At 28.2% G+C, this 144,179-nt stretch overlaps 3 protein-coding genes across 5 annotated transcripts; 1 reads left to right on the forward strand and 2 right to left on the reverse strand.

Annotated features, from left to right (window-relative positions):
- Positions 1 to 6,777: 6,777 nt before the first annotated feature.
- Positions 6,778 to 98,257, reverse strand: LOC129956785 (uncharacterized). Of its 3 annotated transcripts, none has more exons than XM_056068733.1 (13): positions 97,850 to 98,257; positions 53,689 to 53,985; positions 53,071 to 53,176; positions 48,647 to 48,738; positions 34,982 to 35,103; positions 30,925 to 31,097; positions 27,773 to 27,871; positions 25,560 to 25,662; positions 18,720 to 18,813; positions 17,833 to 17,881; positions 16,579 to 16,607; positions 9,408 to 9,480; positions 6,778 to 7,120 (listed from the first exon to the last, which is right to left on the reverse strand). In XM_056068733.1, the coding sequence occupies exons 2-13, from the start codon at positions 53,982 to 53,984 to the stop codon at positions 6,965 to 6,967; spliced, it is 1,392 nt and encodes a 463-aa protein (XP_055924708.1). In that variant the 5' UTR covers position 53,985; positions 97,850 to 98,257; the 3' UTR covers positions 6,778 to 6,964. The 3 variants fall into 3 exon arrangements, with proteins under 3 accessions (XP_055924708.1, XP_055924712.1, XP_055924705.1); XM_056068737.1 differs by lacking the exon at positions 97,850 to 98,257 and adding an exon at positions 79,209 to 79,336; XM_056068730.1 differs by lacking the exon at positions 97,850 to 98,257 and adding an exon at positions 57,800 to 58,012.
- Positions 65,235 to 93,484, forward strand: LOC129956794 (acid-sensing ion channel 1A-like). Its single transcript, XM_056068741.1, has 13 exons — positions 65,235 to 65,393; positions 67,956 to 68,251; positions 70,322 to 70,427; positions 71,820 to 71,917; positions 75,011 to 75,129; positions 79,282 to 79,457; positions 80,713 to 80,796; positions 83,752 to 83,860; positions 85,474 to 85,552; positions 87,227 to 87,275; positions 89,063 to 89,088; positions 90,079 to 90,151; positions 93,073 to 93,484. Exons 2-13 carry the CDS (start codon positions 67,956 to 67,958, stop codon positions 93,223 to 93,225), a joined length of 1,368 nt encoding a protein of 455 aa, XP_055924716.1. The 5' UTR covers positions 65,235 to 65,393; the 3' UTR covers positions 93,226 to 93,484.
- Positions 98,258 to 105,085: 6,828 nt separating the features above from the next.
- Positions 105,086 to 139,088, reverse strand: LOC129960033 (amiloride-sensitive sodium channel subunit gamma-like). Its single transcript, XM_056073053.1, has 13 exons — positions 138,828 to 139,088; positions 135,515 to 135,810; positions 128,595 to 128,703; positions 126,034 to 126,128; positions 123,687 to 123,811; positions 120,684 to 120,856; positions 120,089 to 120,187; positions 119,697 to 119,796; positions 113,683 to 113,779; positions 111,264 to 111,312; positions 109,318 to 109,343; positions 106,919 to 106,991; positions 105,086 to 105,610 (listed from the first exon to the last, which is right to left on the reverse strand). Exons 2-13 carry the CDS (start codon positions 135,802 to 135,804, stop codon positions 105,434 to 105,436), a joined length of 1,413 nt encoding a protein of 470 aa, XP_055929028.1. The 5' UTR covers positions 135,805 to 135,810; positions 138,828 to 139,088; the 3' UTR covers positions 105,086 to 105,433.
- Positions 139,089 to 144,179: the final 5,091 nt, after the last annotated feature.

Here is a 144,179-nt window from a genome sequence, read left to right on the forward strand (position 1 = left end):
CGATACTGAAAAATAAGTAATTCTGTTGATTATATCATACAATAATATATTGATTTTCATCCTTTTGCATATCATTATTTTAAATAACTAGTTATTTCTCTCCAAAATACTTTTTCCTTTCCTTATTATTCCATTATTTTTAAAAAATTATCAACAAAATACAGCATGTAAAACAATTTTTTCAGGCGTTTAAAAATATACAGAAATGTAGATATTTTTTTTTTTGTCTTGAGTATTGAGATAAGAAATATAATGCAAGATACATTAATAAACTACTTCTAGGTTAACAGGAATTTTATGACATTTTCACTTTTGATTATTTGAATTTTCTTTCCTTTTTACATTTACTATAATTTAATTTCTTTATAGTATTTCCTATAGAATTTATGCATTAATTAACACAAATATTAAGCTCTGCATTGCTTCATCTTTATAAGTGAGTGCTGATCAACGCAATTTTCTTTACATTAGAAGATAAATAATCTACTTAAAAATAACTTAGAATATTTTTTTTCTACATATTTCTTTTGAACATGATGCAACTAGATTTTTCTGAAAATAACTCTTTTGAATTTAAAGTTCATGTCTAATTGCTATGCAGTGCTGCAAAATCCTTTAAATATCGGAAACTTTGTCACTGTTTTTTGAAGATTTTACTGCTGGAACTTAATACATTTATATTATTTATTTGCTTTTAGATCATTTATTATTTATATTTATAATTTTTAAAGTTATATATAATTTATAAAGAGATTAAATCTTTCTACGAAACATGATCTTATTCATGAACATCAAAAACGCTTCTCCTGATATAATGCTAAGCCCGCACCTTTTGCAAATGAAATGAATTATTAGCCTACAAATATTAGATAAATTATACAATTTATTTTTTAAAAATAATTTAATGAAAATCCATTAAGACTATTATCAATATAAATTAAATAATAAGTTTAAAATCAACAAATATTTTTCCAACATATATGTGCTATGATAATAAAATTTTCTTTAGGTACAGATATAAAAATAATCCTCGAAGAACTCCTTGACTTTCTGACTTCATTCCCGTATGTAAATAGTGATGTAAATAGATTTAATGAAAATTCTAATAATGCCTTATTTGGGCCAAGAGATGTCGCCTTCAATATTTTAAGAAAGACGATGATGATCTACATCGCTCTAAAATGTGAGACAGAAAAACATGATTGCCTTTTTAAAACATTCGCCTCCATGTGAATAACCTGTGAATCACGCCACACACTATCTACATAGATATACCCTTCCTTATTACAATTAAGAGATGAAAAAGAAGGGTCAACTTATTAGATGATTCGATTCACAATGGTGAGTCATGGCAATGAATGTATTAACACCACTTTAGAAGGTTGTTTAAAGTTGCATGTAAGTCTATTATTATTAATTTTTGCTGTTTTAACTGAGTTCAGGAATATAAGATTGTCTCTTTTGACATAAGAGTCACTATTTATTGGCGTATATAAGTGAACCAAAGTCCTTGAAAAAGGTAATTGGAGAGAAATAATGTTAGTTATTTCCCAAGTTCAATTAAGCGAGCTTGTGTGATTACCAAACGGCTTTTAACTTGCATGCATGCTTTTAAGTAATGTTGCTGTACAGCAAACTAGTCATATAAAATTCAAATCCGTTTTTAATCGATTTTTTTCTGTCAAAAATATCATATATCTTTAAGGAATAATTCTTTATTATTAGCATTAATTTTATATGATCATTTTGCTTATGTGTTTTTAGCTTATAATTATTTCTATTTTTTTTTCTCTCTACGTGTTTTGTTATTTAATATTTTTTCCAATCAATAATATGTATAGTTATGTGTACATAATATAATATGCATATAATATGAATCTTCAGCAATTTTTTCACTGCCACTTTTGATCAAGATTTTTTTCCCTTTCTATAATCTGGATCAAAGAGAGAGATAAAATTGTACTGCTTTTGATATATATATCATTGCATGTATTATTTCCATTGTCTGACAGTTTTTTTTTATTTTGAATATCAGTTTTGTTTTTAATTTCATACACTTTACCTTTTGAATTTAAATATATAATTAAACTTGTTTGTGTGAAGAATATTTATCTTCACAATAATAATTTGGAACAGTATATTTTGCATTTTCGTCAGAGCTACACTACTTGCAAGCCTGCTTTGGATTTTTAAGAAATCAAAATGCTCGAGTGATTGAAAAAATAAGGAATTAAATGAGGAAGTATAAAATATTATCTATTTACTTTAAATATTTTTAAATATATATTTTATTTAAAAAATATTATATATTTTTATTTTTTATTTAATTTACTTATTTTTTTAAATAAAATTAATAATTACAGTTTTTAAATTCTTTTTTCATGGAAGGATATTACTATAAACGAAAGAATTTTGAAGAAAGGTGTCAGTTTCTAATCCTTTCTTTGGTTAATTCCCTAGAAGATAAAAATCTGCAAACTAAAATCGGAGTTAATACTGTTCAGGTAAGGAACAGAAGCAATATAGATTTTTCTGCTATACAGTAAGGCAGCAACTATTAGTGAAAATTTTATCTACACATTGGTTATGTTAAATGACACCAATATTTGTTTAAATAACAGAAATATAAAGTGAGATAATTCATACATTAAAGAAGAAGTTATAATGTTTGTGCCAGAATTTCTGGATAACGCCACACCACTTTTTCATTAAAAGCTTAAATAAGAGATACAATTCAATTTTGCATTTCAGTTGTGATTTCCAGACATTTTAAAAATTGTTTTAATCAAATCTTTAATCTTCTGCTTTTCACTTATCTCTTTGCATTATGCACGAAACAAAGTTGAGGAAAGTATTACAATTAAATGCTAAGCGAAGAGTCCTTTTATCTTTTGGCATCATTCCTGGAACTTGACAATGATACAGGTGTGAGTTTCTGAGAAGATGATGGCACCAAAAACTCTAGAGGAACGTGATCGCAGGCATTCTGTCAGAATAGATTAATGATTGCATCTGTTCACTAAACACTATGCTGACAGTTCCAAACGCTCATTGCGGTTTCTGGCGCCTCTGGAGTTAGTTAATTGAGGCGAAGTACAATTTTTGAATAAAAAAGTACTCGTATTATACAAAAAAAAATATATATCATTTCTTTTTCCCGTAGCTTGATTTAAAGTTGAGTAAAAGAACACGGAAAGAAAAATAAAAGCACTAATTCTGGGAAAGTGCAATGTTTTTTTATATTAGTAGATATAAATAACCCATATTTCTTTCTAAAATAATTTATGCTTTGAAAGATTTATTTAAAAAAAGGCAAAATAAGAAAACAGACTTCAGTAAACAGTATAAAAATATTATGATAATATATTCAATATTTAAAAATGAATATAGAATAGAAAAGCATAAACAAATAAAACAAAATTAATCTGCTCATATTTTCAAGCTAAACAGTGTAAAAATTTGTGTTATAAAGAAATGTATTATATAATATTACTCTTTTAAGTGAAATATCTTCAGGTTATTTCCTTCAATACCATTTCTTAGGTTTTCTTTCCTTTTCTCTTTGAGATAATATCTTTAACTTTATATTCCTAATATAATTCGGTCCAAGTATTACAGAATAAAGGAAGTACTTTTTTTTCAAGGATAATTAAAATTCCCTGCCACCCCTCCGAAACCACAATGCCAGCTGTATTCTTAAGGGATTCATATACAAAGGATGACCCTCTCTTACGTGTTGGCTACTAAGCAAATGCTTACTCGGATATTTTTAAAGACCTCTCAGAAAACCATTTTCTTTCTCCAAACCCAGCTGGGAAGCATGTTTAACGAAAAAAGTCACATTCAATTTAGTCAGTCACACTCAATTAGAGGCGGCGGAATTTAGTTGTGATTTTCAGATGTTTCAGGCGTTCTCTTTAGCCTCATTGAATGAGCGTCCGAGACTTTAAGGTATTGGTAGTTAAAACGCATTTTGTCTATAAACAACATGTTTGGCAAAATCACCTGTCATTTTAGATTGTTTCCTTTAAATAATCTGGTCTATAACGTTCTTGAGATCGCCATAGGGACATCTAGAATATGAGATAAGGTTAAACTAGAATATGAGATAAGGTTAAACTAGAATATGAGATAAGTTGTATTAACAATTTAACTTAATATTAAACTGCTCAAATACATATGCTTTCACACTGCACTCTGCCAAAGTATTTAGATGTACTTGAAGGATCTGATTGGTTTGCCTCTTTTTATTAAGAACATTGTTGTTCTTCAGCGTTGTCATCGTCGCCAAAAGTAACCATTTCTGTAACATTAGTATTTTTTTTTGTATATTCTTGATTAAACTATTTTTTTATAGTTATTTACTTTTTGTTTCTTTCTTCTTCAAAGCGCTTGTGGTAGCTGACTAGATAATATTACTTATAACCATTTAGGTAAATTGATATTATATGTAACTGGCAATATTATATTTATATGCAAGGCATCTGAAGCTGAACCAAATAGTATAATAGACTCGGTTTTCGACTTTCCCTGATTTAATTGTCACACGTGAGCAGTAGAAAGAGCTGTAAAACGGAAGACCGAATCGCTCAAAATGTCTATGGTTCAATCGCAAGAGCAGGATACACAAGAGGAAAAAATTGATTCACGTGTGAGTATGCCAAAAGTTAATACAAAACATTTAAATGCGACAATGAATTAGAAACAAACATTTTGCAGTTGAAACATTTGTAATCATTGAGGATACAGAAGTAAGAAACACAAAATTTCACATTGTAAAACATTTTATTTCTATTATTGTATATTTTGTAATCAATGCATTTTTTTAGCTGTAATACTTATATATGAATTTAAAACCATCCTTTGTAACATTATACTTACGAAAAATTCATAAAACATATTTGCTCAAATTTTATTATTTTTCATTTTTTTTTTTTTTTACAAATTCTGTGCTTTTTGCGACAACCTCGTTGTAGTATTGCAATCATTTTTTTCAAAATTCTTTATGAACCTAAAATGCAACCTTTCCTCACTATTATCAAACTAAAATTTAAATAAATTTTTTAAAGATCCATTTTAAATTTTTTCAATTTATAACAAAGTTTAAGCTTTTTGCGACACCTCAATATGTTAGATTGCAACCAAATTTTTATTAATTCTTTTTTAACCTAAAAGGCAACTTTTATCCATTATTATCAAATTGAAACCAAAAAAAAATTTAATGCTATTTTCATTCCATCTTATTGTGCTATATCTTTCATGAAGTTTCTATGTATCATATCATTAGTATCAGAAATGTTTTTATTTATTAGCATTCAATCCCTTTTTTTCTGCTACTTGATTATATTTATGTAAAAGAGTTAAATAACAAAAATCTTTTCAAGGAAATATAACTTTATTTATAAGAATAAAAAACGAATTTTTGTAAGACGAAATTTTATAATTTTTGTAGAAGAGACGAAAGGTATTGAATAGAAAATCAACAAAATTGAATAGAACTTATGCAAATTTATTGAATTACAAATCAATACAAAATTATTGAATCTGCAAATCTCAAAAGTTCGTTTAGAACTAACATTGATATTTCTCGACTGATCACAAAAAATCGGTAGATATCTTTCTATCAAATTTTAATTTATACGCTTTTTCGTGATTTTCTGGAAAGCATGTGCCAAAATGATTCAAATATATGTCTGGCTTTTTCACAAAAAATGGTTTGCTTCCAAAGCTTCAAAAAGTTTTCTCCCGAAATTCAACAAAAATTAGATTAACTAATTAATAAATTTACACTTCTTACATGGCCGATTAGAGGAAATATTTATATCACATATCTGATAAGCATGGATTATCTTTTCTAGCCCATTTGAAGTTTTAAAATCTTTTTTCTTGCTGTTATAGGCGCGCAGTTTTCTGAAGAGAATGGCTCTAAAATAAACTTTAAAGAACTCTTTCGTTTTCTGGCTCCATTCCCATGCGTAATAGTGAAATGGAATAAGTACTTTCAATCCTTCAAGCAACGCCGGGCTCCGTCTCAATGGTACCGTCTGTGAATGAAGATTGATGGTTATCTTCAAAACCTCCCAAAGCGTGAGACTGAGAGATCATGATTGCTTTGTATTTCTTAAAGCTAGTCTTTATAGCTCTTAATATTATATGCATGTATAATATCAGTTATTCTGAGTGCCTTTTTTTTTACCGAATTAACTTTAGCTAAGTTTAGATATTCGAGAGAATGTCCTTTTTCATAAAATGAACAAGATAAAATAAACATAAAACTTTCTTGACATTTCTTTAAAATTCAAAGAGTGATTTATGAACAAATAGAGTGTTTTAGACCTTATGATACACTTCTCGTTAAAAATTAAATGTTGTATGCTAAAAGTGTTATAACTATAAGTTAATATTTCTATATATTTTTAAATATTACAACTTCGAAATTAATATTTTACCATCATTTATTTTTTTGAAAAATTATCTCACTTAAAAAAGAAAAAATGCTGAAAGAATTCAAGAAAATACGGCCTATAATTGTGCTCTCCTATACAAGATTCAAAGATTACAAATGGCTAAGGTAAAAAATATTTGAGAGTGAATGCACATCTACGGTTACATCATTTCATTAAATTGAAATAAAATGAATAACATATTTCCATTGTATCAATCAAATTATTAATAATTATTGTGACTTTTGAGAATTGAAATAATGCATAAATACGCATTGCTTAGTTGTTTTATAAAGTGATCTCAAATTAATAAAATACCTTTCAGACAAGAAGATACATTCTTTTTAATTTATTACTCAGGATGATGTTACAATTTTATTCATCGAAAGAATTAACATAATTCTAACAAACAGAATCAAAAAATTCATCTTATATCAATGAATGTCGACAATAATGCAGAAGTACATTTTAAACGTTCAGTTGAATATTATGTTATGTGAAATAGATTGCACTATTACACTTCATGTTTTTGAATCAGATTTCTTTGAACAAGGTCCTTTCTTAAAAATGTATCTGCCAATGAGAAAGAAAGACTCAATCACATCTGCGACTTGGACTAGAGAAACTCCTAACCATATTCCAATGAATCCGCCTATGTAGCTAAAAGTTTCTACTTGCTGAAAAGAAAAAAAAAATAAGGCAAACGATATATAAAACTACAATGCGAAAGAAAGAAACTGGAACAACAATATAAATAAAATTTTTATTAATCAACATAAATTTTAGATTATCTTATATCACTCATAAGGTTATGTGGATTTTGTTGGACACGTACTATGGTTATGAAATAGTTTTCAATCGTGTATACTTAATACTTGACACCACACTACTCCTCCATTTCTAGAGCTCATGTGTCCCTTTTCAGTTTGGTATAGATGTAAGTGGACTTTATTATAAAAAAAAACCATCGTGTGTACCTTTTTGACTATTTTAAATTTACATCAGAACTTTCAGAATTATCCAATTAAATAATGTCCATCAAATTCAATAAAATGAAAATTTACCATCTTGCGATATAAATCTGTATCTCAAAAATAAACTATGCTAAATCCAAGTTTTGATTTTGATATTTTTATTGTATCTGGATTATCTAAATCCTATTTTTCACTTAAATAAATTCGTAAGTTGTATATCAGGAAAAAAATGTCTTTTAAAAGTTCATATAATATTTTGCACCCTGAAACCTCCTTTGAGAATTTTTAAAATTATTTCTTCCCATAATTCATCACTTACGAACAAAATATAAACATCATCATGAAGCCTCCTTCTCCTAGATTTTGATGTTGAACTTTTTCATTAACTGTAATATCTGAACGTATCTGTTTATAATTTGCTTTAGTCTGTAAAGCAAAAGCTTTTCTCATATATTTTTAATATTTTACTATTAATACTATTGACAATTAAAGCATTAAGATATACATAAGGTGATGGAAAAAGGAGAAGAAAAAGTTAATTTTGAAAGAAATTTCTGGAAGTTTCCATTTACGATTGGATCATTATGAATGTAACTAAAGTGCCAAACTTAATTAGTTATGCATAAATATAATTTAGAAATTTTTTTTATCATGCCACAAAAACGTTTTTGAAAACTGTGGGAGATTGCAACTTTACAAAAATTATAGGTAGTTTATAAGTAAATTTAATTTCACAGACTGTTGCTTCTGATTACAAATGGATGCATTAACACTGAATTGTAACTCTTATTAATGGAAGCTAGTCAAAATTCATAAGTGTGTTGTTTCTTCATTCTCATCATCCGAATCTTATAGGAACTGGAAGAAGGGGATCCTACATCGTTTACAATCCACTAAATTCAATGGATTCACAGGTGTGTATTATTTACCAAATGAATTATTGCTTAACAAGGTGAGAAGAATATTATATTAATCATAATTCCAATTTTTGATTTTCAAAAAAAAAATTATCAAAAAGTTTATTACCTAATGCATTAAAATAGCTGTTTCGTTAAAGTTTCAGCATATCTTAGCAACTTTTTATGAATGGTAAAAGTTTAAATTAATAATTATTTAATTACCTAAACAAATACTGTTTTTTAAATATAAAATTAGATAGTAAAATTTTTCACAAATACTTCTTTACAAAATGACTCTTTTAAGCATTAAAGTAATATGTATATTACAAATAATTCGAAAAATTTCGAAAATAAAAATTTCAGACAGCTTACTTTATTTAATAAATGCTGGTTAACTTGAATAATGTTGCAGGCATCTCAAACATTTTCTAATGATGAGCCGTGAATTTCAATTCACAATCGCCCTCACTTCATCCTTACTATCTTACATTAATCACTCTTTTCTAGGTATTTACTCGATTTTAGATTATCCCATTCTAAAATATCCGGAACTATGATAAAATTAATTGTGAATGCATATAAAATACTCGGAGTGATTTTTGCAACATTTCTATGAAGCCAAATGACGTGTGCTTGCCATATGACATAATTGGCGAGAATTAATTCTAATTAAAATTAATTGGACAAAGAAAGGGAAAGAAATCAATTCATTATAAAATTTACTATGAGAGATCTATTAAAGGATTTAGTTAGATAAATTTTCATTAAATTATTGAAGAACATCCCATTTTTCCTACCACGGTCTTCTAAGAATAAAATTATTTTTTCTCAATTTCTGTTTCTGCGTTTTCAGTATTTATACATCTTATAGAACAATTAAAACATATTAATTATTCGAATTACTTGGGCCATTTATAAATTATAATTTCTTTATCCTCCCGCTAAAACTTGGATTGCTTAATACTATATTAAATGAGTAATATGATAACCAATTTCACAGCTTTTACTAGTTTTCGGAAAAACTAAGATGAATCAGGAAACTTTTAATGGATTTTAGCATTAGCATATCGTTAGATTGAAATGTAACATACCTGAAACTGTGCTTTGTATTGTATTTTCATAATTTCTGAATCTTCAAACTGAACTGTTACTAAAATTTCACGCCTGTAAAATGATTTAATTACAGATATAAGAATATATATATATATATATATATATATATATATATATATATATATATATATATATATATATATATATATATATATATATATATATATATATATATATATATATAACAATTTTTTGTAACGATGCTCTTTATCTAAATGCCTTCCGGTAATTTAAATATCCATACAAATTTTCTTAGTTTTTTAAAAAAAATATTAAACATATCTGTTTCTTATTGTTGTAGAAACAAAAAGATTGACACAAATATGTAATTACTGATATATGTTTTGCTATATTTTCATTAAATGCAGGCACGTTTTCCTAAATAGCATGAACTTTTCTGCATGAAAATACATAGTCCATTGGAACAAAAAATAAGAAAAGTGATTTTCCTTAAAACGAATTTACAACATGTTCGGATATTTTAAGTTCTTTTTTCTTTTCTGTAATGCCTTACACTGAAACCCAAACTCCTAAATATAAAATTGCAATTTTCTATTTCTTGATATATTGCTATTAATTTATTAACTTTCCAATTTCTGTTCGTAATTTTTGAAATAGGGACAATAAATCACAGTTAGTTCAGATTTCGGTTCGCAATTTCGAATTTATTGTTATTCCGATATTTAGTCTTCATCTTTCTTAAATATCTTCAGTCTTATGTATATGTTTATGCATAAATATTAATTTATGCAATTTTGAAATTCTTTAAAGGTTAATTCATTGAAATTGAATGTGAAATTTTGAAATTCTTTTAGTTTAGCAACTGTTGTCATAATATATATATAACATAATCTATATATACAATGATATATATATATATATATATATATATATATATATATATATATATATATATATATATATATATATATATATGTGGGAAGCGCTGACAGATCCCGTATCCTGTATGGCGCCATGCTGGCCATGTTGCGTCACGTCATTAATCACGTGATGCTTTCCCGCCATTATTGGCAGACGAGAGTTAGGCAGTGAGACTGCAAGACGTGCAGCTCACGCTCATGTATCTTTTATGTTCTATTTAGTAATGTTTTGTCCTTTGTACTTTAATCTTAATAAATATATTTCAAATATTAATGCTGGTCGTTGCCTTTTCCCACATTTTTGGGGGCTCGGCCTTTCTCGTGAATACCCCTAGCAAATCCCGCCAAATTGTTGAAAAAGCTGTGGACGTTAGTACAATTTAAGACGTTAAATTGATGATAAAAATTTTGATAAGAGTGAATTTTTGGCGTGGATATTTTACTGGACTGGTGAATGGACGTTAGTGCATGTTTTGGATGGATATGATTCAAGTGAAAACGTTAAGGTTCAATTACTTCGTGTTCTTGTGCAACTGTGCTGACATATACTGGCTGCTTTAAAAAAAAAAAAAGGAACTTTTAAGAGTGAATAATTCGACTGCTCCCAACCAGGTAGGCGCAATTTTTTCCCAAGTTTGTAATTTATAGTACATTTTTCATTCTCCCTTTATTTAATTCTCCCTTTAAATTTTAATCCCGAGTGAATGTGCATTAGTTCTGTTTTAATTCATTACAATGTCTTTAAAACTAGGCGATATTCAATTAATCGCTAACTCCCTTAAATATGCAAAAACTAATTCAGTAAAATTGCTTAACTCTGTGTTAGGTTACAGTAATTTTGACCATTCTTCTCGAAAAAGAATGAGAAATTTTGAAAGATTTGAAAATTTAGATGTAGAAAAACATAAACAAGAGTTGTTGAATAATTTTTCTTTATCTGATTTTATCTCCGTTTCTGATTTATTACATTTAGAAGTAAACGAAAGTAACAAAGATGATTTGTGTGAAAATATTTTTAAAGCCCTAACAAATTTAAATGAATTTCAGAACTCGCTAGATACTAGTTTTTTATCGGAAACAGAAGAAAACCCTTTGTCTCCTCAAAAGGTTTCTCAAACCGAAAGTTCATCTATGAGTAATACGGGTAATAATTCTTCCTTCCCGTAACTTCAGACGAAACATTAATAAATAACAGTCAGGCATTAATTACTGGCGCCAAAAGGGAATCACTCGATAATGATCCCTCGAATAAACAAACGATGAATGAAATAAACCTTCTGTTTTGTTTTTTATTACGCGATCTCTGTGGTAGTTGTAGAAACTTCACAGGAAATGATTCCTATTCGATTAAATGTTTTTTTTGTGATGTTGAAGAGAATTTTTCGCTTTTTCCTTCTTTAAGCGAACAACAAAAATTAATCTTTGCAAAGAGGTTAGTTTCCGGTACTGCTAAATCTTTTTTATTTTCCCAAAGAAATCTAAATTCCTATCAAGCTTTTAAAAGTGCATTAATTAATGAATTTTCCGATAAAGTAACTTCTATTGAAATACATAAACAACTAGAAAGACGTAAAATGCGCTCGAATGAAACTTTTATGCAATATTTTATTGCCATGCGTGAAATTGCGAATCAATCTGAAACCCTTATTGATGAATATTCTGTTATTCAATACACAATAAATGGGATACAGGGTTCCCCTTCTGATAAAATTATTCTTTACGGTGCAAAATGTTATTCTGAGTTTAAAGAAAAATTACGAATTTTCGAAACTATCGTAAGTGCAATGAACGCAAATAATTCAAAGATGTCGTATTCTAGATATGCTAATGACGGTCAAAGACGTGATAAAATACATAAAATCCCTGTCCAACAAAGAGAATCAAAATCGAATCTTAGTAATCCGACTAACAGTAAGACGCGTTGTTTTAACTGTAGCGATTTTGGACATATCGCAAAGTCTTGCCCTAATCGTAATCGTGGTCCTAAATGTCTTTCTTGTAATCTTTTCGGACATAAATCTTCCGATTGTCACCGTACTACTCGGAATGACAGTTCTACCCCACGTGATAATGTCAACACTTTACATTTATTGCATTCTCCGTCGAATATGCATAAAGAGGTTGTTATTCTTAATAATACCCTTTCCGGATTAGTCGATACTGGTAGTTTTTCGACACTTCTCAAACATTCTGCATGGATTAAACTGGGATCGCCGCCGTTGACGAATAACAAGATGACACTAACTGGATTCGGTTTTTCCCAAACTAAAACAATAGGTTCCTTTGAATCTGAAATTATTATTGACAAACAAAGTTTTCCTGTTTTTATTTCTGTGGTACCTAATAATTGTACTACTTATGACCTAATAATAGGTTGCGACGTAATAAATCAGGCAAATTTGACAATTAAACCTGACGGTGTTGTATTTTCCAAAATTTCTAAATCTGATGATCCTGTTGAAACTGACAGTTTTATAATGGCTATTTCTGCCGAAACTCCCACGTTTGATATAGGTACGAATATTTCTAAACAAACTCGCAATGAGGTTGAACAGATTTTGTTAGCCTATAAACCTAACAAAACTAAAACCACGAACATCGCACTTGATATAACGCTTACTGACGATGAGCCAATTTTCCACACTCCTCGACGTTTACCCTTTGCCGAACGTGATATAGTAAATGCGCAGATAGACGAGTGGTTAAAAAATGGAATTATAGAACCATGTTCTTCACCCTATGCTAGTCAAGTTGTCGTAGTTCGTAAGAAAGATGGAAAACATAGAGTCTGTATAGATTATAGAAAATTAAATCGTAAATTAGTTAAAGACCATTATCCACTACCATTAATTGATGACATTTTAGATCGTCTTCAAAATGCTAAAATTTTCAGTACTCTCGATTTGCGTAACGGATTTTTTCATGTGCCGGTAAAAGAAAAAAGTCGTTGTTACACCAGTTTCGTCACAAATACAGGTCAATTTCAATTCCGTTATATGCCATTCGGTTTAAGTTCATGTCCTCCTGTCTTTATGCGATACATAAATGCCGTTTTTCGTGATCTTATTGCAAAAGGCATTGTCCTCCCGTATATGGATGACATCGTCATTCCCGCAAATAATGAATCTGAGGCTCTCGAACGCCTTAACACTGTTTTAAAAGTAGCTCGCGATTATGGACTAGATATAAACTTTAAAAAATGTCAATTTTTGTATAGTCAGATTGAATTTTTGGGTCACGTAGTAGAACACGGCAAATTGCTCCCTTCACCTTCCAAAACTAAAGCCGTTCTTAATTATCCTGAGTTAAAAAATGCAAAAGACGTACAACGTTTTCTAGGTCCTACAGGATACTTTAGAAAATGTATTCCCTCATACTCTACTATAGCAAAACCACTTAGTGATCTTCTTCGTAAGGACAGCCCCTTTCTATTTCAAGCTCAGCAAAAAACTGCGTTTTTACGCTTAAAACAGTTACTTTCTGATAAACCCGTTTTAACTATTTTTAATCAAGGCAGTCCCATAGAAATTCATACAGACGCGTCAATTGATGGCCTGGGGGCAGTCCTACTACAAAAATCCAAAGATAACAAATTCCATCCAGTGTATTATATGTCCAAGAAAACGTCTGACAGCGAAAGAAAATACACCAGCTATGAACTGGAGGTACTCGCCATTGTAGAAGCTTTTAAAAAATTCCGAATTTACATCCTCGGATCACACTTTAAAATTATCACTGACTGTAATGCATTCGTCAAAACGTTAAATAAAAAAGAAATGAATTCCCGCATTTCGCGATGGGCATTATACCTTCAGGATTTTGACTACGAAATAGAGCATCGAACCGGTTCAAAGATGACTCATGTCGACGCTCTTAGCCGAAGCCCATGCTGCATGATCATTCAAGACTGTGTCAATCTTCAAATTTTCAAAGCTCAACAGACAGATGAGCATATTACAGCTATAAAAGCATTACTTCAAAATGCACCTTACGAGAACTACATAGTCAAGAACAACATTTTATATAAGAACTTAGACGGAATCGATTTATTTGTCGTACCTGATGATATGCAGGCCAACATTATTAAATCCTGTCATGAACGAGGCCATTTTGCAGTAAAACGCACGCAGGAAATGTTAAACAAAGAATTCTTTATTCCGAACTTGAAAGAGAAAATTGAACGATGCATACGCAACTGTGTAACATGCATTCAAAATAACAGAAAACGTGGCAAATTAGATGGCACTTTGCATCCACTTGACAAAGACGATACTCCCTTTCATACATACCATATTGATCATTTGGGTCCTCTTCCCAGCACTTCTAAGAAATATAAGCATATTCTGGCAATCATCGATTCCTTTACGAAGTTTGTGTGGCTTTATGCGACCAAGTCCACCGACACCGCTGAAGTTCTCAATAAGCTCGAATGCCAAAGATCAGTTTTCGGTAATCCTTCAAGGATTATTACGGACAGAGGTACCGCTTTCACATCTACGTCATTCAAAGAATATTGTGAACATCAGCATATCACCCATATTGCTATTACAGCTGGACTTCCTAGATCAAACGGTCAGGTAGAAAGACTTAATTCTACTATCATATCTGTACTCTTCAAGCTACCCATAGAAAACCCTGAGAAATGGTATAGCCATGTTGCTTCCGTTCAGCAAATTATTAATTCTACATTTCAACGAAGTATCAATTCTACTCCATTCGAAATTCTGTTTGGAACCAAAATGAAATCTGAGCATGATATAAAAATCCTCGAAATCGTCAACGAAGAGATCCAGTCTGCACTTCTCCAACAGCGTGATGAGCTCCGTAAAGATGCAAAACAACAAATCCTCAAAATCCAAGAAGAAAATCGCCGTACCTACAATCTGCGTAGGAAACATGCTCAAAAATTTCAATTGAATGATCTCGTCGCAATCAAGCGCACTCAATTTGGCCCTGGTCTGAAATTGAAACAAAAATTTCTCGGACCATATAAAGTGATCAAAATTAAAGCAAACGACACATACGATGTTGAAAAGTGTGATTTCTTCGATGGACCATCAAAAACTTCAACTTGTGCAGAATATATGAAACCATGGTCCAGCAATATAGAACATATCACTTGAATTGTGTTAAAAGTAAACACTGAACACTACTTAAAGAGAAAGAGAACTACTTTCCTTCTTTTTGTGTGTGTATATTTGGACGATATAGACTTTGATTTTTTTTCTCTGTTTATTTTGTGTTATTATATTTTTATATGTTCAACACTAATATTATTTTTATTTTTAGTTAGTTATTCGATATTTCCAGTGCACGCTATTGTATTGCTATATACTTATGCTGTCACGGATGGTATGACTATTTTATTTGTTTTATCTTGTGAATATTTCAATTTTACATATTATTATTTTCCTGTATTTGCTGTTTGTTTTATATATTTACTTCAATGTACTGTATACCATAAGGCGAGGTCGCCTATCCTGTCATGATGGCCGATGTGGGAAGCGCTGACAGATCCCGTATCCTGTATGGCGCCATGCTGGCCATGTTGCGTCACGTCATTAATCACGTGATGCTTTCCCGCCATTATTGGCAGACGAGAGTTAGGCAGTGAGACTGCAAGACGTGCAGCTCACGCTCATGTATCTTTTATGTTCTATGTAGTAATGTTTTGTCCTTTGTACTTTAATCTTAATAAATATATTTCAAATATTAATGCTGGTCGTTGCCTTTTCCCACATATATATTATATATATATATATATATATATATATATATATATATAACTGATAATAAAGGGAAAGCAGTATTAAAACAATTATTTTCAGCATACAAATGTATGTAAATTGAAAACTTCGGCAAGTAAGGAAGATAATTTAACATGACATTCTTCATGAATAGGTACCATGTCAAGTTACAGAAAAGCATATGCATCACATAAATTATCAATCTATTTATAGTTTCATTTAAAAAAAACATAATTTTAAAGTTAAATATTAAGTTTTACTTAAATAAGTGCAATCAGATTGTGAATTAAAATAATATAAATATATATATTTTTTACATTACTATAAATTGCTGCAATTTATATTCATACGAGAAATTAAAAAAAAAATCGAAGATTAAGCAATCTCATCTACGTAAAATTATTTTTTTCATTGAAAGGATATTGTTGTGTATGGATACTCGCTAGTATTACTGGCATTTCCGATATGACTTTCAGTTTTAAAATCAATAAATTCTTAAAACTGCATGCAGTGATACTCACTCTAACTTGCTTGTATCATTATGACTATCCTGAAATAGAAAAACATATATCAATTTTTTGAGATCAAAAAATATTTTATTTGATATTTGATATCCTAATGATACAAATATGATTCTGATATGTTTGATATAAATAAAAATATTAAGTGTAAAAACTAAAAAAATAAATAATGGTTTTATGGATAAAAATATTTTTACAAAATAGAATCTTGAATCTGTATTACTTTCCATTTTATAGAAATAGATCTTTTCAATGAAATTCACGTATAATTACTTTTCAACCCAATAAAAATGAGTGTAAATTTTTAAATAAATCAATGGGAAGGTTTCAAATATCTCTCCTGAATATCTTTGTAGATAGCCTAAGTAAAAATACATCATTAGAACTTTTTAATACCAACTTATAATATTAGAATTTATATATCAAGGCTAGAATTTTCAATATGTTTTTTCAGTCCTTCTTCAACAATTTATCTTATTCATTTAAGTTTCTTTGATGGATTAGTAGTAAAATAATTTTGCACACTAACTTTGTGAGCATAGATAAAATTCATCTCTTCTTCCTATTTCATGAAAAATTAGGAAATCTTTTTTCTCATTATTCAACTGTATTTTTTTGATGAAATGTCTGAGCTATCTTTCGAACTACTCATCATCTTAAAATTAGTCATTTTAGCATGATTTACTTGTACATTGATATTATATACGAAGTTAGAGAAATTGTTAAGACTTGTGAAAAGAAACGTGCATAAGCGTTAAGAACTGCTTCATCATATCGCACAAATGCGACAATTGTAATAAATCACCTACAGTTGTGATAATAAGAGTACAATATGTGGTAAGATACTGAAACTAAAATTTGTGTTAATATGCAATTGGATATTAGAGTAAAACTATTACCTTCTCTGCGTATAACATTGATTGTAAAAAAATTAGTTATTTAAAAAAATGCGTGTAAAAATTTATGGCCATTTTAATCATTTAAGTAATAATATGGATTCATAGATTTTTGATCAGGAAATTATAAAATTATTTCTTTCCTTTATTCTTCACCCAAATTTCATTGCATAACATCTCGAGCTTTTCTAAGAAAAATATTACAAGTATTTACATCTATAAGTGCTGTAAAATATTAGCATGTAATTAAAAAGTTTAAATTAAAAAATTGCAAATTATAATCTTTTATAAATATTATAATTAAATTTTAATTTTAACGTTCTGGTAAAGCAGAATACATTTATCTTGAAATACATACGTATTTTTTAGAAAAGGATTCTTGAACTTGATAAAAGTACTTCATTCTCCTAAAATTATAAATTCATTCAAATTAATATCTTTTTATTATTAAAGAACCATACATGTACGCAAACAAATATACGGAAAGATAAATGGAACGAAATTATTGAAATGTAAAGAAAATACTCAAAAGAAAATAACAGGAAATAAATTAAAATTCATTTTCCCGCAGAGAAAAAGTATCGTACCCTTATACACTAAATCAAACAGATATCCGATGTATAATTAATCTAGAATACTTGTATTAAATTTTCAACTTTTAATGTGTACGATAAACATAATCATATGTTTAGATTTGTGTCTAAATTTCCTGTAAGATATCCATGAATAAAATAATCATGCAGTAGAATTTTTTCTTTGAATTTAAAAAGTAGGATAAACATAAGTGAAATCAAGATTTATTTGTTATGTTTTTATTAAATCTTAATGTTTATAAACGAATGAATTATTTCAGATATTATGAGTTTTAATTGCAAATTTTTTGCATGCTAATAAGTGGCTGTTTTAGTATTTAGATATCATTCTCAGGAAAGGTAAAAGAAGGAAATATATCAAAATCAGAATCAACGGCGTGGTGCGCTAGAGAGGAGAGGAGGCATATATTCTAGAACCCAATCTTAAGGAGATCTTGGATACTAACGTGTTTTATGTCATATATTAAGAACAAGAAGATAAAAAATAATAATATTCTCTTAGTGTCACATACACATTGATTTCGAATAGGGGCGAAAAACTCTTATCACGCACCAAGCGCTTTACACCATCGCTATGTCATTGATTCAAAATTAAATATTTATATCTAAACCCAGATCTGAATATTTTTCATCACACAGATATTTTACTTACGAACAAGCTTCTTTGCAACTGCTGAAACACGGAGTAATGTACTCAATCCAATCTTTGCATCTTTCTGTTGTTGAATTTCGTGGTAATCCAGGATCTGGAATGTAAGTATTTCGTATAAATGGATTTAAAAGCAATTTTTCTTTAAATTTTAAATAGTATTAGTTGCAATTTATAGAATGGAATATAAGTGTAGTATAGAGCAATATATAATTATAAATCATTTTTATAGGCATAATGAAAGAATTTTTTAAAAAATTTCCTTTAATTAGGAAATGAATTCTCTTACAGAAACCGGTTTTTGCCATTGATTCTTTCTCTACTCTCATGGGTGAGTTAGATTTAGAGGAATTAGATTAGTAGACGGAAGAAAAACAAAGGTAATAGTTTTAAGATTAATATTGACTTCATAAACATAACAACATTATTAATTCATTTAACATTATGTCTATGACAAAAAACTACTATAGTACTATATATACAACTGAGTACTATATATACAAGTTGGTGAGAATTAAAACACCCCTCCTCTGAGCTCTCTATACAGCGAACTATTCAATGTAGAGTCTCAAAAATTGTTAAACATATTATTCAAGACATGAGGGGCGGAATTACTCTGAAAAAAAAAAAACAGTTTCAGAACACCGATAGATGGCGCTGTACAACAGAAAATATGCTTAAAGGAAGTAAAATATACAATTATAAAGCTTTTCTTTTATTTTCATAAAACAACTTCATAAGCAAAGTGTGTTCTGGAAGTATGACAGCCATCGCTGATAAGAATGATATTTTCCCAATTGTATCCCCTTTTATGCGGAGAATAGTGGCTGCAAGTCAAAGGTTTATGCAAATTTGTAATTGCAGCTACAATCATAGTTTAAATTTCTTCAATTCTTTTTATCTTCTTTTTTGGATATCAACCTTAGAAATTAAAAATAAAAAATTCCATACCGCAAATGTTTTTTTTGTTTTTTTTTGTGAATATGTGTGCCTTTTTGTAGAAATAATTCTGGAGATAGTTCCGTTTTATTTCACATGAAATCTTCATACAAAAAAATAAGATAAGAAATTGTTGTAACAAAAAAAAAAAAACTTTGTTATTTTTCTTTGGTCACTGATAATAATTCATCTTTCGTACTAAGAAATCAGTTTCGAGAAACCACCTTGATAAAAATAGATCCCAGTAATATCATGAAGTTCTTCACAATTTGTTACATTTCTTCACTGTTTCCGAAGTATTCATCCGACAGTACAAACATTAACGCAGAAAAAATTGGAAATCTGATAAGGAAATTTTGTAGCTGTATAACTGATAGTCATTCGACACCATTTCAAACTAATGTTCAGAAATGTTCATTTTTGTAAAGGCATTGCATTGGCACTGGAAAAACAAAATATTTCATCTTCAGCGCCGTCCTAGTCTCTTGCATCGGTTTGCTTAATATGCCATAATAACGTACTGCATCGATGGACTACTAGGTGTGGAAATCAAACAAAATGACACCTTTTACATCTCAGAACGATGTCAGCGTAATGAGGTTTTCAGACTGTGAAGCTCAAAATTTTTTCTAGTTAGATGAGATTGCTTAACAAGAACTTGATTTACGTGGTAAAATATTGCAGATATATTTTATTGACTCTTAAACTCCAGAAAAGAAAGACATTGTCCACTTGCCCGTACCGTTGCAAGTGTTCATAGCTTGTGGTCATTCTTGCAGTTGTGTGATGGGGATTTATCTGTTTCGGCAGCATTTTGTGGTGTAACGCTTCCCCGTTTCTCTTACATGGTAATTGGATTCCAGCCAGATGTAACGTCACCCTTTTTATCATACATAGTTAAGAGTCTGTGGATCGCCAGATGAGGATCCTTTTACTAGCAGATTCATTGTGTCTGGTCATTTGTTGTATCCAGATAAAAGGTCACAAATGGTTGTGTCGAAGTCAGGTGAAAATCAGCTGGTGTTAGCTGTAAATTGATTACAATTAATATGTGTTTGGGAGGGGTAGTTACAAAGATAAATCATAAACAAAAATTCTCCCGATTGACTGGAGACCATTGAGGAAGCATTGTTGAGCAACTGTTGAGTGATAAGGAACTCAAGTTCGCCAATGAGAAATTCAGAGGCGGAGAATTGACGGAAATAAAATGTGATATTTTTGTTTAGAAAAATGAGAGAAGAGATGCGTCGAAGGAAAAGTCGGAAAGACGTTGATGTTCGAATAAGCTGTTCCTGATTTTGTGAGAAGATCCGTGTGATTCGGGTTTCTGTGTTAGGATCTACCCGGTAAAGATAGGTGGATTTCTAGAGCGCCCTAGAGCAGCTGTATGAGTTAACAGCTTGTTAGCGTCCTTTTTGGTGTATATTCTCCGATCTGATAAAGGAACTATTTCATGATTAAACTTTCGTATGAGTTTTGTAAATAATATTAACCTACATGAGGTTAAGTTGTTTTTGTGTACATATATAAGGCTGTAAATAAAAGAATTATGTGATACGCTACTCTCTTATTTGATTAGTCAGGATCAAGACATTACAGTGGACATCTTTTCAAAATTCAGTGGATCTTGAATCATTCAGGTGGACAAAACACATCCAACACCTAATGAAAATGCAATATTACAGATAGCTATGCACTTCTCATCTAACAGTACCACCTGCAATCTGTTAATTATTTGGATAATCGTGGATGGAGTAGAAGAGGAGTGGAGGACAGACCTATCTACATTTTCTGCATTCATTCTCCCTCCTTTAACCTTTACCAATAACTAACCATTTTGATGAGATTTGGCGTCTTCGATACAATTAGAAGACTCAATAATATAAGAATTTCGGTTCAAAATGACATCTCGGGTTTATTAATATTCTAAAAAATGGATGCACCCTCAAAAAAAGTTTATATAGTTTGAAAAGAATCACCTCTAAGAAATTTTTATTCGTTAATTTAAAAACTAAAATCATAATGAGGGAAAATAAAATAGATATTATGCTACTGACATTATGTTTGTAACTTAAAAAAACTGGCAGAGGTCTTCGGTTTTCTGATAAAGTGGTCATCATCCTTTTAAAAGTTACAGCTAAATTGCAAAAAAATAATTTTCTGCTATAACATTTTGAATACATTAAATAACTTCTTCGAAATTTGTTTCGTCATTAGATAATGAAGATTAGATCTGATTTTCAAAGTTCCACTTCACATCAACTTGAAAAATTTTAAATGAAGGAATTATAACTAATTTATAATTATCAATTAAAACTAAAACAAAGAATCAAAATTAAAACTAGGGATTATAATCAACTTGAATTATAATTATAAATATCTTCAAAATAAATTTATATAATTATTATAAACATGTTAAATATAAGTTATAAGAACTTGCAATAAATGCGGAAACAAGATACAATAAATATAACTCGTATAAGCTCTAACCCAGGAGATTGAGTGATTAAGAATGTGTGCAAGAATGCATGTTCTTATCTGCTGTTTCAATAGACGTTCTACAATTCCACAGTCAATGTAGATGTCAATATGTCTATAGAATACCTTGTTGGCTCTGAAAGTAAGGTTAGCAAGGCAAGTCTCCACAATATTATCTTACATCATTTTGCACAGGTTATTATTAAACGTTTTATCTAGTAATTATAATGCTTGCCATTAATAAGCTGGAAAATAATTGTATAAAAGAAATCATTTTTAAAGATTCTGAAAATTTATAAAATTATTTATTCAGTGTCACTAATTCTAAAATATTATTTTAAACAGAAATATTGTTTAAATCTCATTTTTATTTATTTCTACGATAAAAAAAATACAAACATGCATACCTAATATTTACTTCAGTTGCAAGTTCAACACGCATGTAAATATTAATTTAATAAAAAAAAAATTCTTATAATATTTACTTAAATGTAGAAGCTAAAATAATAGATGCAAAATTAGAACAATTTTATTATTTTTACTACACAGAGAAGGGAAGTAATTACAAATGTAGTGCGTCAATTAAGTAGTGACTAAATTAATCCAAACTTGTGCCTTGTCTACAGGTAGTAGGATCGCCGCTTAATCCATCGGGTTTGGCGCACGCTAAATCCATCGGGACCAAATGTCCTCATTGTGATGCAGTGTGGAAGCGTGGAGAGGGGTCTGCTAGCTCGGGTATCATCCATATCATCTAACCGCGGTTCAAAATTACGAGATATGTCCCAAAATAGTCCTAATGTTGCTTTAAAAACGGGACATTAATATAACTAAATTAAACCAACCTAAGATCTTCTTGAAAATGATCATTGAAAGCTATTTTAGTATTGCCAACATTTATCGGCTTTTCTGATATAAAACTTGTCCCACAATTTGACCACTGGAATAGTGTCCGATGCAACAAAATGTTTTACTTCACTTCTTAATCATATTTTTCTTTACTAAGGTATTTGAAACTCCAAAAAACGTTGCACATACGGCAAATGTGACGCCTTAGGCTGGACACTTCTTGTCATCTTTCATTGTCTTCCTAAACCTTAAATCTCTATGAAATAACAATAATATGTATTTCACAGACTCAATCAAAAGATATTTCATGAATAGTTTTTGCATTATAAAAATAAACATATTCAGTCATCCCCCTTTCGTAATATGATTTTTTGTAATATATTATCCTTTTCATTGGACAAATATTCAAAATTGCTTGATATCTCAACAAAAGTTTTCATGAATTTTTAAAGTATGCAAATGAAATTCTTCGCATTTAACCCTTTATATTTCGAAAAATAATTCGATGCATAATTATTTACTTAATACAAGGGCTTGTTTATTGCTCCAAAAAATAAATACAGTACACTGAGTACTGAGTATCCGGAAGGACAGGCCGGATAATATAAAAGTCGGATATGCCGGAGTTCTATGTATTCATTCCTTTGTCCATTAATACCAGAAGATAATGTTTTTATATGCAACACACCGCTTTTCAATTTCTGTTAGATTTTTTTCCCACTCCCAACTCCTAAATCCAAGGATATATATATATATATATATAGACGGAGTTCGGTGTCGCGTCAGAGGTTGCAGAGCTTCGCAACCACTTGACGACGAATTTAGCGACTTTAGCGCCAAAATAGATTATACCCGAAACATCGAGAATTTCCCCTATCCGTCCAGTAGGAACCGAGATACGCCTCGAACGTTCCTGATTGGTTGAGAGGCTTCTAGCCCCGCCTCCTGAGACCTATAAAAGGACGCAGCCGCTGCTGCTGGGTCGTCGTGAACCAGATCGAAGAGTGGTAGTCGGAAGCAACAGAGAAGAGTAGTCGTGAACCAGTGGAGTCGAAAAGTAGTCGGAAGCGACAGATGAGAGTAGTCGTGAATTAGTATTCGGAAGCGACAGCGAAGAGTAGTCGGGATCGACGGTGAAGAACTGGTCTTCCAGAGATAAGCGGAGCAGCGACGGAGTCAAACTAGTGCTGAACTAAGCTGTGTGCTATTGTCTGCAGTAGAGTCTTGTTGTATGCTGCACGTCTCGGCTGAAGATAATCGTCTTCTGTGCTGTATATAGCTGTCATCTTTGTGCTGTCCTGTGTGTCTTCGTGTAAATAAACGTTGTTGTTTTATTTTCTACTGCCGCCTGCTTATTGAGAGTTCTCCACACCATATAACTTCCACTATCCAACGAATTCCGTAACAATATATATATATATAATATGTAACATATTTTGATTGAAGTAGAATGCGGGTTCGAAACAGTGAAGAGACTTGGTATTGTTAATTTCGTTTTATTCTATTCCGAGTGGCAGGCATGATTATATACAAGAAAACGCAGCGCGGCACACACAGAAGTAAGAAAAGGGAAAAAAGGGACGAACAGATGATCACTAGCCTTATATAACATTGGATTTCTGGCCAGGCGCCAATTCAATACACGTGTGACCTTTGACACCTTTTGAAGGGTAAAAGTATCATTTTCATTTAATAAGTAGTACTGATGGCGCATTATTTTTACAAAGGGATTAATTAAACCGAAAGTGGAATTGGATCACGAAATAAGAGAATATTTTAGAATGAAGTTACTGTGCACTAAATTAAGATAAAATCTTGGAAATTAATTAAATTGAAATTAGAATTAAAATATCATTACATATATATATATATATACCAGAGTTTAGTCGGTGCATAGAACGTAATTTCTCCTCCTTAGTCAGTACAAATGTTTCGTTTATCACCCATTTTGAAATTTTAATTGCGATAGTCTTAAAAAGCATTAAGGATAACCCTAAGAACAGTTTACAAATACTTTACATACTGTAATCAGGAACAGCGACAACAAATGAGGTCCTTTACACTCTGAGGAAACAATCAAAACTGGGCACAGTGCTACTCTTTTCCTGTCACAACTTGTATTTTGCACGTGACACGCTGGAGGATCATAGCAGATGTCTATTTCCGATGCCTTGACAATGTTTCCAATGCAATGATTGTTTTTATCATTTAATTATGATAACAGAAAAATAGACCGGATATTACTGGAGCCGGATCTTCGGAAGTGCACGGTATGTACATAATTTTTTTAAATTGAATTTTCTAGAAAAATTAATCTACGTTCTTTTATCATTTTGTAGGTATTTTTAACAATTCAATTTGAAAAATAAATAAATAAAGGGAAAAAATATGCACTGACTTGAATGGCGCCCGAATTTGCATTCCAGTGCAAAGGGTTAATAAATATTATTATTCAAAAATAACTGTATTATTACAAGAACGAGTGATATAAAATTAATCTGCACTCTTTGTCGGATATTGGGAAAAAATCCCATAAAAATCCGAATACAAGAATAAAAATAAAGGATTTTTGCTTACTAAAATTACAGAACTCCTTTCCACTGGAAGGATATAAAATGTAGATATGTGTACAATTAAAGCAGTGTTCTGTAAAATCCAGCAAGCATCGATGTCTGCACATCTATAAAGGAATAGAAAAATCAATAATAAATATTTACGACGACATGCTTTAATTATGATACCATTTGAGGAATATATTATTACTACATGCTTATGAGAGAATAGTTTCATTCAATTAATTTAGTAACAAAAAATCAACATATTTAAGACATACTAAAACGTTATTTTGGTTACTAATCATATTATGTATAATTATTTGAAATAAGAGCAAACATTTTTTTTTTTTTTTTTTTTTTTTTGTTGGAGCAAAATATTTTTTCCATAGTTTAACTTATTATTTTAACATTCGCCATTGGTTATTATTACATTTTTAGCATATTACTATTATATTTTATTACAATTATTATTATATCTGCTAAACTTTTCTCAAAATTACAATTCGATACCATTACTTGGTGAATTAAAATTTTAAATTTATTTTCGTATCTAAAATATTCAGTTACTGATGTGTCTGAATGTTGACCTTTGAAAATACATAATAAGTTTTAAAACTAAGAAAATTTAATTTTTATGGTTAGTTTGATTCATATACAGTCTTATAATTTAATAGTTGACTGGGTAGAGAAGAAATATACCACAGCATTTTTATTAAAAAACACGCATTTTCATATTTTACTATTTTTATTACTCGAGTCCAGCTTCTTTTCTTATTTGGCGTTTTTTCCAACTTTAAATATGAAAGATCTAGGAAGAAAAAAAATAAAAGAATTCGCATGAGTATAAAAATTAATCTCCACTAAAATTAATGGAAGTGGGCATGTGTTGGCGTTTTATTTATTTTATTTAAGAATTTTCTTTTAAATTAGAATTTATCTTTGATCTAGGCTTATCAAATTTGACAAAATGATCTAATGTAAATATGAAAATATGCAGTTTAAAATAATTTTGCTATGAGAAAAATTAAGAACAAGTTACACAAAATGTTTAATTGAGAAAATTATCAATAATTTATATAATGAACCCATCTGATCTTCAAAGATAGCTATAATAAATATATTTTAGAACTCTTAGAGAAACTATCACATTATAATTAACATATCTTAGCAAAAATTATTAGCATAGATATAAAATTTAAAAAAAATGAATTAATTGTAATCTATATTTTTACAAATAATAAAAATGAGGAAGTGTGTATGTGCGTGTATCTGTGTCAGTGCTCTATTAATTATACCGTTTGATCTATAGCTATGAATTGTGACTATATATATCTTGGAGACTAGAAATGTGTATCTTCGAGATATTTTCTTGAAATTTTAATTAAATAAAAATTAAACTGGAACTTTTTCATGATAACTTCCAGAATTACCTATGTGCAAAAATTAATTTTACAATATTTCAAAATTTAAAGAAAACCTTTTAATTATACTAATTTAATAAGCGCGCTCAGTTTTCCTAAAATTTGGCAGTTTTTTAAATGTCTAATTTCCATTAATAGATTACATTTTTGTCCTAAAATTCAAATCATTTTCAATGTTTCATGAAATATAAATTCGCATGATTTTTCTTTATTCTTGAAAGCTAAAGAAGAAGGTTTCTGTTCTTTCTGTTTGTGTATATTATAAATCGAATAAAAAATGAAGTTACGATACAGCGGATTTGAGCCGCAGACGTAGACTTTTAATATCACTGTGAAGTCATGAGAAAGATTTCTAATATGAAGATCGGGCTAGTCATTTAATAAAATATATTTCTTGATATTACTCAAAATAACATTATTTTTAAACATTAATCTGACAATTAAAAAATTGAACAGAATTTATCACCAATTTCAAAAAAAAGCATAGAAAAAAATACAGAAAATATAATAGAAAATAATAGAAAGAAGGAAACCAAAACAGAATTTTTAAATGTAATTAAATTAAGAATTAATACTAAATAAATTAATTAATTAAATTAAAGGTAATTATTTCGTAAATAGAAATTCTGAAATTACTGCTGACAAGCGATGCACACACACATGTATGTAAATAAATTAGCATATAAAACCTTTATATGATAATTCGAAATTCCAACGAAATTTCTATTTTAAATTTACAAAACTGGGGATTCAAATAATCACTTCGATCTCTCCTAATACATTTTGAAACAAATTATTTAGAAATGCTACGTACCTCTTGAGATCGTGGCCCAGTTCTATTGGCATTTAACCATAAGTCTGTATAATTTATGCAGTCAGTGTTGTACGGATATGGTAGAAGCTCTTCTTTCATCTATAATATAAATTAAAATATTTATTTAAGAAGTACTAGCCTGATAATTTAAAATTTAAAACGGATAACCATGTGATATAATACAAGTCCTAAAACTCCGATGTAAAAATTGGTAAATCTATGAAATTTGCTGAACTTTTCAAGAAATAAGTCTTGAAGTGGATATGGTATTGCAATGTAGGAGATCACTTTGTTTGTTCAAACCTTGTTTCGGAAAGAGTTTAGATGAATATATATTGATACAGATACAGGAATTTAAACTTTTTAGTGGGAACTAGATTATATGAATATATGAGTATGCATTCTGTTTTAATTGTATCCATAAACTTACAATCTTTCTAAATATTTATTTAATTTTTAAGAAAGAAAAAAAAAAAGATTTCCATAGATAATTTATCAAAATAAACTATAACGTGCTCATGCTAGAACAATCCTAAAATTAGGTAAAGAAATCATATTTTTTAATGTAAAATTTGATGATTCTTGTAATCGAGAAACAACATTACAGCTAGGAATCAAGAACTCATTTCTAGTAAAACAGTTTAACAATTTTAAGGAAATTATTTTTTTTCTGGTTTCTTAAGGCTTTATACGAAATATTATTTTAGATAAACTCGAATCTTCAAACATTCTCTTAACATTATTCTCAGTTCAAGTACTCTAAAATTTTAAAATTAAAAAAAATAATTCAAAACTGCAAGCATTACTTTAAATGAGGACTGTTGTAGAAATTTATCATAAATGAGTTGAAAGAAAATGTGCTTATTTTTACATTAGGCTTTTCTTTAAAATTAAAGTCGCGAAATAGAAAAAAAAAATAATTAAAGATTTCTTTCATAGCTTTGATACAAGGATTACAACATATATTTCAGTCAAGCGACGTTTAAAGTCTACATCCGTGTCAAGCGTCCGTGTTAAAGACTACATCTCAAATTTCATCTCTGCATTCAAGCCATGTTTCAATTATATTATTCACAAATAGATAGACATAATTCTAAAAATATATTTAGAGAATTCAAAGAGATTTCAATTGTGGGGATTCGCGAAAATCTAAAGTTTTTGAGGACTGCAGTATTTTTTCTGTTTGCATACTTCCTATATGAGAAAGTAAAAATACTAAATAAGACACACTATGCTGTTTTAATACGAACTTAATTTAAACTTCCTACATTGATCGTACATCCTACTGGAGAGGGGGGGAGGGGTTCGTAATTGAGAATAGGAAGCTCCTGGCAAGGTAGTTGGTTCTCGACACCCTGGTAGGTACAGAAAAATGTGGGAAGTCGACTCCTCCCACTGATGACTCAATGTACTTCGCAAGGGAAGGGTTATAGCGTGGCCGGTAATGGCTCTTAGAATTCAACCATAGTTAGGAATCAACATCAGGGAAGGTCGGATTAGTCGGCTTAAGGTTAAGGTTATACTGGTCGTGCGTTATATTTGAGAGCGGTGTTCTTAAGTAAAAGTATATATGGGAGCCTAATCGACCTTTACAATTTGTTTGAGGGCATTTTGTCTCTTGAAAGAGAATAAGAGTATAATAAAGAATTAAAACTATAATTATTACTGACACATTTTGTATCTTGAAAAGGATTGAGAATATGATGAACGAGGGAAATCGTAATTATTGATGGCTCATTTTGTAACTTATCAATCTTCATACGCAGAAGGTGATCAAACAACTTAACAGTTTCGATCAGATTCACAACGCATGCAATAAAAAAATGTTGCAGTGTAAATCTTTAATAAATCTTTCCTTTTTGTTGAGATTGAAGTTATAAAGAAGATTTTATATAATGACAAACATTTGAAAAAAAAGAGAAGGCACACGTTCTCAGCAAGAATATGTGTCCTATTAAGAACTTGATGTAAGTCAATTGACAAATTTTTGTCGTAAATGTTTTGTCTTGTAAATAGATTTTTCTTTTCTATTGTGATCAATGAGCATACAATTGCAGCCAGTTGAAACGAGAATATATAGCCTGAGTTAACTTTAAATCAATTGGAGATCAGATAGAAGGAAACGATTATTGTTTTTTTAGATGAATACAGATATTTTCCTTTATCTTCCTCTCTGTAATCCATATTAATTCATCACTTGATTTTGAATAATAGTTAAAATTTACAGTCGTTCAAATAAAGAATATTTCAATCACTGTTTAAAAATATATTTTAGATGTTTTAATTCGTTCTTACCTCGAGCTTTTAATCTTTAAATAAATGAACATTTTATTTAAATAAACATGATTTAAATCTACTTACTGATGCAGTAATTTTATAATAATTAATTTAAAATAATTATTATAAATTTATTTGTATATAATTTTAATACAAAATAATTTTGTTTTAATAATGAATTCTTGCATTTTAATCATTCTCGTAATAATTCAATCGCAATTGTCAGAGTGCCTTTAAAATCTGCAAAGTGATATGAATGCTAGTCACTGTAGAGCTTGGCTGTTCGTGAGTTATACATATCCGTTTGTTTTATTTTGTTTCCTAGACAATGCTTTAAATAAAATATTTTTATTTAAAATAATTTATTACTTGGCTTTAATGTAAAAAAATTCTTTAAATATATTTCCTGAAATTCTGCATTTGAAAATTAGTGATATTTTTAATATTCAACTTAATTTCGCTGTATCTAAGATTTGTAAACATTTCAGAATAATTTACATTGTTGTAAAAGTTAAAGATAGTAAATCACGTTTCAAACACATGGAATTAATTCAACTCAAAGCATTGAGTTATTAATTATAGTAATGACCCGCCTTCTGAATAAATTTGAAGTAGTAAGAAAATTTAAGAAAATCGATGTTTGTTTTATTTGATTTAGATGAAGTAATTACTTCATCATTAATATATAGAAAAAACATATAATAATTCAACTTTACACAAGTTTTAGGTCTAAAATATTCTTTACATAGATATATAGAAGATTTCGACCAACAAAATTGTTGAAAGATTATACATGATTAAATTGCTATTAAGATTAATTTTTTTAATTGTTCTGCGAATACATTAAAAATATTTAAAAAGAACTATAAACGTACCATTTGTACTGATATATGGTAGAGATGTCCAGGTTTCAGAAAAATTCCATTTTCGAAAGGATTTACAGCTTCGAAAGGTGAATGAATGGAAAAAACAATTCCGGGTTCAGAATTAGGGTATAAAACTTCAGTTTCCCGAGGATGTAATGTAAACCAATCAGTAGTGCTTTTCACTAGTAAAATAATGCTTCTTTAAGTTATTTCATTTGAAAGACATAGATTAAATAAGTAAAATGCTTTAAAATATATCTAAAATGCAAAATCAAATTTATTTAAAAATTTAGCAATATTAAAACAAATTTAAAAATTTTAAAAAATATTAAAATGATAAATAAAAGTCACAAAAATAGTAGGTTTAAATTAATGCATAAATTATTCGTTTACCAAATATCCCTTTTTTAAACATTGTTTAATTGTTACAGATCAATTCAAAACTGACGCGTAAAATATTTGAGGATGTAGGACATGGAAAAAAGAAAGCGCAATTTCATACAGAAAGGCGTGATCTCAAACGTCATGCAGAAAGGAAAATGTAATTAAGAAAGTGATTTTTGAAGGAAAACAATATAAAAATATTTTTTATACAGTTACAGTAGGGTGGTTCAATTTGCGAACAATATGCACTTTCAGGAATGATTGTTTCTTAATAGTTATTTATAAGTTACCAAGAAAAATAAAGTAACATTATAGGCTTTATTTTTGATGAAGAAAATGCATGTCTTGACATAGTAAATTGCATAATATTTATAAAAAAAATGTAAATGTATTATTTATTTTGGAAATGGTGACAGAAAATTAAATATGAAAAATGAATATTCAAGAATGGGTGTATTCAATATCTGTTAACTTTATTCGCTTATTTTTCGCATAACATAAGAGTAATGACTTTTGTCTTTCTCTGGGATTTGAAATTAATATTCCGAGAAAAGCCCATGTATCTGTATGGAATACTAAAGATAGTTTTTGTTGAGAATGTGTTGCTTGTACTGTTCTCTTTACTTTCAGTTTTGAATATCATAATGTAACCATTTTAAATCTTCTGTCATTTTCAGCGATGATTGAAAGATAACGGTATACGAAGTAATTCTTAGAAAGTCTACATATAATCACAAGTGAATAAATGCAGCATATATTGAAGCATTCACAATGTGATACTTGACCAATATGAATATTTGTGCGTCAGGTTTATGATGTATTAACACCATCTGCAATAATTCTGGGTTATAAAATACAGTCAGAAATTGTTATTTTAAAGCCTTGACATAATCCCTAATAATTAAACCAGTGTAATACGTACTTCGAGATGCAGGTGCTTGGGTGACTTTAATCAGATGATTCATTTGATCATGCATTTTAAAATATGAAGGGTCACATCCTGGAACGTGTACTGAATTTACAAGAGCAGAAACCATTAATAAAGCATTATTGACTTAATGAATCAATAATCCAAATAGGTTATATTAATGTAATCACTATGCTCAGATTAAATTTAGAAACGAAAAATAAATATTTTACTTAAAAGGATCGAACTCGATTTATAACGATTAGTGCAGTTTTGCATCACAGAATTTGCTAATTTTCCCCATAGGGTTAACAGAGTGTGTCATTGCTACATTATTTTTTTCCAAGGATGTGAATTTGGTAAAGTAGTCATGAAAAAGAAAAATGACATCAGTGAAAAAAAAAAAAAAAGGCAGGTGCTCACAAAATTGGAATTTATAGAATTTTCTGCAAGAATCGCTATTGAAATTCCACACACTTAAGAACTAAATTTTAAAGCCTCAAAAGAATATAATATTAATTTGCTATTTATTTCGTCGTAGCAAACATCAACTGTTATTTCTTATGGCACTTAGACAAGCTGTTACAAAGGCGGCGATTTAAGCCGATAGAGGGTGCGTCTCTTGTTTTTATTAGCGCCAACTAGGGCCAAGAATACGACTTTGCCACTGACGCATCACTCATTCGCTTGCACAACCCGTTTGTACAGGAGGACACATTCGCACAACTCACAGATAGAACAGAGAAAGAATAACCATGCCCGAACCGGGAGTCGAACCCAGGACACCCAGATCACGGGGAAGACGTGCTACCCCTAGCAAAACGCCGGCGAAAACATCAACTTAAAACCTCTACTATTAAATTATTTATCATCCTGTCTTCAGGAATTTTTTGTCAATGAAGTTATTCAAAGGGATAATCTCCTAAAATTAAAGAAATGTTAGCTGTGTATATTAACACGTTAGCTTAACATTTTTTTCTAAATTTTCCCATTGCAGAAGCCGAGATTCAGAATTCCTCATCTACAGCAATGTTTTTATATATAAATATAATGAAATTTAAATTATAATATTTGTAATAGACATTGAGAAAGAATTAATTTTGCTTCTTACTAATTCCGTCTAAATAATGGAAAATTAATAGGGATGATATATAAAATAAATTGTAGCTATTTATTGCTTCATTTTCTTATTTTTTCGCAAAAGTTGACAAAAATTAATTAAACGGGATTCAAATTTAAGTTTAATATATGTATTCTGTTTTTTCAAAATTTGGTGCCTTTTCTTCAAAAATGTCAGCTTTTTAAGTAGCTTAAATCCAGATTTTAATATTTTTATGCTATTGACTTGTTCACATTCTTAAGAAATGAGGGATATTAATCCAAAACGCACAGTGATCCACTCACTCAAAGGCTTAGAACGTTTGTGATCATCTGAAAAGTTGAAGATGCAAAGAGACGTCAGAACACACCTATAACCCTCCAGAGCAGTTTTCATTAAAAAAATATATAGGGAAAATTGACAGAAAAAAACAGGACATAATATTAGAATGAATTAGTATTCACAGGGAAAAGAGTGAGTTCTGTGGGAAACAAAGAAAAATCGAACAACAAACATCCATATCTTCACATAAAGGATATGCCTATTCAGTAGCAAGTCAAATCATCCAGAAAGACAACCAGTGGAAATGGCATCCTTAAAACTTTCTCTCATATCCACTAACAGAAATTGAGAATATATCTCCAACCCACAGCATAAAATTGTAGACCTTCGGTAAAGTATTTCGCTGGCATGCGGTTAATAGCACCGAAAAATCGAATTTATGTTTTAGATACGTTTTTTTCCAGTCGATTAAAACGATAATTTGACACTGAGATACAATTGCAATCAGAAAATCACGCATTTAATTTAGTTAAGTCGTCGCATTTTTAAGTTACCGCGTTTAATCTCCTTGTGAAAGTACAAAGCAATAGACAGTCGATTTCTTGATGGATTTGGTTTCAAATTTGATATTTCCACTTTAGATGTTAAATCTAATATGTAATATCAAATGTGATATATTGTTATGTTAGCAAAAACATGGATCAAATTAGACCTTAAATCAAAATTTTATCTTTCTCCAACTCTCTTCATTTTGCAGTTATTACGTTAACTCATCTTAGAACAGCCGGGGAGACAAACTTTGTCGAATTATTTTCGCTTAAAATTTGATAGAAGTCTATAAATTTATTGTAAAAACCAAATACGAAATTCCTTCTTTCTAGTTCAAAGTGTTTTTAAGTTGTCGAATTAAGAAACAGACATATTGATTGATTGACATAATATCAAGGATGAGATTTTCGAACTCAGATGTATTGATTCGTAAAATTTGTTGAGTTTTGTCAAAATCTCGAGTTATATATTTTTTTTGCAATACTTTGTTACAATATTTTGTCAATACGTTATATGCGAAAAAAAATAGTGGAGTAAAATGTAAATAAACACTTAGCTGGGAAAACAGGAATACGGCAAAGCGAATAAAATATTAATCAAACATGCAAGAAAAATATGAAAAACAGGTTTTTTTAACATCAAATGATAGTTGATGAAAGTGTAGATTTTGCATATGGATAGAAATAGCAGAAAAACTGAGTTACATTCCGTACCTCCTCATTACATTTCAACGCACAGATCTGAATCAGTCTTAATATTTCAATATTTATTTTGAATAAATTTATCACTATTGTTGAATGTAAAAAACAAAAATTGCAGTAAAGTTTTTTTCTCTATTTACATACATATTCTTTTCGTTATATAGTTCGGATCCAGACGGCTATTGACTCTGCTGTACAAAGAATAGCAAGCCGCTGTGCCAAATCCATCAAAATCCATTCTTGGCAAGGGTCCTTCAGGTGTTTCACTAAGTAAAAAAAAAGTTTCCTCTTAAATATTTTATATCAGTTCGCAAATTAGTATTTCACACACACACACTCGCAAAACATACATAGGAAGTTCATAATTTCTTTTAAAAATAAAAAGAACGATACTAAAATTTAATATTTAAAGCCAAAAAACAGTTACATTTTCTTGGTGTCGGACGATGGAATAAGTGCCGGAAAAGAATACATTCCAACGTCAAAACATCGAATGGTTAATTTCAGATAATGTCATTATTAGTGTTAGTGAGTTGAATTCTTCCAATGAAAATAAACAACTTCCCATTTATTATCTTTATATTTTGCACGAATTCATTTCTTTTCTTACTAGTAGATCATTTAAAAATTTTATTAATTTCAAACTTTTAAAGAGCGAAGTGTTTGTTGATACCATTGCCAACTATGCAAAAGCATTAAATGAACGAAGTTTTGAAAGAAACTTTTATTTTTATTTTTAATGAATAGTTTAAATGAGAATCTTGGGAATTAATTTAAGATATTTATTGATCTGAATGTGTTTTTGTAACTTACAACTTACTTCAAATATGTATATGCATCTAGACATTAATTTTAAACTTCCTAGCAACATATTAGTGCTATACTAAGCTTATTGCAAATTTTACAACATACTAATTGTATAATAATAAAATATATAAATGTCTTTGTATTGGCATTATAAGGATAAATCATCAGACACAGAATTGTCAAATTTGTCAGAGATTTATTTGAAAAATATAGTTGCATCAGGCTGAGATTTTTAACAATTAAAGTTCGCACATCCGAAAACATTTTTGCACAAAATTGATTCTTACAACATCTAAATATTAAAAAAAAAAAAAAAAAAAAATCAATAAAATCAGTCAGGAAAATTATTTGTAAAATTTGTAATGTTTTATTTAAGTATATTTTACTACGTTTTTACTTTTGTAATGGAAATTAAATCACTTTCAGTACAGTCATGAATATCCTTCCTTTTCTCCTATTTTTGATGAATGAAATATGAATACTCGGCTTATTTTTACATGTTGGATACATTTCTGCTCAAGTTATGAAAAGAAAGTTAATGTTTTTTGGCTCGGAAATTAATATTTGATTATGATAAAAAAAAAAAAAAATTGAAATGTAACTATTGTTCACCGTTTCTATAATATAATTGAATACATAAATTCTGATAGTATAGCTTTCTGTATTATAGTTTGTAATATGCAGAAAACTTTAGTGCTGAATGATTCTACTTTCTATTTTTCAGAGTTTTTGGAGGATGCTTCAATTCAAAATACAAGTATGATAGATCCAGTTTAATCATTCCCTAGTTAAAATAAAAGCTCAAATTTTAAGTGAAAAGACAACAAAGAAAGATAATGCTTAACACAATTAACGTAACTGTAAAAAGCTTCTAAAATAGAACGAATTGCATGTCAAATACATCAAAATGTAAAGTATTTGTATTTTAAAATACTTGAATCAAGGACCGAATTAGTTAAAGGAAACTAAATAGATTTTTTTAGCCAATAATCTTGGCAAACTATCTGGTCTCCAAATGTGGCTATGTATTTTTGTTTTAATTGTTACTATTTCTCTTATAAATCAATTTACGAATATTCTATTAAAAATTCTTAGTACAAGATTCAAATTAATTGATACAATAAAACAAATAAATATTTTAATTTTAATTTGGCATGATTAGATTTAACCTATTATTCTGATGTATTGTTAAAGTTCATTAGATTAGAAAATAATAAGCTTATTTGCACAGAACACGGATGTATTATAGTCTTCTTAGCACAGTACAATGTTTTATTAAATAATAACTTCTTAAAATCGCATCTAAATTTGAAGAAACGCAACAAGACTATTAAATTATTAATCTGTCAAAAAATGATATTCATAACAAGAATTTTAAAACCAACATTTTATTAATATTTTAAGAAAATGTTATTCATTTCATGAAAGATCATTTTTTCCTTCTAGAAAATCAAGCACAGGTAGCTAAATTTTTTATGTTGGAAATTCAGTTTTGAACCGTGGTAGCAAGATGAGCACCCACACTTTAATATGTACTACAACTGTAAATATGTACAATAGAACCTATATTTAATCCTAGAAACCGTTTCGTAGTGAGTTCTTTCAGAGAATGGGCACATTCGCTCCCACAACTTGGGGATTCGGCCGGGGAATGAAACCGAAACTAATCGGTGAACTGAGAGAAACGTAAAATTTATTTTTGTGGACTTAAAAAAACCGAAGATTTACTTGGAACAAATGGCAATGGGTGCCTCAGCTTGAAGAAAATTATCTTCCAAAATTGGATTACCTGTTTAGAAGGATCGTGTTGCGGTCAAGCGGATAATACAAAGGTAGGAATTTTTCAATTAGCATGGCTAGTTTAAACAAAGCACAGAAAGAATATCTTTTTAATTTGGTCCAGGAATTAAACGGAGAGATGGTTTTAATCTGTCACTATATCAACACTTAAAGCGCTAATAGAAAACTGTGACACTTATAAAAAAGGATTCAGAGTAAGTGGAAGATTTACTAAATGCTGTATATTTATTAATAATGCTGAGGAGATAAAAGAGAAAATTGAGGAAGAAAGACGGCGCGAAAGTAATTTGATTGAGTTAGTAGAATTCAAGTAGAATTGGAACTTCCAAAACACGCGAAATGCTAACACTAGTAATGGAAGGAACTGAGTCAGAGCCAAGTGGCCTCAAAGACCTGAAAAGCTTAATAAAATCAGTTAAAACTTTAGCAATAGCAGTTCCTTCTAGGCCAGAGAATTTCGATTATTTTTCAAATCGCTCGAACAAGCATTTAAAACAAAAATGTGCCGGAAAATTTAAATCCAAAATATTGATTGCAATTCTTGAAGAAAAAGCTAATAAGGCGTGCTGTTGTATATTGGAAAAGAGGAGTTACAGGATTATGAGAAATTAAAATCTGAAAATTGCGTGAATTCCAACCTTTTCTTCAGGAGTGTTACCTTTTCCTCAAAATTTCCGACGTGCAGAACGAAAGTCCGATGAAACATATGTGCAATTTCAAACAAGAATAAGACATGTTTTTGAGTATTATCTAAAACTACGAAATGTCAGCGAGTTTAAATCGCTTTGTGATTTGATTATTTCTGATGAAATATTCGAATCCCTAGATAAAGATACTGCCGCCCATATTGCTATCCATCAATCAGATTCGTGATTTGAGCCATTAAAGCTCGCAAAAGAGTGCTACCAATATTTTGCTTTTAAAGAAATATCGTTACATGAAACGAAAGTGCCATATTCAGACCCTGCAAAATTAATCGACAGTCAGTCGTGAATCTAATCATAATGATAAATTCAGGTATTCCGAAAAAAAAATTCGGTTGCTTCATTTGTGGACAGACTTCCCATTTCGCAAAGTTTTGCGATAAACTCTTTAAATCAAACGAAGTAAAACAACAAGAAAACGTTAAGGAATCGTCAGTCATACATAAAATTGACGCGGAAGAAAAAGTTCTCAGCAGAAGGCGAGGTATTTCAAGATTTGGAATTCGCTAATTTTGTTATTAATGAAACACCGATTAAAACGTTGATCGACAGTGGTGCTAGAATTAAATGTATTAAAATATCGCTGGTAAACAAATACCTAAACAACTTGACCGAATTATCGAACTGAAAGGTTGCTTCGGACAGACTGTTAAATCATAAATTCATTATTTCGGAACCGCGCTGGAGCAAAACAAAATAACAGTTAAACTTCCGTTTGTAGTAACTGATCATATTTCGCCTGATTGCATCATAATGCAAATGAATTATGAGCATCTGCTTGAAGAGATGAAAAAACAAAATTAAACCAACACGATGAATCCTCCTCAGACAGAATTATTCCCAATACGTGGGAAATGAAAAAAAGAAAACATGAATCCAAACGACTTTTTTTATCGTCGGAAGAAGAAATAGAAAAAGATTTTCTTTCTGATTTATTTTCGGAGTAAAATATGAATGAGAGGCGTGGTGTAAAGAGTATATGTAAAGATTCTTTTTTGCTGAGTGAAATGATTTTTTATTGTGTGACCTTGATTGTTCTAGTGAAATATGAGTAATGTTGATTTATCGAATATCAGAAGAATAAAATTAGGAACTTGTAAAAGTTATTCCCCGAATAAAATGAAAACAAGTAATTTTAATATGAGAATAAATTTATTGAAAGATGATTCAATTTATTCAAAGCCGAGGAGACTAGGAATTTATGAAAAAAAACTTTGTTGATAAGCAGATTAAAGCGTGGCTAGAGAAAAAAGTGATACAAACTAGTAACTCTGAATGTTTATCCCCAATAGTTAGTTCTGTGTAAGAAAAAAGACGGATCCATACGGGTGTGCTTGAATTTTCGCTTAATTAATAAGATAACGATAAGATAACTTTCCATTGTCAGATTTTGATGATGTATTATATCAATTGCAAGGAGCTGCCGTTTTTTTTCAACCATAGACCTAAGAAATGAGTTTTTCCATGTAAAAGTCCATCCGGGCAGTAGGAAGTACACAGCCTTTGTCACAAGTACAGGAAAATACGAATTTTAAAAGTCCCGTTTGGCTTAGCTAACAGTCCAAGTATTCCGACAGTACACTGTATTGCGTGATTTAATTAATGAAGGTATGGTAGTGATATACATAGATGGCATAATCATCCCATCAAACAGTACATTTGAAAGCATACAGCATTTAGCAAAGGTACTAAAGACTGCCTCAGAGTACAGGTTACACATTAATTTCAAAAATGTCAGTTTCTTAAAACTACAGTTGAATTTTTAGACCATGTTTTTCACAATGGAACTACAACCCCTTCGTCAGAGAAAACTAAGGCTGTACAAAAATTTCCAGAACCTAAAAATATCAAACAAGTTCAAAGTTTCTTGGGGCTTACAGGTTATTTCAGAAAATCTATTCGGGGCTATGCTAGTATGGCAAAACCCTTAAGTGACATACTGCTCAATAATAGTGACCTTAAATTTAACACTGATGCATCCAAATTTGTATATAGTGCAATTTTATTGCAGGAATCGGATATTGGAAAGCTTCACCCTCTGTATGAGCCACAAAACATCGGTTAGAGAGCAAAAATATTCCAGCTATGAAATGGAGGTTCTAGCAATAATTCAGGCATTAAAAAAGTTTCTCAGTTATTTATTAGGAAACAAACTCAAAATTGTCACAGACTGTTCGGCATTTCAAAAAATCATGGGTAAAAAAGAAGTAACTCCTAAAATTGCTAGATATGCTCTTACTCTTGAAGAAATTGAGTATGAAATCATTCATCGTCAAATGTGTCATATCGATGCAATAAGTCGTTGCCCAGTAACTACGCTCGACTGTGATGAAGTAATACCAAAAATTGTACCTACTCAATTAAAAGATGAATATATTAAGGAACTCCTTGAATCAGGAAAAACTAACAATTACTCATTTAAAAATAACGTATTCTATAAAATCGAAGAGGATAGAGAAACATTAGAGCTATGCAAGTAGAAATTGTCAAACATTGTCACGAATTAGGACATTATGCTATAGGAAAAACTGAAAATTTAGTAAAAGAGACTTACTTCTTCCCTAAATTAGAAAATGTATCGAGGAAGTAGTGTCTAGTTGTGTTAAATGTATTTTAATAAACAGAAAAAAGGGGAAAAGGAGTAGGATTTAAACCCCATTCCTAAAGAGAAAGTTCCGCTTGCAACATATCATAGATTTTATCGGACCATTACCCTCTACTAATAAGAATTACAAACATATTTTCACTGTGGTAGATACATTCATTAAATTTGTGTGGTTTTACCCGGTTAAGTTTACATTAGCTATAGAAGCAATACAAAAATTAAATCAACAGCACACTTGTTTTGAGAACCCGTCTAGGATCATTACAGATAAAGGTTCGGCACTTATGTCTAATGAATTTGAAGAATATTGTGAAAATGAGAGAATCATACATCTAAGCATTACAACGAGTATACCCAGAGGAAATGGACAAATAGAAAGGATGCACGAAACCTTTATCCCTATTCTTTCCAAACTATTAATCGAAGATCCAACCAAATGGTTTAAATGGATAGGTGTTGTGCAAAAAACCATGAACTCTACGACTTGAAGAAGCACAGAATTTTCTCAGTTCAAGCTGCTGACTGGTGTGGAAATGAAGACCAAGGATGAGCAACGAATCCTCGAAATCCTGGAAGAGGAGTAAACCAACAACTTCATGAACTGTCGTGAACTACTTCAAGATGAAGCGAAGAATAACATCCGGCAGATCCAAGAAGAAAACGCAAAGTTGGAAACTATGAGGGTCCAAATCTCGCTTCAACGGCAACTGATCACATGAAGAGATGGGGAAGTAACTCCTAAACATAATCTGGCAATTGCATACTCAAAACTGTAAACTAGAAACTGCATATAATTTATATTGTGCAAAGTAAACTCTCTTTTTCAGAATTCTTGTATTCCATGCATGGTGATGTCTCTGTGGACCACCGAGGCCGGTGTTCACGAATGATGGCCGAGCTGTAGAAGCGGTTCTGACAGTATCCACGAGATGGCGCATGCGGCGCCAAAGAGAAGACTAACTCTAGTGAATATTGAATGAGACAAGAGAGCGGATGACGGACTATTCGGTTTGAATGGCTGTGAACCGTGGTAGCAGGATGAGGTGCCCACACTATAATATATACCAAAACTGTAAATATGAACAATAAAACCTATATTTAATCCTAGACACCGTTCCGAAGTGAGTTCTTTCAGAGGATGGACTCAATCGCTCCCATATATATATATATATATATATGTAGGATCGTGTCCTCAATCGAAAGAAGACTGCACGTTTGTCTTTTCCATATTTTAATAAACGAACACAGGACTACACGAACATTAAGCAAAAGAACAAAAGTATAGGGTTGATTGCAGTTCAGGCGAACATAGCATGGCTATTATCCTTCAACTTAGAAGCTCACACACTCTAGCACCCCGTGTCTTTCTTCTGCCGTTTGCCTCACTTATACTTCTAGTTGGAACACTACTGCCATCTGCCGGCGAGGTACAGAGAGTAGCATAGGGGCTCATACTACAGGCCGTCCTGACACTTCCAGCTGCCCACAGCGGAGAGGGAATTTGAAGAAAAACCTGAAAGGAACAAAAAAACCAAAACAGACAAAGTACGTAGACAATAACATGGAGAAAAAAAACACAAATGCTTCTTGTTTAGTGCAGTAAGTCGGTGTTTCAAGTGTCTCTGCACCAAATTTTCATGTTGTCGGCTGCAGTGGAGGTAGAGTTTGGTCCGTCGTGCTGACCAACTTTTTTAACATCATAGCGGTCATTAGGCTTGACTTGTAGCACTTCATACGGGCCAAAAAACTTTGGTCGCAGTTTTAAGCCAGTACCAAACTGGGTCCTTCGTATTGCCACCAAATCACCTTTTTTATACTGATGAGCAGTTTTTCGGTTCTTATTGTAAGTACGTCGATTCTCCTCTTGAATTTTTAGGATGTTCTTTTTGGCTTCATCTCGGATATTCTCACGATCAGTTATAAAAGCGTTGATGTTCTCCTGTTCGAGAAGCTCAAGGATTTGTAAATCTTGTTTAGTTCTGAGCTTTACTCCTGTTAAAAGCTCAAAAGGTGTTCTTTGTGTACTCCTTGAAACTGTGGAGTTAAGTGTCTTTTGGACTGCGGGGACGAATTTGAACCATTTGGTGGGGTCATCAATAGAAAGTTTGGCTAAAACTGGAATAATTGTACCATGAATTTTTTCCACTTGTCCATTACCGCGGGGAATTCCGGTTGTAATACTTAAATGTTGGATTTTTTCAGTGTCACAATATTCTTGAAACTCTTTAGATGTGAATGCACTGCCTTTATCTGTTATGATCCGATTTGGGTTTCCGAATGTTATTTCTTGTTGTTTGAGTTTCTCTATGGCGTTTTGTGAAGATGTAGATTTAACAGGATAGATCCAAGTAAATTTTGTGAATGCATCGACTACTGTAAGAATGTGGTTGTATCTTTTATTAGTCGAAGGCAGGGGTCCTAAAAAGTCAACGTGGTATGTACTGAAAGGTACATCGTCTTTTGGAATGGGGTTTAATAATCCTTCACTTTTACCTCGCTTTTTGTTCACGAGAATACATTCAATGCAATTCGATATGACATCTTCTACGCATTTACGCATGTTTGGGAAATAAAAACTTTGTTTTAGACTATTTTCTGTTTTATTTATACCGAAATGTCCTTTAGAGTGGAAATTTTTAACGACTTCAGCTTGCATTTGTTGAGGGACCACTAGGAGATCAGAATCGTTTACAATTTTATACAGTATGTTATTCTTCAGAATAAAGTCGTTAATTTGTTTGTTTGCCAGAAGTAGTTTAATGGAATTGATATATTCGTCAGCTTTTTGACAGTGGACGATTTTAGAAGTCAAGTCATCATGTATTATCATCATAATAGGATATCGGCTTAAACAATCTACATGCTTCATTTGCTTCCCTGGGCGATGTACAATTTCATAATGAAAATCTTCCAAAAACAATGCCCATCTAGCAATTTTGGGTGTGAGCTGTGCTTTGCTCATAGTTTTTTGAAAAGCTGAACAGTCTGTTACAATTTTAAATTTAGTGCCTATCAAATAGTTGCGGAATTTTTTTAAAGCTTCAATAATCGCCAAAACTTCAAGTTCGTAACTTGAGTTAGTTTCTTCTTGGGGGGATGTTTTTTTGCTCATATAGTGAATTGGGTGAAACTTATTATCGTCAGATCGCTGCAAGAGAATTGCGCCGTAGCCAAATTTACTTGCGTCAGTATGCAATTCTAATTCTGCACCCTGTCTGTAAATATGCAATACAGGATTTTCAGAAAGCTTTTGCTTTAAAGTTATGAATGCTGATTGTTGTTCGGGACCAAAATAGAATACTGTGTTGGCGCGAAGTAAGTCGCTTAATGGCTTGGCTATTAGTGCGTAATCTTTGATAAATTTTCGGAAGTAGCCAGTGAGTCCGAGAAAACTTTGAATTTGTTTGACGTTTTTGGGCTGTGGAAAATTTTGAACAGCGGCGGTTTTATCCAAAGAGGGAGTGATTTTGCCGTTGTGGAAGATACTACTTTTGTATGATCATCATCCTTGTCTAGGGTATTGAGTGGCCAAAATCCAACCGGCCAGAGCTCCCATGTAGGATCGTGTCCTCAATCGAAAGAAGACTGCACGTTTGTCTTTTCCATATTTTAATAAACGAACACAGGACTACACGAACATTAAGCAAAAGAACAAAAGTATAGGGTTGATTGCAGTTCAGGCGAACATAGCATGGCTATTATCCTTCAACTTAGAAGCTCACACACTCTAGCACCCCGTGTCTTTCTTCTGCCGTTTGCCTCACTTATACTTCTAGTTGGAACACTACTGCCATCTGCCGGCGAGGTACAGAGAGTAGCATAGGGGCTCATACTACATATATATATATATATATATATATATATATATATATATATATATATATATATATATTGTTACGAATCTGTGATGCGGCTTTCCAGCATAGTTGGTTCCATGGGAGGTCCCAGAGCTTGGCGACAAACTTGACCATTTGGCGACTTTGGCGCCAAAATAGATTATACCCGAAACATCGAGAATTTTCCCGATCCATCCAGTAGGAACGGAGATACGCCTCGAACTTTCCTGATTGGTTGAAAGGCTTCTAGTCCCGCTTCCCGAGGCCTATAAAAGGAAGCACCCGCAGCTGCCGGGCGGTCGTGAATTGAGTCGTGGACCAGTGGATTCGAAGAGTAGTCGGAAGCGACGGTGAATAACTCGTCCTCCAGGGACTAGCGGAGCAGCGACGGAGTAGAGCTGCTGTGTATACTGTTGTATGCTGCACGTCTCGGCTGAAGAAAATCGTCTTCTGTGCTGTATATAGTTGTCGTCTTTGTGCTGTCCTGTGTGTCTTCGTGTAAATAAACGTCGTTGGTTTGTTCTCTACTACTGCCTGGTGATTCACCGTTCTCCACACCATATAAGCCCCACTATCGAAAGGAACCCCGGGAAATTTCGTAACAATATATATATATATATATATATATATATATATATATATATATATATATATATATATATATATATATATATATATATATATATATATATATTATGTCATTAATATATTATATTAAAATTTATATTTTTTTATGTTTCGAACTCTGACTGACAAAACAGTACTTTTTTGCATTTTTCTGTCGACTATATTTTTTGTAAAAAGTTTTGTTAAAATTTTTTTGTATGAAAATTTTGTCATTTATTTCTTTTCAGAGTTCATGTACCTAAACGAAGTTGCCGAAATTTCTCTAAAACTGAAAAAAAGATTAAAAAGTGTTTTTTATATAAATTAGCACTTTTAAAAATATTTTCCTCATCTAATTATGCTATAACTATGTTTTATAGCTCTTATTTATATATTAGATGATATTTAAAACCTTTTAATTTAAATGCAAAAATGAGTATTAAAACTTTCTCTCCATCTTCCTTTCCTTATCTGTGAACGTGGCAATGCACAAGCTTAGAAGATTTGATTATACTTTGGATTTTTACTGCGCAATATTAAAAGATCTTGAGATTATGCCTTAAACATAGAGGCTCCGTTTGGTTATTCAGTTCAAAAACTTTAGTCTATAAAATTGCTGGTATTTTTTTTTCCGTCATTTTGCTATTTTTCATGACAATTCGATTGGACTCCCATTGATTCAAATTATATAGATTGTAGATAACATATATTGGCAATGTGCTGTATATATGGAAGAATTACGTTAAAAAGGCTCATCACTGTTGACAGAAATTCTTTAAAAAATTAGTAAAGATGACTGATGTTTGATATTTTAAAGTTTATCTTAGAGATTAACTCTAAAAAATAAAAAACACTTTTAAGATATAAAAGTTTCAAACTTTATCCTTATCAAATATACTCTGTTTTCACAATTTTCTCTGTTTTTGAGGTGCTTTCTTTGTGGAGAAAACTTTATCTCCGTACCTGTTTATTTATAAAATGGTAGTCAATCTAATATGAATTTAATATCTCAAAGTCGCATCATACCTAAATTATCAAAAGTACATGTACTTTATGTAGTATGATTATGAACTAAGGATGTGATGTATGAATAAAAAGATTAACCTTCTGTTCGCAATCCAAGGACTCAGGTTTCTGTCACAATGACCTACAGAAATAAATCCAAAAAATAAGTTTAGCTCGTGATAGGGAACTCATATTTTTTCTAGTATTTTTCTTTGACAAATGACTGATTTTAATATATTGGATTATGCATCTCTCAAACAAAGGTGGTAAATATCTCATCATCCTAATTGACGCTTATGGGTGAGATAGCTTAATCGAACTTTATATCATGATGTAATTATTTCGTTCACCATCCTAGACATAAACAGGATTAGTCTACATAACAATAACCTGAACTCCCTTTGTCAGAAATTCGTCTGATGCCAATGGATTACCTTGTCAAGTGAGGTGTTGCAGGTTTACAATCATTAAAATGCATGGATGTCCGATGACGGACTAGGGAGTAAAATCTATTTTCTATATTATCTGACTTCATTCTGAAAATTGTAACGTTTCCTTTACAATTCAAACTGTAATCCAAACCTATGAAGATTCAACAGATTATTATTTATATTAATTTCGATTTTGTAATATTTTATCTTGGGTATTCTGGAAGTAATTTCCCGTTTGCATGATTCTTTTTTAACATCCATTAATTTCAAAGATTTGCGTGATGTTTTTCTTCATAAATTTGGTATGTATCAGTTAAATTTGAAATACTTCTAATATGCTCAGAATAGTCCATATTATTCAGAAATAATACATGTATGGAATTTATGCATTATTTACACAAAAAATGTCTTTTTGCATCTTAATCAAGATGAGAAACCAAATTTTATGACTTATTCTTCCAGCGGAAGCATTTCAAATTTCATGAAACATATATTTTGGAATATTCACAAAAACTCTCTTACTCCTTCTTCAATTTTTTAAAAAGCCTAGGATTTCGAAATGTAGTATATGAGTCAAAACATAACATGAATAAAAATCCATCCAATATGACTATGTCTGTAAAATATTAATATATTTATTCTAATGATTCTAAATGATGAAAAATTGCAAAAGTTTATTGAAACACAATATTATACCTGTGTTATAAATATATAAAGAAAAACATACAAATGATCAATATTTCACAATTCTTCATCATAACAACTTGAAAAATAAAATGCATATCTCTGCATTATTATGCATATCTCTGAAAAATTAAATGCATATTTCAGCACCAAACATTAAAGCAAACATTACTGCAGCAAAATATATAAAAACAGAAACACCTTTATTTTCATTATTTTAAAAGCCTCAGAATTTTGAAAAATTTTTAACGAAAAAAAACACACCTCTAATTTAAATCTTTCTTTCTTATAAGGAAAGTCGCATGCTGATAAACCTAAGTCATTGAGTCAATAACTATCTAAGTCATTTAACTTCATTTCAATTTAACTATACATTTGCGAAGGGTAGATAAAATAATAATTCATTTTTATCGGCCTTCGTTCTAACGATGATCTGAAAAGTAAATTTTTTTTCAATGACTTATTAAAAAAATAAAATACAGCTTTGAAAACATATAGATAATTTAAAATAATTCCCTTAATCATACGAGATATTTTTAAATCGATTTTTCTAATAATATTTTGGCTACTATGTTGTCTTAAATTGCCAACATTCTAGTTGAAATATTTACATTTGTAATAAAAAACTACAGAAACAATATGGAAATAGTAAATTAAAACTGAGATATAAATAGCAGGAAATCAATTTCATATCATCGTTGTATTCAAATATGCTTATAATGCTTCAGATAAATAATTTTTCAAGTAATTTTCACAGCTGAACTTTGCAATAGTATTGCACTAGTCATTTTGACAGTTTCGCACCTTTTTCTCACTTGAACGTTTACGTTGTTCACTTTCATCGTTCAGATCGTTCACTTTCATCATTCATATCTTTATTATCTTGTTATTTTCTTTTCAACACTTTTAGTTTTAACTTATATCGTAAAGAGGTAGATTCTCATCGCTCAGTGTTTATTTTTAACAGTGCATTTGCCAATAGTCATGGATATTTCCATCTAAATAGTTTGTCTTTATTGTTTGTCCATTTAATTATTGATTGCAACTACATTATTCTATGACACAATAAAGAAAAGAAACTATAGCAATACCTTATTATCTGAACGGATGCGCGTATGTCTGAAATATAAATAATTGCTATGCAGAGCTCTTTTAATGTGTCGAATTCCAAACTTAGACTGTAAGTTTGACCGAAGGAGCTAGAGGAATAGCCAAAATCATGCTTTTATAGCACCTTAGAGATATAAAACGAATTTCTTCTCTAGTGCATGTCTCACATTCATGCACCCGCTGTAAGGTTAAATATTCAGAAACAGTTTTCAATTACTTACTATGCATATTCAAGTATCTCTTCCCAGTCATGAATTAATTCCATAACATCTTTGGGTTCTTTTAAATATTCAGAAATATCCCCTAATGGTACCTAAGAAATCAAAGTGTAATTTTCAATGTCTTTGACAGTTTAAATTAATTCACAGGCTATTTTATTATTGCCCATTCATTCGATATATATTAATTTAAAAAAAGTAATAATGCTTTTTATTATTAGTTACCTTACCTTACTCACTCTCGACAAATTAATATTCTAAAATTTTGCAGAATTATGTTATTAATTGAATTTGAAAATAAATCTTGAAAATATCTTAAAAATCAAAACGTTTAATGCATTTGAGCAACAGAAACTCAACATTAACTTATTATTAATAACTATTATTAACGTTTATTTGATATAGTTGCTCAGAAGCACTATATAATTCCCTTGACTCTTATGGGAGATATGTCCAAATGTTTTACATTTTATTCCAAAATTGTCTTCCTTTATTCACGGGTAATAATTAAAAAAAGTTAATTTTTTAAAAATTTATTAAATTAATTAACATAAATTTCTTTATATTTTAGAATATAAATATTATATATCCAACTAACATAATATGTACACCCAAATCATTTTTAAGACAACTTTTCATGATTTGTCAATTAAAAGGTTATATTAAAAAACGCAACTTTTTAATAAATTAATATAAATTATTTTAGTATGGAATAATTTAAAATACTTTGTTTAAAATTTAATATATTTTTGGGTAAATAAATTTATTATAAAAGGTCACTTTGCTGAGATGAAATTCAAATTTTTGATAGAAATTATTTAGCGTTTAAAAGCTGATAAATACTATAAGAGTTCCGAGATTAAATAAAAACGAATGAGATTTACAAAGTTATTTCTATTAATATTTTGTTAAGCGAAAGAATAGAGGAAAAGCAGGGATTAATTTTTTAATCAAAAATAGTGAGACAAAAAAAGTCCGTAAAACACTTTTAAATATGCTTTAAATAGTTTTAATAGTATTTGCAATAAGAATACCTGGCATTTTTCTTGTGACATTCAAGGTCGATTATTATTTTTATTGTGCTATTTCTTCTTTCTTTTAATAATTCGAAACTTTTACATATTTGGTTTGATCCCTGTATTGATTTTCTACGATTGATTTTCGTAGTAAATCGTTCATAGTTTCGTTCGTTTCTGTATTGATTTTCTACGAAAGTGTAGAACTTTATTTTTTAATTTTATCTTTTAGAAATTTTTATTTTTCAATATAGTTCATAATGTGTGATGTTAAATAAACTAAGCCTTGTATTGAATTTCCCTCAAAATCCCTCACGAATGGTGACTTAATAAGAAAACCAAGTTTAAAGAAAATTAATCTTTTAAATATAAATATATTGATTTGTCGTTGGACATCACGATTGGAAAATCTTTGCAAAGATAAAGGATATTTTTGAAATAAAAAAGGTATAATAAACAATTAAAATTTACGAATGATTTAACAAACCTATAAACTTTTTTATTCATCGAAAGATTATTTATTTAGAAATAATCTTTTACGTATGTTATATGCAACGATAATTTTCATTTTTTTATTACAGTCTCAAGCGCGAATACACATTTTTTTTTTGTAAAAATCATTAATACATTACACAACTGTTGGTTTGGATATCAGTTTTTAAAATTATTTTTGAAAGGAATCGGTTATTTTACAGTGAGTCTTGTTTTTTTCAGCTACATCACAAATGCCATTCTCTATGCATATTGGTATTAGCAAACTTTTATCTTGTCGTTATTATTTGAAAGCAACACATTTACCGATTTCAAAGATAGAACGGCTTCTTTATTGTATGAAAGTCTGTGTCCTTTGTTTTCATCTTGCCAATCTTTCGTCCATTCTTCACCCGAGCTTTCCGATTATGTGTCTATGAAATTCTTTATAGATGGAATCTCAAATGTATATACATTTATAGCGCAAGTTACATAATCATTAAAATCATCTGAAAAAGGAAAGAAGTCTTTCCCTCCATTAGAATTTTCATCTTTAAATTCATCACCTCTGACCTACAAATTAACAAGTTTTATAAAACAATATGAGATGCATTTCATCCCAGCTCGCTCACACATGCTCATCATATGAGGGTATTCTAGTACGTTTACTCTCTTTTTTAATGTTTCCAGATTCTATACTTAGAAGAGCATTGTACAGAAGTTAGTTTCTATATTAATCTCAAAGCTTCGATCTAATTTGTTTTATGCCTTGGTGCATATTCTACATAGTCAAGTATGGCATATTTTAGAACACTCGCTGTAACTTCGTTAATATTCGAAATATCGTCATTCTGATGAATCTTTCTAGAACCTTCCCTTTCTCGCCAAAAGTCGCTAAATTTGGGGACTTTCCTTCCATTTATACCAGATTGTAAGATCTTATATCTCGATAATGGAGAGATGAAAGCAAACCATTTATGTGTTAAAAGATGTTTCACTATGCTCTTTCGATTGCTATTTATTAATTTTTTTTTCGTTTCACTATTTGTGTGTTTTTCTCGTTAGTTTACGAAGGTAATTAAAAAAAATATCATCCAAGATTTTTTGTTTGATATATATTCAATAAGAAAGCACATTATATTCTTGAATTACCTTGGTTTTGAATTTTCGAACAAGTAATGTTGCTAACTTTTCCCTCCCATCTGAATTCGTCCATATCAAAATGATCAATAGCAGTTCCAATGTTTCCACATCTTGACAGATTTTACATTTTAGTGGAAAATCTCTAGAAAGAAGAAGATTGTCGACTAATCCTATTTTGTCAGCACTGAAAATGTCTTTACTAGAATATTGTTGTATAAAAAAAACAGTAATGCTTTTCCTTTCCGCTCTTTAACAATCTCGGAATCGACTGAAATAAATTTGTTACAAATAAAGTTGTAGCATCAATTTGACTTTCATTTAATCACTTGAAGGTTAAAATACTTGAATCCTGAGTTTGAAAGCAATTTTTATATCTTTTTCTTTCAAAATTAAACCATTTATAAGAATATTTGTGGCATGATTTTCATTAACAATTGATAAAAAAATTCTAATTTTTCAAATTGTGATGATTAAAAATAAATGTAGCCAACTGTCCCATATCTTTGAATTTTGTTTGACACATCTACTTGCTTTAAGATATTTCGAAAAGACGAATACGAAGTTTCAATTATTTTAGCAAAATCAACTTCACTGCTATTGTAAACTTTGAATTATTTGATGGCCTACGCTTTTTTTCAACACAAAAACTCACTTATTTTATTCCAAAATTTCAAGATCCAGAATTAATAGAAAGTGCCAAAAGAATGTCGGCTTTCAAGATCGTACGTACACCAACTTAACACTACGGTATGGCGCTTGACGGGATTCTAAAAATTCGTCCTTTGCCTTCATATGACCAAAGGGTATGGGAGAATAGGAGTTGTCTTCCCACTTTTAAAACTATTTCGAATTAAAGAGGAATGACGTTATATGTGAAAAATTTTAAATGCAGGAAATTTAAATCGAGGTTTCAATGTAATTGAAGTTCACTGTAATAATAAATATATATTTTTTAAATATCCAAAAGTCCCATAATTTTTTTCTTTACGGTTATGGCTTCTTCATATTTATTAAAATCACGGTAATAAGTAAAAGAATTCACACGATCACCAAATCTTCATCCAGAATTCAATTCTCTGTTTGATTATAATGCGAACTCTGCAGTCGTTTGAACCGGGCCATTTTTTTAATATGCAATTAGTTGTCTATTTGTATTATTGATGGCTTCAAGTGATATTTTTCCTGTACATCTCGATTACGGTTTTGAGATTTCCGTGCTTTTTGTCGAATAAAACATCGGTATCATTTGGATTTCTATCTGCAGACCTTTCTAGTTGGATTTCTTGCGTCATACATTCATTGGACGATATCCATAGCAATGTTTTGAATAAACAACTGGTAAAATGTTCGCTTGATTTTTTTCAAAACATCTTAATAATCTGATCAGAATTTCACCAAGAGACACTCAGAAGTCGAATTATATTTTTGAGGTAGTACTTGTGCTCTTCTTTTTGAAATGTATCATGAACGTATAAAATGTTATATCCATGTTGTAGGATCAGCTTAACTTAATGAGTTACGGCATGCTTCAATAAATTGAGATTTTTCTTTTTCTTTAATTATTTATATTATGAAATTAATTTTTGTTATTAAATGGTTACATTTCTGTTATTCAAAAAAAGTATCCACATTTTTGTAACATATTCTATGTATGCAGATCTTTAAAAACAAATTAAGATTTTATTTACCTTCAAGTGGAAGATGATTATTTAAAAATAATTTGAGTGCATTAAAAACTTTGGAATTCATTAACAATATACTAATTAAAAAGAATAATTTTTCTTCTCAATTTCGTACCTTTGTATTATTTTCAACACAAAGTTTCGGATATGCTTCACAAAATTCTTCATCAGGTTCAAAGCATCTGTCTGGATGTTTCGAACAAAACTTACTTCTTTTTACTCTGAAAAGAAAATTCAAAAAGCAGTTAATTTTAACGATAGACAGATTTAAATATTTAAAAAAAATTAAAGTTTAGGCCCATTTAATATTTAAGATCTTCTTAAATATTATTTTAAGGTTTTAATTTTTTTTTACTGAGTTGGTTAAATTTTTAGAGTGTCTGATCACAGATGCATGTTTCAATATACTTACAGAATTAACTAATGTTAACTCTTTCAGTATAGTTTCTGAGTATAGTTCGTGCATCGATATATATCTTCTAATTTAAAATCTAAAATCAATCATAGATGAACAAAAATAGCTGATAATCATTTCAGCCTCTAAAGCCCTCTTGATGATAATTCTTTTTTGTATCATGCACCCCACAATTGGAACAGAAACCGATCCCAAAATGGTTGACTAGTGGAAACTTTACTCGGTCAGATCGGGCCGGTTTTATTGATAGAGGATTAAAGTAGACATAGCGTTTTAATTAATTATAGAAATGAGTAATTATGGTAAAACTTAACTTACGGATTGAAGTTACAAAATGTGAAAGCAGGTGCTAAATATCTATCTGATCTCTCCATTTCAATACTAACAATTGTAGGATACTGCAGAACGTAATACAAGAATTTGATGCATTGGTAGAGAAATCCGGCAGTGAAGATAAGAAATACAAAGACTCGAAAAATCTTCTTTTTAATGTTGCCGGTTGAGACTATTGCAGAAACAGCACTGACAGAAGATTCTCTTAACACTTTGGATGCATAGTCTTTAACTGACTGCTTTCTTTTACATTGTTTCTCTTCGTCCATTTCTCCAGACATCCTTGCAAAGAAAATAAGAAAATTACAAATATAATAATTTGATAAGTCATCATTCTTTTAGAAATAAAATGAGTTGATTACAAATATGAATAAAAATAATTATCTATAAGTGTATTTAGCTTTCTAACGTGCAAGGAAATAGATGAAAAATGCTTTAAATCTTATAGTAATAAGCAGTATGTAATAGCATGCTCAGATGAATTCAAAATGTCCTGGTTTTTGCTCTGAGACTGCAAAAGAATGAACTAAGGGTCACAATCGTTGAACTAAATTATTTTTGAATCATTCTGATTTTATTCATACATTTTTCAGTTATGTGATTCCCTTCTCTCATTGTAAAATTTCTTTCAAATAAATTTATTGTTTATTAAGTCATACTGATATTTGGAAATAATATATTTCTGATAAATCTTGTAATTACCAGCTCGCCGCAATTGAAGTTCTGCTTGACTGTCGGGAATATTAATGTGGTTTAATTTAATAAACATTGTAATTGGGCATAATGCAATATGCATATTTAATGCATAATGTAATATTTATTGCTTATTTTAAATTTGCTCTTGCTGAAATTTTTGAATTGCGATAGAATTAAAATACTTTAACTTTTCGCTTATTGTATGTATAAACTTCCCTCATGGAATTGAGTTCCCAGGAGCACAGCTTGTTACACAATATTATGCGAATCATATTAAATTGCGCAATATTCAACAATAATATATGATGCTCAGAATATTGCTTGATATCACTCATTACTGCACAATTTATGTGTACTGTTAGATTTACTTGACATAGCAATCACATAAATGTAATTATAACATACTGATGGTATTACCAATTAGCAAACTATCTTATCTGGGGATATAATTATTATATTATATATTACTTGGGGATAAAAAACAAACATAATAATTCCTTTCAGTCTCACATTCATAAACGTTCTAATTAACAATCGTTCCGAGTTACCCATTTCTTTAAGCTGAAATATTTTCCAGCCGAATTTTTCCACTCTAGGATAGATAGGCTGCCTTACACAGTACTAATATACAATCTCACCCCTATAAAAATTAATTTTGATTATTAGTAGGAAATTGCTCTTAATAAAGTATTTTTATAATTAGTAGAGTATTATTAATGATTACGTTATACTAGTTTCAACTTTTTAAGCACTAAATTTTCAGATCTGATTAATCTTAAAAAAAATATTGTGAATTTTGAAAATCGTTGAGGTATTTGATTCACATTTTGAATATCTTTACTCTCCGCCATTTCCTTATTTCTTCTGATCTCCTTCTTAATGCATTATTCTCCTTCAGGAAATAAATAATGATTAAAAACTAAAAAAGAAAAGAGTTTTCTTGGTAGTTGAATAATTAAGTGAGTGTTTTATTTTATTTTACTTAATATTCCTCTCAGTATTTATATTTATCGTTATATTATTCTTATGTTTTAATGTTAGTAATTCTTATGCATCATTCATTCATTCTTTTATCTTTCATCCTTTCATTTAATTATAAAACAGTAGTTTTGTTTTTGTTATTTCACATATAAAGCAAGGATTTATTTTTTTATTCTTTCTGTTTATATTTTTTGTAATTTATACGAGTTCTAGAGAGGATGATTATCTGTTAAAATGACGAGTATTCAGGAATTTGAATAAGACAAAAGTAAGATTCAGTTTTACACATGGTCATTAAATTGAATTGAATTGAATTAGGCAAAATCAATGTTAAAATATTTTTTTCTTTTAAGTTTAAATCTAGCAAAACTGTTATGAAATGAATTTCTGGAAATTTGATAATAAATACTAAAGGAATACTAAAGGAATTAGTTGATTCCTTTAGTATTCCTATTGATTGATTGATTCCTCCTAGAGAAGTGACAATATTTCTGATGGAAATAAAATAAATAATAATAGTTAGGATTTGAAACTATTTCAAAACAATATTAGGCTTTCTGTATTTTTTTTTTTTGATTTCACTGGAAAAAACACATTTTTTACGAATTGTGGTAACAATAATTATATTCAATATTGTATGGGAATTTAACTGAATCAAAGAAATTTGTAAACGCTGAAATTAATATTCCCAACGAACGAGTAGGCAAACTATTTTAGTTTAATACTTCGAGAATCATTTAATGTAAGAAATACTGCAATAGTAACATATTAAAATTTATAAGGACGGAAATAAGATCTTGATTTCAACTAGATAAAAATAAAAAAAACCGTGTCATATTGTATGTGACAAAAAATGTCATGTAAGATTCACTCACATTTACAAACTTTTTTTTATCAAGGTTTTAAATGAAATTTATCGATTACGCCATGGCGATTTATAAACAAAAATCATCGCACATTTTATGAGTTAGTGAATAAAAATGAATAACATTGTTGATTAAAATGAATATGATTAGAAGAGAAGATATTTAAATATTAAGTACATTAAAAAACAATAATATTTTTGACGCGTATTAAGAATTTGAAACTATGTATAATTATATTTTAATTTTAACTATAAACAATTATAATTTTGAATTTCCGAAACATCGTATTAAAAACAGATCCATGAAACAAAATTATACCAATAATTTTTTTTTTTAAATTTGGAAGAAAATGTTTTTATTTACTAAAAACAGGCACAAACCAAAAATTTTCTAGTTTAGAAGATTACAAATTGGTTTTTATAACATTTTGAAAATATCTTAAGAAATATATTAAATAATTCCTAAAACAGGAGAAAAGACATATTTCTATCCAATCTTTAAATATTGGGGTTCAGTTGAAGAATATTATGATATTTATATTTTTTTACATTATTAAGCCTTAATTCCTTTTCCTAATTTAAATTCCTTTTAAATGGATGGATTATTCTGTTTTCAGGAACTACATAGCATATTGAGAACATATTATACCAGATTTGAAAAAAAGTATGAATCACAGTTTGAATCATGAGATTTTTCATAAAAAAATATTACTAAAAGTTAGAATTTCAGAAATAAAATTTAAAGATACAAATATCATTTAAAAAGTATATTTTGCAAATTAAAAAAATTATTTCAGTATTTTTTAAACAAAAAAAATTTAGAAACAAAATTGAAAATGTAATTATTTTTTTTAAAATTAAGTTTATTGAATAAACAAATATTCTATATTTTGCAAAAATCATCTCCTTTTTTTCCTTATTATAACATTCGATAAAAGTTTTATCGAAATTCAAATAGTTTTTTTTGTTCTATGAAGACAATTCCTAAAAATAAATTTATTACATGCGAACTAAAAATGGTGAAAATTTTATACCCCAGCATTATATTATTTATGATTTTTTTACTCTTTAATAATATTAAAATTAAAATATGACATGTTCGACATAGAACTATTACACATATTTATATTTATCTTTCTTTGAAATTTCAATTATTTAAGCAAAACAATTAGTTTTAATTTCTTAAATATCGATTGTTGGCTTTAAAAACACATAAAAATGATAAAATTAATAAAATAAAAAATAAACAATTTTGCGTCACTATGGATTTTTTTAAAAATTTTCATAAGCAATAAATTTTAAATTGTTTTCAAAATTCTCCGTTATAACCATAGCTAAATCTTTAATTGCTTAGTAATAATGGTTAATTATTACTAAGCATTGTATAATAATGGTTAATTATTAAACTAAACAAACACATAAAATGCATTTACGATTATCTTATTCAGTAAAAACATTATTAAAAATAACCAAACGTACATATCTCCAATTCTTTAATTAAATCATGAAACAAAATCCAAGCATTATTTTGTGTTGCGAAGAAAATTGTTTTACCTAGTTCTCAAACTATTCCTTATGTAACAAACTCGCTGGGAAATGTCATCCAATCCTTCATCTTGATACTCATTATGACATGTTTGTACAAGAAACTGCAGTCTTTACTATCCTAAATTTTGAAAGTTTATTTCCTGATGTCATAACATTTAACTGTGGCAGAGTCTCTTCATTCACTGACACAAGCGAAAGGAGATTCGCCTCTTGTAGAGAAACAAGTGGAATGTCTAAAAATATCAAATTCATTTTTTTCCCTCCGCTTTTTTGACTGCCTGTTTCAGCGCATGCGCAGTGCGTTTTTAGGAGGCTTACTGAAAAATTCCTAAATAAACCTTTCATAACTATTTTTAAGATTTCCTTCTCCCTTATTTTTTTATGTATAGGCAGGCCTTGTTTGTTTCCTCTCATCGTCTCTGTTGGAACTTTACAAAAATAAAATAAAGGATTGTCAGGAAAAAATGAAAAAAAAAAAGAGAGAGAGAGAGAGAGAGAGACTTTCACCTAATGAGTATTAGGGATAAACACTTTGTAGTTTCATTCTTTTAGAGGAGAAAATTGAAATATAAAGGGATTCTACGCTTAATTTGCAAGACTATATGTGATCCATACTTTTTTTTGTTATCAGAAAATAAAAACAGCCTAAAAACTGTTCTTGTAAAAAATAACATTACAATATTTTTAACCGTAAATCTTTGATACAGAAATTTACTGAAGAAATAATGAATTTTAATAAGAACTTTTTTAATTAGTTTGAAATTCAGTTTCAATTATAGAATAACAATTATGCTGTATACATTACAATATATAACTTGATAATATTTAATTTTTTTATTGGTAATAAACTTACACCAAAATAAAATACTACATCCTTTAAGGGCTGTTTTTTAAATCCACTAACGAAAACAGAAAGGAGGTTTTTTTAAATCTGCTGATAAATGAAATTAGTATCGCATGTATAGAATATAAACGTCTCGTTTACAAACAAAAAGTAGTCTGCTGATTTAAATATTTAAATATTTTCTCGATATTAACATAATAATTTATTAAAAAAATAAAACAAGTATTATATTTATTACAAATTAAGGAACGCCATTGAAACTTAAAAATAATTCATGAAATCAATACACATTGTTTTATATTTTTACAATATGACGCTATTTATTTTATATAGCATTTGTTTAATCAAGGAATACTTAAAAATTACCTGAAACATAAAAGTGCTCAGCATTTTTTTTTCTAAATCAAAGTATTTAGTTCCGATTATTCTCATAACTAAATTATTCAAAAATTGCATTTTTAAAAAATATTTTCTATTAAAAAAAGCAGATGAATGCAGATAATCAGAATATAATAAACTATTTTACAGATTATTTTACAACTAATTTGTATAAGACGCTCAGAAAGTAATGTCGAATGCTAGAGTAAAAGAACTAAAGAAGGGTTACTAACTGAAGCTGCATTCAATAAAAACTAAAAGGTCTTTTTGATCTCATTAGAGTAAAACAGTTTTTATGTAATTTTTTTCTTTATCTGGATGAAAACATGCATAATAAATTATTCTAAATGACATTATCTCAAGTAAACAAGGAAGTATTCATAAAGTGAATTACCCGAGCTGAGTAATTTACGTACAGCCTTATTTATTATTCACATCTCTTTGAATATTAACAACAACCATTGCAAACAATTTCCATAATATCCTTAATTATTTAATCCAATTCATCAGATCATTTAATTTTCAAATGTGTGATAAACTATCATTACCTGAAAAAATAAAATATTTACCATTACTATTCATCAATACAGGGAATATTCATAGGCCTGCTAAAATATTCGTTTGAACAAATGATCGAAAATTTATCTTTTAGATAGAAGGTGTGAAAGACTACTTTATATAAATTCTAGATTATGTGAACGCTACTTTATATGATAATTATCTATATACTTATAATAAAGCTCAATGTGTGTGTGTGTGTGTGTGTGTGTGTGTTGGCGCTCTACAGGCCAGGTCATTTGACATACAGCTACCAAATTTGGTACATGTATACCTTAGAGGTCGGGAATGTGCACCTGGGGTCCCTTTTTTTGAAATTTTAATTAGAATTTTAATTATTAATTAAAAACTAACTTTCCCGCCAAAAAAATATTCCATTTTCCCCACCGCCAACTTTTCCGCCAAAATAATCTTCCATTTTACCCAACGCCAAATGATTTAGGCTTTAGTTCTTTTTTTCTCCCAACAGTAATGAGGCTAGGGTTAAGATTTTTCGACGGATTATTTCAAACGATTCTGTTTATTTTCTTAATGTTTTATGCATTTAAAATGAAACATTGTTAATTAATCCATGTTTCAGATTCATTCTGAAGTACTTTTGAATTAAAATAACACAGAATAAAGGAAATTAAAAATTTATAATCTGCATAGCGTTACCCCAACTGGCGTAGAAAAATTCACGCATTTGCGTTACCGTAAAAGACGAAGAAAATTCACGCATGCGCACTGTGTTCTGATTGTTGGCATGGCAACCATGAACAACGGACGATTTAAATTACTTTTAGGTTAGTTGTATGCTTTTGTAAGTAAATTGTATTTATGTTAGTTATATATTTTTTTGTATATGCTTATAGTTTTAAGTACATCGTTTTTTAAATAGTTTTTTTTAAACCTGTTTTCAATGATTTAAATTATTTTTAGGCTAATTGCATGCTTTTGTAATTAAATTGTATTTATGTTAGTTATATATTTTTTGATATATGCTTATAGTTTTAAGTACATCGTTTTTTAAGTAGTTTTTTTAAACCTGTTTTCGACCGATTATTTTAAACGATTCATTTTATTTTCTTAGTGTTTGATGCATTTAAAATGAAACATTGTTAATGAATCGATCCGTTTATGATGAATCTGAGAAAATTTTGTTGACAAATTCTTGAGATATTATATAAATTAAGAAAGATATTCTTTAGTGCCCATGAAGTTTAAACGCTCAGTGACTCTATTATCAGTAATCAGATTATTAAAAAAAATGCTTTGTTTCAGTAAAAAATATTATTATATTAATTGCAGATTAATCCTTTACACTTTAATTTAAAGCATAAATTCTACGAGGGGTAACAGAAAATTAGAGAGATACATATCACGTTATGACTGAAGGCCTTTATAATATTATGAGTGAATTATATGACTATAAAAATTTGAAGTTTTAAAATATTTTGCTGAAGAATCTATTAAAGTTGGAATTGCATAAAACATTTAATTATTAAAATTTTAACGAACATTAAGATTGGCGAACTGGCTGGTCGCCAAAGGCGGCTAGTATTGAATAAACGCAGTTTTCGTTTAAAATAAAATTTATTTCGTAGCTATTGGCTTGATTAATATCGGATAATAAAGATTGTTCCTTAAAAATTATTAAAAAAATATAATTAATTAATCATTTGTAGACTCGATTAAATTATGACCAATTATTTTTAGATGTAAAACAGAGAATATCATGATATATTTCTGGTTTTGAATAATTTTCTACCCCCTTTCAAGGTGTTTGCAGCAAGCTGGCTGAAACATCTTGAAAAAGGGTAGAAAATGCACTATGACATTTTGCATAAAAATAAAAATAAATACATAATTTGATCTTAAATAATTATTAATTATCAAATTTTGTTATATTTTTGCAAACAGGAAGATGCCCTGTTTCAATTTATTATCCAATATATTTCTTTTCTTCCTTTTTTTTTTTTTTTTTTTTGCAACTTAACACATTTAATAGCATAAGTGGAAGTGCTTTACTCGCTATTTTTAAATTCAAAGTGAAAAGCAGCGGGTTTTCAAGAGGTTTTACAAATCTAATCTCTGACTTTAAGGGCTTAAATGAGTCTCAAGTATACCTGAAAGTGGGGCTGGAAAACTTCCACAGTTTACAACTCTTCTTTGTTATAAAAATTTTATCGATGCTTTGAAAAATTAAAAATAGACTACTAACAAATTTCCTAGAACAAGATATTAAACATTTTAAATAAATTATTCATAACATACTTTTTATGCCGAAAAATAAATATTTCTATTGAAAATCTGGAGGTCGAAACAAAAAAAAAATCACCAAAGCGTAAGATGCTGGTTTACACTGAATTAAATGTAAATATTTAAAACCAATCACTTTTATAGCATATTTTAATTTTTATATATGTGTAGTAAGTTTTTGTTTTTAATGGTAATCTTTGAAGAATTATATTTTTGTTCTTAATTTATTTCTCTCATGATTTTAATGTATGTTTTAACCCGCAGAGTTTTCATAAGTAATATTACTTTTCCTTTTTAATACACTGATAGAAGTAATTTGAAATCTCAATTATTTTCTTCCTTTTAATCGTTATTTAAAATAATATTCATGGTGGTTTAAAAAAATGCATAAAATACATAAATTGTATCCAAAAATTGAAAACATTATTCTAATCAATACTTTTAATCAGCCAATTTTCTATAACTTTATATGATATTCTAAATATTCACATGATATTTTATCGTGAGGGAAATTAATTTCCATTAAGGTTCTGGATATCTAAAAATAAATATTCTTATTTGTGCATGATTGTGCATTTAACTAAAACCGTTAAATTTTATACGTGGCATTAGAATTTATGTGTGTTTTAAGAAAAAAAAAGCTAATTTTTTGCTTTACTTAATTATTTATTTATAACATGGTTGTCAATACAATGGATTAAAACTTGTTTCATCTTTCAAAGCATAACTGAAAGTATCTTTATTATGCTTACTATATTTCTTTATTTCTAGAAAACATTGTTTGATTTCCTATAATTATTAATGTTGCCTATCTTCTTCCATACTAATAAAGAACTGTTTAAAACCTTTTATTATTTTTATTGGTTTACACTACATATATTTTTTAATTTTTTTTTAAATATATTTAATAATTTTGCGAATATTTCCGTTTTAATATGTTTCTTTGTGTATAGTTATGAAAAATATTGAGAGTAAGAGTTTATACTTTTCAAATTAATTTAGACATGGTGCTATGTTTATAAAATCTATTTTAGCTAAAACAATATAGTTTTTGATAATTAAGAGCTCTATAATGAATAAAATATTCTATTATTATTACAAACTAATATTTGCACTAGTGCATGAAGAATAGACTAAGAAATCGATTGCAAAATCCTTTCCTCACTAACATAAAGCATATGAGGGTATGCAATAAGCATTTTAAAAAGAGATTTCTTAAAATTTAGTTATATTATTTTGAAAGATTATTTATTTACGATACTGAAGTAATTATTAAATAATTCAAATCTTGCACAAGACAATTCCTTACAAAAAGCTAAACGAAAAGCTAAATTTATTTCGTTTAGCTAAAGCTAAACGAAAAGATTCAGTAAATAAATATAAGAGTGTACATATGCGTATAACAAAAAATTCAGAAATACCAACATAAAAACAAATAAACACAGTATATAAAAATAAAAACAGATACAAGTAAAAGTCAAAATTTCAATTTTCAAAGCAGTAAACATAGTTTCAAAAAAATAAAAAATAAAATAAAACAAAATAAAAAATATAAAAAGCAATAATAATAATAATTAAAACAAAGGAACGTGATGGTTTGGCGTTAGGTGCAACAAATCGAGAGCATAATAACGAAATAACATTACTCATATTTTTATGTGAGTAATTCAAACGTGTCTTAATATTGACAAAGGAGATCAAAACGACTGGTTAATCCTCTGTCGAAATGCCACATATTTGTTGAAGAATATTTCATTATGACCACATTGAATAATTAATGCTCTCGGAAGAATCACCCTTGCGCCTGAATGTCGAATAATCAGCCTTGCGTCTGAGCTTCTGAAATGCCAATGAAATAAAATTTTCTAGCAAAAAATATAGAATAAATTCGTTTTACTTAAGGAACTCTGAGAGGAAATGTGGATTCTTAAAAGAGCGTGGATAGGTGGCAATTAATTATTCAACAGTTTATTTACTGAGTAAATTCACCAGAGGAGAATGAATCCAAAATTGATATATTACATAGTAAACATTTGCATACCCTGGCTCAGATACGACGTAAAACATGGCTACATAAAATATTATTTAGTTGCGTATATTTCATACGGTTCTTTTACTTACATAATAGCTTATAAAGAGCTCAAATAGCAGCTAAAATTGTATTACTGAACCTTGTATTTATTTGATTATATAATAATTTATTCTTAGCATATAAAATTATACTAATTATTTAACTCTACGGAATTACTACTTATATTAATATATCTATCTATCTATCTTATTATGTTTTGACTTATTTTTTGTATTGATGAAATAAAAATTTAAAATGAATATGTAACTGAATATTGCATAATAAATTCAGTCATCGATATGAGTTTTCATTTATTAAGTGAACTCGTTTTATGTATAAATGTTTGGGAAACTCCGAATATTTAATTATGAATTTCGTATGATGAAAATTTATTTTCTTTATAATTACTGTATTACCTATTTTTATTGTTTATTATTTGTATTTTTATTTTCTTCTATATATGCTTTGCGGGGCGCAATTAGTTTTTATACGGGGTTAAATGTTATTTGTTCCCCTGGTGGCATCTCAAAAAATGAGAATGGGAAGCTTCCGATAGGTAATTGGTTTTTTACATCCTGGTGGGCATATTAACGACCTATATAACCTGGCTTGGGATGGCCATCAGGACTCAGCCATAGTTCCAACCAATTGTAAAACTAAATTTAACTGCCCGTGTTTGGACAGGTCGGGCTATCTCAATTTTGTTTACGTTTAATTTCTGTATTAACTTTTCTGCTCCAGTCCGTCTTAATATATCAGATATTCAGAAAATGTAATTGTATCTGATTAATTATATTTTAATTATATTCTGCTTGAATATATTTATCAGCTGATTTTCGTTTCCATTTTAATAAATGTTTTGATACTATTAGAATTTTCATGAAAATGAGGTATTTAAAAATCGTATTATTTATTTAAATAACATTTACTTTAATTCACCGTCTCTTAAATTCACAGATTATTATGCCGAAATACTATAGGAGACCCGTCTGTATTATTGTAGAAAGAATAATTACACAGAATTAATCGATAAATGATCATTTAAAGATGTAAAAATGTCACAAATTTCATTAGTCTTTTTTTAAGAAAGTGAAAATTTATTGCACTTAGACTATCGACAGCACAAAATTTAAAAGCGAATATGAATGAAGAACGAGGGTTCTCTTTTAATAAACAATAAACAAATTATGAACAATTAAAATACCAGAACACATTTTATGAATTGAATCATGAGACAACGCACATGCTCAAAATAAAGAAATTTAAGAGCAGTAAGCGTAGGAAAGTCAAAACATTTTAAATGTTCAATTATTCACTTGTTGAAGCACCTTCAGCTATTTCTATTTTTCAAGACCTTGGTTTCAATAAGGAAGATGTCTTTGTCCACAATTAAGCGTGTTGAATATTACTTAAGGCGACTTTGTGTGTAGAGCAAAAAGATATCACTTTGAGCATTCTAACCAAAAACTGAACTTCTTGTTAGACTAAAAGAAACTGAAAAGATAAAAGTAAGTAGCAGGATTGATTTGTATAAATGTTTTCATAATTATTGAAAGAAAGAGGATTCTTTTTTGATATTTAGCAATTATCACTTATATATAATGTGTTTTTCAAGAAATCAACCTCCAATTCGTAAATATAAAAGAAAAAAATTATTTTTGCTTATAATGTTTATAAAAACTTATTAAAAATGATTAGTGAATAACATTAATTTTTGGCATTTGTCTTGGATTAATTAAATTTTCCAGATTTGCTCAGATGTGAGCTTTCATTAATTTAGTAATTTCCATTATTTAATTGTTTTTTTATTAATAAATAACTCCCACTAAAACATTTGAAACATATTTTATCATAAAAAGGATTAACTGAAGAATAAATCTTTTTGGGATTTATTTTTTTACTTTATCACTTTTTAATGAATAATAAAACTCTAGTTACGGTATTCCTTTATATATCAAATCCCAACACTATGTGTACGGTCATACTATCTTAATGTGTATCTGAAGGCATACAATGTCGAATGAACTGAGATAAATAGATTGAGGGGTTTCGCATTTTTCTAATCTGGTCTCTTATTCCAAATTTAACGGCGTTAAAGTAGTCTAGGGATTTGAGATATAATTCAATAAAATGCCCGCACTTTTTAGATATGGTGCCTTTTAAATTAGTAAAGGTTCAAAAACTTCCCTACGGTTAAAAAACTAGCTCAAGTGCCTTATTCATTATCCAATACAGGTTGAAAATTAGGGATAGTCCATACCAAAATGTCTTCGGAACAGCATTAAAATAGGACTTTAAAAAAGACTTATATGACTAAGACGTTAAAAAAGACGTTGTGACTTATCTTCACATTCGCACATCTTTTTGCATCACTTCGAGTATTCCGGATTGCTGTTTAAAATATTTGGTCATATTATTTCAGTTTAAGTTACTATAACATTTATAAATTCTTCAAAACTAAATCTTTATTAATTCGACAAACATTTCCAATCTGAAACGTTTTTCGAATTTATCTGTAGTTTATTGAAACCCGCGAAACTACATCAGGTATTTCCTTAATGTAAAATGTTTTAAAGTCAAAATATTTAGAAATAAATAAACTGAAAATTTTAGGTTTTTGAAAAATGTATAAAAAAAATCAAACAATTTACTATTATGATAAACACATTTTATCAATTTATTTAGCTTTTGACATGCTACGTTCATTTATAAAGATTGTTAAAATATTTGTAGGATATGTAATGTGTTTACATAAAATATTATTCCATAGATTTATATTAAAATATTATAGAAGTTCGTTAAAATAAAATTTATACTATATAAGAAAATAAAAGATTAAAAATCTTCGATTCGGATATAAAACTAAATTGCATCTTCAAGAACTAGAAGTTGAAAAATCTGAAAATGTTTAAATAAACTTGCGTGGGAACCTCTGATGAAAAATACTAGCCATAAAAAGAGTACAAAAAGTAAGAAAACAGTTCTGACAATCAAAAATTAAAAATTGAAGATTTTCTTATTTTCTTTTTGAATGGAACAGCAAGTCGAAAACCAAAACCTTATAAAATGAATTGAATATCTTTTTTTTTACTACGTGAATTACTTACAGATCTGAAATAACATTTTTAAATGTGATATTCTTTTTACTAGATTTAAATTTGTTATAGTGTATTTGTGTGATAAAAGAATGTTAGGTATTATTCAGTTAATTCCTCGTATAAATCTGCAAGCGAAAATGATGATTTAATATGTTGATTGTCTTTACAATAACATACATATATTTTTTTGTCCTTCAAAGTCTTTTCTATAATTTTTTGTTATGGCGCTGAAAATATAATCACCTTTTAAGTTCTCAACTGTGAATTGCATTCCGTAGCATAATTTAGATAGTTTAATACATTCATGGATTTATATTTGAAGCGTTTTATTCAATAAGTTTTTATGTGATAGCAAATAATTATAAAAATTTCATTAGTTGAAACGGAATTTCACGTCTATATATCCATCTACCGTTTCCCCAGCATATATAAAATTGAATGTATGTTTGAATCTTATACAATTTAATATCGCTTGATGGATTTCATTGAAATTTCCCCCATATATTCCTTAGAAAATATAAGAATTGGATGAATTATCAAAAGGTTGTCATGTCCTCTGAAAGGAAGTGAAAGGGAGATATAGCATTACAAATGTTTTCTCCATAACTTTGTAACATATCACAACTCCAATATTATTTGTACATCTTAGTTCAAATATTAACTTAATAATGATATCATTTTCATTTCCATATAGTTTTTCTCTGATTTTCAATCCATTTTCAAATGAAATTTAAATTTAAATTATAGAGAATCATTTTTTGTAGAAATATTAAAACTATTTCACTTTTTAATCACACTCATTATTACATCTGTTGATTTTAGTCCTCCATACGATTTTCAACTTGAGTTTATGTTTTTCATTTCGAATTATTCCAAATAATGCACTTTGTATGAAGACATTTTGTAATCACAATTGTCTATAAAAGTACAATATGCATTTTCATAATTTAAGGTATAATTTCTTGTTATTAGATGTCTAATGATCTCACCAATAATAAAGTGCATGGACTGCATGCTTCTGTCACGGATTATGCATCCGAAGTATTTGAAGAATCATCTGTATGCGCTGTCTCTGCAATCCTCACAAATGACCGCAAGCCTAGGAAGATCTTCCGGAGTGTCGTATTCGTGATATTTACAGTTCTATTCTTGTATCAATGCATTGCTTTCCTGTATTACGTCCTTCAACGTCCTTCTGTTGCTGAAATTGAAATATTACGTCCAGAAACATTTGTGTCGCCAGCGTATACATTTTGCAACTTTAACCCGTAAGTAATAACTCTTGGCTAAACTTATTTTTTATTAGTTTATATTAAGACAGGGAAACATTACATAAATTAAGAGAGCATTAAATATTTTGAATTTCTAAAAACTGCATATATTTTTATGAAAACTAATTGTACAAATAATATATCAAAGACAATAACATCAATTACAAATAAATATTTATTTTGTTGCTCTGATAGAAAGGAAAATATTCAATTCGACCCAAACGACAGTTTAAAGTTGCGTTTGTATATACAATAACATCCCTGTGTGATGAATGTTGGTCACCAAGGCAATATCCGGGTGGTAATCTGTTTCACGCCATATATTGTAAAACTCATAGTGTTGATGACCACATGTATATATTGTGCACTTCTATTTAACAATTACTTAAAAAAAAATACTTACTTCTTACCTTATTTTTCGAATTACTTACTTGTCATAAAATACATCTAAATGTCTTCTTTCCATGTAGTAGTGAAACAGTTGTTGGTAAACACACACACACGCGCGCGCGCACACACACACAAAATCAATAACAATCTACGTACTTTAGCATGAACTGTCCTCTATATTTAAAGAATGTAGAGAGCAACACCTGTATTATTACCAGCGCGAATAAAAACAATCTAGGCTCGATCACTCTATGTATAATTCTTGCCTATGTATCCTCCTCCTTGCACTTCCAACGTAATTCCTCATGTAGGCGGTATGACCAGTTATGGGGATGTGGCCATTGCAGTCACACAGACATTACAAGGAAGCGAGACCTAGCTCTTACTTCTTATTAACATAATCAGAGAGTCAAATGAAAAAGAATGCTATACATTTTAGTGAAATAGGTTACTGCACAGATCGAAGGAACTCACATAATTTTAATTATTATACACGCAAAAGAATATTAAATTTTTCTCAGCATTTCATTTTTTTATCATTATTTACGAAACAGTTATAGTCATTTGCAACCGGTGAAAGTTCAACTGTTTGAAATAATGCACTATTCTGATGGAATACATTAAATATACATCCTTTATGAAGCAGCAATAAAGAAAAAAAATATGCATTCTTACCACACTTTTCAATTTCGATAGTATTACAGATGAACAGAAAATAAAACCTTTCTAGTAATTTGCATAATTTCTGTATCCGTTCATGGCCATTGCTCATGTGAGTAAAGAATCCATTTATTATTTTCATGGGTTTGACAAACGTAATGGGCATGTAACAAAATGATAAGTATAATCAACATGGATGTTATTTAAAGTAAAGCAAACGTATGACCAATTATGCTCAGACTAATATTAATTTCTATTATTGTATTGCTGTTAACATATTTACTTTTAATATATTAAAGCTACTTTGAGAACTTTCTCATAGAAATAGAACAATGTATTGCTTGTATGTATTCTAAGTGCCAGAGGAGCCTCTAACTATATCTGCGATGTAATTATTTTGTCATCAAAAGTACCAATAAATGAAACATGTAAACATGCACATTAAAGATATATCGAAAATGCTAAAAAAGGAAATTATGAAATGTATGAAAATTATGAAAATATGCATAAATAAATAATCTGTAAAATTTCAATAGTATCAAATAAAAAAAACTTCCATAATAATCGAAAGAATTTTATTTCTTTCAAATAAGATTATCTAAATTTTATAAAATGATTTAAACTTCTATTGTATTCTAATAAATCTTTAAGTATTATTTCTGGGTTGAAAAGTCTCATAAGTGATCGAAATTCTTCATTTATATTAATTTCCAGTCAGAATCAATTTATTTGTGCTTATCGTATCGTTTCTTGCTTATCGTAAGAAACAAAAATTGGTAATGGACTAGACTTTACAATATTTCAATCTCAGAATCTGGGGGAAAAAATGTCATCAGAAAGGCATAATGCAACTAATAGGCCACGCTATACAGTAAATTACTTTCAGAAGTGAATTTATTACTGGTGAAAGTGTCAGGTGTTTCGCCTCCGGAATATTCAGAAATATTGAAATTTTTATTCATATAATCGTCATTTAAATCAGCTCCAATTTCATAAATTTCCTTTTCTTCTTTTCAGCATAAAAAGAAGTAAATTTTGCGCAAAATATCCGAACAATTGTACTAAACCTAATGAAAAATGGTGTGATAAGAATCCGAGATTTTGTGGAATTCCAGACACGCAGGTACGCAAATAAGTAATTATGAAACAACGAAATTATGTTTTGAGTAATTAAATGTTTGCATGATGAATTATGTTTAAAAACACTTAGAAATGTGTAATGCATTTATCTCTCATAAAATAGAAATCCTTAAATGTTGGCAAATATAGATTCAATTTACATGATGAAAGACATACTATTTGTATAGTATAAAAATTTGAGAAATGTGTAATTCTTTTATCGCTCCTTAGAATATAAACAGTTACATACTTGGAAATGAAGGTCTAGCTTTAATTATCACATCAGTTTAAACTATATTTGGGAATTAAACAATAATTAATAAGATAAATTTTTTCAATAAGAAATCATATTAATTTAACTTAATTCAAATAAGTAAAATGGGATAATAATTGCCCTCACTGTTTTCTTTTTGTATAAGCTATAATTCCAAAGTATAAAGATTAGTTATGGAATTGAAAGTACACAATTTTATAAACGAAAAAAATCTTTTTTTTGGGGGGGGGGGAAGTTGTTTTAAAGCACATTTAAATGTTTTATATTCCGCTTCATGAGAAAAATGCAAATCATTTTCGATCATGTTTATTTCCGGTTGTAGTCATTGGGAACATGGGATGGCATTGAATTAAGTCTGTGAACGCTATGATTTGTACAGATTTGTACATTAAAATTGTGCATTGGTAATATCATAGTAAAGAGAACCGGTGCTTTTTACTTATTAGTCATATGCATTGGTGAACAACAGTTAAGAATCAGCACATTAGCTTAACACAATGGTATTTTACGCTAATTTTAGGAGATCTATCGCGAAGATTTGCTTAATACAGAGTGTCAGAAAATCCAATAGGTATTTTAGATATACCAACAGACTATCGATTCCTTAACCTGATTTGGTTTCAAATTTGTTACAGATTTATGCTTTATATGCTAAATTTGTATATTAAATTTTATAATCTAATTCTGTTTGTTTTGTACCTGTTATGCTAACTTGTAATCGGATAGCCGGGATGGCCATCTATTAGGAATAATCGGATTATTCCTAATAGATGTCACAAAAATTTAATAAATTTTATGTTAGGCGATATGCCAAATTCAATGCATCTAGTTGGAAGCAATTTTCATTTATTTGGTTCCTAAGCAGATAGACAGAGTGATAAACAAGCATCATTTCAATTTTTTTTTTTTTTTGACTCGGAGTTAACGTGGAGATTTTAAAAAATTTTAAAAAATCTCGAATATCACCTTGTTGACGATTAAAATAATTTGTCTCAAGAAAGTAAAAGAAAGAATTCAAGAAAGTAAAAAGCTTTCATAGTTTTTTAGAATATAAAAAAGTCATTGCTACTTTTATGATTGTCTCTTTATTTGCAAAGCTCTATGTGTATTCATATTTTACAGATACTGAAAGAAGAAGTTATTAGTATCGATGATCTTGAAGAGTTGTTCCACCTCAACCATGAAGCCGAGGACATGGTCAGATTAGTCGACGACGAAGAGTAAATGAAAACAATTTTATAATAAAATTCAGTAATTAGATAAATAGATATTTTATTAAAAATCAACTGCAGTATTTTTATCACCTATTTCAATATATTTACATCAATGTCAATTAATTCAACATTTAATTTAATGTAAAAAAATTATGTAAATTCACAAAATCATGATACTGAACGCGTTATAAAACTTCTGAATGCATGTTAATTTACATTTAAGGTGGGTTTATAATCAGTCAGTTATAAGATTCCAGTAAGTCACACATGCGCATTCTCTGAGAGAACGGACAATAGCAAGTTCTTGTCTCGACAGGACTAGCGTTTGCTACTGTATCGCTTCTGCGCATGCGAGGTTTTACTAGATGGTTTGCAGCTGACTGAGTGTAAACCCCCATTTAGCTATTATATTTGGACATAATTTGCCAAAATAGTAATAATACTTCTCAAAATAACAGTGAGACATTCGATTCTATCACGTGAACACGATTTAACTCCGTTGTTTCTTCCAGGAAATGTTAATGAATATTATTTTGGATTTTGTTTAAAAATAAGTAATTTAAATAGAAATTTTGCTAAAATGTCTCAAATACGATCTTTCCGAGAAATTATGGGTCCTTTTTAATAAAATACTGAAATAGAAAAAATATGTAATTGATATTTTTAAATCCAATATCTAAAAAAATATTTTTATGGGAATTATTGGATATTTTATAAAAAATATTTCACTATATTGTTATAAAATATATGAATTCACAAGAAAATTATTGGATATTTTATATTTTATAAAAATATTTCACAATATTACATCTTTTTTAATGATATTTACCTACTATAAATTTAAAATTTCAGGTTGTAAAACGAAAATTCTACACCAGTTAAAATGAAATTTAAACTGATATATAAATTTTGGCTCCTTATTATGAAAGTATTTCAATGTCCTGCTTGTATGTAAAGTATTTCAATTATTCAGCTTTTATTGTGTTAAAACGTTTCAATTTATTGATGAATTAATTTATTTATATTTAGTGTCAGAAATAATTGTATCATTCTTAAAATATTAAAATAAATTCATAATTACAACTATAGAAATTCTTATAGTAATAATTATATCATGCTAGAAAAAATACTATTTGTTTTATATGTTATTTTTGTATCAAATTAGATATTGTAATCAAGTCTAGTACTATTTATCATGTAGCAATAACTGCATTTAAAAGTGTTTCGACTAGATCTTTATTTAATAAAATATTTAATGTACAGCGCAGTACTGAACACCTATCACACCATGCTCTAGAAAAGCTCTGAGCCAGCTGCGACAATTTCAGAATTTAAATGAGCATCTGAGAGGAGGAGAATCACAGTATAGTATACATGCGGAACTGTATTCATTACTTGATTGTGAAATCAGGTGTATTGACTCCATTAATGCAATGAAAATCGTTCACTTGTTCATAAAAATCATTATTGAATCAAACTTATTAAAATTCTTAATTTTTAAAAACTTATTTAAGATTTCATTATTCCTAATTTCATCTTTACAAAGTTAATTTAAGCGAAATCAAAATCATGTGACAACCAATATTGTGCTTGATATTTTACAACTAACTACCAAAATACTGAGTTTCTGTTAATCTTCTGTTAAGTTGAAAAGTCTGTAATGAATTCCAAAATTCATTCGCAGTTACTCACTTGATTTCCATAACGTGATTATTTCTATAACTTTCTGTATTTGAGATCGGTCATTGAAGCCATAAATTCAATCAAATCAGAAAAATTTACAATCTACTAATGGCTATGGTGACTAGGAAGTAAGATCTCGACTCTACGGCTAGAAATCTTTATTTTTGAAAAGTAATACTATCAAAGAACCGCAGTGTGCATGGTCATACGCAAGCTAAACCTTTTTAGCCAAAACTTAATGCAGTTGGTGTTATGCGGATGTTTGGAGAAGAATATTATGAAGACTATCTCAAAACAGTTCTCGTGCTGTTTCAAAATGGCATGCAAATACAACTAAATTAAACTAATCACCCACAAGCAACTTAATGCGCAAAAGCGATGCATGATTGAGAAATATGTATGAAAGGAAGAAAGTTCTGCATTTCACTTTTTGCATTTCCCTAAAGCATCCAAATATTGTACAATAATGTAGAATATTATTCAGAGTTTGTAATATTGTGCAATGTAACGCGATATTAGGCATTAGTGTACAGCATGCTATATTACCCGGGCTGCAGTAAAAGTAAAAGAATAGAAAAAGATAAGCTTTTTAAAGCTTTTCATTCAAAATCAACTAACGTTAAGGAAATAAATGTATCCCTTCTAAATATTTCGTTCTCCCAGCAACCAACTAAGTCATATATTCATAAGTACCCCGTCAGTTTTATTTTGAACCCTTTATTGTAAGCAATTTTAGCTACAATACCAGGCCAACAATCTACATTCATTCGAAACCTGACACTCCTGATTCGCATTGAATATATGCTCATTTCAAATGGTGTGAAGAAAATGAACTAATGGAAATATTACATCCATTTCTAAGTCATGCCAATTCAGATAAAAAATTTAGTCTCAAGTTTAATATTAGTTACTCGCAGATACGACTGTCTTCTGAAGGTCCCCCCCCCCTCCCTTATTTCTTTCCAAAGCGGAAAATGAATAAAGGCCAGCTTCTCCTGATAATCTTCCAGGAAGATAATCTGCTTCTGCATTTTAAAGATATGTTAAATTATTAATTGGTTTGCTTGCGATTTCCCAAAGCATTTTGGATCTAATGGCTATCTATAATCTAAATTTTTCCAGGAAAGCATTTTTACATAAAATTGTTTCAAATAATATATGGTTATTTAAGTTTCGCCAAGTAAAAGGCGATTATTAGGTTTTCAGGCAGAAAAACACCATTGTGTCAATTGCTCTATTATGGTTAAAAATGGAGACGCTCCTTAAATATTTACAATAATTTATATTAGCAAGCCTGTTTACCTCGTTTAATTAAATACTTGTTTTCATAGCTACTTATGTCATGAACGTGTGTGTAGCTACTTGTGGTTTTAAAATATATCTGTAGCTTCATTTACCTTTATTATTTTTATATAGCTACAATCCTGTTGGTCCATTGCCTCGGTATCCAAGTGAATATAACATTGCAGCTTGCTTTACATACTATGACAGAGTTGATAGCCCCCAGGATCCTAAAACAGAGAAAAGAACGCCACGTATGGAAATTTTGATTATCTATTTTTTTAAAGATCTTTTATTTATATGTTACGGCCAAAGCCCGAAATCAGCTAGTTCACGTTTTGGCTAACGTTGCTGTAAACTTACTGGCCAATGTCCAGTCTTTTCTTGATTTCGGGCTTCGGCCGGCCAATTCGCGAAGTGACTTGGGACGATCGGCCAAAGTAGGAAGAAAGAAATCAAGAGAAGATTGTTTTACCCACAGTTAAAAAGGAAGTATTTAAAAATGAGTATTTCTGTGTACTGTCTTTTTTAAGTACAATTATTTCAGAAACGAGTTTAAATATAAGTGACACCTCTGAGTTAAAAGTAAGCGTGTAATATATAAAAATATAATCTCGTATTATTCTGTTCTCATATTAAAGCCATAATAGAAATTATTCAATGAACGCATATGCTGTAACAACGTGAATAGCGTGAAGATTAGATTTGCGTCCTTCAAAATAACGAATTATATATTGAGCAAACGCGCTGCGTATCGTGTATGAATACAAAGGCAAATTGAGTACTCAATTTGTCAATTACCTTTAAGGATGATCTATAGTCTTTTTCTGCTCCATAGACCTAATGTTAAAGATCCTAGATCCCATTGTCTCCCGAAATATCGCTTCAAAAAATATGAAATTTTTTGCTAAAGTAAATAGCAAATGTAAGGGCTAATTAAAACAAATAGGAAGGAAAAATAGTTTTGTTGTGAATATTATTTAAAGACATTTCTTTGTTGGCGCCATCTGTCGAATTTCACCTACAACATGTCCTTATTTATATTTTATACATAAATGTCATTATATTTATTTTAATTTACTCTTAATATTGTTTTTTTCCTGGTAAAAAGTTCGTATTTTATGAATCGATATTTCGGAAAAGAATGTAATCTGGAAAATTTAGCATTAAGTCTATGGAGCAGAAAAAGATTTACGATTACCCCTTAAAACATTTTTTGGAATGCACCATTCATGTGCGACTTAGCCTAGATGGCAGCACAATGGGCTGCAGGTCGAACGGTCTGTGTTCTAATCTAATTCGAGGCATGCGTGAAGCCTGGTCCTCCCACTGCGACTCAGGTTCGACAGAAGTTTTCTTAAAAAATTCTATATATAATGCTGTGCACCACAAGTGCTTCAAAAGTTTTACTCCCTCTCCATTAAAATAAACATTTAAATAAATTAGATTTTCATCAAATTTGTGCAATATTATTTTCATATATTTTTTTTATCTTAGAAAGAATATTTTAAAGTTCCCACTGATATTTCGTATCTGGGTTCATTTATGGGAAAAGCGGTTCTGGTTACATTACAATCACGCCTATCTTTCTTCTAATTTTGCATGCTAATACTACAGGATTTAACACTAGAACGTACGGGATTTCGATTAACTTTAAACGTCCGCCGGAGTCGTCGACACCGCGATATAAAATATATAAAATAATTGTAATAACTAAATAATTGCAGGACTTCTGCTCAGTAAGGTTTAGTTTTAAGACTTTTTAGCATTATTTCGTGTAATTATCATATATTATGACCTTTTACATCATAAAAAACTGTAACAAAACAAATTACTTAATCTTGTAAAATGAAATAAAACAATAATATTCGTATATATTAGTATAATAAGCAAAATCGTAATTTTTTTAAGAATACAAGTTTTTTAATCTTTATTTTTCGTTTTTTTTTGCATAATGTTGTGTACATACCTCATTTGCAATGGATGCAGTGATATTCAATTTTTCCTATACATTTTCCGCACACCATTCATGCAAGATACACACATTTTTTTAGTTGCATTTCCGTTACACTCTTTAATTTCGCACTTTTTTAGTTTTAGTAAATTTGCAATTTTTTTAAAATTCAGTATTTATTACAGAAATATTATCAATTTCATCTGCATTTTCTTTAGATTCTTTGCAGTCACTTTCACTCAATCTTATGTCTTCATCGGAATCTGAATCAGAACAACATATGTCACTATCATCCGATTCATTCTCAGAAAGTATTCTCAACAAATTAGCAATTTCAACAGTGCTTAGACCTTTTCTACAAGCCATCGTTTCAGGTTGTCTGCTCTGCACAAGGTTCGAAAATCGAATGAATTTTTTTTATGAGCAGATAAGCAAACCTTACGTAACGAAACACTTAGACACAACAATTTTAGTATAATTGATTCATTTCCGCTGTGAATCCAGTAACACTGCATTCAAGGACAAACAAATGTTCGTTAGTACTTCGGGACTTGTGTTTTACTAATGGAATCCATCTTTCGTTGAACGGCAGCTATTAATAATGATAAATTGCCTTGGTGTCGAAATGATACCAGCGGACGTTCTAGGTATATTTAGTTGCAAAAATCTCTCCTAATTAACCTAGAAGCACAAAACTTCTTATGTGTAATCACTAGGGCAAATGATTAAAAGTCAGGAAAAATTTTCAAATTCCCTGCAAAAATGCGGAAAGGAGAACAAACTAAACAGGCTCCGGTGTCCAATCGACACCAACGGACGTTTTAATGTTAAGAAAGGTTGAATTAATTAAAATTAATTTAAATATTTGAAGGGACCGTTTCACACAGGCATTTGAAAAGTGAAAAGTAAATGTTTTCTGTTCATGTATGATGATATAACGAAATTAATAAGTTAAGAAAAAAATTAGAATTATTTTTGCTAAAATTGTTATCTTCTTATCCATACTTTCCACCATCCAAACTGCTACTTATGCTTTTGTAATTATTTTGAGCACACATGATCTCAAAATAATTGTTAATCAAATTTCTTATTTCTCTATATTCAGCGGAAAGATTTTGTCCTATCGTTTCAAATGAAATTTGCTTGTAATTGTAAATATCTATATATCTTTATATCTATATCTACATCTATACTATATCTATCTATATTACATCTACATCTATACTTATATACGTATATGTATATATACAGGGTGGTTATAATTAAAATTCCCCTATAAGCAGCATCATACAGCGCAAACGGGTGAACGGAATGTAACGAAATTTGTTATATAGACTATACACGAGATGCGCTTACGGAATTTCGAAAAAAAAAAGTTCCAAAATGTCTATCAGAGGTCGCCTTTTCTGCAAAAATGTTAATTTTAACACAGTAATCTCCCAAAATGGAACACAGAAACAATATTAATAATGTAGAACAAGAATTATGAATAGTAAAATGTAAAACAGGGAAAAACTGCCATTTCTAGGAAAAAATGTCGAGATTTGCGTGCTTGCGGAGAAGATGAAGCTTTATGTAAAACAGGTTAGGATAAGAAACTTTTGCTGTCATTGTCATGTTTTATGTCGATGTTTTCGGCTGTAATGATGGTGGTATCTTGTTGCGACGTTGAATGATTTAAAGAACTCCATAACGCTTCATGTGCGAAGCATCGCAACTGATCAGTTGCCATTTCTGTTGAATACACTGTCCATCGACTTGCCATTTTGCAGGTGAAATGTGTGTGTGTGTGTGGGGGGGGGGTTCACATGGAATACCTTTCCCACTATATCATCCTAGATATGATTAACAACTGCTCCTCTTGTGCAATTTTGTCCTAATTTGCAAACTGTACTTTTTTTTTCTGAAGCAGCGTACTGTTATTGTTTCCTTATCATTACTTATTGTGGTTCGATGACAAGATGATCAGAAACTAGTCAATAAATGTTAATATTATTTCTGTATTCCGTTTCGGTCGTTTATTGTGTTAAAATTAATGGTTTTCCGCAAAAAGCGCCCTCTGCTGGACATTTTGGAATTAATTTTTTTTTTTTCAAAATTACTTGAGCGCATCTAGTGTATAATCTATATACCAAATTTCGTTGCAATCCGTTCACCCGTTTGCGTTTTATGATGCCGTTTATAGGGGGAGTTTAATTATAACCACCCTGTATATTCACTACAGATTTCCTACTGTATATTTACAAATAAATTTTATTCTTTTCGTCTGAGAAACCAAAACTAATCGTAAGATTTTCAAATTATTTGGCCTTTATTAAATAGAAATTAAATTATATAATTATTAAAATTACATTATTATTAAAATAAATGAAATCATACCTTAGTCTTGAGAAATCTGTGATCTAAGATTGTGGAATCCAAAAGAATATATAGCTGCAATGCTTTGTTTCAGTTGGGACCGGCATTAGCGAGATATTTACATTTGACCCTCAAGAGAATGAACTGATTTACCCAGAAGCAAGGGCAGGAATAATGTTTGAGGTTCATTCACCCTTTGAAGCCGTCAATCCTTTTGATACAGGATATTTCATGAAACCTGGACACCTCTACAGAATAACAGTAAAAATGGTAAGATATTAGTTGGTTGAAACGCACATTTTTGAGATTATGAAAGCTACGTGTTAAAGCATAACCATAAAAGATGCTAAAAATTTTAAATGCTCTGGTTTTCATAATTACTTTTGAAGTGAAGTATTTTTCTAGAAGAATAAAGAAATTTAGGAGGAGGTTCTTCAAAAAATCACATATATCAATATGGCAAGAAATACGGAAAAAATGTTTTGGTTAACTTCAATCAATTTTTTAAAATAAATATTGGAAGCATGCTTTATATGCTGAATATACTTTAAATTACTGTACACTCAAACATAAAATTTTTATGAGCTAATTGTAATACTGATAAATGATTTTTAAAGATTTTTATTTATACGTTGATTTCAAATATATCCAAACATTTAAATCTGACACAAAATAAATAAATCTTCACAAAAAAAAAATATCACTTAAAAAGTAAATCAACAACGTGAAAGAGCAAAGTATTCGGATTAATTATATAAAACACAGTACGAAGGCAGCCTTTTGGATCATAACCATCCCAGACTTAATTCTATTTAAAAGAGAAATAGATGTATGTCACTGGACAAGCTGGAAGAATAAATGAGGGACTGTTGTCTTTGTGCAATAGAATGGTCTTTTACTTTATTTACAGCCGCTGTGTCATGTAAAATTGATATTTACAGAAGCGCGCACATATTAAGCTCATAAAACGGTTCATTTGAAATTGATTTCCTTGGAATACTGGATTTATTCCTAATTTTGGACGGACAATTTTTAATGAACCAACGAAAGTGAATGTAATTAATACACAGTAATTATGAAGTAAATAATTTAATTTAGACATTTAAAATCTTGACGTAGAATGACGGAGACCAATTTAGCATTTAGCAACCAATGAAGCGTGAGTCTTATTTAAAGTAAAAGTGAACTTACTCATGTAGTTGGAAAAAATCTACGGAAGATTGTAATTTTCTTGATAAATATATGATGCATACAGTTAAATACATATCGTTGTGTATGTTTTATTGTATATGTTTAAATTATGAAATAAGTATATATTTATAGTAATTCACAATTCAGAAATAGGAGGGCTTCTGTTTTGCTAACCAAAATCTATCCAGGTTTTATGTATGCAAATTATTAAATTAATACAATTGATTTTAGGTATGCAAAGTAAATATCTATGTGTCATTCACTTAATTTGTATCTATGTGTTTTCTAACATAGAAACAACTCAGATTCTTAATTGTATTTATTTCCATTTCAGACACAAGAAGAATTACAGACAGAATGTGTCAATTACACAGAAGTATGGCTGAAAAATAACAAAACGGGTTATCGATCTCAAGATGTAATTATGATTTAATATATAAATCAATATCTGCTTTCAGTTATAAAATTATCCAATAATAGACATAAGGGGTTTTTACCAAATTAAAATATTTAATTCGGAAGTTTAGAATTTCTTTGGAGAAGCTATTAAGATACAAGCTTTAATTTTACAAGTGAATAATAAGAAAAATAATTATATATAACTTTACATTGGTGTTTTCACGTCAGTTGCTAGTATAAGGAAACAAAGTAAGCACATAGCTAAGGCTCCTTAGTATTTCAAGTGATATGTATGCATGATATGAAAGTTAAAACCATTTCGGATTTAATTAAAAACACTCTGAATTTTATTTAATGAAATTATCCAGATTTTTAATGAATTGTCTCAAAGACCACTATACAATTTTGCTATCCCTAATTTCAGGAAAAGAATGAAAACTGTGGTGGAAACTTGATGTCACAACGACTTTTACATTAAAAAACATAGGGTTGCCCCTTTCTATTAAAAATATATGTAATTTTTACTATATAATATATTATACATGCATTTTGGCATCCAAAACTTCTTACAAAAAATTTCATAGTAATTAGTGAGACTTTTATACAAATTAGTTTTAATTATTCGTTATAAATAAAAACTTCAGAGCTTAGATTGCTTTAGAGAAAAGGTTAAGAAACTTTCATTCACTAGTGCAACTTATAAAATTAAATTTTTTTGTTCTAAATAATGAAGTAAACACATTTGATTTGAAATTAGCATTTTGTCTAAATTATCAATCCCGAATTCGTTTTGCATTGTCTGTAACACTTAACAATGACCATGTTTTATTTTACAATCAGTCGCCACAATATAATTTTGTTTTCCAAATTGAATTATTTTCATTGATTTTTTTTAAATATATGCCCAAATGATGCCATGTGGAATTATAGAAAAGGAATGTTTGAAATAGTAATTTTCTCGGTTCGGTTTGTCATCTTAACAGAGAAAAGGCAGATTTTTTAATTTTACTTTGTAAAGACTCAATTAAATGACCTGATAGAACATTAAAATTATTTTAAATTCCATCATAGCAAATAAAATATCATTTCAAATTATATTTAAAAAATTATTAAATTAACCTGCTTATATAAAAATATAAAATATGTATAACCAACTTAGTAAAAATAAAAGACAATAAAAATAGAATTAAAAGAACAATAATATTAATATCTACATTCTGGATGGTAATGTTAATAACTTAAACAAAAGATTAGACCTAGAAATTATTTATATTGGTAACTTAAAAACCTTGTTTCCTTATGGACTTAATAGTGGATTAAATGGAGAAGGTTACGGAGATTTAAACAATGTCTGCCTTTATAACAAATTTAATATTTTTAAATATTTTATAGATAAGGAAATCTATAGTAAAAGATTTAAGAGAGGTAGGTAAGGGCGGCAATTATAATATTATATTGGAGGAATTTCAGAATTATGGTAATCTGGATCATAATAGTGAAAACATTCATAAAATTTGGTAATATCTTTTTGGTCTTAGAAAAAATAAAATTAAATGCTTTTGGATAATAGATTTGGAGATTTTAAATGGAGTTTAAAAATTCTTTCACTAAATTTATAATTCCTGATCTAATTAAATTTAAGCTAAATATTGGAGAAAAATATTCATTATTTAATAATAAAAATAATTTAAAAATTCTGTGTGGTAAGAATTTTGGATATTAACTTGGAATGTCTAAAATTACCTAAAACTGTGCGTAACAGTAAATTATTTTTTCCTTTAAAGGATATAGCAACTGTTTCAATAGCGTTTAGTATACATCAGCTTTAAGGAAACAAATTTTTAATTATAATAACATAGCAAAAATTTGATAAAATAAAACAGATTGTAACTGTAACAATGAAATCTATAAAGATTACATAGATGTTGATAAAAGCCATATTATAAAAGGGAATTTAGAAATTATTGATTCCAGCACTTTAAAAGAGATCTAATGGAAAGAGGTACCAAATTTATATTAAGAGAAAAAATAAACAATAAAAAAAAAATCTTAATTTCTAGTGGAAAAGATTTGTATATTTTTATTTCTAAATTATCTAGGTAATACCATTGGCCTGCGGAAGGATTCGGAGAATGGAAAGTGAGGATTTTAGAGAAAATTAAGACAAAAATGAATGCAGATATTGGCAGATCTAAAGAATGAGGGATTTATTTTAACAAAACATTAAAAAAAGAAATAAAAAATTTCAAAGAGAAATTTTTTATTACAGTAATAGATAAATCAGCAAATAATTTCTGTTTAATTTGTAAATATTATTATAGGGAACTATTAATTAACGGATATAACTCTAACGCAACTTATATTTTGAAGAATACTCGAAAAAAGGAATTAGATAAAAGAATGCTAGCTTTTGCGAAAAAAACTAAAACTTCGGGACACGAGGGATCAATATTGTTGGACAAAAAGTCAGATCCCTCACAGAAAAAAATCCCTTGTTTTGAATCCGTGCCTGAGGGTAACCCTTGAGAAAATCTACAGGCCGGATTCTTTTTTTATTTTTGTTATACTTTTGATTCTATTTTGATTCCTTTTTATTTTTACTAAGTTGGTTATGTTCATCCGTGTTTCAGTAATAGCAGAATTAGTGCTCCCTAAATACAATCGTGATTTTTTAGTTTGATTCAGAAATAATCTTTTTTAAGATGGTTTTAGAAATAATTTTTAATTGGAATTTTCATAATTCTTACATTTTTGATTATTTCTTATATATATTTATATATATCCCTGTCTTCGAAACTGCCTTCTGATTAAAAAAATATATGTTTACATTATATATAGTTTTTGATATGAATTATTTGTGATAAAAGCTTTTTATCTTGTACAACATAACTTATTAATCTATATTTTTATTATTTTCATTATTAGAAGTCTATTAGCAGATAACTAAATATCTTATTATTTTTCCCCAACATAGGCTTGCGAACAGAAATGCATTGGGGATATTGTAATGGAATGCTTAAACTGTACTGATCCATTGACTTTATACCCTTATCCTAATGAGAACTTTTGCAACCCCAAAATTGGTAAGTAACTATGCAAATTTTGAATGAAACTTAAATATAATAATTACAGGATAAATATTTCATTTCAAATAATTTAAATGTTTAATTTTACGAACATCTCATTAAAATTTCAGATTTAGGAAAATGTATTTGTATTCATTCTGAAACAACAGAGATATGAAGTTGACTTAATTTTGATACGAAGCTTATCCTTGTGTTTTTTCTTCTAACTTCTATATTTATAAATACCCCTGAATGGGAAATTTGTTAATTTGGGATTTTGAAAAGCGGATTATAACTTTCTCTGAAATCATGTGTTCATGTAGAACCCAGAATAAAAAAATCTATTAATATTTTTTAAGAAAGTTTTTTGTTGTTGCCGTTGGGGAATTGTATATGAAAAATATTATTTTGTCGATACAGGATTAAAAAAAAGAATTTTAAAAATTTATTATCACAAATATCAATCAGTGGGCAAGTTTTCAAATGACTTTGTGTAAATTTAGAGGCATTTATGCGAAATAATATTTCTTTGAAATTGTGGTCCTTTGATAAATATTTCTTGAAGAACTGTTACTCTTTGAACTATTCAGATACTTCTGAATTGCTATTTATATATTTTTCTTCTTATGTATACTTCCATTTATATATTTTTTGACGTGAGGAGGGCATGTGGTGCTACAACAATTCTGTACATGGCACACATTTGCATTACCTCCGATTAAAATAAAATTTTTAAAAAACTGAGCATTTTAGAATAATATTTTTTTTCCTTAGAAGAAGATTTATTTAGATGAAGATTTTTTTCTTTAGAATTTCAAGAAATCAAAATATCTGAAGGAATTTTTTCCCAAATCTGATTTGATTCTCATTTACAATGTTATTGTAAATAACGCACACCAGATTTTATACACCTAGATTGTTTACCTTTAAACTAAACGATATTGCAGACATGCAGGTATATACCTGCTAAAGAATAGGTAAATACTTATGCAAAATTTATATAAAACTAAAGAGAATTATATACTTGTTTATTACCTGCATGTCATTGCCAAGCTAAAACATATTCTATTGGCGAACATAGTTATTAGACAAACATCACATTTTTGGAGAATATTTTAGAGATTAATTGATTGCTGTAATAACTATGACTGTTTGGTGATTAATCGCTGACATACGGTTAATCTCCACAAGAAAGTAAGAAAATTAAAACTTGGAAATTCCTCAGAATCCCATTGTCTGACAATTTTAAGAATAGAATGATTTCAAAGGTAATGAATCATATCTAAGAAGAAACTCAATGCATTTATTAAGCTAATAAAATAATGAACAAATAGTTAGTTTATTCAAAATTGAAAGAAAATAAAATAGAAATTCATTCTATTTATTAATCTGATTTTTATTTGGTGGATAATTTGCTCTCCGTAAATGAACTATTATACGTAGTTTAAATATATCAGAATACCATTAAAAACTTCATTTCGTTTAATATATAGAACTATATGTTTGCAATTTTTGTTATTTAATGATATTATGTAAATTTTATAATTTTCAAAAGTCAATTTTTTGATAGAACTTTCAGTTATATTATGTGAACATTTTTTTTTATCACAAATAACTAAATAATTTTTCAGAAGGCAAAAATACTGAAATGTGCGACTATCCTGAATATATCATTGCAGAATGTATCAAAGGGTGCAAGGACGATTGTGTGTAAGTGTCAAACTCTATTGAAGGAAAAAAAAATATTTTTATTGAACTGTTTCATAATTAATTAATTTGCAACTTTTTATTAAATCATTATGTAATTTACAGATGTGTTTAAAAAATGTTTTCTAAGTATTACTTCATTACTTATTGATATAAGTAATAAATTTTAACTGTTTTTAAAAATATACGTTTTAAAAATACGCTGAAAACTGAACTTTCCCTATCAAAAGTGCAGAAATGGGAGCAAATATATAAGAGCATGGCATGCTGATGAAAATATTTCAGGTAAATATAGAATTTAACCAATTTTTAATTTTTAAAGATTCGGTTTTTTTGTATTGTTTGTATTGAAGCTTAACTTATTCGGTGTATTGTCTAAAAGGCATCTTGCTTTTCCGATTTTTTTTTCAACTTATTAAACCTATTAATACATTTTTGAAAAAAATATTTTCTACTTTAGAATGCATTTATAAATTAATACTTAAAAAAATTTCTTTTCAACAATTCTTTTTAATTTTTAAAAATATATGTAAATAAAATACTTAAAAAATAAATGAAATAGTCTTTTATGTAATAACAAAAATAATATAGATTATATTTAGTTTTTATATGTTCACTTTTTATATCCCGCGGATTTGAAATCAATATTTATTTATAATTATTGATTCAGTACAGAACATATTAAATAATTATTCTCAGCATAATACACAAGTGCATAAAATCTTATAATTTTTAACATCGCAAAGTGCGTGATCACAAAATGGTATTTTGAATAACATGAAGTAAGTCTAATTAAATGAAAGCTTGTAAAAATGATTTAAAATTATACTCTTCAAATAGATTATTCTTCTAAGTGGAGATAAAAACAACAACAATTTTTAAAATAGTAATAAGATTATTTTTAATATAATTACGGATTTATTATTAATTTAATAACATTACAAAATCCAATAAAAAGTGTTTATTAATTAGGGATTATCATGATAGAATGTGATATTTGCATTTTAACATTACAAAAATAGAAATTACATGTATAAATTTAGTTCCATTTAACGAATCATAATACATATTCCAAAAAATTTGTTCTAAAAAATCTTAATTTAATAGAAAAAAAATAAATATGTCCGTTTATTAGTATACTTAAAAGTTGAACTTGCATTATTTTTATTATATTGAAGTTATTAAATATTGAAATCCTAAATAATTGTAACAAATAATATGGAATATTGATTTTTTTAAATTCATAAATTAGTCGAAACTCGACTTGAAATTAAAAACTAATGAAATAACTCGATTGACTGAAAATAAAATCCCGTAAAATGTTAAATTAGAGCCTTATCAGTATGAATTCAAAAATCTAACTCTATGAAATGAGGAAATACATAGAACATTGATTGCAAAATAAATTCGAATTTTTGTAAGCATAAAATTACACAAATTAAATAAAAAAATGTACGAAAATTGTGTTTGCAAATAATATTTCCATTGTTTTATTAATAATGAATTAAGATGAGAAATGCAAATGCGATGTGAAGAAAAAGGAATTTAACGTGCGCTTTCATATGTTATCAAATAATGTTTTATCAAGTACATTTTTATTTGCATATTCTTAACAGAAATGAATGAAATACAATTCTTTTTGCTCTCATATTACTCTAAAACTGTCTTTACTTTCAGAAAGACAAAGTTTTCTTATGAAATCAAGGAGAGCTTCCTAAACCGATATGTAAGTATATGTTAAGTAGTTTTCTATAATTTTCTAAACGTAGACAACTCTTCATGCCGAAATTCCGAAGTCATTATTTTAATTCATGAGTTAATTTATAATAATAATGTAACGCTAAGTATCAAAAGGAAAAAAAATATTGTTAACTATTCAATAAACTATGAGTTTCATCATATAGTGATTAATTTGCTAAATACAAATAAATAAATATATAAATAAAAAATAAATCTTATAATTTCTTAGAAATTAATTGAAAGTCACTGATGTTTTTTGAAATTTTTTTTAATAATATCTTTAAACGAGAAATATATACTCTTGAAAGAAACTTGAAAAATATTATTCAAGGAAAATTGTTATTATTACCATTATTAAATGCTGGGTAGGAACGTACATAACAAGGTTTATGATTCAACCATTTTAGTTATTACGGTGTTTGTATAGATTAATTTGATTCAAAACTGATAGAAACAGCAATGGAAAGGGCAAAATATACATTTTATAAATATGTTGCAGTGCCATTTTTTAGAAACACAGGGAAACTGTTGGAATTGTTGTTGTGTTTCATTGAATATGCAATTAAGTATGTGTAATGAATGTATAAATAATTAAAAACATGCATTTATTACGGATCGTAATTTTCGACTTTACTAGATAAATGAAGCTTTTCTTTTAATAATAATTTATTAAATTGGAATTTTGAAAAGATGTCATTTATTTCTGCATGAATAATATATGAAATAAAATGACGAGTTTAAGTTTAAACACTGCATTACATATAAAGTTTAATTAAAATGGAAAACGCTTGAAAAATACTATGTTTTTCAAGCCGAATTTTTAAACATTTCAAAAAAAATACTAAATACCCCCATTTTAACAAATTTTAAATTGTATCTTTCTGTATAAATAATTCATTTAAAATTTAAAGTAATAAGTAAGTATTATTCATTTGTACTCCTAATATTTGAGATAGAAAGGTTATTGTTTTATTTATTAAATGATTTTTTCACTCAAAATTTCTGTTGGAAATATGATTTAACGATTTTTCAAAAGACTTACGTTGATTGCATTTGAATTTTTTACTCTTAAATACAATAAAAATACATTTTATCTGAAAACCAATATATCAAATCTAACATGACACAAAACTGAAAACCAACCATTATACAAAAAGGTGCAAATGAAGCAGAAAATTTTGTGTAAATCATATTAAAAGGACGTTTCCAAGTGAACGTTTTTTAGAGATTTTAAAATGTCAGTGGGATTAAAACGATTATGCTTCTAAAACATCAATTTTAGTATTTTCTGAAATGTTTGTTGCAATAGTGAATAGTAAAAATTTTAAACTAGGAAATTAATAAATGAAATATGATTTAAAATTATTTAATTAAAAACATAATAAATAATTTTCTTTATCATTTTCAATTTTCCTTTAGACAAATGTTAGTTTCAAATTCAAAATAAAATTATAATAATAAGATATTTTTTAAAAACACTGATTAATATATTTTATAAAATTATTTGTCTTAGAAATTCATTTCCTTTTAAAGACACAGTTGCTGAATCTTAAATTTGAATTTTGGAAATACTCGTATCATTTCATCTTCTTGTTTGTAATTAAACGCAAAATATTATCATTTTTTCTACAATTAATGTATTCTATTTTGTTATTTAATTTATTTCAGTTAGGAATTATATTTTTCTTTAATTACTTCTTTAAAATGATAATTTCTTTTTCGATTCACAAGTGTTAAAATAAATTTATTTATTAAAATTGTTGTTTTTTTTAGTCTCTGTCTACTGAGAAAAATGAATCGTGAGTATATATTTATGCTTTTACACATTTTTGTCGATTATTTCTAATCTTCTACTAATTTTCACAGATAATACTCCTAACTCAAAATATTTTATGTCAAATTATTTAAGAAAAAATATTTGTCCTGTGTTCTTAATTTTTTAAGTAAAATCATTAGAATAGAATGCATTCAAATAGAATAGAATTTATATAGAATAGTAGAATACATTCAAATAGAATCCAATTTAAAAAGAATAGTAGAATTTATTCAAGTAGAATAGTAGAATGTTTTAAAATAGAATAAAATTTAAATATAATAATATAATGCATTAAAAATTGAATTTAGAATAATAGAATGCATTAAAATTATATTCAAAATTATATTAAAGATTTTTTAAATGCTTCACATGATATAAATTCTAAACATTTCTTCTGAATGTGTGTTTAAATACAGTATTCAAAATTGCATAGTAGATGATATCAACTCATATTTCAATTGAATCTTTTAAGCGCTTTTCCGAAAGGAAAACTGTATTATCTCAGAAAAGAAAGGAGAATAAAATGTAGTTAAATTTTCAAAGACATATGTAGTTTTATATATTTCAAGAACACGTATTTGAAATTATTCTATGATTTCATCTCTGGTAATTTGATAAGCCATACCTTTTTGTTTTCGATTTCTTAAAGACAGAAAAATGCAATGGATGCAATAGGACCAAAAATTCTTTATTGAATTTCTCTAAGAATCTCATTTATTCATGCGACAGAATTTCATTTGAGGAAACATAATATTCTTTTATATTTTTTAAATGTGACTAAATATAAAATACATGGATATACAGTTTATGAGATGGAGTTTTTAACGAAAAATAATATCAATCATACATTATAATACTCATGAAAACTTATGACAAATATGAAATTTTACATAGTTATGATTTTATTTTACAGTTTTTTTATTTGTAATAATGTGTTATCGAAATTCTTTTTATATATATGAATATTTTTCAGACGTCAAATTAGAGTGAGAATTGATTTCCCTGATGTGGATATACAGAAAACTACCCATAAACCCCAATTTAAGGTGAATATACAACTTTTACATTGATTTTATCTCCTTTGTTTGATATTTTTTCGAAGTTGACTGTGTTGCCTAAGCTTTCATTTAATATTTGTATTATAAATACTTTGTTTCCGTTGTATTCTATCGAACTTTGAATTTGAATTCAAGTTGCCAATTAGTATTTTTATAACATAAATGAATACTGATTTCATAAATAATTTAATCAATGTATAATAATGAAATCATCTTCTCTTAGCAATCTTTAGAATCAAATAATTTCTACGAATAATCCTGTTATCAAAATAACGTTATTTTATGTAAAAATTTAACGATTTATGTCGCGATTGTACTTAAAAGTACCATAAAATCATGTTGATATCTTTGCAATGTTATTATTCTGATGATGCTAAAAAATAGATATATAGAACATATTAAACACGTAGGATGTAATTCCCACAGCAAGCACTAGATAGCAATCAAAGGAAGAAATTAAAAACCTTTAACTATTAATTATATTAATTAAGTTGATTTAATTAACTTTAAAAGTGTTTCAATCTTTTCTGGGGTTATTCACATCGAATGATACAGAAATGAAATTGAAAAAATGATGGCATAATAATGAGGTAAAAAAAATGCTGTGAGGTGTGTAAATGCCCCCCTATTGTAGAAATGTATTGTGCAAGCAAATTTGACGCATGAAGTAGCTATGTCGTACTCTTGGCCCTAGTTGGCGCTACTGTAAAAAATAAGAGACTTTCACTCGGCTTAAATCGCTGACAGATAACTGTCAGGGGACTTGTAAAGTGCCATAAGTCACAACAACACAGAAGATACCATCAATTTTAAACACAGATTATTACCTACCAATTATCATCTATAATAGAAGTAATTCTACTCACATATATTACCAATATTACGTTATTTTAGCTAATTAGTTAAAATTTTACATTTAAAACTCCAGTGAGGTTTTGACAGCCACTCAGCTTTAACGTATTCTAAGAATTTATTTGTAACCAGTAATTCATTGAATTAGAAATGATTTGCTATACTTATCATAATAATTGGTACACATAATTTATCAAATAATTTTTTCCCTTTTTTTGCCAAATAGTACAAGTGTACATTTCTAATGAAAAATCATTTAAATTTTCCTCTCTTTTTGAGGAGATTATACGACCAGCTTGAGGAGAAATTACAATTACAGTATTAATAATTTCATTCCATATTCCGTTGCCTTACCAAATATGCCATTCTTATACTTCTTTTGAAAGAGAGGAGCCAAAAGTAATCTATTTTATCATCCATTGAAACCTGCAAGTAGTTTGTTTTAATGGAATGAATAAAAAAAGAGATTTCCATTTTACTGTCGCTTGTTTTGCAAAGATAAGTAATTGATGAATTAAAAGATAATGATAATGAATTAAAAGATAGCATTTGATAAAGATAACATTGAATAAGTTAAGATGTGTCTATTTTTGCATATAATAACATTTTAAAAATAATGAAATATATTTCTGCGGATAATTCTTTAAGGAAACGGAAATAGCTCTTTACACACACACGCAGATGTTAAAAAATAAGTAGAATACTGTTAAAGAAAAGATTTCTTTACTTAGTAATATATTATTGGATCTCCTTTAGTAAAAATTATGGCTCGTTTATGGTTTGCCATGGAATCTACTATTTGCTGGACTATATTTAATTACTGAAAATACAAGTATGGGTCAAAGATTAGAGATTTTAAAAACTGTTGGGAGAGAAGAGCTGCTGTTTGAGTTTCAGAATTTCTCAAATGTTCTTTATATAATTCAGATCTGAGTATTGTGGTGCAATTCCAGTTGATAATCAGCATTCTAATTTACAATAATGCCCGCGGAACTAAAGCTGAATTATTTTTGAGTGGATAAAAGTTTCTTATAATCCATAAAAATCGTATAAATGCTAAGAAAAAACTCACATTATGGATGATGAATTTTTGGACATGATGTGCAAGAAATTTTATCCTTAGACGACTATGGAATAATCCTTGGATGACACGTTGTCTTCCAGAATCAATGGGTTATTATGACCTAATTCAGTAAAACATAAACCGTACCAAACTAAACCACCAGAAACTTGAACTGTGCTGATGAGGTTAGATGGGCTGTGGGTTCAAGGGGATCAAGTCATAATCTTTCAATTTTCCTTCATTTGATTCAATATGTCAAGTGATTAATCTGATCATACAAACCGATTTCAATCAGCATCTATCTTATCGGGACTTTTCTTATGTCACTGAAGACGAACTTAAGGTTCTTTGCATAAATTAAAATTTTTCACAGAAGCAGGCCTGTACCAATTTTTTTCAAATCCTTGGCATTTGTCACATGATTATCGTAATTTGGCCTTATTTACATAATATTTGTGTTTATAAAATTAACTGATATTCGTTTTTATGTTTACATGTCTGAAGAGCAAGCCATTACAGCGTCAATGACATTTGCCTAAATTCTCTATCTCATTTTCCATTTTTTTTAAAGCTTTCAATTACATCTTCTTCTGACTGCATAGTTAATTAAGAAAGTAATTGATAAAACGGAAATTCAATTAGTAAATGTTATTATTATTTTCTAATCAAAATATGAAAAATATATCACAGACTTCAGTATATTCATTTTTTACTGAAATTCATGATAAAAAAGGTATTCATTACTGAAAACATAAAATAAAATCTTGTGTGACTATCTAATTTAAAAGACGTACTTTTATAAGCCTACAAATCATATTTTTGTCTTCTTTTGCACAAATTTATTAAAAAATATGTATTTTTTAAATTATTTGATAGATTAATATTTAACAATAGTTACATTTCAATGGAAGTAGGTTTTAATTACATTGTATATCATGAACTGTCTGTTATTCATCATATTTAAAACTTATATTCTTTTATTATTTTTTTAAAGGTTTTGGAAATCTTCAGCTTTATAGGAGGATTTCTGGCGTTCTGGATAGGTCTATCAATGGTTCAAGTTGTCGAAATATTTGATTGCATTTTTCAAATTGTGAAACATTTCTTCATAAAAAGAGCGGCCAGATCAGAGGGCACAGTGGCTTAAAATCTCAGCTTAAAAGAGCTATTATATTGATTCATTTGTAAACTATCGATATCTGTAAATTTCGAGCTATATATTATCCCATTGCAAGAATTTTAATTTCTTGATAACTTTTTTGAGACTTTTGATCGGAAATAATGGAAGAAAAGTTGTGTTGTGCTTGTTCAAAAAAAGAACTAAATATAATTTTTTTAAATTTCGATGCACGGAACTATCTTGTATCCTATTATAAATAAATAACTACGTTTTATTTTCTTATAAACTATGTTCATAAATTAATGGATCATGAGATTATTAGTTTTGCAAAAAATATAAATGAATGAATTATGAAAAAAAAAATGATTTTTTCCATTTTGTTGCATGAATTACGAAAATAATAATTTTGATACATTTGAAAAATATAAAAAAAGCAAGGGTTCACAAACTATAGATCGTTACCCATTGCTGAATCATGGATTCATTTTTGGTAGGTCATGAGACCTTGAATGTATATGCATTTTTCCACAATCTAGCAGAAATTCGATGTGAGCTTGACATTATAAGCCACATGGTAGCATTAAGACATAAATATGCAATATCAGTGTAAAAAAGAGCTAGCATTACCTATTTTAATTGTCATATAATTAAAGTTGTGTAATAATGTACAACGCGGAAGATGCAAAGCTTCCATTACATTTCCAGTGTTGAAAAATGAAATTTCCTGGGAACAAAGCAAATAATCGTAGATTGTGTGATATTGGCAATATGAATTTTGGCCTTATACATTATTTGATAAATTAATTAAAGAGAAATTATTTAATGCTAATTCAAATGATCAAAAAGAAAAAAAATGTGAAAAATCTACTTCCTCATAAAGCTTCTCCATATGTAATGATACAAGGCGCTATGAACTTCATCGAAAAATTTGATATTTATTTTGTCTATCTAGAAAAAAGACATTTGATGAGATTATTAATGTTATATGTAATACTTATAGACAATCTGACGATGATTAAGTACTCTTTCAACTAAACATCTACATGCTTATATAGATTAACATTGTACCCTGTAATCATCATTTATAATAAAGATATGCAATAAATGTAAGTTTCTTGCTTCACAACGATACATTTTAATTTAAAAATTTAATTACTTACATTACATTGCAATAATATGCAAGTAATTTAATAAAAATAGTTATTGCTTTCAAACGAATCGGTATTAGTAGCATTAAATATGTAATGTTCAAAATTCAGATTAAAATTTTTTCTACACTTTAAAGACATTAAATGCTGTTTTAATTTATACGGGTAATGGAAATTAAAATATAGTTTTAATCCACTTATTTTGCATACTTAAAGGTTTCTGTAATATAATATCAATTTTCATTCATTATATGTCATTTGTAAGATTGGCATTCCAAGTAACAATTATTAAAAATCAATTTTGCTTTTATTCTCATTAAATTTATAATTTTACTTCGTTTAATTATAATATGATTTTTGCAGAATGAATTTTGAAGACCAATGGGGAGAAATTTGTACTTCAGCCCTAAATCATTGTAGTTTATTAAAATGCATGCTAACTAAATTAAAAATTTGCTTACTTTCTATATCTTTTAATTTATTGTAAAGAAAGTCAGTTTTACAATTGATTTTTCACTGAAAATCACAGAAAATTTACATATATATATATATCACATGATTGATCCTCATGATGTAAACTTTTAAAATATAAATCGTGATTTTTTTAAAAATTAAAATATCTGCATAAAAAATTAAATTGGAATTACATAAGAAGCAAAATTCAAAGATCTGAGTCTTCTTTTTGATATTAATAATAAAATAAAATCTTACATGGCCTCTCACTCTCAAAAAGAATAAAAATTGAAATTATATATTATTTTTTCATTGAAAATCTAATAGTAGATTGGAAGAAAAGCGCCTTGAACATTTAGATTACATGGCCGATAAAGCACGATAAAAAAAAGGCCATGATAATATTTCAGTAATCGTCACGAAGAAAAATAAAGTCAAGTAATTTTTTTATAATGAGCTGCGAGCTTATTTTCACAAGTACAATTTTGTCTACATTCTTCTTTTCGTTAAACGAGTTTAATTAAGTTTTAAGTGTTCACTTCCGAGAAATAAGGCAACTTATCAAGAATGCAAATCTAGAAAACCGACAATGTCATGCTGTAACCTTCTAAGAGGTCTGCTTGGCGTTTTGCCAATTGTGATGTATCATTTAATGAGTCTCTTTTCCTTCTTTTTCTTTTTTTATTTTAAGTCGTAGCATCGTCAAAAATGGAAAGCTACTGAATATGCAAGTATGCTGTTTTAATTTTTAAAAAATCGCTTAGTCCACATACTTCAGTGTACGTAAAATTCCGATAGAAAGTTGAAGCTATTGCTGCATATGAACAAAAGACTGCTGATTTGCTAAAAAAAATTGATTCTTTTGCGGTTATTACATGTAAAAAAATTACTTCTAGATAATTGTAAAAATACTATCTTTATTGGATGATTTACTCCAGGTATCAATTTCAAAAAATTAATATTATATATATATATTTAAACAAAACACTTTTCTATTATATAAGTAAACAGAATACAATATCCTAATTTCCATCTCACAAATAAGAGATACTCTCTTGTAGTAACATAAAAAATACAGTGAGAGTCAAAGAAAGTAAAAACCCATGATTGATTTAGAAAATGTGTTATTTCAAATGTATTATTGACTTATAAAGTAGATATATACAATTATTAACTTATTTAAGCAAAATAGAACAACTTGTAAACATTCAATAAAAATTAACTACATAATGAAATAACTCAACTTGAATCTAAAATCATCCAATTTTATGCGTCTAAAAAGTAAGCACTAAATACTTTTACACCTTCAAATTATTTATTTTTATAGATATCACCATTTTTGTATTAGAGAATCTTGATCTAACTGAAAGTATTATACTCTACCTCAATTTATGTAAATTTCTAGAAAAATCTGAAAGATTTTGCGATGGGGAAACAAACAACATTGAAACACTAATAATAAACTTGAAGAAAAATGGTGAATCCTTACGTGGAAAAGAAGAAAAAATGATGAAAGAAGCCACTGCACAATGAAGAATTCGTTTGAGATGTATTCCAAATACATGTAGATTAAAGATTTTCAGAGAACAGGAAGGCCAAGACAACTTATTAATCAGAAGTGAGAGCAGTAGTACTAGAGGTCAAAGCCGAACCAGCTGCAAGTGTTTCATAATACCTCGCAAAGATCAGTGAACACAGTAAGTGCAAGCACAATAAGGAGACTCTTCATGAACATTAGTTACAAGGCAGGATTCAACATAAGAAACCATTCAACACGAAATCGAAGAAAAAATAGCATCCGCTATTTGCCAAAAAGTACCTTGAATAAGAGTTTAAATTTTTGATATAATATTTTAATTAGTGATGAGAAAAAAATGGAATTGTTTGGCACACAGGAGCTTGAAAAAATAAGGGGACCAAAGAATGAAGAATCCAGTAATAAATATTCAATTAAGAAAATTAAATATTGGGGGGAGGGTGCGATCTGTTATGATCTGGAGGTATATGGTGGCTGCAGGAGTCAGTAATTTAGTATATAACAAAATAAAAAAAAGTGACCACCTAAATATTTTTAAAAATAATGCTGTCCCTAGTGTTGAGAATTTGGGATTGTCACGAAGTTGAATCTTCCAACATAATAACGATCCCAAACATACATCGAAATTGTGAAAATGAGAATATCTTCAGAAAAATGTACGTCAAAGAACCATTTCTAATAAGGAAGAATTGTCGTAAAAGAATGGCAAAAATTCCCTCCCAAATTAACAAAAAAACTGGTAGCATCTATGCCTAGACGATTAAAGACAGTGATAAAATCTAAAGAACTGGAGACAAAATATTAATATGACATCTTTCGTTGTTTTGGTCGATCTATATTTGTCTGTCAATGATCTGTGTTTACATTTTTTTTGGAAATTAGATGCTTTTCTGTTTTAGTTGAATCATTACTTTTTGCATTTTCATTTACACAAATATTTACAAGTTGTTGCATCCTACATGAATAAGTTAACGATTGTATATATTTACTTCATATTATAAATCAATAATATATTTGAAATAAAACATTTTCTATATCAATCATGGGTGTTTACTTTCTTTTGACTCTCACTGTATATTAAAAAATCTTTAGGTTGTTGTAAGTGAACAGAATACAATATTCTGATTTATAACTCACAAATAAGAGTTACAATTTACAGTTACATGTAATAATATACTCTTTAAACAGGCTCAAATATTATGGACTTTATGAATCTTTGGTTACTTATGGATATTACTTTTAAAATCTCCCCCCCCCCCGTGAGATTGCAACATCCACTATTTTTCAGTGAACAAATTTAATTACCAATTTATTTAAATTTCTTCACAATATTGAGATTTATCCACACTATTCAAACTCAGTTTTCTTTCTAATAATTTTAATCAAACGTACTGATAAAAAAATAATCGATGATTTAAAAAATCTACATAGATTAAAAAATTCTACAGGGCGATACATTTTAAACAGACGAAATTTATAGAATAAAATTTCTTTTTAAAACTATTATACTTACTTTCTGATGTGATATAAGGATCGCTTTCAAAATCCTCTGAACCAAACCCAAAACTGGACAATTCACATCTTTTCATCTTGATTCAGTTAGTTTAAATGAAAGTTGAATGAATTTACTTTCATAAATTTAAAGAATATTTTTAATGAAATAATGTGAACCCATTTACCTCAGATAATCTTATCTGTAAAATCTAAAAACAAAAAGCTGGAAACTTTAAAAGTAAAGTAAAGTAAATTGTTTAAAGTAAAAACTTTAAACAAAAAGCTGGAAAACAAATCAGCGAATTCAAATCCATGATAATTCGATGCAGATATCATATGCTAAGCGACTAAACAAAGCAAAACAAATCAAAACCCTTGATTTCAATGATATCATGCAGCGATCTCCAAAATGTTGGCAACATTTCATGACGGTGCCAATGCATCGGATATTCGAATTTAAAAAGCTGTGAAAGGTGCTGTTGTCTATGCTCTCTGGCTGTGTGACAGCGCAGACACATGACGCTGAAAATCCCACGTGCTTATCAGACTTTGATATGTCTCGTGTTGTTCTCAGCTCTTTGATTCTGCTGTCTCATGCATCAACGTCAAAAAAGTATCCATCTTTCTGAGACAACGACAAAAGATCAACGAAGAAGATATTTTAGAAATTCTGAGAAGTGAATTTGGTTTGGCTAAGGTAATTCTGTTTTGAGAGCAAAGAAAGATCGCTAATTATTGACTCTAGACGAATTTATAAGGCACCTGCATTCGTATTAATTGGATTATATTTTTACTTTCTAGAGTACGAGTTTATGCTAAGAGAAAATAATGCAATCGTTAAAAAATTCGAACTCAGGATCTTGATGAATCTCCAAGTTTGAAATCGCTTTGAGACGGAAAAACACATTTCTGTAATTATGCCTGTAGCTGTTTGTCTGTCTAGATAACTCAAAAACGCATTGTGCAACATGAATGCAATTTGCTATGCAGTTTTTATATCATATTTGTTGATGAATTCTAAATGTTGAGAGAAATCGTTTTAAAGAAACTCTGTCTGTCTAGCTTTCCACGAACTGTTGACTAAAATAACAAAAAGAACTATATATATAAACCTAATACTTAAATTTACTATCGGATGCAGAAATTCGTATCAAATATAAAATTAAATCCATCAGGTGGCTGATCATCTGTCGGTCTGTACGTTTACATGCACCCAAAGTCAAAGACGCAAACGAGTTTGGCAACTGAATCGATAAATGATCTTATCACTAAATTTATAATTCTATACCAAATTTTAATTGATTGATATAATGACGTCAAACGCATACTCCCATTTTTAAATTATATCTTGAACCATGATCAGTTCAGTTTAGGATTCTAAGAAAAAGAATTTTAGCGATTGTTGGGTTCACAGGCTATATGAATGTTCACAATCTCTTTTTCCAAAATGAAGACAACACATTTATTAGGAAGCATTAAATAAATTTTCGAAAAGACTATATCCGCTGGTTAAATATGGAATATTTAAACATAAGGCGCTCTAAGACATATGTTGCCGCGTATCATAATAAACAGAAAACTCTAGACCCTGAAGTAATTTTAGTCCTCTTAATGCAACGTTATTGAGACCCCACACCAGCTGGAGGACAATTGGCTTACAATTTCAGACCATGTCAGCATGGTAATGGGACAAACTCGTACGGGTCATAAAAGGCCAATAAATCATGCGTAGCTCTATGAAAAAAAAGGGGTAGGGAGTGATTAGTCTATTTTTGCTAAAACATGTTATCTCTTGACAAGAGTATTTGGCGAGAAAATGTATTGGTATTTTAACTAAATTTTGATGCTTAAATATAAGGAAAAAACTTTTGTCTCTATGTGTATAGGCTGGCTCTGGACACACCAGTCAGCCTGACTGTCAAATTTGGCATTTGACTTTGGAGGTTAGGAAAGTGATTTTTTTTGAATTTTTAATTAGAATTTTAATTAATCAAAAATTAAGAGAAATATTGATTTTCTTTCCGTAATACCTTTATAAAAATTTACTTAAAAATAGTTTTTACTTGCAAATCATATCAATTATTCGCATTATTCATTCACAGTCAAAGTATGCTACATATAGTTCTCAAATGAAAATCAATAAACTTTAAAAGAAAATCGGAATAGAAATTCCATTCAAAAAAATTACACCTGAACTTGACTACTACCATCACAAATGATTCCAATTGTTTTAAGATAAGTGGATTATTTAAATGTGCATTTCAGCTAATTAATAGCACACAAGTCAATAAGAGAATTTAACAGTTGATAAATTTCCTATTATTTAAAATTAAATATGTTCAAAGTTTTTGAATTTCTAGCAATCAACTAAATAATACATATACACATGAAATAAATAACTTAACAAGCCTGATATAGTTATAAAAATACATCTTATCTTATATTTAAAAATCTAGTATTCGCGCTTATATGAAAACTTTATTTTTCATACGCAAATATAAACGGAAGATCTTGACTATAAAACATACATGCTTTATAAGATCTATATTCTTTTTACGGAATAAAAATACGCAAAGACTGAAAAATCAATAAAATTAATGAATTTTTTTAAATTTTAAGATAATTTACGTTAGAGATAACATTATTTTTTGTATTAATATTTTTAAATGCACTGAATTGCATATTTCTTTCTCCCAAATATATGTGTGTTAAATTTAGTATTTCTACGTATAATGGTCTATATTTTATATATACTGATAGACGCATATATATGCATTCACTTCTATTCTTGGAAGAAAATCTTATTTTGTTAATTAAAACTTTTAGATGAAAGTCTGAATATTCCACACTTTAATTTTTGAATAATTTTAAACGAAAAATTTGGAGATATCTGTGAAATTTAAAATATATGCTTCCGTGTTAAAAGTCAATTTTTTCCATTCCCTCACCTCCCCCTTCCTTTGTGTATGTGTGTGCGTATGTTATCAGGTAGTTTCTTATTTAAGTTCCTAAAACAGTCCTTATTTTATTTTATGAATTAAAAATAAAATTCGGGATATTTTAATGGAACATTACAATTGAAAATGGAATAATAATACGTAAGAAAGCATTTGTTACTATTTTTTAAACTTATCCCGCATTTACAATTTATTTGATTTTTATAATATTGCAATGTATTGAATATTATTTCAAAATATTCTCAGTGTGATTTCTTTTGTTTTTTGTGATATTGTTACAAATTTAGATAATTTTGAAACGCTGTATTCTCTTATTTTTCCATTGATGAGGTAAATTTTGAAAGTAGAATGCATAAGAAGCTTATAAAGAATACTTATGATTAATATTAATCACTAAATGCATATGCTGGTAAGTTAACATAATATTCTAGTTGGATGAAGAAGTATTTAAATATGACGAGTCTGATTAAATGACAAATCTTAACAAAGAGTGATTAGTTAAAAAAAGCAACAAAGAAAAATACCCTTAGCTCTTGATAATTTTTAGTAATTGTATAAAGGTATTTAGTTTTATACTTTCATTTAATGACAGAGGACCCTGCAGTCAAATTTATTCAAGTCACAATCAAATTTGATGAAATTAATTTTGGAACTTTATTCTAGTAATATTCCTAAGTACCATTTACTAGTTATTCGTTATGCTATTTTATAATTCTAAAAAATTTGGAGCTTTACAGTTTAAAAATATATATTCCCTCCTTTTACAATATTGTTTAGAGTGTTATAAAAAGTTGTCTTTTGTTTTCGATATTTTGCTTAAAATTAATTTTACGTTTTGACTGTGCTCTTTTTTTATTTGTACAATATTGAAATGGACTTTTTAGAAAGGGACTTGCGACTTCAGTTTTCAAAATTTACTACCTAAAATTACTAAATAAAAATTTAATTAAAATCAATAAAAAATTTGGAGAGAAAAAGGGGCTTTGAGATTTGCATTATCTGAGAACCCCTGGAAGGTTTAAAACGGCCATGAATTCTTTTGAAATTAGAAATAATTACATTGTTTAAAATATGGGAAAAATGCATAGCTAATCAGTAAACATTTCAAGTAGTAGATGTATATTGTTGAAGAGTGTATTACCAGAACTTCATTCAACACTATTTTTAATGACTTATTGTACATATAAAAACGATCTTTAATAAAATTAAAGTTTCTGAAGAACATATACTACATATATTAATGTAAAAATCATTTTCCTTAATTCTGTTTTATTTTTTAACAGTAGATTTTGATTATGGTTTAATAAATGGTGCAACTAGAAGAAAATTAAATTTGAATTCAGCTGATATCTCCTACAAATTTTCTCAGATACAAATGATCAGTTAGCAAAATATTAATATACTTTTGATTTAGTAAGCTGCTTATTTTATGCACCGTATATTTACAATATTTCATATACAAAATGCAAAGTCATATAATGAACAAATAATTTATCTTTATCAGAATACAGATTTAAAAAAATGTAACAGCATTTAAATTAAATTTACGATGATAAACAGAAAAGTTTAAATTTGTAATGGCGTTCTACTCTGGAAACTGATTTTTCAAAAACTGATATAGCATGGAAACTTAACATCCGTCATTGGAAGCTTTTCTTACTACTTATGGCATTTCAAGAATTGATTTTGCAACTTTTCCCTCCTTACAAAAATCATTCCAATACCCCTAACCTCATTTAATTGTACTTTAAATTTAAGAAACAACTTTTTTTAAGTGCCTATATTTAAATAACATATATTTTAATGTTCGAACTTATTGAATTAAATAAACGACTCAAGAAAAAATAAAGCAAAAACTAACGAAACGCAACCTCTATCGTTTAATGCAAAACGTTATATTTATGTAAAGTAATGCATTTATAACTAAAATATAGAAGAAATGATTATTATTTCGAAATGGATACACTATTTATATGTGAAGAAATATCATTACTCAGTGATTTTTATCATACATTTTTAAATAAATACATTGAAAAGCAATTCATCTTTCATAAAAAGCAAAGTGGAAATTATTCATATAGAATTAAAACGCATGAAATTGTATGAATGAACGTATCGTTATGTATTCAAAATTGTGTCAAACATCATGCTAACTCTTGCCAAATATGGCACTTTTAGATAACGTTTAAAATATTGTAACCTCTTCTAGAACTGACCCTTATCAGGAACACAACCACATTGTAAACGAGACCATTGATTGACAGTTTTATGACTGGTACGCAAAAGTCATACAACCATGTCCGCATAGATAACAAATCTTTATTGGAATCGGGTCCCGAACTTTGAACCCTCCAGCCTTGAACCGAGACCAGCACAATGACAACCCGGCCTGGAGCTTTAGGGACGATACAAAATGTAAATAATGAAAGATTTTTAAAGATTAGAATCTTTGATGCAGATATATATTGAATTGATAATTAACATGATTCATATAAATTTCATGAAACAAATGTATGAGATATAAAATAAAAATAAGACTTTTACATTTTTAAAGATTTTTTTAAATAATTATTAGACATTTCTCTTGCATTACTAAAGATCTATAAAATATTTTTCATATTTTATTCTTATTGAATAATTTCTATTGCGTTATATTTGCTATTGTGTTTTAATAGATTTCATGTTATCGTAAATTATTTTCTATCTTCATGTAATTTAAACTTGGTTCTTTGTACACTGTTAATATATTTTTTTCTGAAACCTTGGAGTTAATCAGTGCTTACAGAAATTTAATAAAATCAAAAGGCTTAGTAACAAAAAAACTCGCGTATCAGATATCTCGATTTCTATCTCAAGTTTTGATTTTTGCAACTGGTATAGGTGTCATACATGATGACTGTGGTAGAAGGTAACAATGATCCTACACCATCCTTCACAAAATTATCTAACCACTCGTCTGCATTTACTCCAAAAGGAATTTTTATGGTCACGAGATGCAGACAACATTGAAATAAAAAAATTCGGTGTAAAACAATAGCATATTTAATGGAACAACAATTAAATTTAGTGTACAAATTATAATAAACATACTATAAAGCCTCACGCGCAGGCATGATGCAAAACAATACCGAGTAAGCGTGCATGTGAAATATCGCTATTTAGTATTACGTTGCTTTATCGTCATTGGCTAATAGATGACAACATCAAGTGGGTGGGGTGAACATGAAAGCAAATGCTGTTGACCAAAGACAATTAACGATCGTGCCACACAAAGAATAAAATGTATAAAACTTCTTGTATAAATTGTACATTTCTGATCATAATGATTATATTAGATTTTGTATTTAAATATTAAAAATGTATGGCACTAAAGTTAAAATAATATTTGTAGAGAGTATAGTGAATGTCTATCATAAATCATATATACCTATTATAAATCATATATATCATATCAAATATCTGTAAACTACAGGCTCCGTCGAGGCTGTGTGTGACGTAATTGCCGCGCCGCTCATCATCGGGTATTTGACATGTGAAGCTTCGAGAAAAGTTATTCTCTCTCGTTCTCTTCGGAACGTTCTCACCCACTGCCTCGGTGAAGTTCGTAGTAAAAATCAAAAGTTTAATTTCTTTAGTTAAAATGTAAATAAAATTATTTTTCTGAAACGTCCCAATAATTGGAGCGACAACAAACACACGCAACCCTAATTATGACGAGAGGTTTGGTTCAGTTACTCAACAAAAATCGTTAACAATTATTTTCACAGCTTTTTGCTTAGGAATGGTATTTTGAAAGTTTCTGTTGCGCTTAATTTTAATTTGTGGATATTTCTACTTGTTGGCATTCTGATGATTTTTGTAACATTTTTTTTTTTTTCGAAACTTCAATTTGGTTTATTCTTTTTTGTAAATCATTCTTTTTAAAGATCCAACTTTGAACGACATATTTACAAGATTAATTCGTTTCACAGAACAAACTTCAGAATAGTGAGTCTGAGAAAGTGGGAAAGATTTCAATTTGTTTCGAAAATATAGTAGACTTCGACAACTTCTTATTAATCTCGAAATCGCAAAAAAAAAAAAAAAAAAAAAAGATGCAAAACTAAATAATTTTGTTGATTTTATTTAATGTGAAGATACATAAATAAATACCTTAAAACAATATCGATACATTTCATTGAAACATGTTAGAAGGAAAATGCTTTTGTGATAGAAAGAAAGGTATATTTTACTTTTTATATCAGGTAGCAAAAATATGAAGCTAATTTCTAATAATTTTATTTCAATAGAGACGAAATAATCTTTATGTATATCAGCAGATAAAGAGATTACAGGAAACATTTTAAGAAACAACATGCAATTATACACATTTGACAATGTTTTTTTTGTTTTTTTTTTATTTTATAAGTGTGAAAGTTTGGCAATTAACCCTTTAATTCCAGCTGTCATCAATAAACGATTCATATTTTTAAAATATATCATTCATATTTCTTTGTTATTATGTACGTTGTTAGCAAATAAATGCTTATATATCTACTAAGAATTTTATAAACTTTTATACATTTATATTCATTTAAATCAATCTTTTTACATTCCGCTTCGTAAACCGACATAGTTTTATCCGTATTAAAGGATTAATTGCAGTTTTAAGGAGATTCAGCTTCGCTCGATTTCTTGAATTTTCTCGAACAGGCTCCTGATCCTTTTCTGAAGAAATATCTTCCAATCAAGAAAACAGATTCAAATACGTCAGCGACTTGGACTAAGGAGATTCCTAACCAAATGCCAATGAATCCTCCAATGTAACTAAAAGTCTCTACCTCCTGGGAGAAAATAAATTCGTTGAACAATCAGTTAAAAACAACACTGATGCTAAATAAAAAATAATTGAGTTACATAAAACGTATATTGATTAATAATATAACGTAAAATATCTGTGAAAACCGTTTAAAAATTACTTGGTATCATATACCATCCATGAAAAATTTCTTGAGTTCCCTATTTTTAACACTATATGTATAATATTTTATAAAATATTTGGCCGTGATTGCAAATACGTTTTCTTAGATCAATAATTTAGTCTTAAACATATGGAAATAGTTTCAGCAGTCCGAGATGAATGTCAAATAATAAAGTGCAAATACAAATTAAATTTTGATTAAATATGAAAGGTTTTTCTAATATTATGTATTAATTTATGGCTATTATCAAAATAATTATTTAATCATAAAATGTATTTTATTCATATTATGGTAGTCTACACTAGTTTCTATAATGGAGAGATAACAACATTTCTTAAAGAAAAACAAGTTGTTTGTTTTATTTTAATACAGGTGTAAGTATAAAATACAATTAATCATAAATTGATTTACAAAATATGAAATTTATAAAAATTTTAGGCAGAAACTATGTTTAAGAAAGAATTGTATCAATATATGGATTATAAAATTTAAAAGATTTTAAATACTTTATTACAGCTTCTTATGTAGCTTTATTAAATGCATTATATCGCTTGTGCATGCATTATCTCGTTGCAATGCATGCATTATAAACTCTTCTATATTATCCAGAGAATTTTATATGAATTCTACCACTTATACGATGTTAATTGAAATAAAAATCACCTTGTTGTCTTATTGTTTTAACTTTATTAAAACATATTTTTATCGACAGCCTTTTGTTTCAGTATCCATCTTGCCGTTGTAATATAGTGATAACAATTCAAAGAAGTTTCAGAAGGCCGACTGGAATTGTACTACATAATAATTATTCCATAAAACCCTTGCTGCAACCATTCAATAACGCGTTTAGTAATTCCAGATTGCCAACCTCGACAGAGCTTTTGATTAAATAATCATCAAATTTACCGAAATTTTTTTCCATATATAGAATTTTCGTTAGCAGATAATTTATTATCGAAAGAAAAACCATAAATAGTCAGTAAAATCCATGCGAAATATATTTTATTCGCATTTCTCTCATTTAATTTTTTATCCTTTTGCTTGACTTACATGCTTTTGCCATGAGATTAAAAGTATTTGCATATCCATAAAACAACTGATGAATATCCAGCAGATTTGAAAAAGTTTTCGAGGGAAAAAAATGATCCAAAATAAATGATGAATACTTACCTGATATTGAGGTTTATAACGTATCTTTAGAGTTTCTGAATCATCAAAATAAATTACGACTCTAATCCTGCGCCTGCAAAAATGAACACATAACTAGCAATATATGTCTAACATATTTAAAAAGTGTCAGCAGTGTTGCTATATAAGAGAATGAGAATTTTTGTACAAATTATGGGAATTACAAAGAATAGAATGAAAAATTATTCTAATCTTCAAAAAAATTCAAATTGTTGAAGTTTTTCTCGTTTCAGACTTTAATAAGCCCGACAAACACATTTTTGGAATTATGTTCGTCTGTGAGCTGTAGCTGTACGGCACATAGTAGATTTCTGTGGCATTTAGACGAAATATAGAGTAAGTAGTATATAAATGAATATCCCAACTTTACAGGGTTGTTGAAAGGATACAAAACAAAGTATAACCTTGTTGTTCATTTGAAATTACAAATGACAGTAAAAAGTTTGAATTTAATATAGTTATAAATGTTCATTATAAGCACTTTTAAAAATATGAATGATAAAAAAATGATACGATAGCTCATTCCATACTATTTCATCATTTCTAATGCAATACTTTAAAAATCGGCAGATATACATGTCTTAAGTTTTTTCACGTCGTTTGGTACCAGGAGAACAAACTCCTGCTTTTTGGTGAAACCCCAAGGAAAAAAATCCAATATCGCCATAAGCGCATACTTTTAGGATATACGTGCAGAAAGAATTGTGGGATGAATTATCATACTGCTTCGATATCTTTCGTATTTTTGGCTGGGCTCATACTGAATATTTATAACCATGTTGAATTTAAACTTTCACATGTTATTTTTGAATTCCGATGAGCAAGAAGACTACGCTTTGTTTTGTATTCTTTTAACAGGCATACAAAGATGGGATATTCATTTATAATCCCTCTGTACATTCGTCGGAATTCTGAATGTCCGACTGTCCGATTATAATGCAACACGTTAGCTATAAAATGCTAACAATTAAATAAATAAAGTTTGGTACATATATTTAGAATTTAATGTTCATATCGAACTGATATTGAACTTATTACAAAACTTGAACTAAATTCTTCAAGTTATTTGCCATACGTCTTTCCATACTTTCTCATGTAGATAAATCCGATAATACAAAAAAACAGTGACTTAGATAAAGAAAACTTGGCTCATTGTTAATTTTTTTTTATATCAAAGATCGACACAAATCCGTCAGTGGATTGACCGTATTTCTCTGTTTATTTTTTCGAATCTAAATGTGGTACCTGAAAGATAATTTAGATAAATGATACTTGATCAGCTATCTTGTCACTACAATTGCTGTTCTATGAGAAATTCAACTTTCAACTGGTCGACAAAGAGGCTTTCAAAATACATACTCAGTTTTCTTCAGACTACTCATGCGCGGGACTTTGAAAATAAAAATCTGTGCATTCGTTGTGCTCACAACTTTGTAAAAAAATTACAATTTCACGTAGGAAGGATAAAAATTACATCTTACTACAGGTTTAATAGTATGCGAAAATGCTTTGGAGTCCAACTGGCATTTATTTAAGTTTCAACCTTTTCTTCCTCTTTCGATTTTTACTCCAAACGAATCAGATTTAATATGTGTTTTGTTTTTGTTATTCTATAATAGTTTTAAGTGTATGCTAAATCTGATCGCAAGTTAGCTATTTCTGGAATAATCTGCAGTCTAGTGTTATGTATAATAAAATCCATCAAATGTAATTTCGGCTTGATTTAAAGATTGTGTTCTAATATTTGTATAATACATATAGATTTTCGAACGTTCTTACAATTCGTAAGTATGAAGTTACAAAACTGTTACAAGAAAGTCATCCAGGAACAAAATACAAACTTGCAACTTGCAGGAATTCAAATTTTATACTGAGAGCGAAAGCGAATGATTAATAATCTGAAGTCTTCTTGTGAAGTGAAATTAATTACTTAAAAGTAAGAAAACTACACGGTGCCAGCAACAGTAAACAATCGCAATAGCTGAGTCTGCTTTGTGATATATTTTATAAAAAGCAAAACCAAAGTATAAAACTAGTAAATATTAAGAGTTCAAGTATGCCATAAAAATAATTCTTACTTTTAAAAAAATAGATATGCAGTAACTTTAATACTTGTCTAATATTTTTTCATTGTTATGCTTTAATATTATAACATGCATTATTATAAATATAGTCAATTTCATGAAAATTACAATAAAAAAATATAATTTAAGAAAATAATACCATTGAAATGATATAGTAAATCTGCTGTATATCTATAGTATTTGCAACATTCAGCATGTTTATTACAAACACAAAATATAACTATTATTCTTTAAATCTATATATGAAATCTGAAACTATATACTTTGAAAATCAAATAATCTTGAGCTTATACTTACGAAAAGTCTTCATCCTCATAGAACATCTAAGGAAAAAAAATGCAAGTTATATTGAAAGAAATCATTCTTTACTGTACACTTCAATAATATCCGATTTCTGTTTCTGTATATATGCAATGCAGTTGATTTCTAAGCACAAATAGTTTTGAGTTTCTTAAATATTTAAATATATTATTGAAGAATAGATCAGCAATATAATAAGAAATGTCATAAACATTTCTATTACTGTAAACAAAGTTTTCAACATTTTTTTCTCATTAAAGATGATTAAAAAGATTGTGAATTTGATTCGTTATTTTCGTTAGCCCGTTACTTCACATGATTATCGTTAAAGACACTTCTAAATAGAGGAAATAAAAGTCATGAGACAATAATAAGCAAATGTACAGATGGTAGTAGTATCGCGCACAAAATGTAATAATGGCCAATGCATTGGCTGGACTTTCATTTCTATTCAAGTGATTCCTGTGAAAAGGTTTCTGACTTGATTATGGCCGCACAGTGAGAATTTAACAGACTTTGAACTCGGAATGGTAGTTGGAACTAAAGGCATGGGATAATTCATTTCGGAAATCATTAGGAAATTCCAAATTCCGAGATCCAAATATATATATATATATATATATATATATATATATATATATACATATATATATATACATATATATATATATATATATATATATATATATATATATATATATATATATATATATATATATATATATATATATATATATATATATATATATATATACATATATATATATATATATACATATATATATATATATATATATATATACATATATATATATATATATACATATATATATATATATATATATATACATATATATATATATATATATACATATATATATATATATACATATATATACATATATATACATATATATATATATATATATATATATATATATATATATATATATATATATATATATATATATATATATATATATATATATATATATATATATATATATATATATAATGCCATGAAAATTGATTAATGATAAATAAATAAAAGATATCTCAAAGCCCAATATTAAAAAATATCTTTACTGAAATATTTCGAATTTTTTACATATCTCCGAATTTGGAAATTTATGCATAAAATTGGCATAGTATTGATCATTAATTATTAACAAATGTCTTATTAAGGTCTGAAACATTTTCATTCATTTTATTCTGAATGTCAGTTGGACTTCGCGGTCGATATTATTAATCTTTTAAAGTCATAAAAGTAATATGATATGAATATGAAATGGAGCCTAGTTGTTGTACATCTTACTGTTGGCATTATTTTTTGAAGTTTCTATTAAACATTTATTAATTTATAGGTAAAAAAATGGAATTTTTTTTTTAACATAACCAATTGGACCGCTTATAAATGAACCTTAAAAGGAGTTTCTTCTTATATGAACTTTGTACAGAAAGCAATTCATATTACAATATGTCCGTTAATAAACATATTTAGCCAAATGCTATTATTAATATTATGTCCAGAAAATAGGTGTTCTATCATTTTGAATTTATAAACAGAGTAAATGTTAGTTCTAGATCATTCAAATGATAAGAATCCACTATAATTAATGTTAAAATTATACAACAAGTTTTGAAAGAAAATATGTTTTTTTAAAATTTCTAAATACTTATTAAATCGCGTGCTAATACGTATACCCTTAGCAACAGTGAAATAGAAAATCAGTGACGAAATTGTCTGTAGATATGTATGAAATCAAATTGTTGGAAAAATAATTTCTCTCTCTCTCTTTCTCTATATATATACATATAATTTTAATGTAAATTGAAAATTATATTACCAATTTTTTTTTCTTATTTTAACTTCATTAATAATTTTTTGGTACTGTTTGAATAAAAAAATATTTTTTAAAGTTTTATTTAAAAAACATACCTACATTTTGTCTTAGATAAGTCTCCTGCACTTCATAAGAGAATTTCGACCGCCTGAAATAATTTTTAAAAAATTGAGATGGCATTTCTAAAATAATAATATTATGGCATAATATTCTATTATTTTGTTAAGCTTTTTAATGTATATACTTAAAAAAAGTATATTATGGTGCACAATAAAAAAAAATCAATGTGGCATACGATGAATTTTAAATGTCTGCGTATTTAAAAGAAATTACGTATAAAATTTAATATGAATGCTTACAATCAAGATAGATTTACATAAAATTCATATTACACAAACATGATCTAGTACTTAAAAAATGAAATAATTTATTCGGAAACAAATGTATGGGGCGTGTATAAAAAATCTGTTTATTGACCTTTTGAAGAAGCCCTCGAAAGCATCCCACACATGTTCAATGAAATCTAAATCAGTGAGAACATTGGTTTATATATTCGAAAGATATCTTTTTTTCCACAAGCCACTAATATCAAGAGACCAATGTGTTCACACTTTAATGTCTATAAACACAAATTATGCATCTATGGACAAACGGAACAGGCGCACATAGCGAAGGAATATTCATCGTAGTAACGATCGTTGTCACTAAAATTCTTTCGAAAATTTGGAGTAATATCTTTTCAGTTATCATCATTTTTACACGAGGCAGATTAACAGCACCTTTGCCGTCTCTTTTTCTCATATTAGTCGTGTGAAAATATGTCTCTATCTCTCCCACTATCAACTGGCACTGAGAGTCATTTGAAACCTGAAGCCACTCTCGTCCAGTGAAGAGGACACAATCCCACTGGAAAGATTTCCTGTCTTCGTCACACCATTGTGAACGGTGTTGCTCAAATTAAAAGAATTGACTAGTTTAAACTCTGATTGCTTAATAAAGAGAGGACACTCTGATTTATAAACTGTATTTACAAAATTGTGGAATTAAATTTAAAAATTGATGTTGTTGCTGAAATTGGCGGTTGCAATATCTCTCAAAATGGAGGCGAAGCATACAGGCGTTAGCGTATCAGGGGATATGAAATTTCATGTGAAATAAAAGTTTGTACATACATAAGGAATTTTATTTAGAGGTTATAACTAGGGAAATCTAAAATCAGTCGAATGTTTTTCTTTCAAAGAATATGCAGGGAAATGTTTTTTTTTGTTGTTAAGATTCTATTCAAAGGAGGATGAGAACAAGAAGTTACTAATCACAAATTGCATTACATATATAATCAGTGTAAACGGTCCCCACTAAATTGTGTCAAATATTCGATAATAAATAAATGTGCATGCGTTATACTAACAGCACGTCATTGGCGAAAAATAGTAATCAAAGAGCTTATAACTGGCAATTTTTTGATATTAATTGCTGGGATGTGGTTTGCTGATGGGCAAGCTCTAGAATACCAAATGCGTAAATTGAATGTCTTTTTTTCCAACCGATATCAAATCAAACTATGGCACAGAACTACATATGAAGTCACAAAGATCTCATACTAATTTCCGTATATTTAAATTATTGCGTTTTTGAGTTATTTTCCAAGTGCATACATACTTGCGCAAATGCAGATCTATAGACGTTCAATGATTTGACGGATATTGTTTGAAATTTACCGATCTCCACTTTAGATGTTGAGTTTCGTGCATATAGTATATTTTGCTTATATAGTTATCTTTTTACCTTCTGTTCAAACTAAAAAAACACCTGCTGAATGGATTACGCTCAACATTTAACAGGAATCTGCAAATTCGATGTTATGACCATGTACAAAATTTTAATCTACTAGTTGAATATGCGTTTGAGTTATCGTGTTCACAGACAAAGAATAATAATTAATAAAATGTGTTTTTTGGATTCAGGGGGACTTCAAACCGCCATTTGTGCAATATTGTTCTTTATTTGAGATACTGCATTATATAGTTCAATATTCAACAACTTTATACAATATTTCAAAAATTGCTTATTATCATACAATACATGAGTGATACTATGGGTAACGGTTTATTAAATTTTCGAGTCTCATTATATTATAATTATTATAATGTATTATAATAATTATACTAAATGAAAGTATTATAATGCTTTCTATTTGTATACTCCTTATACAGTAAATAAGACTTGACGAAATTGTTTACAGTTGATGTGTGGGGGGACTGTTTAATATGTCAATTTCTTTAAATATACAACATCTTCTCGGCTACTTTAATATACTAAGTTGTTAGTTAATGAATAAAATATTACAGGAAATTGTATATTATTTTGAAGAATAAATTTCATAAATACAAAAGAAATCTGAGAGAAGTTTGAAAAATTAGTCTTTTTGCATCAATTTCGATGTTCAAATGGTCCCAAATTAAATTTTTACTTTAAAAAGAAACTCAGTGATGATTATATGAGGAAGTTGCATACTTACACGCAATCATCTTTGCATTTCGCTCCACATATGTCATATGCATTTATCAGTAATTCTTCTGGGCAGTCATCAAATTTCATAGGATACATCGAAAATTCTGAAAATTTAGTATCAAAATCATTAAATCGTTATCCTTACATCCAAAGAAATACAAATTGAATTTATTTCCAGACATTATATCCATATATATAAAACCCTATTCAATCTCCATACTGCTTTCTACAATTTTTTTCTCAATAGGAACAAACTTGATACGCTCAAAGTAAATATTATTCTTTTATTTATAAATATTAAAAAAAATGATTAGAAGAAATTGTTCGAGATATATTTCGGTAGGTTCAACTAGAAAAATGTAAAACATTATCAATATTGTACTTTTTATTACCATGTGTGATTGATTGACAATTTGTAAGACAGACAATTACAATTTGAGCAAACATTTATAAGTTAAAAAAAAGAGTGGGAAAGGTGCTTTAGAAAAATGGGCAACTTTAGCAATTTTGTTAAAACCAGTTTGTAGAAAAAAAGATTTTTTTTTAAATTTTTTTTTACTACTATGAAAAGACATTACACTCTAGTATATACTTTTTATTGTAAAAAATATATGAAAATATAAAAAAAATAAAAAGCTTAAAATTGAAAAAAAAAAGAAATCTAAAAAATGTTTGCAATTTTATCAGAAAATTTAAATTTCCCACCGTTTTTATCGCAAGAAGGTTCAATTATGTATATGATATTTTGCACTATATTCAGCTGCTCTTCATCCTGGATAAGCAAAAAATCTTCTTTCTGCCAATCATATCGATATATACTCATATTTTCCTTTCCCATACAATTAAGTAAATTTAATACTCGATAATACTTCATCCTGCACGTTTGGGAAGGAAAAAAAAAATCTTCCTTCTGCCATTCGTACAAAGATATGACCTCTCAAAATATCCTTTTTCACACGATTGAGCAAGTTTATTACTCAATAATTATTCATCCAGGACGCTTGGAGAGTGAAAGATCTTCCTTCTGCCATTCATATCAAGATATGCCTCAAATCCTCCTTTTCCATTCAAATAGACAAGTACTTCAGTAATGCTTCATTCTGCACGTTTGAGAAGTAAAAGACCTTTCTTCTGACATTCATACCAATATATGATACCTCAAATTCTCTTTTACCATTCAATTAAGCGAGTTTATCAACAAATGCTTCACACGTTTTTTTCCAAAAAATCGCTTTATTGCTGTTTAAAACTTTAGTTTTGAAGAGTCATACCATTCTTCTGGGTCATGTGGACATCCAGATTTCTTAATGCTCTCCGGATATATAAAGAAGAGGCTCAATCAAATTTATCTCGACTCTTATGGTCATTCTTTGATTGTTCTTCTATTTACAAACTCCTACTTTTAAATTAATTTGCTATGAAATTACGTGAAAGGGACTGGTCTTTTCTGTTTCTTGTTTTCTGCAAAACTGTAAAATTCTGTAAAGCTGTTGAATCTTCTTTTCCCAAAGAAATTAAGAAATCGTTCTTGAAGAACATCAAGTATTATTCCCCAGTCTGCACAAGTGAGTATTAACTTGGGGATCTCATCTTCTTCATCATCGCTCAAATATACACTTGAAAATTGCTTTCTTACTGCAATGAACTGAATTTTATGCTAAGCCAGACGAATTTGTACCGAATAATCCTCTGAGATATTGCTTAAATTATCAAACAAAACAATTCTGCATTACGAATAAGACATCACTGCTCAATGATTTTATTTTCTATATTCGCATTTTCTTTTTACTCGCACCATTAAAATATTTAGTTTCAGTAAAACGTTTTTGGGGTTTACTGAAATAAAATCGCTTCCGTTTCAACTTAAAACTCAAATTTCAGGTGAGATGATAGAAAATTAAGCGTTACATAGTACAATGAACACAGTAGTATAAGGTTCTAAAATAGAGTCTGTTCTATCAGTAAAAGCAATTGAAGTTTAAGAATATTTTGCTGACAATTAAACCAGATACTCGCAAAAAGTGGCTATTAATTTATAAGGATTAAATGTGAAAAATTGCTATTATTTAAAATCTCTTCTTTTCAATGAAATTATCGGAGCCTTTATCACTTGGTTCAGTAACATAATATGGAAATTAAGACCATTTTTTTTCAAAAAATTGTGAAAGTACCCCTTGTGGCAAAGTATTCTTAGTTAACGGTATTTGAAGATCAGTTAAAAATAAGTAAAGCCCTAATTAATTATTTGGAAATTAATACTTCGAACCATTTTATGTTCTTTGTAATTTTAAATATAATAATTTATTCGATTTTATATTTTTTGAAAGAAGCGGAATAAATTAAATACCCTTATTACTTTCGTAACTAAATTAATAATTAAGTAATTGTATATATTTTGTAATTATAAAAGCATCATTTTGAATCAATTAGTATTTATATAAAAGTAGATGGAAATTTATGAGGTAAAATTTCATTGATGAATATTTAAGTTACCTCTTCTGCAGGAACTGCAGTAACATTTCATGCAAATCAGGCTTTAAGGGGGAAAAAACTTATTATATATGTTATGGTGAATGTGATTAATGCGGTGATTATATATATATATATATATATATATATATATATATATATATATATATATATATATATATATATATACACTCTTGTTCATTTGAATTATGAAATACTTCTTCGAATACGAACTATCACCGGTAATTATATATGTATATAATTACCGGTATATATAATTAAATATAATTATATCTGTGCATCCTTGACGCCTCTCGTAAGTACAAAGCACTTTTCTGTTTTTATTAACAAAATGCATTTTAGGTTAGTTTTGAGTGATATACTAAAATATTAAGCGTTAGTTAAACATTTCCTGCTGTTTATTTTACGTTTTATTGTACATAAAACGATTTTTCAAAGTTGGAATGACTGTTTTCTCTTTTGTTACACCCGTTTTAGCTTTTTTCGGATTATCCGTGATTTTTGTTATTCGACGGCCGCGCCACCGAATTCCGCGGATAATCGGGAGTGTAATGTATGTATATATATATATATATATATATATATATATATATATATATATATATATATATATATATATATATATATATATATATAATTACCGGTGATAGTTCGTAATCACTACTGAACTTGATGATTATGAATAAATTTTTTGTTTGGCTATTTTACGGTAAATGTAATATTACCAGTTTATTGCTTTTACCGTAACATATATATCTCTTGCCAGGTATATTAAATAACGGAACATAAAAATGAACATCGCTTACAATTCATAATACAGACGTAATTTTTAGGAAGAAGTATTTCATAATTAAAATGAACAAGAGTGTATTTACAGTATGTGAAATTCATATTACAAAAATAATATTTTGAAATAACGCTATATTTGTTGGTATTGTATCAGCAAATAATCGTACCTTGAAAAGAAATGGACTATGTTTCCTTTTAATGAATTGTAAGCGAGAAAATTATATGTAGTATTTAATCTGGTATTGATACTCTTATTAATTTTTGAAGCTAAAAGGCGTTTACCAACATAGTCTTACTCTTACAAATAACGGCTTTAGAAAAACTGCAAATACTTTCTTTTCAGGTTTAGAAAATACTTTATTTTCAGATTAGAGAGCAAATGTAACCTAATTTAAAGAAATGTCATATAATTTACTACGAAATTAAATAAATGAAATAAGAGAAGGACGGTGTAATCAACTGACGCCAACATAATGATAGTGAACAGTCCAAAGTAACCATTACTCTTCTGGATATTCTGGAATAATGAGTCAGAGTTGAATTTTGATTACGAATTAAAAGCGAGAGGAACGGAAGTGACGAAAAACGGATCTCACTGAAATGACCATTAGTACAAAATAATGCAGAGAAGGAGTTTCCAAACTGTGAATTATAACCTACTGCTTAGTTACGACAAAATCTTGATTGCGTATACATATCATACCATAGTTTGGATATTTGTTATGTAGGTCTAAAACTTCGTCAAACAACATGATTCAACCATGGCAATAAAAATAAGAAATAATAATGACACGATAAACAAACGAGCGTGATAACTTAGGCCCCCACCCACTGAATCAGAAATTATTTTTCGCCATCAATATTGAATTCAGTTTGCGCATACACTGACTCTGATGGTATTTATTATCATTTCAATAAATATTAATTATACTTAATAATACATTTTTTAACCTAAGGAAAGGTAATTTTTTTTACTATAAAACATTTTTCGGAAAGAACGGTTGTTATTAATATATATATAAAAAAAATCAACTTTGATCGTTAAAAAAAATGCAGCGAATAATGGTTCGCTACAATTTCGAACTCTAAACTACGCTTCACAGTGTTTAGAAATTTGAGATCCACTGATCTAGTTTAGTTTAGTTATATTAACGTCCCGTTTTGAAGCAACACTAGGGCTATTTTGGGACGGACCTCGTAATTTTGAACAGCGGTCAGATGACGAGGACGACACCTGAGCTGGCACCCCCTTTCCACACCACACCACACCTGCGGGAGGACGTTTGGTCAGGACGGATTTAACGTGCAACAGACCCCCTCTTTGGTGGAATCGGGTCTCGAATCTGAAACCCTCCGGTTCCGAGGCCGAGACCTTACCACCAGGCAACCGCGGCCCATCCACTGATCTAGAGCTCTTTCTATATACATAACTGTATTTTATGGCTATATAAGAATGTTCAATTAAAAAGAGTTATCCTTTATCTTTTCTCTGCAATCTGGAGTATGCACTTTTTTTTCACAGTGTTTGCTAGGTTGATCACTGTTAAAATATGACACTTTATAACAGATATTTAAATTGTTGATTCTTTAGAAATTATCATCCATTTGTTCATGTATACATTGCTATTACTATATGAAAAGAAAAGAGAATATATATTTGAATAATTTCTTATCAATTCTTATAGATATTGCTGTTGCTATATGAAAAATTATGTAAATATTTTAATTTGCGAAACATGCTTATCTTTCTATTGTTTAAGAAATGACTATTATAAATAAAAAAAATCAATATTTCACGTTGATATTTACAAGTTGGAAGATAGGTTTTAAAGGAATTATGTGTCCAGATCATAAAGATCAGATTTAAAAATCTATTTAATCTATTTTACCAAAATTTAGATATTTAGATGCAATTTCATCTCTCTTTTTACAAAAAATCTGGAAAACTAAATTCATTTTCCAAATAACAATGCCCATATGTTCACTATTTTATTAACTTTGCATATTTGATTTTTAAAACAAATTATACATTAGTAGGTACTACCATAAAGTAATCCATTTTTATCTAAATAAATGCAATAAAAATCAAAAGACTGTAAATGCAATGCGCATGTGGTGAGCCAAAATAACGACAAAAGGCGATACTATTCCTGTATGTCCCTGCCTTATTGACCCGAAGCTAAGAAGTCATCTAATTATTTTCATTACCTATCGTCAGAGCGGGTTGCTAGGTACTTTCGGAAAAGAAAAAAATTAATTAAAAAATAAGAGAAACTTGCAGAAAAGAATGGTATTTCATAATTTAGATACATTTAAGTAATGGGCTTACAACAATTATTAGATAACGCTGACAGTATATTAATTTTTTTGTTTCCCGAAACCTGCCTGCACTGATGATTTTAAAGAGGTCAAACCAAATGCAATAAAGAGCAGATATGTGCTTCTAAAGGATAGCCTTCCTTTATTCTCATATCTGTAAGTACCCATTTTATTATTACTAAGTCAGTTCATACCATCTCTGATTACAAACCTTTGTTAACACTATGTCACAAAAGCTACCCACTTTGTTTAGTTTCTTAAACTTCAATTGATTGTCTGATTATCTCATATTTTTATTCAATTACATGGACGTGTTTACTTCCATTTCCATTGGACGTATGGCAATCGCTTCATCACATCTAGATCAGTTTCTTCAAACAGTAAGCTTGCTATGTATTTAATAATTATTTCTATGATACATACCTGCTTCACAATAATCTATTTTCGCCGGGTACAGAAGAGTTGCAGTAGTACAATTAAAACATTGTTCCACAATATCACCGAGGCATTTATGCCTGCACATCTGAAATAAAAGTCCATTACATTTGGCATTTCATACTAATAAACATTTGGTCATTTTTATATGATTTTATTTATAAGTTTGCAAGGTAAAAATGGGCAGAAGAAAATATTAGTTGTTATTAAGAAGTCATTTTTCAAAAGAAGAATTATTGAACTTTTGACTAATCTGATAGATTTAAATTAATAATCAAAGTATTTTGGAGAAAAAAAAATTTCATGATCTTAACAATAATAATAAATTATAAATTTAATATTGTTTGAAATCTATTCAAGTATTTAAAGGACTGACTTACTTCTTGGGAGCGCGGACCTGTTTTATTTGCTTTAAGCCACACATCTGTGTAATTTACACAGTCAGTTTTATATGGGTACGGTAATAGTTCTTCTACTACCTGAAAATAATATTCTTTTATTAATTCGTGATATATTAATGCAAAAGTAAAGTAAAAGCCAATGCTTCACTTCATTTTCAATGAATTAAAATTCTAATTGCGATTTCAAAATAGCCAACTCGAGATGCACATTCGAGATGATGCATTTTCCCAAATATAAATGTGCTGAATTTGATAGTCTTGGTCAAAGGATCGATCATGTAGAAGGCCAAAACACAGACACACATGCACACACACACATACATAAATGCACACGCACACATACATTCACATACACACACACGCACGCATATGCACATTCATCTTCATCATTAAGGTCAGTTACAAGCAAGATAAAAAGGAAATAGTGGCAAACACTAGCAAGTTTAAAAATACTGAAAAACACTAGTAAGTCTGCGTTTGCATTTCTGATAATCGAAAAACTTCTAATTAAAGAATCATTAAATTATAATAGAAAAATTTGATTGCCAAAAGTAATAAACGAAGATGAACTCACCTTTTGTATCGTTATCCTGTATAAATAACCCGGTCTCATAAAAGTCCCTTGTTCAAATGGGTTAACAGCTTCATATGGGTTATGTACGGAAAACAACATACCTGGTATGGAGTTAGGGAAGAATTTCTCATGCTCTTCGGGATCAAATATTAAATCGTCATTAGGGAACTTCCCTGTTAAATAGTATGAATATGATGTTCTATTATTAGTACTTCTAAAAACTTCAAAGTTAAAAACCCTTGCATTTTTTTATACATTTAATAGATAATTCGAAATCAAAGAACCTATTTTTAGTCATCAATAAAGAACTGTTTTTCAAAAAATCGCACAAAAATTAAAGTAGTCTTTATATAGTTTTGGTTTTCGAAATATTCTAATATACATATATATATGCACAAGTTAATAATTAATGTTCAGGAAATAGACTGTACTTAGTCATACGCATAATATTTAATGGATATTTCCAGTAAAAATGTATTTCAAACTTTAATTTGTTTTTTTTTTAAAATTTGTAACAACAATTAAATTTGTAATTTGTAACAACTATGAATTATGAAAATATTTGTTTTTTTTTAATTCTTTAGATGCTTGGTTGTAAAATCATTAAGAATGACACGCGTGTTCTTCAAGTATGGATAATTTACTCTAGTTAAAGAATTGTACCACCTGCCTATCTTATAGATGTATAAAGATATGATTTGTTCTGCAACCAATAGTGTCATTTTGTTACCGCTGCATTTTTTTTTTACCATTTTTGCTGCTGTTTTTATGAAGTATGCTCAAAAAGATCATTTTCAATGCATTTTATAAAGAAAAGAAAAAAAAGCCTTGCATTTGAAATTAGTATGATACTCCAACAAAGTAAAAATTCTGTCAAGTGTTGTAAAAGCAATACAGCTAGTTGAAAATTATTTTTGATTCAAAATTTCCATTCAATTTTAATCAGCCATTGAAAACGTTTTCTGATGATCGCTATTTTACATTTGAAAATTAGCCAAACAACCAAATTAGTTTTTATCGCTATTTTACATCTGAAAATTAGCCAAAATTGGCACTTTTGTCCTCTTTGCTAAACTATAAAATAATTATTTTCTTAATTAAACGATTCCACATGGTTTAAATAGTGCGCGCGCGAAATGACGTTACGTTTGTTGTAATTTTACAAAAAATTGTCATGATTTTCATCATTTTATATATTAAAGCGAAATCATATATTATGTCAAATGGTGCTTTAGGAGAAAAAGGCACTACTTTGTATACTACATATGCAATTTTTATGAGTATCAAAATGTAATAATATGGAAGTCTACTTAATGTAAATGTCAAATTAAATTCTATTATTTTTAGAGCATGACAAGGTTTATTTAGAAGTTGAAATCTCGATGCACATTATTGTCCTTTACAGCTTCAAATAAAATAAAATGTTTTCGTTTAAAGCTCTGAAAAATAAATTAGGCTTAAAAACATCTTTATTTTGTAATGCTTTCTATTTTATATTTATTTCTTACAGAAATCTTAAATATAATCAAAATTAATAAAATGTTCGTTGATCTAAGCTATAAATTAGACAAGGCGGAACTAATAAATGGAATAAGCATAATAATATGTAATATTTTCAACTGATAATAATATTACTCTTTGCTCATTTTTAGACATTAAATAAGAAATATGAAATTGTTTTAGTGAGCAATAGAACATAAATAGTATCATGTAAATTTATTATTTAATTCGATATTTCCATAAATTCTTGTGCATAACTTTTTCGTATATTAAATATCAATCATTTGCTATCATCAAAACAAAGAAATTCGAATCATAATCATAATAAGAATTTCAATGTTATTCGAAATTATTTCGCATAATTAGATTATTATTGTATGGTTTCATGGCTGCTCAGTTAGAATGTAGTTTCATGCATAATTCAAAGCAATGCATAACAGATCAATACAGATTATCCTCCGCGCAAGTAGATGGGATTCGTCACATTCCCTTAATTTCAGAAGTGTAAATGCTGTTACTTAAAAAATCCTTAAATGACGAGAACCATGTCTGAGATACTTAAAAATCATTTTGGAAGGATTAGTCTATTACAAAGCGATCTTTGTTATATTGAATCATCATTATATCTCAAAGCGATATAATGTTTCAGTCCCTTCTTCGGTCATAGACAGTACTGCAAGGTATAAGTCCTTGCAATACTGACCAATCCTTGATGGAGATCTTTCTATATTTTATTTTTATGGGACCATTTTCATTGATAAGAACCTGAAATGAAGAGGCTGATATGTTTGCAATAGTAACATTTGATGATAAAATTGTGAAGTTACAGATCATGCCTTTAGATTTAAAGGATTTATTTCTTCAAATACCGTTTCTCATTCAGCCAAAGGCACAGAAACAAATCTGATATGTATAATACTTTTGAATAAAAGAAGAACCATTGAACTTCATGAGCTTCTCTAACGTATCCTAAAATGTTCTTACTGGCTCCATGCCAAGAATATCACATTTTCTGCTACTTCGCTGAAGTCAGATTTTAAGATTACTTATCAGTCGATCATATAGAGAATCCTTCTAGAGCTTTCTATGGATGCCAATATTGCTGTAGACATCCAAACATTTTTTGCTACACTAATAATAATGTAATTTTATTAACTGCTCTGTGACCAAAATTTACAGCCATAGCTGTTTCAGCAGTTTTCTTTTCTTCTTGTCACAATTCTCTATTTTTTCGAATGAATTAACGTCTGCTGAGATAAATGGACCTTAAAAATAACGTTTAATACTAAAATGAAAATCTCTTCTTAAAAGAATTCTTCATAATAGGAATTATTTTGATATTTATTATTAAACGAAAAAACGCGATATGTAAAACATTATTGGTGTTTGCAATCAGAGAAATGTAAATGTAAATTTACTGTTATGTTGAATTAAAAAGATTTGAATAGAATAAATTAAGCATAATATTTTAATGAAAAGGTATGATAATAAAATATACTTTACAATTTCCCACTTTTTTTATATATCGAGCTGATGAAGTGCTGTTGATTCGTTCGCCGAGAGAATAGCACGTTGAAGTGGTTTCTTCTTCTGTATTAGCCCTCAAAAATGGTCCATTTGGTTTCTCCCTGAATAAATACAGAAAAAAGCAATATATATATATAAATTATTGCTCCTGAAATATTATAAAATATTTTCATGTTCGGAAGCAATGGTGTTTTGCTCACTCTAATGTTATTTAGCATAAATTTATTTTTTGTACGTGCAATGAAACTTGTTCATTAATATAAGCAGCATTAGATTTGATATATATTCACTATTTTTTGTGAAATTTCCTTATCATACAATCATGGAATATACTTTGCATGCTAAAGAAACTACTCAATCTAATTCTATAAAAAACACTCACTCACTATTTCACTCGCATTCTATGAAAAAAGAAATTTTTTCCACGTAGTGAATTTTATAAACAGAATTGCGTTGTACAAACATACAATATAGCAAATATGATCAATATACTGTAAGTAACAAAAAAAAAATCGAAGATGGAAATATTTATCCTTACTTGTTAATCTTTATCTTGTGCGAAACTTTTTAAACAACCCATCTAAAAAATAAGTGCAAACACTTTTTTTATGCAAAAGAAATAAGTATAAGCTGTGTAGGACTTCTATAATAAATAATGAATTGTGAAAAAATATTCCATTCGGCATTCTTGATAAACACTACTCCTGAATTGGTTAAGGCCTTTCACAAAATAGATGACATTTTTTCAATATCAATGTTTTTTAAACAAAGCATACTATCACTCACTGTAAGGCTGCACAGGTCAAAATTTTAACATGAACTTACCTTGCACTTAATTTTACTACACAAAATTTGAGCAATTATGCTGAAATTATTCGTCTTAAACTTTAGGAATTTGATTTTTTTTTTCCTTCGGAAGGGCAAAATATTTTTTCCCAATAAAATCACGTATTCTCCACATAATTAGAACATCATTACTTTAGAAAGGATGGAGGAGAAAGAAAGGAGAACTTAGAAGAAATGATGATGATTTACTTTAACCAAAATGGGACACGACGAATTCACATCTGTTGGTACGTTGGAACACTTCATTTTGCATAAATATAAAAATAAGAACAACAATATTGGTTTGTGATTAAGCATCTGATGAATTAAGATTCCGAAAGACCACTGTTGTACTTGTCTGTATAAGAAACATTAACAATTCACTCTCTACATTTTATCTATGGCAGATAGATCTTGCAGAACATCATTTCTAGTAAACATTTATCCCAAACCATGAAAAAGAACGACTACAGAAACTACCAAAATTTGTTATTTGTTTGAATATTAATATAATACTGAATTCTCAGAATTATTTTGCATAGATAGCAACATATGCTACATGTTTTTTCCTTTCTTGAAAGTTATTACATTTTTTTCCCTTTCTGTTTCTTATACTGTAAGTTTGCTAAAAAATCAATCAATCCTGTAGAAAGACTATATTTTTGAAAAAAATTAATTTTTAATTTTTGATATAAAATTCAAATAATCGCATTTTATAAAGAGAATAGCAATATTTTCCGTCCACAATACTATCATATTATGGTTTTAAAATCACCCTCTTTCAAACACCGAGATTCTCAAACTATTAGAGTTGATCGCAGATGAGATTTTAGGTTGTTCTTTTTTTAATATTGAATAAAATTATGTAATATAAGCATTGTCTCAGTTTCACAATATTATAATAGACTTTAATTATTTAATTTTATTAATTAACTATATAAAAATTGCAATGATTGGAATTTTGGTGGGAATGAAAAAATGATAGGCACGGAAAATTTTAGAAGTATATACATAACTGAAAATTTTTGATGGGCACTAATTAAAATAGGAATTGAATTTCAATACAAAAAGGAAAAAAAGTCACATGATTCCTTCTCTAAGAAATTAGTTTCTAGAAATTAATTCTTCTATAAAGGAATATTTCTTACTATTACTATTATTCTCGGCTTTTCTTGAACATTTTTCATCCTTACTTTTACTCAAATTCAAAAATTACTCAAAAATAGTTCAAATAGCTTTTATTTTTTATATTATATTTACATTTTTGACATCAAAATTCCTGTATTTTACTATTCTAATTTTGGTAGATGCCTTATTTACACATTTCTCGTGCTTTATTCCTTCTATTGCTCATGTTTAATTTTTGATCTTTGTTTTTATATTACACTCCTTTGATACCTATTTTACATTTGAATTTGTTCTGTAACACATATAAACAAAATTACAAATTAAATACTAAAAAAACTGAATTTTAAATTTTTGCTACAAATTTATTTACCAATTGCCACGAACTAAAAAGTTCTTCACATCATGACCAAATTCTAAAGCATGTCCCGTGTTTCTCAAAAACTTCCAAGCATCTTTAACTGGAATCTAAAATTACAGAAATCAGAAACACTTATAAATTTCAGATTAAATGAAAATTCCTGAAATAACTGTACTATTTTCTACCTAATCTTATATCGCATTGCTTTTAAAATTGTTTAAATTTCTTAAATACATTTCCTATAAGCATCTTAATATTGAAATTCATAAGTACTGGAAGACTCAAATATTCATGATATTGTCAAATATAAAATAAATCCTAATAAGCTTGACAACGTAATGGCGGTCACGTGACAAAATTAATTCATTCTTCTCTATATGTTATAACTCTATGATATTTAAAATTTCACCCATTGTCAGTAAAGTGCAAAAGTATTTAAAAATACATTGAAAAATAAATTTCTGTCATGCAATGGGCAATTATAATATAACCTTCCATTTATTAGGAAATATGTTACCATTAATTTAAAATAGATTACCTGATTTGAATATGAATAACGGAAACGTATATTGAAAATAAGCTAAAACCATTACATTTGTAGAAAATAATAGAATAATGTAAACTTTTGTAAACATCTGTCACAACAATCTTATCATCTCAGTGATACGTTACCATGTTTTCAAACACATTATTGGATTTTCTAAGGAAGAATATCGAGATAAAAGTAATAACACTCTTCGTTTTGAAATATGTGTTTTAGCAAATCTTTTATTGTAACGAAAATGGTATAAATCAAGAGATAATACAGTAATATCTCTTTTGCATTGTTGTTCTAGGTTCGTCCAAACATTAACCTTCACCATTCTTCATTTCATGATGATTCGTTGAAATTATGGTAATATCTGTCCACTTATGCCTAAGAATTATTGGTTTTAATTCGTGATGTATATCACGTAAATTTATATAACAGGGAATAGTGTATTACTGAAGTATATTACGAGTTGAAGTTTATAATGAGAATATTCTGTACTCATTGTCATGTAAGGCCAAAAACTGCAATGCATCTAATCATCTACTCAATTGCATTACCGCATATAAAATAGCCATATCAAAATCAAAATAGATCAAGAGAAATTTTTCTAATTATTTAATATACAGTACTAATTAGTACATGATATAATTAGAGTAATTATTAACACATTTACGTCCGTACAGTTCATAAACATTCTCTTACCTTTTATCTGGACGTTTTGCAAAGCTACTCAGTAAAATATACAAAGAGCAAAATACATTCGAACATAATAAAATTAGCTGAATGTTTTATCGAAATTATTAAAATACATTCAAATATATTTTAGTTTAATTACTATATATATTTATTAAATTTCTCTTAAAAATAAAATAACTTCATGTTAATAACACTGAATTCATTTAATTTTTCACTTTTTCATTTTAAGTCGCAAAGTAATCACAATAATATAGCCCAATTTTATATTTACGCATCAAATTGTGAGATTTTTCTCATTTATAACGACTAGCATAAATTCATCTGGTGACAATATGCCAATAGCAGTACTCTGATGTGATCAGTAATAACGGCCAGCTTGCCAATGACAACACGTTGATGTCATCAGGAAATAAAGATTGATTTTTTAATGACACTATGTTATTGTTATCGGATGTTAAAGTATTAATATATAAATTATTAAATGTCTAAATATTCATTATAGTTCAATTTTATTGGATGTATTAGCAAAACAATATTCTGTTATAATATTTTATTTTTTGATGTTCCTTGCTATTTATTATTTCTGATGTATCAGGTGTTTACAGGTTTTGAGTAAACTTTCAAACTTTTGCAAAATATGATTTTAGTGCTTTCTTAAAACTTTTTATCTTCATTATTTTCTATTTATTATTTCTGATGTATCAGGTGTTTACAGGTTTTGAGTAAACTTTCAAACTTTTGCAAAATATAATTTTAGGGCTTTCTTAAAACTTTTTATCTTCATTATTTTCTATTTATTATTTCTGATGTATCAGATGTTTACAGGTTTTGAGTAAACTTTCAAACTTTTGCAAAATATGATTTCAGTGCTTTCTTAAAACTTTTTATCTTCATTATTTTCTATTTATTATTTCTGATGTATCAGGTGTTTACAGGTTTTGAGTAAACTTTCAAACTTTTGCAAAATATAATTTTAGTGCTTTCTTAAAATGTTTATCTTCATTATTTTCTACTTTTTTAATTTTTCATCATTTATAACTTTAATAAATATTTTGGATCCTTGAAATTAATGGTTTTCATCGTCCTAATAAATGGTTTAAGCATATCTCATCAAGAGAAATTAAAATTATGAGATTAATTAATAGCTAAATTCTGTATATTTTAAATTAACATTTTGTCATCATAAACACAAATAATATATAAAATTTCAGAAAAATAGTGCATCAAAAAATGAGGGAAAAGCTATCGGTAACATAATTCCATCTATGTATATTTGAAGCTTATAAGTATGAATAAAGTTTACTGGAAACATAAATTAGAAATATCAGAAAAGGCCAGAACTTACCTTTGTTGTAGTATTACCTCTGCAGTATCGTGGTTGTTCTTCGCACAATGTTTCATCAGAATCAACGCATTTATCGGGAAAAGCCTCGCAAAAGTCACTTCTTTTTATTCTATGAAAAAATATTCACTGTCTAATAAAGGATATATTCTAATAAGTGATATTTCTAGATATAATACAAAAATTTGGAAAATTATTCCTTTATTTAATTTGTAGAAATTAACTTTAAGATTATTAATTTAAGAAAATAATCAGTTTAACTCTATGCTTGTATTCATTTCATTGCAGGTGCAATTAAATTAACTTGGTAATAACTAAATATGCAACTATAACTATGCCTTATGAATGAAAATAATAGATACATAAACAGTGGTACTTTTTATAACTGGAACAAAAACTCAAAAAAAAAAAAACCCTCAAATTTCAAAAATAATTAAATGAAATCTCAAAAATGAATAACCTAACGAAATAAAAATAATATTAAAATAAATAAATGAAATCAAATAAATGAATGAAATAAAATGAAAATAAATATCTAAGTACTACATTCTGTCTTAAATGCAAGAGTTAATAAATTCTGCGTTATTGTAGTTTCCTTGTGTATTTCTAAGTTGTTTCAAATAAAAGCAAGGAATTATAAGGATTTAAAAATGTTCGATATTTAATTGTTAAAAAAATTTATATCAATTAAAGTAATAGTTATATTCATCTGATATTACATTACTTTTTAATTTATATTGCTATCATTTCTATTATACTATTAATTGCTCTCAATTTTAATGACTAAAGAATCTAATCTCTGAAGTAACTCCTTTAAATCTATTTTATACTGAATTATGAAGATAAATATTTATTTTAAAACTATATCATTTTAAGAGATTGAATTTTCTTTCGTTTCATAACACAAAATATGAATAATTAGGGCTAAAATAATTTCCCATTTTCCTTTCAAATTTCTGATTTGTAGTTTTTATGAGCTAGTTATCTAATTTACGAGTAAAAGCAAGAATTTCAGACCACAACTCTAAAATTTACAAGTTAATAAAAACCACAGAATTCTTCACTTTAATCTGGAACCGAAAATAATTAGCATAATGAATATTAATTACGTTACAATAATAAATTTTACTCTAAATCAGTTACATTACAATCACAAGAAAATCTGGCGTACAAAAAAATGTATGGTATCAATTATTTCTTCAAGTTATAATCATGTTTTGCATTTATTAAAAACTAAAGCCAGAACTAAAAAAAAATATATTACACACACACACACACACACATATATATATATAATAGTAAGAAAAACCCAGTTAATAGGAAAAAAGTATCAAAATTAAACCAAAAACAAAAGATCCGAATCCGGCCTGAAGACTTTCTCAAGGATCACCCTCAGGCAGGGATTGAAAAAAAAGGATTTTTTCTGTAAGGAATGCAGACTAAAGTGCCCAACCGTATTGATTCTTCGTGACCCGAAAATCCCCTGAAATTTAATGGTTTTTTATGAAATTTAACTGATTCGTGACTTGTAGCAATGGTAGTTATTATTACTATACGGAAAAACATTTCTTTAAAAACTTAAAAATTATCCTGGACAAAATCAAAGATGAAGATAACTTTATAATTAATAGTTGCAAAGAAGTAATGGGATTTCTTAAAGATAACAACATAAATAAACTTAATACTTTTGATTTCGAAAATTTATACACCAATCTACCTCATGAAAAAATTAATAAATGTCTGCACTTTTATATATGACGAATATTTAAATGAAGATATTATTTCTAAAAATAACTGGCTAGAATTATGTAATTTTAATATTACTGATAATTACTTTTTTAATGGAATTAATTTTTATAAACTAGTAAAGAGCATTGCAATGGGAACAGCTTTCTCAAGTGCTTTAGCTAATATTTTCCTACATTACTATGAGAAAAAAATAATTAAATAGAATTTAATAAACGGGTGGAGGTGTATTGATGACTTACTTTTGATAAACTTAGATAATTCCAATATTGTGACTAATTGCTATCCAAAAGATTTAATTCTAACAGAAACAAATAAAAATCAACTTCAGGCTGCCTTTCTGGATTTAAAAATTGAAATAGCTTATGATAAACCAGTAGTTGGTATCTACGATAAAAGGGGTGAATTTAGCTTTAAAATCACGAAACTTTGTAATTATCATTCCAATCTAAACACTAAAATTTTCAAAAATTTAATTTTCTCAGAATTTAACAGAATTAAAAGAGTTTGTAATAACAAAATTTCCTATATTGAAGCAACAAATAATCTCATTAAAAATTTAACTAATAATGAATTTCCCAAAAACTACTACAATATAAATTTTTTAATTAAAAAAGAGGTGATTTGGGATTAATCCTTTTCCTTAAATAAAAATTGACCTTCCATTGCATATTAACTAACTCAATAGATGGCGCTGAGAACCTCCAATTATTTTTACATTGAATGGCGTTAGCAAAATGGGACAGCTTATGTTAAAAAAATTTTGCCTGCTGCTGGTATGGCTTTTCCTTTTTGTTTCATAATTGGTTTGAGAGTTATTATATGGTTATTTTATGTCATTGTATTTTTGCTTATTAGTAGTCGTGCTCTTTTAATTTATTGTTTTGTTTCTTTTCTGTAAAAATGGTGTATCTGTTACTTAATTAATGGACTTAATTTCAAGGGATTTTCGGGTCACGAGGAATCAATACGGTTGGACATTTTAGTCTGTATTCCTCACAGAAAAAAATCCCTTTTTAAAAATTCCTCCATGCGGATGACCCTTGATAAAGTCTTCAGGACGGATTCTTATTTTATTAGGTTTAATTTTGATTTTTTTTCCTATTAACTTGGTTTTTATTACTATTGTCTAGATTCATGTGCGTTTTAGCAGTATCTGCATTTGCGCTCTCTAAATACAATGGTGCTTTTCTCTGTTCTTTTTTTAGTTTTGAGTTTGAATCAGAAATAATTTTTTAGTTGCGATTCCGAAATAATTTAGTTTCGTTTCCGAAATAATTTTAATTTTAGATTGCTTCAATAATAGGTTTTAATTACATCAGGCTTATATATATATATACTAGCCGCCTTTGGCGACCAGCCGGTTCTCCAATCTTAATGCACGTTGAAATTCTAATAATTAAATATTTTATGGAACTCCCATTTTAATTGCTTCTTCATTAAAATATTTTAAAACTTCAAATTTTAATAGTAATATAATTTACCTAAAATATTATAAAGGTCTTCAGCCATAACGTAATGTGTATCTCTCTAATTTTCAGTTAGCTCCAGCAGAATTTATGCTTTAAATTAAAGTGGAAATGTTTCAACTGCAATTAATATAATCTTTTTTTTTTTTTTTTTTTTTACTGAAACGAAGCATTTTTTTAAAAATTTGAGTACTGAAAACAGAGTCGCTGAGAATTTAAACTTTATGGGCACTGAAGAATATTTTTCTTAATTTATATAATATCCCAAGAAGTTTTCAGCAAAATTTTGTCAGATTCATCATGAACAGATCGATTAATTGACAATGTTTAGTTTAAATTCATCAAACACTAAAAAAATAAACAGAATCGTTTGAAATTATCTGTCGAAAACATATTAAGAATTCAAATTCAAGTCCGTATCCGTTTAAAGTAGTTGTCAACAATCAGAACACAATGCGCATGCGTGAATTTTCAACGCCATTATGGTAACGCAAATGCGTGAATTTTCTGCTCCAGTTGGGGTAACGCTATGCAGATTCGAAATATTTGATTTTCTTTATTTTGTTTTATTTTTATTCAAAAGTACTTCAGAATGAATCTGAGAGATCGATTAATTAACAATGTTTAGTTTTAAATGCATCAAACATTAAGAAAATAAACATAATCGTTTGAAATAAGAGGCCGAAAATTTGTTAAGCCTATCCCCTTTAGAGTGGGGAAAAAAACTGATGCCTTACTCATTTGGCGGTGGGGAAATGAAAAGATTTTTTATGTCGAGAAAGTTAGTTTTTAATTAATAATTAAAATTCAGAAAAAGGGACCCCAGGTGCACATTCCCGACTTCCAAGCTATGCATGTACCAAATTTGGTAGCTGTAGGTCTGGACTGTCTGGCCTGTAGAGCGCCAACACACACACAGACATTCAGCTTTATATATATATATATATATATATATATATTATAGCCATAGTAAAGAAATAAAAAAAACTGTATGTATTTTCACAAACTGAAATAGAAAAAGCTTTAATCTGAAATAATTTATTTACAAATTGATTGATTAAGTCAAAGAATGAAAATAAATTATGCAATTCATAAAAAGTGGGATCCCATACTGCAGGCTTTGTACGGCCGAAAAGTGTCCAAATCCGCCTGTGAGTGAAGACCGTTACCGTTATACCGCAGGTATAACAAGAAAAATGTCAACAAGAAGAAAGGAAAACTATTCTTTAGTCTTTCAATTGTTTCATTTTGAAGCCAACGACTTAAAATCTTACACAGTGCTTGACTTATCAGTACATGTTAATACCTTTCATAAATCACTCTGTAAGACTAAGTTTTTCTTCGTCTTTACTCAAGACGCCAACTGTTTTTAACATTCACTTTCACAGCCGTTGAGTGCTGAAATGAAATCTTCGAAGAAATGAAAAAAAGTAGCTAGTTTCTTGCGTTGCCTATCTTGAAAACATTCCAAGCTGCGTTAGAAATATTCTGTTTAAGAATACTTAAACTCATAAGCTGAGGCATTTGAAAAGCTTACGAAAGCCAAGACCAAAATCTGTAATAAATATTTTGGCAGAGTATAGATGTGTCTGGCTTATGTCAAAAATCTCTATTTAATCCACAACTAAGAAATTATCTGAAATGAATTAAAACATTCCGTAATGATATAACTTTAAGTTAACTAAGGAAATTAAAAATTAGTTTTGTCATAAAAAATGGCGTATGGCTCTTAATCAATAAAAAAGAATTCAAGCACGAAAAATGATTTTTGCTTCTCATAAAAAAATATTATTTGAGTAACATGTAATAAGTAATTGAGACTGTAATATCAGTAGTGACTCTAAGATATTTTAAGTAGAAAGAGAAGGATTTAAAGTAGTGTTTGATTCATCATCCTGTTATCGAAATACTATATATATATATATATATATATATATATATATATATATATATATATATATATATATATATATAAAACTTACTCGTTGATTTCCGATTCGCTCTATTCTTGACACTGATCACGTATGGACATCATGCATTTGTTTTTAAAGATAAATAAGGTGGAGGACTCTTCCCTTAAATTATACAAATAAATACATCAAGTAACATCTTGATTAATACTTTTCCTCCTGTATACATTGGTTTCAAAATTTCATAAAAATCAATCATGTTTTACTAGATGAAACATAGTGATTTCACTGTTCACTAAAATATTACAATGACATTAAATTACACGAAAATTTAAATTTAAAGGTTTTATTTTTTAACATCTCACTTATACTGATAATAACATGGCTATATACAATCATTCGGTAATTAAAATTGAAGCTGTTATTTATTGAGTTTTAATTTCTGATATACAATTTTGAGAATGTACACATTACAAAGATTTCTATAATAGTAATTTCTTTTAAAAATTTGTTATTTATTTAAAATTTAGTCTGCTGTGCTTTGTGTTGTATTTGATTGTGTCTTAGACAACAAAATATTTAAGTTCAATTTTCCGTGACGAATCCATTTTCTTAAAATGTTTAATGGAGACCAACATTTCCAGTTCCTTTAAAATCTGATGATTAATCTAAAAAATTCGTTTAAAATAAAAGCATATGAGATCTATATATGATATTCCTTAATGTAAATCACAGAGAAAGCATCTTAGTTCTTATAAAAATTCATCCTATTAATTATTATTTTTATATATCATTGTTTCATAACTGTAAAAATTCAAGAAATAACACTAATTTTAGAAAAATTGTTTCCAGCACACATATTTTGTTATAGAACAATTTATAAAGTAGTATAGAGCTGTTTTAGGTATGTCTCAATTTTTGCTCATTGGTAAGTGAGAAATGAAAATTAAGATTAATGCTGTCATTCTTTTTATCTTAAATATATGGTGCAGATTCAAAATAATTCATAAACCCGCTATTGTATTTAATGTAAAATTGTTGTTTTAACAAAAGTACAATTACACTGATTTAGCAAAAATACAATTACACTTATTTTCTGATACAGCAATTTTTGCAAAATATTAAAATATTATCGATTTAAAAATATCAAAATAATGTTTCAAAAATAGTATCGATCGAGTATCTCCAGTTCTATTTCATTGATGACTGAAAAAAAAAAACTAAGAATATGATCCTTTTGTTTTTGTAAAGGGAATAAATTTAAGACTTTTAAGATTAGATTCAATACTATTTTCAAAATTCTTTTTTTTTCATAAAACCAATGGCGCAGGTTGAAAATATTCAAAATATTTTTTCATCATATTTATGGAAAAAATTATCTTAACAAAAATGTAATGCATTGATGAATTGGCAAAGAAAAATAAATGAAGGTCAAGATTTTTTTTTTACAAAAATTTTCAGATTAGATTTACGATAATCATAAATCCATCATTATAATTATTGAAATTTTTTTAGATTATATTTAAGATATTTATTAACAAATCATTATAATTATTGAAAAAAATTTGGTTTAAATTTAAGATATTCATAAATCCGTCATTATAATTACTGAAAAATTATTAACCCAAAAGAAAAATGTAAAGCATTGATGAATGGGGAAAGAAAAAGAAATGAAGGACGTATTCATTTTTTTTTTTTTTTTTTTGCAAAAATTTACGGATTAGATTTAAGATATTCATAAATCCATCCTCATATTTATCGAAAAATTGTTAACCAACAGAAATGCTCTGTCACTTACATGTTGTAATTACAAAAAGTATAAGCCGGTGCCATGTATTCTTTAGGTCTGCTCATTTCAATATTGACGACAGTTGGATACTGAAGCATGTAGCAAAGGAACTTGATGCACTGATACAGAAATCCAGCTGTAAACAGCAGAAATACTAGAATACGAAAAACCTTCCGCCGGTTATTTCCCGTCGCCACGATAGACGAGACGATGCTGACGGATGACTCCTTAAATATCTTAGTGGCATATTCTTTCACCGATTTCTTTCCAGTCGGGGCTTCTGCAGATTCGACAGCCATTGCAACCTTGAAAAGTAACGAAGATTGATTACTTTTCAGTCAAAGATTCAACATATGTTTGTACCTTTTAAAATTTTTTTTGTTCATTTCTCTCAGGCAAATGACTTTTTCTTCTAATTACAGCTGTTGCTTTTCCTTTTCCTTCCAAATTAGAAAACGAATTGTGAAAACTTCGTAGAAATGTGATAAATATGACTATACATCTTCTCTAACTATTAACAAGTTTCCTAGCTGATAATAGAAAATTAGGTTACGATATATTTTTTTTTTTTTTCATTTCTTGAGCATGCAAAAAAGAACGTTTAACTGAAAGTGTTTAAATAAAAAAAAGAAAAAAAATGTTGGCAAAAACACAAAGAAAGTATAATTTGTGTATACTTTTGTAACACATATAATGTAACATACCTTGGATTAAATGATTCAGCCATCAGAACCTAGGACATTTTCGATAAAGAAAATAGTGAGAATTTTAGTTATAATATAAAATGAATTTTTCTAATTAACTACAGTATCTTTCATTAACGTATTATAAAAAATAAACACATGAAACCTCAATTTAAAAAAAAAATTGAAATGAGATGAATAACTCCTACAGACAAAAGTATGAGTCAAAGATTCTTTTTTTACTTTAAATTTAACATGATTCATCTGAAATTATATATATTGAGAAAAAGCTTATAATTAAATGCGTTCTCAATTGTGTCATTTTTGCATATACATAATAGTATCTATACAAAAAATTCTATATGTGAGAAATATTTGGATAATGTGGATTATTTTCTTTCATGTTTTTTTAAATCAAATTTGCCGCATTATTTACTATATTATTTTAAATTAATTACTATTAATTAAATGGAATTGAAGAAATTAGTATTAATGAAATTATTAGTATTAGTGTTATTTGAATAGAAGATGTTATTGAAATTTTGTTTGTAATTAAATTTGATCTAATTAAATTAATCTAATTAAATTCTAATTAAATTAATCTAATTAAATTCTAATTAAATTTGAAAAAAATCTAAATAAATTTGATGAAAATAAATTAAAAAATAATTGTTTCAAACATTTGCATATAAAAATGTACCATTTGAAAAAAAGAAAATTATAGCATCAAGTACGTTAAAATTAATATTTATATCATAAATATCATTCATAAATTAATTATTCATACACTAAATTTATAAAAAATGACTGTGATCTTTATAATTTCTGGGAATATTTATCGTTATCATGAATTATAAAAAAGCCATTTTGCAATTTGGCTATATTATAAATTTTGCTTTATCTCAATAATTTTAAAACGATGTAAAAGATGAAAATTTACTAACAAATGTAATTGAATTAAACAAAATATTAAAAAATGCATAAAAATAAGATGAATATAATAAAAGGTGAATTTTTTAAATTTCCAGAGCTATTTGAAGAACTCTAATAATGGTGATTTTGTAGACATACAATATAGAATTTATGTGCTTGCCAAAGGTATATTTTCATGAAAATATTGACTATCTGATTTTCAAAACAGTTATACGTTAAGGTGAAATGCATTTGAGTACATTTATCAGAATAATATCAATTAATCACAAAAAAGAGACAGTTTCTTTTCTATAAAAATACGATAAAAGGTAAAAGTTTTTATTTCCTAGAATTCTTTCAAAAAATCTTTTAAAAAAGGGAATTTTGGAAACATACCAGTATAGAGTTCTTTGTTTGCAAATGAAATATTATAATGAAATTATTAACTAATTGCTTTTGAAACATTGTGCAAGAATCATAAAGCAAAGCAGTGACTACAATATTTAAGAAAATTTTATCAAATAATCAATAAATGATTGAATCTTATCAAGCAAGAATTTTAATAAAGTTGAAATATTTTTTATCTATTTGAAATTTAATAAATATTTAAAAAAATATTTTGAATTCAGAAGCAGTGATTAAAATATTTTCCAAAATTATATCAAATAATCACTAAGAGTTAATCAATCACAATTATCAAATAAAAATTAAACAATAAATTTAATCAAACAAGCATTTTAATAAAAGTAGAAATATATTTATTTCTTTGAAATTTATCTTTGAAATTTTAAATATTTCAAAATTATTTCGAATTCAGAAGCAGTGACCACAATATTTACCAAAATTATATCAAATAATCATTAAGAGATTCAATTTAATCAAGCAAGCATTTTAATTAAAGTTGAAATATTTTTATGTCTTTGAAATTTAATAAATATTTAAAAATTGTTTCAAATTCAGAAGCAGAGACCAGAATATTTACCAAAATTATATCAAATAAGCACAAAGAGATTCACTTTGATTAGAGAAACTGAAAAACTCTAATAAATGATGAGATCACTTTCTTTCATTGAGTTGTAATAAAATGTTTAAAAAATTATTTCTGCAAAAATTGTACAGTGAATTATACAATAATCTAATACTGAATTTTCTTGCATGATATTGTAATAGTTTCATGGAAATATTATTTGATTTTACGCAATTTTTTTTCGAGGATGTAAACAGAAAGATATCTTAATTTATTAATAGCGATAATTACAGAAAATTCTTTATAGGCTTCTAAAGGATTTTTCATAGAAAAAAAAAAACTTTTTAATATAGTTAATCCCAATTTTATCATTTATTTAATCTATACTTTTTTAACACCAAAACTAATTAAGTGCTTTCTAGGCTCTTATTTATTTATCTTATATTTATCATAAACAAAGAAACATTTATTACAAAATTTATAAAAATGTATTTATATTAAAAAAATAAATAATCATAAATGCCGTTTTAATTTAAAAAACAAGTTTAGAAAAATAGTCTAAATTCTTAGAACAGAATTTCTTCAATAAAAGAAATTTTTAACTATGTTTTCTTACAAATACTACATTTTATTTTAAAGTCTTAAAATATAATCTGAGAAGATGAGAAATTAAGGCTATTTACTCGCATATAGTAAGTAAATAAAAAAAAATCTTTAAAAAAATGTGAAATTCAAATAAATAAATAATTCCAATACTTACTTTCGTGATCTCTTACTTCTGCGTAATTATAACTGCATAATGGTTATATTATGATGAAGCATCTAATTTCCGCTATAAAAATGCGCCCTCACTCCATTCTCTTAGCGTCTGTGAAGATTAATTTATTTTTAATTATCTTAAGATGTTCGAGCATTTACAATGGATTCTCCTGTTTTTGTGAAGTAGACTGTAAAAACAGAAACAAGATACCTGTGGAGCAACTTGTATAAGTGAATGCTAGAACATCTAAAAATATCGAATTTGTTGCGTCCACCAACCCTTGCCTTTGATTTTTTTCCTTTTTTTGAGCATGCGCACTAACTTTCGAAGAGTTCCCCCTTAAACGGTTAGTGATGAATCTTCCTTAAATCTTTGTTTTCTGTCCTTCACATTTTGTTTTCTGTAACAATTTTTGAGATATTATTCTTTTCTGTCTTTCTTTATTCCCTGTCACATATATTATTCTCTGGGGAACTTCAAAATTCTTCCATTTTTTCCCCTGAAGTAAATATCTACCCACGCTTACATAAATAAACAAACGCCATTTCTATCGCCAGTGGAAAGGAAAAAAAAAAAAAAAAAAAAAAAAGAAGAAGAAGAAAAAAAAAGAAAAAAAAGAAAATATTTTTAAATATGCCGCGTTGTGATTTATAATCAGTGCATGTAACATTCTGTATCAGGTTTTCAGGTGGTAATTATTTTGGGAGATGGATTTTAAAACTAAGCATAAAGAAAAAGAAAAATGAAACTAATAAAGCTTACTAAAATAAAAGAAGGTTAGCCCTTTATCTCTGACAAGAAAAAAAAAAACGAATGAATAAAAATTAAAATAATTTTTAGGATGCAAAAAAAAAAAAAAAATGTTTTTTAACAAACTTTGGAAAATACTGCAGATTTTAACAGCGTTAACATCTGCAGTATTTTCCAACGTATTACTTTTTATTTTTCAATGGATTACTTTTCATTTTCTTGTAGTATATACTTTCTAATATGCAAAAAGTATTATTTTCAAATATGCAAAAAGTATTATTTTCAAATATGCAAAAAGTATTATTTTTAAATATGCAAAAAAGTATTTCTTTCAAGTATACGAAAAAAAAACAATATTGTAATCATCACAAAATTTGAAAGAGAGATTGTAATCAAACCTCATGTTTTAGAGCTGTTTGAATCTAAAAATCACATTTTTAGAATTAGGTCTGTTTCTATTCGCTATAGTTGTCTATCTGTGACTGCTGTAACTCTATAACCTTCAGCTGGTGGGAAAAAATTTAGTATCTGATATTCACACAAAACTTAAAGTTTTCAATCGAGCATTGATCTCAAACCTTGAAAGGAAAGATTGTCTGTTTGTCTGTCAGAGCACATACGTATGTGTACATTAAATTAAAAATTCAAAAAGCTATATAAATGAAATTTGATATAAAATTTTATCGTCAGATATATAAGGGCATAAAATTTTTTTGTATAAGATTTTGTACAAGAGATTATCATCTATCTTCCTGTTTATTCATAATATCTGAAAGACCAAGCTTAGCTCGGAATTTTTTTAAATATTTTTTTTTCGGAGAAAGTATTTAGATACGAATTGCATACTGATTACATATGAATATTTTTTCAATCTTTCCTACATATGAACTGGTCATTTAAATAAATAATAAAAAAAAAAACATAAAAACATGAATGCACTTAGTTTAACATCTTAGTTGAATTTGTTAGCATAATAATTGCATTGTTGATATTGGATTCGAGCCGAATGTATTCATAATCGGATAATGTCATATAGCGCTAACTCAAAATTTTGAGAAACCGGTAGGTTTTCATCCTATGGCAACAATGCAAGTACTGCAAAAACTAGATGGCGCTATATGACGTTGCGTTGTTGGCATGAGAAGATAAAAAAAAGTCTATAATAGTTAATTATAAAAAAAAAAATGTTTGTGTATTTTTTGTGTATAAAATTGAGTTTTTTCAGAAAAGATTCGATTTATGATATAGATAAATTTAAAAACCAAAACCTTATGTAAGTACAAAATTTGATCCAAATTGTTAGAACCGTTTCCGAAATATACGATCTCTCTCTCTCTCTCTCTTTATATATATATATATATATATATATATATATATATACAAGAATTGCTTGTTTAAAGTTATAAGATTTGTAGATTTGTATGAGAACTATAATTCAGAAATGAAATGATTTGAAGAAATAAAATTTTATATGCCGTTTTAGGAGCGAAATTGTAGATATATGTTGAAATCCCGATCAAATTAATAGAAATAATTAATTTTTCTGCAGATACCATTATCCTCACTGTACAACGAAATATGAAATTTTGCAAATTGAGTCAGAGACTAAGAATTTGATCAAAGAGATGGAGCTCTCGCTTGTGAATTTACCTTGACATAGAAACGTTTGTTGCCTCTTTCTTAAGTTACTACTCTCAAGACACTTTTAAGGAAGCACTCATAAAAATATGCCTTATCGTCTAAGCATATAAAAAATTTAGGAGAAAATATTCCAGCTTAGTTATGAGTGATTTTCTCTACATTAAATATGCATTTTTATTATACTTCGAATGCGTTTTCAATTAAAAATAGTTTTCATTTTCTTTCCTAACCAATAGCATCAAAAGATTAAATACTTCTTATTATTTTACAAAACTGTGTCAATGAAGATAAGAGCTTTCCTTAAGTAATTATATTTTAATATATAATAAATTTTCAAAGGCCTTCTAATCTATTTTTGACTTTTGCATAATAATGAAATTTGCTTAGGTATAAATGAAAACATAAGTAACAAAAAAACACTTATTATTCAAAGAGTTTCATACGAATTTCTGAAAAGCTCAAAATACACAATTATTTAAATTAGATTTCTACAAGGTTGTTTATGTAATAAAATATTGTGCCCATTTTTGAAATTTGCTACACCACAAGATAACTATGTTTTAATATTTAAATTTACCTATCATTTGACAAAATATAAGGGTATATTTTGAAGAGATTAAGGCTTCTGTTCCAAATCTTTATAAATTGATATTGCTTCATTTTCAATTAGGCTATTTTTATTTTATTTTAAGAAATTTGCTTTTATTTATACAGCCGATGCAACTTGCATGCAAAAATATGTATTTATTAGAATATATAAAATGATATATGTGAATTAACCCGAGATAATGAAAAGTATTATTATAAAATATATTAATGAGTATATTTAAAATTTACTAAAACTGGACAAAAAATTTATGGGTATAAAATTAAAATGTTTGATGTGCTCATGTTTTTACTTCTAAAATGATGTAAAATTTTTGTGCAATAACAGGCTCCAAAATTATCGAGAAAGTGTGTTAAAGAATTGAATAATCTTAATTAAAATGTTTAATCAAAATTTTGAAATAAATTTAATGAGTACTTACTACTTAAGAAAAGAACACGCTCCAGAATAAGTTGTTCTCTTTTCAATGAATAGCCATGTAGAGCATTTCGAATGATTTATTTCACTGTGCATATTACAACTAATAATTTAATGGTAATATGTCAGCATTTAGACATTTCCATATTAACATGTTTTTGCAGACTCTATATTTTTTTAAAATTTGTTTGAGCTATAAATTTATAAAGATGGATGAAAACAACATTTTTTAAAAATTTCTGCTTTATGACTTCGAATTTTTTTGGAACACAAATGATTATTTAATTAAATAAATATATTCACTGTTTCAGTTTCAATTCAAATGTATATGAAGTTCACAAATTCTGAACGTCTTTTTTTTCTTTCATAATTAGCTAATATGATATTTATGTGATGAGTAGGTATAATTTACAATTACAATGATGAATATCATATAAATATCTTGTGAAAAAATTCATATTATGACATCAACTAAATTAGCAAAAATATTTCATGAGCGTAAATGATATTTTGTTTTCATTCCAGAACTACTTCATGTCTTTTTAACTCCCAAGCGAATAATACAGTCATGAATTTCATGATTTTTTTTTTGTAGGATTGCATGCAGGAAACAATATATGAAGGTACTTTATTTTAAATTTTAACTATGTTGTATATTATGAGAATAATACTCTGCACAAACAAATGGCACACCGAAAAATAAAATTTACGATATGTTCGGAACATACATTCTAAACTAATGTCATCAACAGCCCACGCAACCTACTTCGTCTTTACAGTAGAACCCCAAGACTTTTAAACAATTAATTTTTCATCATTATTCTATGCTTGCTAAATGAAGACAGAAAACTGAATATGTCAACTAGAAAATTTGTATTTTCTTAAAATAAAATTTAGAAATCAAATACTACATTAACAAGAAGTCCTCAATAAGTGATAGAAAATAAATGGGTTTATTCAGAAATTGTTTATCGCCCTATTTTGGGGTCTAATAAAATTAAGTAATGGCAGATAACACTTATTATTTTTGTGATTTAGAAGTATTTCTACGAAACCAGACTTTAAATGAAAAACATCTGTTTAGAAACTAAATGCAGAAAAATGTAACTTTATCTTAATGCTAGCAAATAATTCCAAGGTCTTTCCATTCCATTTTGTTGCTACATAAGATGAAAACAATTGATGATAATTAAAATGGGTTAGGGCGTAAACATATCATTGTCAGAGAAGGGCTGGGCAATTTAATAAATAAGAGCTTGTCTATCAATAAGAAAGCGCATCTGCTTATGTTCCAAAAGATATAGCTATTTATTTTCATTATTTAATAAAGATAATTACATTTTGAAAGAAATATTCTACAGAGCACATCTAGTTTTTACTCATTTCTTTGCAATGCTAGAATTTTGAAATTTTATACATTTTTTTTTGTTCTTAGTGACAGTACACTAAGTTATTTTTTTAGGATTTCAGTTATTAATTAAATGATTGATTTTGGCAATAAACTAACAAGAACTGCATTATCTAACAGTGAGTGTGAAAAGAAAATGATTTCAAATTCTAAAATACATTCAATGAAAAAATTTTAATTTAAAAAATATATGCAATAAGGCAATTAAAATAAAAGTAACACCTGCTTTATAAAAGCGTGTTTTTACAGCCCGCTTTTATTAAATTTGATATTAATTATAATTTTTAAAACACCAAATATTGAAACATTGTTTCAATTTAAATGAAAGAGGAGTAAGTCAATCTTTAAGACAGAAAACAATCACTCTCTAATATTGTCAGTGAAAATGATATAGTTGGAAATTACTACAGAAAAAATTATAAATAAATAGCTGAATGAATACTACAATTAAAAAATAACCATAACAAAAAATGAAATCATGAATTCTCGAAATTCACAAAAATAAATGCACTTGAAAGTTTTGCCAATA

This window comes from Argiope bruennichi, chromosome 2 (assembly GCF_947563725.1).
Source record: "Argiope bruennichi chromosome 2, qqArgBrue1.1, whole genome shotgun sequence".
NCBI lineage: Eukaryota > Metazoa > Arthropoda > Arachnida > Araneae > Araneidae > Argiope > Argiope bruennichi.

What these genes read in the sequence shown, in the direction of transcription:
- LOC129956794 (XM_056068741.1), top strand. Translation starts at nt 67,956, where the DNA reads ATGTCTAATGATCTCACCAATAATAAAGTGCATGGACTGCATGCTTCT. An exon ending in GTGGAATTCCAGACACGCAG is followed by an intron (nt 70,428 to 71,819) that starts GTACGCAAATAA and finishes CATATTTTACAG; the next exon opens with ATACTGAAAGAAGAAGTTAT. An exon ending in AGAGCTTCCTAAACCGATAT is followed by an intron (nt 87,276 to 89,062) that starts GTAAGTATATGT and finishes TGTTTTTTTTAG; the next exon opens with TCTCTGTCTACTGAGAAAAA.
- LOC129960033 (XM_056073053.1), bottom strand. Translation starts at nt 135,804, where the DNA reads ATGGCTGTCGAATCTGCAGAAGCCCCGACTGGAAAGAAATCGGTGAAA. An exon ending in ACTTTTTGTAATTACAACAT is followed by an intron (nt 128,704 to 135,514) that starts GTAAGTGACAGA and finishes ATTTTTTCATAG; the next exon opens with AATAAAAAGAAGTGACTTTT. An exon ending in TTTTTAGTTCGTGGCAATTG is followed by an intron (nt 123,812 to 126,033) that starts GTAAATAAATTT and finishes GTATTTATTCAG; the next exon opens with GGAGAAACCAAATGGACCAT.
- LOC129956785 (XM_056068733.1), bottom strand. Translation starts at nt 53,984, where the DNA reads ATGTCTGGAGAAATGGACGAAGAGAAACAATGTAAAAGAAAGCAGTCA. An exon ending in CTATATAACGAAAAGAATAT is followed by an intron (nt 31,098 to 34,981) that starts GTATGTAAATAG and finishes TTATTTTACTAG; the next exon opens with TGAAAAGCACTACTGATTGG. An exon ending in AATCCTTTTCTAAAAAATAC is followed by an intron (nt 16,608 to 17,832) that starts GTATGTATTTCA and finishes TTTCTATTTCAG; the next exon opens with GATAGTCATAATGATACAAG.